Source organism: Mytilus galloprovincialis, chromosome 13, assembly GCF_965363235.1.
Source record: "Mytilus galloprovincialis chromosome 13, xbMytGall1.hap1.1, whole genome shotgun sequence".
NCBI lineage: Eukaryota > Metazoa > Mollusca > Bivalvia > Mytilida > Mytilidae > Mytilus > Mytilus galloprovincialis.
Window position 1 is genome coordinate 25018631 of NC_134850.1, and position 144179 is coordinate 25162809.

Consider the following 144179-nt stretch of genomic DNA (forward strand, 5'->3'; position numbering starts at 1 on the left):
TGCAAGAAAGAAACATTTATATTCGGTGATTTTTACACTAAACGTTTTCGTAATTTGTTTTAAAAAATATTAAAAAGTACATGTACATCGTTTTTTCAAGATTTGTATAGTAACTGGTTTAATTAAGTCCCCTTGATGAAATTTAAATTGCGAGACGCTAATTAATAAACTTAACCATGATCTATCTATCGGCATGCGTCGTTATTTGGGATACGTCACGGATGACCAATGATCATATTCAATACGATATACCAATCATCATTTGAATTTGGTCAATTGATCTTTAATAATTAGGACTAATTGGTGATGGCAGAGAATAAGTCGCTGGTGATGGTTAAAAACACATAGAAGTAAACTTTGCAAAAAAAAAGGTTTCCTCGGAAAAAATTATGAAAATATATGAATATGCTAAATATTTTTTTTTCCGAAATAATAATTAAAGACGTTTAGAAATAACAAATTTTCACAGTTGGGAAATTTTCAATTCAAGTTATTTCATTTTGAAAACGTTGAGAAATATAGATCTTATTATATGTTAAATGTGGGCCGCTTGGAGATCAACTTGTGAAACCCTGCATAATTAGGGTTTGTCTACTTTCGTCTTTTTATATTGCCAAACATTCTATAATCAAGGATTTGTACAAGGCCTTGTTATAATGAATATTATCGCCAATATCACCATAATTAAATAAAGAACAGATACAATATTCGCCTAAAGAGTTTGCCATCTAACAATTCAAAATGAAATGTTGAGTCGAAACTGAGGTACCAAATCTATAAAAAGAATCACTATTTTAGTCGAAATTAAACTGTATATATTCTTTTTTCAAAACTCCTGAAATAATTTAACATTATCTATAGAGAGCTTACATATGCAAATCTGTTTAGAAGTATGTGAGCGTAAATAAAATTTGTTTATTACCCCCCCCCCCTTTTCCTTCTATAAAATTTAATTGTAAACGATTTTCGTTCTTAATTTGTGTTTGCTCATTAACTGGGGTTCATGCTGTCAAAAAACAAAAATGTCTCCTTGTGTGAAAGTTATTGATAAAAAAAAAATTGAAGCTTCCAGAAGAATAACGGTACGTCTAAACACCGCTTGAAGGACCTCCTGATTGCAGTCATGACATACGAAGTGCACTCAGGACCCTTTATAGTCATCGCACACAGGATGGATGCATATATTCTTTATACGCTTCTTATTTTAGAGTAAAATTTGGTAGAATTTGAAATCGAACTTAGATAGATATGTTTCATTTGTAATTCTTAGAAAATAATAAGGGCACGTGTCACTGATTACACAACTACTGAGCCATGAATTATCCAATCAACAAAATTAATTGGATTATCTTTATTGTTGTTTTATACATTGTGTTGTTAGTACAGTGTGACCATGCGGGAAGTAATATTGTGACGTCTAGAATGAATATCACGATGTTTTAAGATTTTCGTCTTTTATTAAGATTTCGTTCCATAAATTTTTAAGTTTTATTCTTAATTTTATTATCATGTCCTGGACCAGTAATTAATTCTTTGCACGAGTTTGAAAAGGGAAATAAATGTTCATACTTTAAAAGAATTTATATTAATTAAAGTTTTGTATATGGAATCCGTTCTAAACGGTAAAAGCCGTACTTTTCAAACAATCAAACTCATATACATGTAGTTAGATGTTATTTCTCATTTTTATCGAACTTGTCCAGGAATTTTATTTTTGAGTGATACGAATATTTTAAGAAATCCGTTTTTATTAAGTTTTTTTTCTCTAATTAGACTCGTTTTGTCCAGTTTCACAAGCCTGAAACGAATTTCAATGCGAAAATAAATTCTGAAAATGAACTTGTCTCCGTTTTCGTCTCCGTTTTTTAAAAATTATGATATTTTGGGTATAATTATTTCTAAAAAAATATGTAAGTTAGATTGTAGTAGCGAGAAATTATAAAAAAGAAGATGTGGTATGATTGCTAATGAGACAACTATCCACAAAAGACCAAAATGACACAAACATTAGCAAAGAACGACTATTTCGAAGACAGTTTATTGACACGAAATCCGTTCAAACCACGACTAAGTCTTCGTGCACAGATTTCCGTTAAGGTTAAACTGAATATTGTACATAATTGTCTTCTCTTGTATATTGGTTTGTTGAGAATAAAGATATACAAATGTAATAAAATTTGATATTCAGTCAACATTGTGTTTGTTTAAAAACTTGATTTAGATAGAGAGAGAGAAAAGAATCACACTGAAAAACAAAAATCGAACTTGTTACAGAAAAAAAACGCAACTATAAAACAATTTTCTTTATTCGTGAACTGCAAAACACAACAAATTAATTTACCCGTCATCATGAAAAATAAACTGAAAAAGCACATCGAATGAGATATATATTTTATTTTTTCTATATGCAAATTCATGTTAAAGGTAAAACTGAACTAAACAATACAATTCCTAAAAAACAATAAAGATAATCCAATCAATTTTGTTGATTGGATAATTCATGGCTCAGTAGTTGTGTAATCAGTGACACGTGCCCTCATTATTTTATAAGAATTAACATATCTATCTAAGTTCGATTCAGGCGCGGATACAGAGGGGGGAGGGGGTTCCGGGGGGGGGGGGGGGTGGAACCCCCCTTTTTTTGGCCGATCAATGCATTTGAATGGGGACATGTAGTTGAACCCCCCCTTTTTTGGCCCTGGGTTAGGACCCCCCCTTTTTAAAATGGCTGGATCCGCCCCTGCGATTTCAACTTCTACCAAAATTTAACTCTAAAATAAGAAGCGTATAACGAATATAAACATCCATCATGTGTGCAGATATAATTACGGTAATGGGTCCTGAGTGCACTTTGTATGTCCTGAGTGCACTTAGGAAGTCCTGAGCGGTTGTTTAGACGTACCCGAAGAATAAATCATTTCCTGAACCTAAAATACATTTATCTGTAATTAAAGAAAATTCGCCTAAAACATTCTCTCATATAAAAATTCGCCTAAAACATTCTCTCATATATTTAAACAATTAATTGTAAAATAATTAATTCAACGTCGGACTTTCTGTCTGTTTACTAATACTTTTCTTGTTCGGTTTAGTTTATACCCATAATAGATGAACGGAAATATTAAAGTACTTTTTTTAGGAAAATTTACAACTAGATGAACGGAATTAAGTACTTTTTAGGAAAATTTACAACTCAAATTTTCAAAAACAAAATTCTACACTTTTTACCTGGATGTTTTTCTCTGTCTCGAAGCCGCAACCTTTGACCCCGTATCAAACGTAGCGACCAACACCTCACATGACGTATTCTCGATGTTGAGGTATTGACAATATACAATCACATTTATCAATATACAGCAAGTAAGTAATTTGGTGTTGAATGCCAGTAGATCAGAATTTGTTAATTGAACTTTACCTGTTTAAGGGGCACTAGCTGCCAAATTCATTTTTCATTGATTTTAATAAAATTCACATTAAACGTGTATATAGTGTTGAATTGTTTATTAAAATGTTGCGCACAATCTTGGCTGATATGCATAAAACCATTATATTTCATGACACTGCATGAAAAAGAAATTGACTTATCGTATAATACCAGAACCAGAGACATATATATTGTATCTAATATCTCTGCCAGAACTAAAAAATAAACTACAGTAAGTCCACATACACATAAGCACCCTGTATAACCCCGATACAGATGAAACCGGACGTTGACGCGTTCGAGTCGAGCACACCGTATATCACTGAGTTCAGACAGTAAGGAATTCATACTTTTAAAGACAGTCCAATATCTATTCTTCGTATATTTTGCGCCAATATATTCTTTGCCATAATACTCATGTGTTACTAAAAGGTTTTTCAAAAATGTGACATTTTTTTATACAAACATCAAAAAACGCACGACGATATCAATGAAAAAACGTGCTTGGTATTTTTAAACATTCAAAACTTAATGTTTCTCGTACCTTATAGATTTTAAAACATACATATTTGAAAACTTCATAGTATAAATTAACAAACTTATAAAGATCGTTTGTTTATGTTGTATCTAGAAACAAAAAAATACACGTTTTAAAATGTCTCTATTTTCATGTTGTGTACGCTTCGTTGTCATTACACCTTTTTATACTGTACGCTTCGTTGACAAAATATTGCGTTTGTCAATGAATTTTGCATGTATTAGATTATGCTTTGATATGATTATAACCAATATGCATGTTTGAAAATAATAATTTGCCAACATAACATGCAGACAGCAACCCATAATGTCAGTTGTATTGTCGAAAAACACTTGGAGGAAATTTTTACATTTAAAAAAATCCTCATGTATACAAAAGTGTGAATTGGTAGGAAAATACAATAACTCAACAGATGCAACTATGACAAAGCATACAGATACACATTTCTAATCTCATAGCATATTTGAAAGTGTTTACCATACAACAGTCAATGAACGGTTAGGTGATGGGTTGGGTGCCCGCTAACATGTTTAATACCCCCATATTCTGTATGTGCCTGTCCAAAGCCAGGAGCCTGTAATTCAGTGGTTGTATAAATTTTTTTGTTCACACTTTTGTGCAAAAATTGAGCCGTTAGTTTTCTCGTATGCACTGACTACATTTGTTATTTCGGTGTGCTTAATAGCGGTGTGGGCTTTGTTCATTGTTAAAGGCCGTACGATGACCTATAGTTGTTCATTTTTGTTTCGTTTGATCTCTTGCGAAGAGCTGTTTCAATACCGCATCTTCTATTTGATATAGAAAGCAATCAAAAATAATCAATGGATTATAGGTTAAGCCTTTTGGCCTGAATCTCAGAGGCGGGTCCAAGGGGGTCATAGATTACCATAGAGTTACATTAAGGCTCAAGAATACTAGGTGTATGCAAGGAACATGTAACTGATAGCCATCAATAGTAATACTGTTACTTTAATGTGAAGATATAAAGATGAAGAGACAACACTCAATATTAACTGGTTTGCTTTCTTCAATTATGTTTTTGTGTTTGTTTAATTTTTAAGGTATAAAGATTATGCTTAAATTCCTCGAACATTACAGTCTTTCTACTGTGGTGCAAAAATCTAAATGATTGGTCAGGTCATTCTGGTTATTATAAACACCTTTAAAGTCTATACTCACCCATATGCATTTCATTCAAATTTTGATTTATTTCACAAAAGACCACAGGGACCATATTTATATTCCCCAATAATCCTTGGCGTCATTGGTAAATTATGGGTTAGCAAAGCATCAAACACCAACCTAACCTTAGACATTTGCTGTGTTTCTTCTTTACTGTTGGTACTTAACAATATATGGACCCTTTTATTTGTTTATGACACGCGTACGTAATGGCTGATTGTTGGTTGCTTAACGATCACTTGCAAATATGCCATGCATGTTCAGGATAAGCACAAAGTAGCAACACATACATGCAAGTCCTGTGAGGAGACCCTCCGGAATTACGTCAGGGACGTTTGGATTGCCACTGGATAAAATGATGTATATTTTATAAGGACACAAATGGTGCCTTTCAACAGGCTATTTATAGATCTCTCTTGAAGTTTTTGCAGGGGTTCGTACTGTGTAGTTAGCGTGGTACTCTCTTTACACGAGACATTGGATTTTATATTCCCATTCGGACAGGACGTGACTGTGTTCTGTTACATCCCACACAACTAAATGGGTGGCCAACTTCAGTCAGTTTTTACTGCCGATCGGAAAAAGACCAAAGTAATCATAACTTATAGTATATCTCCCAGTCACCCTTCACCAAATTCTTTCATAAATAAAAAAAAAAAACATTGGCCACAATATAGAAAGTTTTGCTCTACCTGTTAAATCAAAACATCACTTAACATTATTACAATGTATGCACACTTATGAGAACTCATAATACCGTACATCCTCTCGATACTGTTCATATTTGGCATTGCACAAGTTCGTGCGTTTTATTACGTCTTTACCTGAAAGCGTAGGATATACAGATTAAAACACTTTGGATACACGATTTACTTCTTAGTTGCATTTCGCTTTGAAATAACTATCAGTTACTACAATTATTCCTTTGTCGATATTTTATGTATATAGTTTTTGTGCCTTGTACCGACATTTTGAGTTTAGCCAATTGCAACTGAACTTTTTTATCATGTTGTGCTGTTACACCAGTGTTCTAGGTTAAGGAGATAGTTGGGGCTCACATGTTTAAACCTGCCGCACTTTGTTTTGTCGGTCCAACGTCAGAATCCTGTAGTACATTGGTTATATAGATCTGTCATTTTTTTTTCTTCTTTACATAATTCATAAGTTATAAATTATTAACCGTTAGTTTTATCGTTTTTTTTCATTTTTTTTTCATATCGGGGCCTTTTTTAGGCGACTGTATGGTATAGGTTTTCCTCATTGTTAAATGTTGTACATTGGACTATAATAGTTTATACGCCAACTTCATTTAAAATTTGATGGACAGTTGTCTCACTGGCCATCACAGCACATCTACAAAGCTCCACATGTAAAAAAAAGTAATAAAAAAATTAAAGCAGTTGGAATGCCATCTATGGCATTCGGCAAATTAAGTTCAACGAGCTCCTTCATGTGTGTCTGCTTTCGTCTAGGCGAATTTGGACCAACATCGGCATTTGGAAGAGCCTCAAATTGTGAAAAGGAAGTCATTAAAGTTTTAATGACTGTACTATACTTTTTGAAACTTTCTTTCCTCTGGAATATATTTATTAACTTTTCATTTCATCTGGAAAAACATTGAAAGTCTCAATTTTCAATAGAAACATTCCAAGCAGATGTACGCAGGTTACATATTTCAATTTTTGGCTTTGTATGACAGATATTTTAAGTTCAACTACTTTGACTAAGTTAACAGATAAACATTTACAATAAAATACAGAAAAAGGGTCGCCGACACCATCTCGAAAACCTTGACAAGAAAGTGTTTGTCACGGTTTTTGTCAACGAACTGTACAGTGATTATTTCAAAACGCACAACGAACGCGACACATTTGGTGGAACGAACAATACAGTCAGAGAAATTTTTTTTGTGTATGATATTGCGTTTATTCTAAGTTCTAGGGCACATTTGAAGGCACGTAGTAATTCAATGTATAGTTATTTAGTATTGCTTAAGGTATTAATACTCAAAGGTGTATGCACGAAAAGATATTCAGCATTGTTTACATCGTAAACCGTATGAAATTGCACCATGTCTGTGCGTTTTGCATCTAGCAGTTTAATCAAACGTTTTATACAATATCTAAAACTTACAACAACTGTATAATTGAATAAAGATACTAACATGCTCATTGACATATTTATATATACTCAAATAAGTTCTAGAGAGGCATTCAAAGTTATTGTCATCCCAAATGTTGTCCTGATTATCGCTTCGAACGCGTCAACGTCCGGATTCATTTGTATCGGGGTTATACGGGGTGATAAGAGGGTATGGATGTGAATTAACAGAATAGAGAACAAAGGACAAAGAAAAAAAAAGGAATAAAGAATAGTGAAAGAAAGAGAATAATGGAAAAAAGTGTAAGTTATTAAAAATATAACTAAAAAAAGAAGACAGAAAAAAAGACACACCTCCGAGACGAGCCTTACATGCACTGTTATTACCCAAGGTTAATTTTACGGCGGCTCATTTTATTTTGGCTTAGAAATAAACATAATTGACAAGTTTCCTTCCCCTGCATTCTCGATCCCACATGTAAATCGCACGGTGATTTTCAAAAAGACATTGATACATCATTACAACACTTGCCGTCAGTATTTGAATATATTGATTAAGAAGGTATAGAAGATTAATGCACGCACACTATTATCCACCACTGGCCTAAATAGTTAGTCCGCAAACAACGAGGGTAATAAAAACCCAGCACTTTGAACACACCCACCGGCATGGTGTGAATCTGAAAGCTTCCCACTATCCATTTCTACCCATAGAAAACTTTTGCCTTTCATTTATCAAAAATGAAATATGTTGATATTAATGGTATATAAGAATTAATGGGGAATTCAAACCATTCCTATTGTAAGTGATAAAACTAAATCTATATATCAGGGTGATTGAAATGAGGAAAAAAAAGGGGGGATCAGGAGTTCATGGCCCCCTGTTTGGGAAAAGAATTGGTTGATTATATATGGAATCACTGAGTCATGGCAGGAGCAGGCCCCTCTTAGGCAGTCGGTGGGCCCCACTTATGAAAAATTCTGGATCCACCACTGTGGTCAGGGTGGTCTTCAGTTACAGTACATATTGTATTATCTTTTAAAAAAAAAATTACACCTGTATAGTGTATATTCTTTAGTGTAAATCAAGGGAAAATACTGTGAACTATCTGTGCATTGGGGCTTATTAAAAGGTATTTCGGGGGGGAAGAAAGAAGGGAGGGTGAGTCCATGGGAGGTAATCCCCACCCCTTTCAATTTGAGAATATGCTATTATCTTGTAAACGGTCCAGATCCCCATCCCTAAACCATATATATTCTTGAATGGGACGATAAAACAAATCAAATGAAATTAAAAGGAGGTCTTTGGGGGTTTCACCACTCTGTTCAATTTGAGAATGTGCTATTATCTTGTGAACGATCCAGATCCCCACCCCTAAACCATATATATTCTTGTCGGGGACAATAAAATTAATAATGAAATAAAATAAAAGTGAAGTCCCACCCCCTCTAGTTTGAAAACTTGTAAACGGTCAAGATCCCCACCCCTAAACCATATTTATATATTCTTGTATAGAACAATAAAACAAATAAAAGGAAATATAGGGAGAGTCCATGGGGTTCACCCCCACCCCCACATGTTTGAGAAACTTTTAAATGGTTGAGATCCCCTGTCATCCAGTGGTTAGGTGAAAAAATTTCAGGATCCCTGATCCCCACCGTCAAACCATATATATTCTTGTATGAGACAATAAAACAAATCAAATGAATATAGGATCATCCCCTTTGTCTTGGGTTGGGAACCCCCCTTTTTAAAATGGCTGGATCCGCCCCGGCATACCATCTAGCTAGCTATAAAGGCTTTAAAAATATGAAATCAAACAAGGAAATTAACAGTGTAGGCAACTGTTTTGAATTTAAAAAAAAGTCTTTTACATATATATAACAATGTTAAATTTTTTGTGCATTTATTTTTGCTTATCGTATTTTCAATAATGGACAAAATTGCATGATTGAAAATTGTAATTTAAGAAAAATCAGCATACATGATATAAAATGGGAAGTGGAAACTGGGAATTTGACAAAGAGACAACAACCCAATCAAAGAGCAGACAACGGCCGAAGGTCACCTATGGGTCTTCAATGCAGTGAGAAAAATTCGGCACTGGTCTTCAGCTCATAAATGTATCAGAAATGAAAACGAGATACAGCTTTCAGTTGTATTAATAAAAACCTCACAATAAGTTCTGAATATCAGAATATACAGTATTGCAAGATTCTCTCAAAATGTACACATAGAGCTGAAAAACTGTCAGTGACTGTAAAATTAATCATGCTTACATTAAAGTCCATGGAGTCCATCTTAATATGCATACTCTCGTATAAAGGAATATAAGTATGCAATAGACATCAAGTTTTCAAAAATAAGAGTATCTATGCCATTAATTTACGACAAGATCTTAATCAAGTAATAATTTCGGTTTGTTTAAATATTTCGGAGGTTAGTATGACCTCCTCTTTGGTGATGATGTTTTCGTTTTAAAGTTGGGAAAATTGTTTGTACATGTACCAACAAAAATAAAAACACAAAGTCAATCTAGAATTATGTTTTTATCATTTTTTTATGTTTAGGTTGTCAGCCAGATGAAAAGGACAAGTATGCAGTTCAAAATTCAAAATGTGGATAAGTTGAGGTTCTAGGTCATGTAGGTCTTACCTTTGCAGATTTTCATATTTTGCATGAATGAAATCATAGGTTATATGATGGACAGCAGAGAAAGAAAAAAACAACTTTTCAATTATCCTGCTCCTGGATAAATGTAAAACATCTTGTTTTTCGGTAAGTTTTATGCTCTGTTTTGATAGTGTTAGTGCATTCATCTTTCCAGTCTTTCCTCTAAATTGTAAGTTTTTGGTGAGTGTTCACCATGAATTTCAGTAAGTAACTTGTGGATTTACATGTATATACTCAAAATTTAGTACTAATATTAATGGGATTTTAGCATGACATCCTGCCAAATGCTTGTTAATCATGTTTATGTTCCAGAACAAACAAGTATTTGGACTATACGCATACAGTTTGCCCAATTTTAAGAAGTTGGTCAAGTTTATTACAAACAAATGTACAGTACAGATCAACATAACTGAAATCTTTAATAGATTAATACAAAAAGTTTAATTGCAGTTAAAATAAAAACACAGGTTTGGCGGGCTGGTACCAGACAGTACAAATATACTTAAATGGTCTGACTGTACACATATGGTTGGACTGTAAGTTCTGGACCGTAAAAGTAACATCCGAATACTGATATGGTCTGGAACATTTATACATGTCTTAAAATTAATATCAAACACATTGGTGTTTGATAGAACTATAATGTTTTGGGATATCAAAATCAAAAATATCCCATTTTTAGCTCACCTGGCCCGAAGGGCCAAGTGAGCTTTTCCCATCACTTGGCGTCCGGCGTCCGTCGTCGTCCTGCGTCCGGCGTTAACTTTTACAAAAATCTTCTCCTCTGAAACTACTGGGCCAAATTAAACCAAACTTGGCCACAATCATCATTGGGGTATCTAGTTTAAAAAATGTGTCCGGTGACCCAGCCAACTAACCAAGATGGCCGCCATGGCTAAAAATAGAACATAGGGGTAAAATGCAGTTTTTGGCTTATAACTCAAAAACCAAAGCATTTAGAGCAAATCTGACATTGGGTAAAATTGTTTATAAGGTCAAGATCTATCTGCCCTGAAATTTTCAGATAAATCGAACAACCCGTTGTTGGGTTGCTGCCCCTGAATTGGTAATTTTAAGAAAATTTTGCTGTTTTTGGTTATTATCTTGAATATTATTATAGATAAAGATAAACTGTAAACAGCAATAATGTTCAGCAAGGTAAGATTTACAAATAAGTCAACTTGACCGAAATGGTCAGTTGACCCCTTTAGGAGTTATTGCCCACTATAGTCAATTTTTAACAATTTTCGTAAATCTTGGTAATCTTTTAGAAAAATCTTCTCCTCTGAAACTACTGGGCCAAATTAAACCAAACTTGGCCACAATCATCTTTTGGGTTAGTAGTTTGAAAAATGTGTCCGATGACCCGGCCATCCAACCAAGATGGCCGCCATGGCTAAAAATAGAAAATGGGGTAAAATGCAGTTTTTTGCTTATAACTCAAAACCCAAAGCATTTAGAGCAAATCTGACATGGGGTAAAATTGTTTATCAGGTCAACATTTATCTGCTCAGAAATTTTTAGATGAATCGGACAACCCGTTGTTGGGTTGCTGACCCTGAATTGTTAGTTTTAAGGAAATTTTGCTGTTTTTGGTCATTATCTTGAATATTATTATTGATAGAGATAAACTGTAAACAACAATAATGTAAGATTTACAAATAAGTCAACATGACCGAAATGTCAATTGACCCCCTTAGGAGTTATTGTTCTTTATAGTCAATTTTTAACAATTTTCATAAAATTTGTAAATTTTTACTAACATTTTCCACTGAAACTAATGGGCCAAGTTCATTATAGATAGAGATAATTTTAAGCAGCAAGAATGTTCAGTAAAGTAAGATGTACAAACACATCACCATCACCAAAACACAATTTTGTCATGAATCCATCTGCTTCCTTTAATATTCACATAGACCAAGGTGAGCGACACAGGCTCTTTAGAGCCTCTAGTTACTTTTAATAAAGAAGAAGATTATTGATGTATGTTTAAATGTATATTAAAATGAGACAGCAAGCCAACAACACAAAAAATAAGGATAAAACATACATATTTTTTTTGTATCAATGTTATAATTTCCAATATGTTCAAGGTATTTTTTCATTGAAATAAAACACAAATTGAAATCTGTCTGAACTTCAAAAGCTTAAAGAAATATTGTTTCTGTTGTCTGCATTTTGTATAATATATTGCAAATTCTTGTGAATAATGGAATGTTATTATAGTTGTCTAAAGTTTTAACATTGATCTTTAAACTGTAAATTCATAAATTATTGCGTGCATTTATTATTGCGATTCTGTCATTTTAGACTTAAATGCGATTTTAAATTTTACGATTTTGAGAAAAATCCTGTTTAATCCATATAAAATATTTCATAATGCGAGTTTAAATTATTGCGTTTACAACTCCGTTGCATTTTTCGCAATAAAAAAAAACTCGCATTAATTCCGAATTTACAGTATATATATATATTATGTATATAACTTGGGAAAATACCCAAATGTTATAAAGAAGAATAAATTAATTGATTGTTATATGGTATTAGAATAGGAAGATGTGGTATATTGCTAATTTGACAACCCTCCATCAGAGACCAAAGGATGTAGGCCGTTAGCAACTGATGACACTGGACAACCTTTAACAATCAGTAAAATCCATATCGCATAGCTATTTTTATTGAAAATCATATTATTGCTACATGTATGAAAACAATTTTGTATAATCCATTACTTTAGATTTTATTGGTTCTTTTTCAGAAGGATTGAAATTCACCACCTAGAATAAATGGAGAAAACATAGAAACAAGACCAGAATAAATTCAAAGACAAAAGTTGGATCAGTTATTATTTTCATCACTCAGTCAATGATTTGAAGTTCTTTTAAATTCAAAAAAAATATTGAAACCACAATAATGTCAAAGTTCTGTGCTGAATGTCCAAAAAGTGGACTATACCATCAAACAATGCTGGATGATAAGAAACTATTAATGTTTTGTGTTGAGGGATATTGTGAAAAAAATAGATTTACTTAAATAGCTACTAGTATGTTAAGCCTAACAATAGAGTTTTTATTGATTTCAAATGGCAAATAATTGTGTTTCAAGAAAGTATTCTATAATTCATGAATAAACATAATATTGATACTTACATTATCTGCTTTGTTGTTTAAAAGTTTAGTTTTGAACAGTTAAAGAACAATATGCTAAATTAACATTTCCCAAGAAAAAAAGATATTCAATTAAAAAGATTCATCTTATAATAATTTACTACCAAATAGAAAACATTGTAACATACACATTACTGTTTATTTATATATATATATTTACAATTAGAATCCCATAGGATTTTAATTTGTCCCATGGGATATTAAAAATCCCATGGGATAATAAAAATCCCATGGGATTTTGTTTGTCCCATGGGACAACAAATATCCCATGGGACTACAATAATCCCATGGGACAAAAAAAAATCCCATGGGATTTAACCAAAATCCCATGGGATAATGGTAAATCCCATGGGATTTTGCCCTGTCCCATGGGATATTGAAAATCCCATGTTTTTATAATTCAAATTGCAAAATAAATATGAAAGTAACTGTAGAAAACCAATGAAATTATTGAATCCCATGTAATTCTGCACATTTTGGTTATATACATGATATTGTAGCTCTTGTTTGAGGCGGCGGCGGATTTGCAAATGAGTGTTTTGCAAATTAAAAGTGTCCAGTGTTAAAAGATATTTAGGATAAAGAGAATGATAGACATTATCCATAAATCATAACAAAATGTTATCAGTTTTGCAACAGAAATCTCTTTTGAGATGGATTAGTTTACGTTATTAGAAACTTTAAAAAGAATCAGCGATTGCTTCTCTAATAGTGCTACTGATTCAGGTTTTATTGTTTGTATTTCATCATTTCCAAGCAAGGACCGAAGTTCATAAACTCGGCAATCAAACGCTGGACTTTCGGAAATCCGGATAGCCGACTTCCGTTAATCGGAAGTTGGTTTGTATATCTCTGCTGAAAACACATATATTGGCCGAAGACCACAATTACTGATCCCGCACGAATATAGTTTCCTTTAATTGTAGTGTATTTTTTCTTTCTTTATTTTCGTTCCCTTTCTCATACAGCTATCAACAATAGGCTGTATGAAATATCTAGGGTGGAAATGAAAAAAGAGAACTGAAATAAACTTTTGGATGTTTTATTTTAACTGATTTTGATTTGGAAAGAGTGATTAGGCCAGGTGCAAAAGGTAGTATTTTACACTCTTCGGAACATCTCTTGACTTGCATATAGAGGTATGGATGTGTATTGACCAAATTTGTATGATGAATGACAGCAATTTTTCTGAAAATTGGATATACCTTTGGACTGGTACTGTACATTACACACACAAAAAATTAGACAAAAAAACACACTTGGTATTTTTTTGTATACGACAAAACGTTATAAAGAACTGATAGAGGAATTAATTGTGATCTCGGGCCTATTGTTGATAGCGGTACAGACTGTACTGACCTTTTCATCAATTCATACATGTATGTTACGTTCGCAGAGGCGAAAAATTGGTTGATTATATAGAGAATACTTGAAAGCATGACCAAAGCGGTCCTTAGACAGTCAGCGGAAATTTCTAGAATCTCCACTGGTTCATCAATGCATGTCTCCTATGTGATGTATCACGTAGGTGTATTCTCTATTTGTGAAGAAAGTTTGAAAAAAAGTATGCGATCATGATCACATTATCTCTCAACTTACTACTGAGACATGGTTAATTAACTAAAGTTCGAAAATATAAACTGTCGACCCAGCTGCTTCACGTTTAAAAGATTTCACAGACTGGTATTTTCCTGGGCCTGTATTTTTTTACTGACGTTGGTGCACTCGTCCTGCTTTAACTTACAATCATGTAAAAATTTCCAAACTCATCAAGAAAGCGGCCGAGGAAGAGAGGCAAAGGGTACCAAAGGTACATTCAAAATTATAAGTAGAAACGAAACTGAAAACACCATGGTTAAAAAATAAATAAATAACAGTGCACAATATACCATCTAGGAAACATCATAATTAACAACATGTCGCTTTCCGTTCGTGCTAATAACTCTTTAATATGTTTGTTTGCTTGCCAATATTTAACGTAAAAAGACCAATCCCCGTCCAAGAACAACAAGTGTCACCAGCAGAAATTGTATCTAGCATGACTAGAATTGTTTTATATGGGCCATCCAGAAACTGTCTAAGAACCAAGTATATTCAAATCATACTCCGTCCGGGTAAAAAAAAGAAGCAAAAAGACATCTAGGAAAGCGTCAGTTAACAAAACGCTACACAAAAAGTTGAACATTGAGCAACATGTCCCTTGCAACTAGTATTCTTGGTTATGGTTTGTTAGGGAATGCATCTTAATACCATATGGGTTTTGTTACAGCCAACATTCAAGTTATTAAGCTTGTTATCCCATATTTATTTTATTTTTATCTATATGTATAGACAGAGACTTATTGCATTTAACGTTTAATAAAAGAGACAATAAAACGTATAAGTAAAAAAAAAAAAAAAAAAAGAACTAAAAATATCGTGACAAAAAAACAAATACTACAAACAATATTATAGTGTACATACGCACAACATAGAAAACTAACGACGGATCAACAGGTAACCCACAAAAAAAACCAAAAAAACTGGAGGTTATTGAACGTGCTCTCAGAGGGTAAGCAGATCTACTCTACGTGTAGCACACGTTGTGTATCTCGTGTAAATACAAACTCAGTGAGTGGTCTATTTATATAGGTCACATTCAAGGAAAAGAGGACGTGATTGTGGTTACGACAATTGGAACACTTCCATTGTCATTCGTGAAACAGGTATTCGGATAACGGTCAACTAACTCAGGAACTATACAGCTAGTCTTAGCTTATCTTACGGGACATTGCATCTCTATATAATTTATTCTTAATTATGCATTTACATCATTCCAGTTTGTTAGTGTACATACAATAATTTGCTCTATAATATTTAATTACGCTATATTTCATTGTTTTGTATTTTTGCACTGATTGCATATAAGATATGAATAATTCAAACTGCAGACGACAAGTTATAAATTCTTCGCCTGTAAAGTCTCAATTCACATATATGTATTAGAATATCCGTCCTTTTCCTCCAATGATATATCAACACTATTTGTGTACGAAACAACATCTGCATAATTTGGAGGACTATGTTGATCATCGTCCTCTTTTGAAATAGTGTTCGGCTTTTTAATGTTTGTACCATGTGCTTGAAGTTCTCTCCCTTTGACATCTATTTCGTAATCGTAGTCATTTGTTCCCTTTGTTTCAAATCGTCCACCATGTCGCTTGCCAACTATTGTCAAGAGAATTGTAAATAACACAACAATAGCACCATATGCTACCATTTGATGAAGGAACATATCGTAACCTTGATATTGATAGAGATATCCAATTACCCATAAGTAAGACATTCCGCCTAAAGCACCTCCCATGAGAACGAACGTTATAGCAGAGCCAGTAAATTCAACATGAAAGTCACCCCATCCAATACCTGATGGGAATAGAGGTGCAACAAAAAATCCCATAGGTGCTGTTAAAATCCACAAAGCAAGGTCACTTTCCCTGGCAAATATTTCAAGAAGAACCGCCGTAACTAAGGCACCGAAAACTTCGATCAGTATAAGTACTCGTATTGGAATAAATCTACCGGTGAATAAACCAACAAATCTACCTATGGCAAAACAAATCCAAAACTCTGTGTTGATTAATGAACCATCATCTCCAGAAAACTTATGTTTGTCTATTGCATAACTTCTTATAAATTTCCCATATAATCGTTCGCCCCCTACAGCATTGAAGAAATACAAAAATAAGAGAACAAAGACCTGAACGCCAAACCAACGATCTCCATTTGCGCATGTTGCTGGGTCAACAACTTTTACTATTTTTCTTACAACTGTTTCCTTTTCAGCAGATTCTTTTTCTTTCTCAGAAATTTGTCGACAACAGAACTGATAAATATAAAAGACTAGTGATAAGGAAGCAACTATAATGCCAACAATTAAATAAGCTGATTCAATCCGGGATTCTTTCAAATAAATATCTGTTTCTGACGATGGTGCTATCGTTGATGTTATAAGCGGCGGTGTAACGGACGGAGCTATGGTTGTATTTGTGCTATTACCTCCAGATGGCGCCAAAACTGCCAAGAACGGATTAGCAATCTGAGGAACAATGAAGGATCCCATCCCGAAACCGAAGTGTAATACGTGTAACGGCCCTGTAGCTTTCTCTTTCCAAAGGTTAAGGATTATTTTCTGTCCAGCTGTAAAAAAATATTTTTATTTTATAATAAACGATAGATTTTTATAATAAACGATATATAGATTTTTATAATAAACGACATATTTCATAATAAAAGTTAGATTTTGTATATATCAAACAATAGGTTTTGTAATGAACGATAGATTTGACAAATCATAAATCGGAATTATCATGTAATAGAATATATAAAAAGATTTGCAAACATTAGTACAGTTTATGGCCAAGACCAATCAACATTTATTTTTAAAGTTCTGATAAAACTGTTTGGTGTTTATCATTTTTATGACCCCTTTCATCATTTTGATGATTATTGAGATAAGTGGTGAAAACAAATGGAAATCATTTGCTTTTCTAATCAAAAATTTACCAAACGACTTTTTGCTGAATTGTTTGTTTGCTAACCACAAACTATTCTACATTTCCTTAAGTTTAAATTTATCGTAAAACTTTAGGATTTGTTTGGAATTCATGAATGTATCTCCCGCTGGTGTCGGACTCTAAATGCTTGACGTGTGTATCTGGTTTTGCGTATGTATCTTTTCAGTTAAATAAGATCTTACACATTGGTAATATTTAGGACTCGAGCAACACTACTGAATATATATTTCATGTCAAAATGCGCATCATTTGCGGTAACATTGGCAACGTTTAATGTTATTTGTCAGCTTGACATTGCGTGAAAGCCTCAAACAATGAGTACACATTCCAACAGTTATCCATTTTTGACCTATTCTGTTATAGTAATAGACACATAATCACATATAATTATATACACGTAACTTCAAATGTTAGACAATATGATGAAGGCCTTAAAGACTCATCAAAATGAATTTGTATTCAATTTTGCATCCATTCGTGTATACTTACTGATGAAGGCTGATGAATCCAGAAAACTACACGTAACCACTAAACATGTTCCATGAAATTGACGTCAAAATAAATGATGCAAATAATATCATTTGTTATCCATACCTATATTTATTACGCCTTCAAAAGTACCAGCGAGGACAAAAAGAAACCATAACAAGGAGATGTCTGTGCAATAGGGAGCTATTATTGTAGCTACTGCCCCTCCATCTAAACAAACAGCAATCATCAAATCACAGTACTTTCCTAGTTTGTCAACAAGGGGTCCACCAATTACTGCACCAATAAAATATCCAACACTCCTACCGGAAATTGCACGCGATACTAGTTCATAATCTGAGTCTGTTTTAATTATCAGATCTTTCTGAGTGGGTCCAGTTATTTCTGTAAACAGTCCCTGAAATTACGTTATATATGGCATTGTTTGAGCTTTATCGACAAAACAAATTACACTTAAGAATTTTTAAAAGAGACTACGGTGTTTTGTTTTTATTGTTTCTATATGTTAGTTTTTTTTGGTGATTAATTTATTGATGTCCGTACCAATCCATTGAGTTTAGCAATTTGCAACTGATCTTTACAGTTAAATCTAATTTAGGTTTACGCGCTCACACACATGTTTAACCCGCCCAATTCTTCGTTGACCCCTTGGTTTGATGACGTGTTGTTTATGCTTTCAATATTGAGTTATTTGCTCCTTATTTGTCAATGTCTGTGTTGTCAATCAGTACAATTCTTATTTATTCATCGATAAGGCATCGAAAACCTTACTTTATTTCAAACGTTCGCATTCAATCAAGTTAATTAAAAGATAATTTCTATGTACCAATGGTTTTTACATGTTTTAAATTTTGTGTTTTTATGTACATGAACATGCATCAATTTTTATCCTTGAATGTGCATAGTGATATTGCACTTTTATGTTTTATGAAAATAACAAAACTATGTTTTATTCTGGTGTTTTAATATTGTATATAACAGTTTTTCATAGTTCTTTTAAGAATGGCACATGCATTCTAAATTTTATATTGTGTATTAAATGTCATATTGTGTTTATATTTGTATGTACAAAATGTACAATGTATGTGGTGAGACTATAATAAACTATTGAACTTGAACTTCTAAGGGTTAGAAAAGAGACATTATTCTATGGTACAGGCCTAACTACTGGATATGACTCATCAATCTATTGAAACAATAGCACAAAGGTAGGTATATATGACTTTTAGGGTTGGGTTTGCTCAATTTTTAGATTATATTGTAGATATGTTTGTTAGCATTCTTTTTCGTTTTTTTTATCCAAGGTCTTGTTTTAAAGTGATTTGTGAGTGTTTAAGTATCTTCTCCATCGTCAGTGATCGTTATATCATCTACACAACAACATATTTCCACAGCTGTTTCAAATGTTTCTTAAAAACAGCCCATTTAGTGTTTAGCCCACTCCCTACCACATTTTAACTAGGACCGCACATAACATCATTGTCCTCGTCATTTTCATCTACTGTGACATCTGTTTTATATCTGTCTTTTCAGTTTGTTACCTCATTTCACAATGCTGATACTTCTGTGATAAATAGGGTATATGCCTTCCGCATTCACTCGACGTAGCACACTGGTTAATCGCCAAGTGATAGAAAATCTATCATCGCCTTTTTACTAGTGGGACTATTTGGGTCAGGTTACATGTAACTAAATAGAGAATTGCATTTAAAATGGAGAAAACAAGGCAGCTCTTTAGGGACACAAAGTCAAGAACAAACTAAGAGAGAAAAGAAAAGCAATACAAACGCTTTATCTCCTATAACTGCATGGATTGTTTGGTGTATATCCAGCTTCTTTCCAAGTAAACAAAACATATATTATACTTACAATCATGACCCATGTTAAAACCAGAACTACAGTTTTGATAATTTTTTCAGACGTAGAATACGTTGATGGTTTAATCTGGTCCTCCTCTTTCATCCTGGTAATTTTGATGGCACTGATTGAAATTGACAATAATATAATGTATAAAGCATGTTACAAACATCGTTACAAATTTGTACATGTACATGCATATTGACGACATTTTACATGTAATCCGTCAACTGTTGATATCTTAAAGATGTTTTTGATATGCGTGGGTGATAATTAATGACTAGAAATTGTAATTTGTATTTAAAATTACTGATAAAGTAAGGTACCGTAGTAAAAATAAATCATGTCGTCAACATATTGTGTGTGTTATTTCTTTGTACTAACTACTTATATATCATGTATATCGCTTCGGTACTCTCTCGGTAGCGTGTTCTCATCGAGTGCGGGAACCCCAGGGTTTGTACCCTGGCCGGGTCAAACCATAGATTTAAAAATTGGCATTTGCGGCCTCTTCGCCAAGTAAAGAGTAAGAGCAAATGCTGGTCGGCTCGGAATCAAAATAAAGAGTCCAAGTATGGTGACATGTCTTACTGCAGACTCTTACATTGTGTTCTAGCACATTGAAAATCCGGGTAAGGCAAATCCTTGTAAAAGACATCCTACATTGTATGGACCCCTCAAAGAGTTGTTACAATTTTTCTCTAACGTGCAGAGAGTGTGGCACTCTTTCTACACGGGGCATCGGATTTGACGTCCTCATTCTGACCGAACGTGGTTGCGTACTTGTCCATCCCGTACAGCCAAACGGACATCCCACTTTGACAAGGGTTTTACTGCCGGTTGGAAGAATACCTGTAATGACCATATTTTTATTCCACAGTCACCCGAAAAAAAGGGGGGATGTTGCTGGATGAAAAACAGCTTACCATAATCACCATTATCATCATCATTATCATCAGCAGCAGCAGCAGATGTGTACATACGTGTTGTTTTGATATTATGGAAATTTATTTGTCAAAATAATAAGAATTTAAAACAAATAAACAATGCAAAACGGACGTACGTTGAATTTGATTCGAAGAACTGCAATAAAAGCGCTGTTTCTCTTTTTTTTTTTTTTTTATTGTAAAGCGAATGTTGTGGTCGTGTAATTTTTTTTTCATTTACAATAGTAGTTCTTTAAACTATGTTTAGTTTTCCAACATGCTTTATATCATTGCATACTACTTAAACGGAACTGCGATTAAATGATCCATACGGAAAATTATGTATAGTTTTACTGTATGTAAACATATTTTTGTACGTGTTCTTAAGAAAAATTACCTACCTCCTATATATGAAAATGATATTTCTTCAAAGGAAAATTATAATTTCTACACAATCTAGAGCATACTTTGGTTACTTGGTATCTTTAAAATGTAAGATATATATTTATCTTATACTATTATGCATTTATTTACATAGAAGCCGACAAATGTATTGTCAACAAATTCACTTAACATTTGATTTATATAGTGTGATTATATAGGATGAATCAATTGTTATTCGTGATTTATACAATTAATGTGTTGATGATTTCTGTTAAACCAAATGTTCTCCTTAAGGTCAATTGCAAGGAACAGTAAATGGGTTATAATGTCACAGATTTTGGTAACATGTTGCATACAACTTTTGTTTGTTGAAATATAAATTAAAATAAAAAAAAAAAATAATTGTATCTCGCCGATTTTATGTGCTTTCTATACAAATGTTCGTTCATCGGTTTAGAAAGAATTCCATCAGTAATATTTCAGAAAATAAAAAAAAGACAAATGCATTATTTTTTCGATTTTCAGTTAAAGTTCAACTAGTCAAAGCTATGCAAAATTTTACCTAATATTTGACATAGCCCATTACTGTAAATTGACCTTAAGGGTACACCAATTTTTCATAAATAGTAGGTTATTATTTATTGCAGTATTTTTAGTAGCCTTTCAAAATATTTAATGGTTATGGGACGACTCACTAGAAGCAGTTATGTCTCTTGAATTTCTAGTTTAAGGTGGTACCCAACACCTTCACTAAAATTAATTTGGCTCGTTTAATTTTCATCAAATTTTGAGAAAGTATTTACTTTGACCCTTCGACAAAAATTGAAATATTTTAAAAAATTCGAACCAACCGTTTAATCAGAAAAATTACACTGGTTATATAGCAGTTTGACGAAAACTTATTTTGATCATTGAGAAGCTTAATATTCCCGTCAATAAAACGTTATGCTGATTTTACAGAGTTATCTCCCTGTAGTGTTAGGTACCACCTTAATCTAATTGGAATCGGTATTAGTTGAAAGTGCTTTTATTTGTTGTGTCATGTTTTAAGAAATATTTTCTTTCGATTTTATTCTCACTTTATTTAATCAATTAAAAATTCACCGAACAAAGACTATTACAATTGAGTTGAAATTTCGCAAATGACAAACATAATCAATATAACAAAAGATAACGAATGACATGATTTATTCAGATCTCAAATCCCTCTCCTCTTTAATACCACATCGTATACTAGCTGTTTGAGTAATAAACGTCTTACACAATTAATTAATCATTAAGTCAATTCCCCTAATGTCTTCTATTATATATAAGCTAGTGTTGTTGCTACAAAGGAGTTGTCCAGTAACCGTTTTATGATATGAAGGTAAACTATGTATTGTCTGGAAAGGGGTCGTTATTTGTTAAAGAGACCTCGGGTGCCACATATTTAGTAGGATCTGCTTACTCTTCCATAGCACCTAAGCTAGACCGGTGGAGGGTGGTCGTCTTGCTCAGTCTTTAGTTTCTATGTTGTGTTTTGTAAACTGTTGTTTGTCTTTTTGTATGTCGTTTTTACTTTGTTGCCGTGTCGCTGTAACTTTTTGTCTTACGAGTTTGAAAGTCCATCCTTTTCATTGTAACAGGGTTTATACACTGGTTTCGTTGCTGTTGACGTATTGTCTCTTAACTGTTTTGTCCTCTGTTTTGTCCTCTGATTTCAAATTTAAAATATTCCAAGGCACCATCATTGGGTCGTTTTCTTCACATTCTTTAATTTTGCTTTTTTGACACAAGCAAGACATTTTACATGAATACATGTACAAATAGATCTGAGGATATGTCAAATGGTTATAATAATAACGAATTTCGCTTCACAAATCCGGGTATAGTCATTTTATGAAATTTGTACGATCTGAGGTTTATCTAATTCCTAGAATACATGCTTTAGCTTAAGGTAATTAAGTTTGATCTGAATATTTTGTAATTGTATGCTTCTTCCAATATTTTACTTTGCATGACGAACAGGAGACACTAAATTTTTCGGCAATCCCGGTCTAACTACGATTAAACTCGGAGTGTGATTATATAGGCGTGTTATCCGAAAATAGATATAATTGGAACCCCTGTTTTTAATTTACTTGGTCACATAAGGCGTGAACTCGTGTTTTAATTTTTGACAGAATATATGCAATAAAGCCGTTATTTTGATAAATAAGAATAAAACAGCTTTTCTCTATTGTGTTTTTTATTTACTACATTTATGACAACAGAAACAATTTCTTTTTTTTTTTGTAGTTTCTTATGTTGTACTGTAATACCAGTGTCAGAGGTTAATGGAGGGTTGAGTGCTCACAAACATGTTAAACCCCTGCAAATTCTTTATGTCGGTGATTTTCGTTGATTCATCTCTGTCATATTTGTTTTTCGTAAAACTATTGTGTTAAAAATTAGGCTGTTAGTTTTCTCTATTGAATTGCTTTGATATTTTTCATGTCCGGGCCTTTTATAGCCGACAACACGGTAAGGGTTTTTCTCTGTACGATTACCTATGAATTTTCAATCAACTTCATTTGAAATTTGGTGGACAGTTGTCTCATTGACAATCATACCACATCTCCTTATTTTTATATATCTGTAGAATTCAAACCTTATTACAAACGATATTCTACATTCTAATGTGTACGTTTGTGTTATTAATATAGAAGTTGGAAATTAAAATTCGATCTATTTTACAGCTTGACATTTTAGTAAAGTATATAAATTTTATATAATGTTTTCACTGTTATTACATACATGTAACTAAACCTGTATTGCTATCGTGGCCGTTACAGTTGTGAAATCTGTAGTGAATGCTTTTTGATATTTTAGTATGAGAGACATTTACCAGGCTGACGCTAGCAAACAATAAGGCGATATATCTAAAATAAAAAAATAAAAAAGACAGCAACGGCCGTTAACTTTTTTTTTTAAAGGGCAGTAATTCCATCTAGAAATTGCAATTTCTACATCATGAAATGGTATTTATCCTATCTATTAATAAAACAAGCAATACCTCTTTTCAGGCTTGTATTCAGTACCACATTAAATATGAACCAGTCAACGGATTGGTTGTAGGTGTTAGACCACTGATGCACCCACTTTAACTTAGAACGTATGTATTAGTAGTCCTTCCCTGCAAAAATAGCACCTTTGATGTCTTTGTTTAATTGAACTAACAAACGAATTTGCAGAACAAAATTATATAGATAGTACTAGATACTCTTGAGACAAAATTTACTTATACTTGGTTAATTGGCTATATAGATCTTGTAGAGGAGAAACAGGCGCATCGTTTGAGCAAGGTTTCGAGTTGCGCTATGTTAAAAAATCTGAAACTAGGGCTCAAAATTTGATAAATTTGGATAAAACAGGGGGATTGGTCTATTCCATGCCTTCTAGAGAAAAATAATGAGGAGTGTCATGGGGTATGGCTATATAGGTTTTGTAGATGAGACACAAGCGCATTGTTTGCGCAAGGTTTCTGGAGGCGCTATGTTAAATTATATCTAAAGGAACTAAAGTTTAGCTATGAATAAAGCCAACGCAAGTGTCACTCGAGACCGTAAAAAAGACAGATCAGAGTCAGCAATGACTAGTTGTAAGAATTTCTGGTCAGATAAAAAATGGTCATATACAAACTTAAAGATGCAGAACCACTTGATTCGTGAACTTCCCGAAAATAAGGTGGAAGAGTACCCGGTGAGGAATGGTTGGTATGCAATTAATTAAGAAGAACAAGAAAGAAAAAATCGATAGATTGACCTAGAGAAATGTGTTAAAACTAATAAGAGTAGATATCGAGGCTCTAAAAAAGTCAGGTCAATACGTTGCATCATTATCAGGACTTTAAACTCATTGGTTACTAGTAACCTTCTCATTAGCATATCCTTTATAGAATTTGCGAATCGTCAAGAGTATAAAGCTTACAGAGAGGTTGTGACTCCATGTCTGATTGTTTGATCCAAGAATTAAATGATTCAGATTACATGTATTTACCTCTCCATTTCACAAAGAGATCATTTACATCACTTCGATTTCGCCTTTTCAAAACTTCTGAAGTTTGGGAACCCTGTATCATATAACTTCAAGTAATAATACCAGAATTAAGACCAAACGCGGTTGTTGTTTGTGGTTATATACATACAAAATTGAACAGAGGGGAGGAATTTGTTCTGAATTAATGACAATAATATTTCAGAAAGGGGATATTTCTCAAAAAAGGATTAATAATGTGTGACCCGACTGTTATTCATTTTAAAGTTTTGCACAGTTCCCGTTTCAAATACAAATTGTTTTGATATACGTTAAGTCTTTTGAATCAAAAAGTAAAATATTTGTAGAAATTGGGATTCAAAATAAGTCAAAACTCCAATTTATTATCAAAATCTTTATATAGAGCTGATTTTTTTTTTGGTCGTACATACATTTAAGAGAGCGTTGGTACAACATGTGCATAATAATATTAATTGTCAAACTGTCTGAAGTTCATAGTTAAATACGGATTACAAATGCACATAGCATGATTTGTTGAGATATGTATTTTGTAATTCTATCATTTATATAACCACATAACAATCAATAAACGAAAACAGAAAACAAAAGATAATAGTACTACATTTTAAATGACTTATTTTACAAACATATACCAATCCGAGTAAACTAATTGTCTAAATATTTATGCTTATTTCATTTTTATGTCATATAGAAAAGCCCTTCCGTCATGTTCATTACTAACCAACAGAAGATTTTCTTTCCTGTCAAAATCAATTCCACACGGCCATTTCAATTCATTATTATCGGTAAGAATTTCTCTATAGTGTTTCCCATTATTCGAGACTACTATTACAGTCGTTTTGTAATAATTAGTCATATACACATTCCCCTCAGAATCTGCTGTCACACGCCGTAATTCACCATATCCAAAATTTTCAAACTTCCACATTTCTTTTCCATCTAGCGAACAGCAATATATTGAAGTACGGTCTATACAGACAAACTTGTCTCTGTATACTGTTATGTCTGTTATGTTTGTGTAAGTATCTAGGGGTAATAGTATCTTGCGTATGACTTTTCCTGTCAGGTCCATCACACAAATGTTCCCGCATCCAACAACAACATATAGTTTATCCTCATCATATGATAACCCGTAGCAGCAACTACTGGTTTCGATTGTACCGGTGACAGAACCTGTAGAAATATTTATTATTAGTATGGTGTTTTTAATTGAACAGGATACTGCCGCAGTGTTGCTATCTACCTCTGTTATGTAATACGGTCTAAAGGACTTCAGAGGAATGTAATGGACATCAGTAGTGTCTGTATTACAAATAAAAAGTCCAAACGAACAATCAGTAAACACTAATCTAGTGCCTATTCTACTACAGTCTGTAATTTGTCGGCATTCTTTCTCATTTAATCTGATGTTTTCACGCAAATAGACAGACAATTGGAGATTGTATTCAACTGGTATTTGAGCTTGGTGTAATGATTCTTCTGTGGTTGATATATTTTCTGAAAAAGATAATGAAGCATCGAATTTATTACTTGAAAAAATAACTTTGGTTTGATTATAGTGCAGTTGACCGCGATTACAAGATTAAGTGTTTTGCTCACTGAGTTTCACAAACTGTGAAGATCATGTATGCTGTAAAATTGGAAGATTTTATAAAAAAATATATTATATTGGATACATTTTGTGACATTTGCTTTGCATCGTTGTGAAAAACTGTTAAACTAATTACATTCTAGTATGCAATTACATACATCTCATTTATATTACTTTCATTATGTCTTACAATTTCATTACTGTCATAACTGTAGACATGAATTAGGTACCCGAAGGGCGGGATTTATTTTTTAAGTAGTTTTAGACAAAATTCTTCAATAAATGTCACAAACTGTATAGTTTATATGGCAATAAAACTTTGAATTGAATTGAATTGAATAAACGAGAAATGTCTACTGTACGGTTTTTTTAAGTACTGTTTAATAAACCAAACTGTTATCCATACTGAGATAAGTACTTTTTCCAAACATTAGCAGGTTCTTAAGGAGTCTGGTACAATGTACAAAGCAACATATCTATCCTTATTAATTTTTCCCTTATTTTCCAATGGCAGACTAAATTACCACAACTCTTATTTTATGACCTACATATAGTTAATTGTTCCACGTCCTGAACATGCATGAATAAAAATGGTCAAAATACTGTGAGGGAGAGAGAGAGAGAGAGAGAGAGAGAGAGAGAGAGATATTACAATTCATTAATAGAGAGAGAGAGAGAGATTACAATTCATTAATGTTTTTCTCTGTCTTGAGTATTCCTGTATTTATTTTACTATATTCGTATCATGTAATGTTATCATTTTAGCGGTATATTTAACATACCTTTTTGATTGTTAATTTTTTCTATAACATCTTCCGGAATTGATGTTTGCTCCTGCAACAAAAAGAATATGTGAAGCTACTTATGTATTAATCAATGTTCTTACTTAATGTCAATGATAATTACCTCATGTACACCTCAATTACTGGAAATATTTATAAATGATTTAGCTCGCTAAGATAGTTTTTATGTTTCTGTGGGCGATCCGAACAACCAAGATTCGTATAGAGGTATTACACTAGTGTCCTCACCTGGTAAACTTTTTACAGCAATACTTAATAGTAGGTTGACAAAGTATGCTGAACTGATAGAACTATAACAAAGGCACAAACCGGATTTAGAAAAGGATATAGTACAAATGACAATATATTTATACTACATGTTTTGATATAATTATATTTTTATCACAATAATATAAGAAACTATTTTGTACTTTTGTAGATTTCAGGAAAGTTTTTGATACTGTTTTGAGGGTGGGACTTTGGAAAAAACATATAAACTATAATATCACGGGAAAGATATTTAAGGTTCTTTATAATATCTATGGCAATATCAAGTCTTGTATCAAAAAAAAGGGGGGGGGAGTTATCACGGTTTTTTCCATGTGAAGTCGGAGTTCGTCAAGGGTAAAATTTATCTCCTTTCTTATTTTCTGTATTTCTTTCAGACCTTGAGACTTTTCCCCGTGAAAATGGTATATCAGGACTCTAACCGTATCATAAAAAACTTTTGACTGACACCTGAATATGTTTTTGTTGTTATTTATTCTATTGTATGCTGATGATACAATAAGATTAGCTGAATCAACAGCAGCACTGCAAAAGTGTTCAGATGTTTTTGAACAATATTGTAATATTTGGAAACTTTCAGTAAATATTGAAAAAACCAAAGTGAGGGTATTCTCTAAAAGAAAGTACGTTATGATGGATAATTTTAAACTATATGGTTCAATTATTGAAGAGTGGAGTCGTACCCCTATCTTGGTTTGCTTTTAAACCAAAATGTGAAATTTGTAATAACGAAAAAGAAGTTAGCAGAACAAGGACAGAAAGCACCTTATGCTCTATATAGAAAGATTAGGAATATATCTATTCCAGAAGATCTACAGCTTAAGCTATTTGATTCTTTAATTGATCCTATACTTTTATACGGGATCGAAATTTGGGGACATGAAAAATTAGACATATTGGAAACGGTGCAATTGCAATTTTTAAAGAAGGTGCTCTCTGTCCGAAGATCAGCGCCAAACTTTATGGTGTACGGCGAAACAGGTAGATACCCACTAGACATACATGTAAAACTACGTATACTTAATTTTTGGGTAAAACTACTTTCGAATGATTCTAAACTGTCTAGTATTATGTATAAGTTACTGTATGAAATGAATTGTTCAGGAAATATGCAATCAAATGGAAATTAAATGAGAAATCTATACTGAATGATGTTGGCTTATCGTTTGTGTGGGATAGCCAAGAAATTGTTAGTAAAATAGTATAAAATATTATGGTAAACAAATCTTACACGACAAATTTGTACAAAAATGACACAGTATTGCTAAAAGTGCCTCGAGAGGGGAACTTTACTTATTATTTAAAAGGAATTTCTGTCTTGAAGGCTACTTAATGAAACTAAATAAACAACGCAGAGTTCACTTGAGTAAACTGCAATGTTCAAATTTGAAATTGCCTATAGAAGCCAGTAGATGGTTAAATATACCTCTTGAGGACAGAATATGCACATTATGTGACGTGGGGGCGATAGGAAATGAATTTCATTATCTGTTAGTATGTTGTAACCCTAATATTGAAAGAATTAGAAAAAAACATATACCACGATATTATTTTGTGAACCCAACAGAGGACAAGCTATTTGGTTTGCTATACTATTGTAATATAAAAGTGCTCAATAATGTGGCATTGTTTTTGCAAAAACTCATAAAGTATTTTTGATAAAAGAAACTGTTTAGTACTTACTTTATCTAAGTTGTGCGTTATAATCCAATTAATCATATGATATATATATATATATATGTCACGATATGTGTATTTGTTTGAATCGTTTAAATTACGTGTCATATAACCATATGTGACGGTATATTTGATTGCTTATATCAAATTGACCTGTATATATGTTTATTTCAATGTTGTTCCGTTATTATACCACTTCTGTCAAGCTGTATATTATGTATAAGTGTAAACTGTCAGAGTGTACAATAAAATCTTGAAATCTTGAATCTGTAGCATAATTGATGATAAAATTATGAATCTATTGTGTGGCATTTATTTTTAAAACATAATTTCTTTGCCTGTGTTAGTTTAGAAACAAAAGGCAGACTTTACAATAAAAACTAAAGACATATGATTGGTTCCATCATGTTCCATCATGTTCATGCTCATGACGCGTTATTTTGTACATATTTTGTTATGTTTCTGTTAAGTTTAAGGTAATGGTGTCGGTTGAATAATGTGTAATGTCTAATCGTTTGATGTCCAAATAATTATAAAACTGTCTTTCAATAACATCATACCGGTTGTGAATTTGTAGTGCTATACGACGTGTCTCCGTATTTTGTTAATCAAACGTTCATGTATCTATTTTTGATATTTCTATTAGGATTTCGGTTGGACAATCGATTTTATCTTAGCTCCTATACATTTCTAGGAATGTGATTGGTTAAAAGAGCCCTCGTGAAGACCGTGTATATTTGATATTAGGTTAGTAGGGAGGCGGGGTTTATCTCATACACGGTTAGTAGTGGAGTTACGTCCCTTTATATTCCATATTAGGTAGTAGGTAGGCGGGGCTTATTTCATACACAGTTAGTAGTGGTGTTACGTCCCTTTATAAAAACAAAACAGTAATGAGAAAAAAATCGTAAAGGTTTCAACAGACGAAGAAATTGATGATTAAGATTGAAATAAATTCATAAAACACATTTAAATCTAACAAGTTGTTATTGTTGGTATCTGTTTTTGTAGGATCAATGGAAGAAGTTTCTTAATGCTAACAATATTGAGGACTTGCTCATTTTGATAGGTCTAAATTGCACACGTTAAGATAGTCGGTAAGATAAATTCGTTACATAGTATGCTAGTGACCTAATACGGTATATATGGGGTCAGTAAATTCCATATGGGGATTCGAGCTTCGCTCTCACCCCATATGGAATTTACTGACCCCATATATACCGTATTAGGTCACTAGCACACTATGTAACTAATAATGTTCTATCGTTTGTAGACAATATAATTATTATATTGCCTTTCAATAACATCATTGTCATAAAAATTGTTTGGAAGAGAATTGTAAAATTTTTGTAAACAATGATCATCGATAGTGCATATTAGTTACGTACTTAAGCGCATCCTGTTTTTGATATACATGACATACTGTGGCGTTTATTGTTGATGGAATAATATATTTTCTTTTTTTATTTGCTGTTTGCATGTTGTGTCGACTATTATCTTATTTGTTTGTGTGTTTCTTTGTAATGAATGTTGTTAAGTATGTTTGTGCATCGTCATACATTGGGCGGTTTGGCGTGCCATTCAACCTGGTTCAACCGACCATGTCTTTTCTTGAAATGTCCTGCACCAAGTCAGAAATATTGCAATTGCTAAAAAAAAACGATTCCTATGCATGTTGGTGTTTGTTTTTGTAGCACCTCTGTTATCCTATTGTGCCTTTCCCCCTCTTATAGTTCATATATTTCCCTTGCTTTTACTTTGTATCCTTATTTTTCATGACTTTTGAACAACGGTGTAATATGGTAGTTATTAATGTGTTCCATAAAGGTTTACATCAAATATAAGAGAGGCAACATATACCAAAAAGAGAATAGTCAAAATTAACTGATCGTCATTGATGAAAAAAAAGTAAAAAAAAGACTAACATTATACAAAAAAAAAAGAATAAACAAGACAAAGTTATGCCCCTGCACTCTGAAATAACTGTATTATAACAAAGTTAATTTGAGACTTTCTTTGAGATATTATTATGTCTGGGGGACACACATGATGCACATGTTGCTGATGCAAAGTTCTATCTGTAAAAGCACAAAGTATGGGTGAATTGTACATGTGTTTAGGTTTCTGTTCGTGTACAAATGAACATTGTATACTTTGAAAACTTTATGCCTTTTTAGTTTAAAAATTTGAGACTTAACCGTAGTATAATTGCAAAAAAAAAAAAATATCAAAAAATACCAAAAATCACAGAAAACCAAGGTTCAAAACAGAAATCAATACAAGAGGATATTGTTCATGATACATGTATATCCGCTTATAGGGAAACACCTTGTAGTTTGAATTTTAAAGTAAAATAAGTTTAACTTACATGCTTTCTTAAGTTTTTGTCAAAATTCTTTTAAAAACAGGATAATTTCAACCTTCCCATTTCGCATAAAGTCAAATTTTCCGCATTTTCCCTTAGTATTACACAACTTTTCCGCCGTAGGGAAGTTTTCAAAGACACATTTGTTTTAGATCCATGCCAGAACTGGACTATCCACAAATTTGAAACAATTTATAAATTCAATCTTAAACTAAGAGAAGTAATTTGCTCAAAAGGGCCAAAGTCACGTGGTTCAAATCATGAGTAAAGTACCCTTGATTTGCCATATGCCAAACATGACATTCAACTATCTCCCAAAAGAGAAAATATAAACCAAAATCAAAACCCTGAATATATGCACACCTTTATTATATGTACGAACAGCAAGCAAAGTAAAAACTTCCTAGCATTCAAATAGTAGGAGGAGTTATACAGAACTATATATTTAACCGCGTAAACCCTAAAATTTAATAAAGTTCTACCAGCTTGCAAAAGAGCAACTATTAATAAAAAAAACATGCCCACATGCACATCTTCAAACAGCCATCAATGTGAAAACTTCCTAGCATTCAAACTGAAGGAGGAGTTATACAGAAACGCTCTTCTTATGCAAGTTAATACTCCAAACTTATATATGACTTTATTGAAACCCTCAAGTACCGTATCTATGGCCCATCTTTTATAAAACAAGTATTTATTTGAAAAAGCATGTCCCTTAATTGCGATAAAAGCAGTTTACTTACGTATATTTGAAACCAAAATCTGAATAAATCTTTAAGGTTATGTTCATCTTCATGAAGATCACACCATTGTTTTCTTGCTAAGTGTTTACGAGAAGATAGATCCACTGGAATGCAAGGTGCATCACCACATGTAATGCTGAGCTCATATTTCAAATATATGTCGTATCGCGCTTTTATAGTATCGATTTTATTTGATATATTGATAAAAAGTACCCGTCCATTGGATTTTATCTCGGTATTTTGGCCTGAAAATTTGTAATTTTTGGATGTTGACTGAACTATTTGAATTTTAATCGTGTTCTTCGATTTACAAAGAATAAATTTATCTCGTCCGTTGCTTTCTTGTATGCAAAATATTCCCATGTTAGGATAAAGTCTTGGATGTTCAAATGAAGTATCGCGCAAACAGAAGACCAGTAAGAGATTGTATAAAGACGGTGGCAAGAAATCAAATTCCATGCAGAGCCACGGCGAAATAAAACATGTGTTTGTATTTATGTTGAATTCTGCAAATAAACCCTCAAATGCGTCTGATTCTTTTTCATCTTTTTCCATGCTAATGCCACTTGGACATATAAACGATGTATTATCGAATTGAACGATGATGTCGAACTTTTCCATTACGCCTAGAACAAATGATGTATGGATTGCGTGTTCCTTACTTTTATCTTCAAACAATCGTTTACATAAGTCGGTAGAAATTTTTCCAGTTTCTGCAAACTTCTGCAATGCTTTAGAATTACGCTGTGTTGAAAATTGCTTAAATTCATTTGCGCAAATAATACATTTAAATGCATCTAATAACCAGGACGGGTTTAATACAACATAATCCTTTAAGCCATCTACGTCGTAGAAAATTAAGTTACCAATGTCATGCTGAAATTTTAAAAATAAAACCAATTCGTTTTCAGACTTAATTCGGGGAGGACTCTTTTTCGCTTCTTCCATGATAACATCAAATTTTAAAACATTCTCGTCATTTTTTCGTCGTTTGTTTAAGATTTTTTCTAAGAAAATCCATCTGACAGGATACTCATAACCCCACATATCCATTTCATCTGCCTCGCTTGCAATTTCAAAAATTATCTGTCGTAATGCGTTGAAGGCGTCCTCAGATTGGCTTATATTCGAAATATAATTTATCCCTCCACGAATATGAGTAAAACGAAGGTTAGTCCCCTTGAATTTTGTAAAACTCTTATTCAATTCTCTCTTCTTTTGATCAAGAATCTTCTGAAAGTAAAAATTCAATACTATATTAGTAATACGCCTGTTGAATAACCTGCTTGTAGTTGAAAAAGCAAAGCTTTCATTAATTTATCTTGAGTACTCAAATAATTTTTGTGTGAATAACGACTAACTTCAATGCTAGAATACAAATTTAAAAGAAAATAATAACATCAACAATGATCAACACTACACTGAAATATCAATATTTAAAAGAAAATGATTACATCAACACTAAACTGAAATATCAATATTTGAAAACTAAATAAGCTAATATGTCCTATTTGGGGAACATGAGCTATTGCCTTCACTTCGAATACGTCGTCTTCTGTCATTCGTCGTTGTGGTAAAAATGTTTATAAAATTCACGCTGAAACTACAGAACTAATTCACAATTGGTTTTAGAAAAGTTTCTTAAGATGACTATTTTATATTTGTTTCGAGTAAAGTACTGCATGTATGTATATAGCCGATATTGTTATGTATAGCTAAAATGAATGATTTAAATGCAGAGAGTTATTACAAAGGGACAAATCAAATCAAAAAGTCCAATAAAAACAGTAAAAACTATGCCCTAAAAAGAAAAACAAAATAAAAAATCCCATTCACATACTGTTTGCCAAAGTATGCATTGATTCGAAATACCTATAAGGATTTTCTTATTCCAGACACATACAATGTATTAACTTAGCCGTATTTGACACAACTTTTTGGAATTTTGGGTCCTCAATGCATTTCAACTTTATACTATTTTTTTGGATATCTTACTATTTTGATCTGGACATCACTGATGAGTCTTATGTAGACGAAACGCCCGTCTAGCGTGTTAAAGTATAAGCCTGGTAACTTTGATAAGCCTTTACAGTCCATAAAACTGTACACATAAAACTAGAAGTCATAAAACAGAATAACACTCTAAATGTAAAAAAAAACATATGTTGTGATATGAACAGGATACCTAAACTAAAAAGATTACAATAGAACATCAAAATCTTCTCGTTAACTTCTAAATCCACACTGAAAGAAATTTTCTAGGTGATAGCTAATAAAATATGACACAGACTAGAGCGAAACAATCTGGATATGTTTTGCTTTAACAAAAATAAAACATCCTGAAAGTGTCTACTTATTGTATATTCATTTAGGACAACCCTTTGTGCAAACGATCTACATCATTTGACATGCCTAAGTTTCAAGTAAACACTAGAGGTTCACTAATTGATATGTTAGTCTTAGATACATGATTTGAATATAAGTTGTAATTGAATTTAAACTAGATGTTGGCAACTACGAGTTATATCAGATGTGTCGTTTTGTTATTAGAGATATACCCTGTCTGTGTTTCTGTTTGATGTTTTTGTTGTATCGGTCTGATGAATTTGTTTCATCTATTTTTTTATGGTTTGTTGTGTTGTTCTACTGTTTCACCACTGTCCCAGGTTAAAGAAGGGGATATCGTTTGAGAGCTTACAAACATATTTTACGCCTCCACATTTTTTTATTTGCCTGTCCCAAGTCAGGAGCCTGTAGTTCAGGGTTGTCGTTGGCTCATGTCTGTCATATTGGATTCCGTAAATTGTTTTGTTATCCGTTAGTTTTCTAAACTGTTTTATATTTGTCATGTCAGGGCCTTTTATAGTCGATTAAACATTTTTTGTTGTTATTGTACATGCCCATCTTCTTCCTCTGAACTTTAGTGGAAGTTGTTTCATTGGAAAATCTTCATTTTTTTTTATAACTATGTAGATATAGATATAGATGCTTTCATCACATTTTTTCTCGATAGTTGATTCTACAGATTCATGAAATGTCTACGAACCAATACGTACAGACTAGTTTTACCAAGGCACTAACAACGCGTTTCTGAAGAAGCAAGTTTGCTAAAAAAAAAATTAAGAAAAATGTCGTACTAGTTTAAGACATTTGTTGATATCAAAGAGAGGCTAGTTGGGTAAAGTACTGTTTTGAATTCTATGTACGACATGTGGTAAATTTGTGCAATTCATTTCAGGGAGGCGACAATGATAATATTTTCTCTCATTTTCTATCTGTTTAAAAATACATGCGACACTTCTAAACCCTTCAGCCATTTTGAAAATCCCATTCAAATCTCTATTTTTTAAATCGATGTTGGATGTAATTTTGCCTTGAATTAAAATGTTTTCGTAAAATAGTTTACAACATATCTGGTTTACTATGTATTCAATCGAGTTGCAAAGTATTACTTTAATTTACGGAATTCGTGAATATAATTTCATTAATTTGTGTTCCTCTTTTAGGATTGATTTTAGCAAATTATAGCAAATATTTGCTATTTATATATTGCTTAAACCTTAAGTTTTACTAAAATCAAGTGAAAATATTTAGAGAAAAATGGGTTTAATCATTTCAAGTATTATATATATCTAAAACAAGTTAAAATGACTTGAGTAACTTGATTGAAATTGCATGGGTCATTGTGACATAATGCAGAGTATAATATGGCAATATTTGAATGGATATAATCCTGGTACCTTTGATAACTATTCAGTTGGTGGAGGAAAACGCGTTATAACAACTTAAAAAATGCATCAGAATGCTTTCTATTTAATAAGAGTAAACCTAGTCCCTTCTTGATAAATTCAAACTGTAACTTGAACACCCCTGATCTCATATGCACAGCATAACCGTTTGGAAAAGCATTTTTTTCTTGTTTCAAAACATTCGACCTTCAGTTTATGGTCACTGATGAGGAGTGTTCTTGTCACGAAGACAAATGGATGATAGATGAATATTTAACGTCAAGTGAAAACTAGTTTATGTATATCTAGATATTAAATTAATACGAGAACTTCACTGTTATATACCTAATAAACAATCAGAGCCGGGTTTTACGCATGATACATGTAGGTAACATGTAGTATTCCAAAAGAAGTATGACCCAACCCATCATATACATATATAGTCAAATCCGACTATTCTTTGCTCCGACCTCAAAATAAAAATTAAAAAAAATGATATCATTAATTTTACCCAAAATGATATTCAAAAGAGTTGAATGTAGGTTAAGTGAAAGTAAATCCAACATTAAATATAAAAAAAAATGTGGTATGACTGCCAATGACACAACTATCCACAAGAGATCAAATGACACAGAATTTAACAAATATTATAGGTCACCTTCCGGCCTTCAACAATGAGCATTGCTGTAGTCATCTATAAATGGTCCCGAAATGATAAATGTTAAACAATTACAACGAGAAAACTAACGGCTTAATTTATGTAGAAAAAAAATGAACGAAAAACAAATATGTAACATATCAACAAACGACAACCACTAAAATACATTTCAACCACTTGTTTCATTTTAATTGGAATTTGTGGATCAACACAGAACTTAATTAACTAGATGTTTTAATATGTATAGAGGTTTTTCATGTATCCTTATTTTTGATAAATACTATAATGCTCCTTACTATAAATCATACATATAATACATGTATGAACAATCACATGAAATGATTAAACTTATTTCTAAATTATTGACCTACCTGATCATCTATAGTGTCTTCTCCAGTACAAATCATGATGATTGAAGGGCTGATACTGTCCTTACTTGTGTCTTGTATATTCGATTGTGATGCATAGCAATGGATATTATCTATCCATACACTTAATTTTTCTAAATGATACAGAATGATAACCATTATAAATATAATACAAACCAACTATAATAAAACATATGTATGATGTGTATTAACTTTTGGAAACTGTCATGGTATGCGTAGCTATATAGCCTATCACTTATTCTAAAGCATTTCTCTCTTCGCCTATACTGTGATAATGACCGAATCAGTGCATTCATATGATATTTTTATAGTCAGTCTCCAAACCTACACTGTGAAGAATTGTCCTTTCGAAACAATCGATAAATATAGATTTTACAGCTGCAACTAGTGTGTCCGATATTTCTCCACTCGAGACACTTGGATTTTAATATTAAAAGCGCGAGGCTTGCCGAGCTTTTAAAATATTTAAAGTTTAACTGTCGAAAGTGGAGAAATATCATAATACATGAGCTATAGTGTTGACATATGTTTCTCTATTGATTTTGTATCCTTCCTTTTTAAATATTTGAAGGAAGTTATGTTCTTTATATATGATGTCGCCTTTTGTCATGAGGTCACAATGGGAGATTCAGAAGCAACCAAGAAAATTTGACGTCATAATTAAATTCCGACCGATCATTTGCTGAAAACAGATATTTTACTTGTGCCAAGACATATTGTCACACAGATCAAGAAATGCGAAAAGAGAAAGTACTTGACAACTCAATACCAATTCCAGTTTTTTCATTTCCTTTTTTAGCTCACATGGCCCAAATGGGTCGAGTGGGCTTTTCTCATCACTTGTCGTCCGTCGTCCGTCGTCGTCTGTTAACTTTTACAAAAATCTTCTCCTCTGAAACTACTGGGCCAAATTTAATCAAACTTGGCCACAATCATCATTGAAGTATTTAGTTTAAATGATGTGTCCAATAACCCGGCCAACTAACCAAGTTTGCCGCCATGGTTAAAAATAGAACATAGGGGTACAATGTAGATTTTTGGCTTATATCTCTGAAACCAAAGTATTAATAGCAAATTTGACGTAGACAATAATATTCATCAGGCTAAGATATATTTGTCCTAAAATTTGCAGACGAATCAGACAAACTGTTGTTGTTAGGTTGCTTCCCCTGAATTAGTGATTTTAAGCAAATGTTGTTGTTTTTGGTTATTATTTGGAGTACTATTATAGATACGTAGTACATTACAAGCATTGTGTCTTTAAAAAGTAGTTAAAATAAAAGTGTTTAAGAATTTAACGTTTTCTGCGTCTTGACATTAATAATTCCTGAACTCTAGTTTGGCAAGACAAAATTATACGGTCAATATAAAACCCCTATCACACAATTTACATTTACATCTATATATATATATACTAGTAAATCTGCATATCAACTTATCTTAAATTATATAAAAACCTGTAATTCCGATTTTTTTTAAGTTCGTACAACACACTAGCTTTTGGAACAACTTCATCAGGTTAATAAAAGTTAAAACAAGAAATAAACACAGAGATATAAAATGCTCAAGCGCAATTAGCCAGACAAACAACGTGAATAGAATAGGTTGAAGTTTACTTTTTGATGTGAAGGATTTTCAACCTACACATGTACATGTTACTTTTAACGCAATTAAAATTATTGGACGAGTGGTAAATTTACATCGAAACTGTATCTATCATTTAAAGCATGCCAAAAATGTATCAACATCCACTAGTCGTAATTTTGTTAGTTGTCTTCATTTATCAATTCCTTGAAACTTTTGAACAAATTTATTTTGAAGTTTCAGGTTAAAAAAAATTGTGAATCACAATCAAAGATTGCGTCTGTTAGTAACGTTAACTCAGTGATTCGATCCGTTAAAAAACGTTCATATATTCATTTTAAATTTGCCGTGATGCAATAACATGTGATTGGAAATGTTATTTCAGAATCGGTATACATGTAGTTACAATTTTGAATTATGTGCTCAACATACATGGACAACTATTCTATTCAAACGATCCACGATATGGTAAGACGGTGATTGCCAAGTCAAAAGAAAACAACCAAAACAGACTTAACAGTAAAAATAATATTTTAAAGCCAAATAAAAGAAATACTATAACACGTTGTTCTTTAGATAAGAAATAACGCCAGTACCAACAATCTATTCTTTAAGACCATCGTGTATTATTTGTGAAGTTGATATAGAATATTTGTCAACAAGGTCTTGGTATACCTTCCGATGAACTTTTTTTTTAGAAAAAGGATGAAACGTTCTTCGACATACCCCTGGTTTATCAAATTTCTGCTCAGAAACTGGTGACGTTTTACAAAGTTTTACAAAGGTTCTTATTTTGTTCATATTTACGAAATTTTTCGTAAGACAAACTAGCTTCATACGAAACGTGCATCCATCCAGGTGCAATGCGAGATGATGATAAAAACTGTTTGCTGCTTTGAAATCGCGTACCGCGTGCTGATGGAATTTTTTATGTTTGCGACTTCACTACACTTACAATATATATATGAGCCAGTCCATGCGAAAAGGTACAAAAAGTCCTTTTGGTAAACTTTACAGGACACCTTATCAAAGTTTGTTATAGTATTTTTGAAAAACGATTTTCTCCGAAAAAAAATTACATTAATGTAAACATTCATAAGATTGTCAATTCTATCCCGAATTTGTCAACTAAAACCGAAAAAGACGTAGAAATATCTGAATTTTTGGTATTTGAGCAAGTGTAAAATCATTTGTTCCCCGGACTAATGCTATACCGACCAGAAACTATAAAAATTTATGATACTACAGAGACAAAAGTCAATAATTTCCGTCAGTTCTACAGGTTTAAAGAAAGAAAGACAACATTAAAACATGAGGGAAAATGCAAAAACTATGACATCTTGTGTTTTAGAAATTGAAATTTAAGTTAAGGTAAGCTATTTAATATTATATAAATCAACCTTAGTTGCACGGGATTCGAACCGTTGCCCGGTTTGATTGCATTGATATCCGCATCGTAATCGAGTGCCTTATCCCCACTGCTACCAGGTTTAACATTACCAATTGGCAAATCAAGCCATTTAAACTGTACTTTGAAAATGATTGAAATATATGAAATAATTCACTAAAAATCTTGATAAAACTAGGGGGGGGGTCTCAACACTCGCAGGTGCGTGTAGCTCACAGCTTGATGATATGAGGGAAAGTAAATGTGTTTTATAAATCACAAGTCTACTACCAATAATTATGCACACTTTTTAGAATTTCGTAAATTTTTCGTTTTTGTACCTTTTCGCATGGACTGGCTCATATATAAAGCTTCGTCCGCATTACTTGTATTTGAAACAACAGATTTTCCAGGTATCTATTTTTAATTACTTTAATTAAACTAGGTTCACACTGCCGATCAGATCAACTCGATCAAGCCTGATAAACACAGATTAAGAGATAGGAAGGCTTGTCAAAAAGAATTTGAATAAGAACACTGGACACTTTTAATTTGCAAAACACTCATTTGCAAATCCGCCGCCGCCTCAAACAAGAGCTACAATATCATGTATATAACCAAAATGTGCAGAATTACATGGGATTCAATAATTTCATTGGTTTTATACTGTTACTTTCATATTTATTTTGCAATTTGAATTATAAAAACATGGGATTTTCAATATCCCATGGGACAGGGCAAAATCCCATGGGATTTACCATTATCCCATGGGATTTTGGTTAAATCCCATGGGATTTTTTTTGGTCCCATGGGATTATTGTAGTCCCATGGGATATTTGTTGTCCCATGGGACAAAAAAAATCCCATGGAACTATAATTATCCCATGGGATTTTTAATATCCTATGGGACAAAATAAAATCCTATGGGATTAAAATTATAAATATATATATATAAATATAAAGTTATGTGTATGTTACAATGAATGCTGTTTGGTAGTAAAATGTTTTAAATGTATACGAGTTTTTTTTATATTTTTTATATATACATATATATAATTTTTTTTAAATTTTGTCACAAACATGTTTTTTATTTGTTTATATGACAATAAATATTATTCTTATTTTGGAATGTATAATAATAATATTTTACAGTCAAAGAATAAAGTCCTTTCACTGAAACAAAATGATGAAATTTCTAAATAAATGAAAAAATATTGTTTTGAAATCTTTGTCTTGTTTATTCTATTATGAAAAATAGAACTGAAAAAATATTTCATTTTCTGACTGAATAGTTCACTCTTTTCATGAGGTAAGATTTTCTTTGTTATAGGTTCATTGCAATACTTGTATAGGCAAACAATTTGAATTATATATAACTTTGTGGTGTACATAATAGTATGCTTATAATTGCAAATTTATAATATAAACACTTTTTGTTAAAGTTTTTGCTTTCTTTATTCACAGCTTGCTATGTACAATTATTCAGTCCACTATATAAGAGTGAAGTCAATAAATAATTTCATTCACTAGAATATTCCTGCAATTCTTAGACAAAACATTTTTTCAATCTGTTCTTCAAAGATCTTCCTCTGTACATCTTTATTGAATGGAGAGATTCAAATGAGAAGACAAAGCAAGTTTATTTGGACAACAACATTCTAATATCTTGTTCATTCGTTCCATCTTTCAATTGATAATTACATTGTTGTATTTATATGATCAAGTTCTTGTGCATCAATGATCGTGATGATATGACTCCTTTTTGTTTATAGTCATCATGTTGAAATTTCCTCTTTCAAATAAATGTAGGAAAAAACATGTTCCATTTCAAATTAATAAAAAAGTCGCACTATGGAGAAAAATATCAGCTTTAAGTTTTCCGTTCAGTATTGATCTGTGAATGATGACCATGAAAATCCAGATTTCTGACCTACAAATACACAAACTCAAAAATTATCAGTGAAGAGATCAATAAAATGGCTATTTTATCATGTTTATGATAAACTTTCATTTAAATATTCAAGTACTAAATTACAGAAATCGCTTAAATTTTATAATAGTTTAGTTAAAGTACAGCTTATTTAAAATTATAATAAAAAATATAGGCCACCGATGAGTTAAATAAGATATTACATTTTTAATGCCAAAAAATGGCTTTTTGCACCAAAGGGAGATAATTTGGAGCTTTTTCAATGATATATGCATTTTAAAAGTCATCTGGGGCCAAACCGAATTGATTGTTTTGAATGATTTGGTGTACCATATGATAAAGATATAAATAAATTGAGTTATGAAAAAAAAATATTAAAACATTTTTCTGAAATTGTTATACCCTAGAGCCTCCTTAAATGTCATTTGATCTCTATTGGAGAAATGTCTCATTGGAAATCAGACTGCTAAGTGTTTCTTATTTTTATATCAACCCAGCCATATTATACCTGTCTAATATCAGGAGCTTGTACATAGTTCAGTGGTTGATATTGGTTCATACCCGTCATTTTTATTTTTCATAATTTTTTGTTTTTATAAATTAGTCTGGTATATTTGACGTTTAAATTGATGCTCTGTTTCAAATTTGGTTAGTGTTGACTTTTATAGATTACTATAACATGTATAGGGTATGGGTTTTCTCATTACTTACAGGTCATCAATGGCCTCTAATAAGTAATTACAATGCTTACATCCACTAAATTGAACTCTGATGGATAGTTTTCTCTTTCATCATACCACATCTTATTTTAATAAATATTTAATTATTATTCAAGGACAAAAAAATTTATAACAGTGGACTTACCATTTAGGCTTTGTTGACCTCTGTAAATCTTATTTTGTTGATAATTTCTTCTGTTTATAGTTTCCCCTTTATCTTTCATGTTCTTGCCCTACACATAAAAGGGTAAACATCATTTAATGACAAAAATAACTACTACATGTATTACATAATTAGTAGGCAACTGAAAATTTTGTCTTATTTGTATATAACATCAACTTACTCATCATTCTTGCTGTTCAATATCATGAATATTATCATTATTCTATGAATATGAGGTCACAGTAAAATTAACCTTGGCAGGCAGACATCTTTTTTTATATGATACCTTGTAGTCACTCCATACAACAAGTAGACCTATGCTTAAAAAATCTAAGGCCAAAATTAAAAATATGTTTGTTTCCCCTCCCTCCACACGGGTCAAAAATAAGCGCCCGGGTCAAAAAATTATTTTCCACAAAAAAATCGAAATTATTTTTTTCCTGAAAATAATTTGTTTCCATTTTTGGAAAGTGCTTGAAAGCAGAAGGATTGATAATCTAAATAAATACACTCAAATTGAGCACAAACAACTGATAAGTGGCCTGGACTGGACAAGTCAAACCATTCATGTGACCATGCTATGACAATCACATCCAGTTAAAAAAAACTAGAGGCTCTCAAGAGCCTGTGTCGCTCACCTGTTAATGTGTTTACTGATGTCGGCCATCTTCATTGGTAGGCGGGGTCATTAGACACTTTTTTTTTAAATAGATACCCTAGTATTATGATTGTGGCCAAGTTTGGTTAAATTTGGCCAAGTAGTTTTAGAAATGATTTTTATACAAGTTACAAAAATGACGAAAAGTTGTTCAATATTGACTATAAAGGGCAATAACTCCTTAAGGGGTCCTCTAACAATTTTGATCATGCTGACTTATTTGTAGATCTTACTTTGCTGAACATTATTGCTGTCTACAGTTTATCTCTATCTATAATAGTATTCAAGATAATAACCAAAAACTGCAAAATTACCTTAAAATCACCAATTTTAGGGCAGCAACCCAACAACAGGTTGTCCAATTCAACTGAAAATTTGTGAGGGGATATATCTTATTCTGATGGACATTTAAATCTTGAAAGATTTGCCCTGAATGTCTTAGTTTCAAAGATATATAGCAAAACCTGCATTTTACCACTATGTTCTAATTTTAGCCATGTCGGCCATTTTGTTTGGTAGGCTGAGTCATCGGACACATTTTTTAAACTACAAACCACAATGATAATTGTGGCCAAGTTTGGTTAAATTTGGCAAACTAGTTTCAGAGAAGAAGATTTTTAAAAAAGTTACAAAAAATTATGAAAAGTTGTTAAAAATTGACTATAAAGGGCAATAACTCCTTAAGGGGTCAACTGACAATTTTGATAATGTTGACTTATTTGTAGGTCTTACTTTGCTGAACATTATTGTTTTTACAGTTTATCTCTATCTATAATAGTATTCAAGATAATAACCAAAAACTGCAAAATTTCCTTAAAATAACCATTTCACAGGCAGCAACCCATCAACAGGTTGTCCGATTCGTCTGAAAATTTCAGGGCAGATAGATCTTGACCTGGTCAACAATTTTACCCCATGTCAGATTTGCTCTACATGCTTTGGTTTTTGAGTTATAAGCCAAAAACTGCATTTGACCCCTATGTTCTATTTTTAGCCATGGCGGCCATCTTGGTTGGTTTGACAGGTCACGCCACACATTTTTTATACTAGATACCCCAAGGATGATTGTGGCCAAGTTTGGTAGAATTTGGCCAAGTAGTTTCAGAGGAGAAGATTTTTGTAAAAGTTTACAGACGACGGACGCAGGACGACAGACGACGAACGCCAAGTGATGAGAAAAGCTCACTTGACCTTTCAGGTCAGGTGAGCTAAAAAAAACCTGCCTTCCTGGTCTGTTTACAAAGGGTAGACCCGGGGAGGGGAAACAGACATTCTTTTAAATGTGGCCTGATAAAATGACAAAACCAAGAAAACTTATCATTGACCAAAGAACAATAAAATGCGGTCATGGTTTATATATGAATCTGCCATTCAGACATGCACACCTTACAATTGTTTCATATCTACCAAATATAATCTACCTGTAACTTTAAACATATGATAAACTGACAAAACAATGCAGTGTTTCATTGACCAATGAACCATGCATGAAAATGAGGTCAAGTTCATATAAAATATGACAGACAGATAAGTGCATCTTACAATTATTTCATTCACTAAATAAAGGGGCCTTATTGCTTACAGTATCCGAAAAATTGACCAAACCACAAAAACTAAATATTTTCAAAGTTCCTTATACCCTGCCAATTTGTTATGGTTGTGCCTGTTCCAAGTCAGGATCCGATAATTCAGTGATTGTCGTTTGTTTATGTGTAACATATCTGTTTTTCAATTTTTTTGTACATAAATTAGGTTGTTAGTTTTCAACTTTCAACTTGGCTATCATGTGTAAAATCATACAAGTGTTGGGAAAACAGGAAGTTGTCGAGTGATGAATCTGAAAATGCATCACACGGTATAGCTGACTTATTTAACCCTGAAACCAAATTTCAGAAATCCTTCTATTGTAGTTCCTAAGGAAAATGGGAAGAAAAATATTCATCGGACAGACATGACGGACTGACTGACGCAAGGATGGATGGACAGACAGGGGTAAAACAGTATACCCCCCCCCCCTTTTTTAAAGTGGGGGCATAATTTTAATACGGGGCTATAAAAACCCATGCAAGATGTCAAAACAAAAAGAAGTAACCTAATTCTTACTTGTTAGGGGCTATTTATTTATTGTCGGTTATACATAACAATACAACATATTAAAGGTCTGTAGAGCTTTTATCCGACATACATATATATGACAAGCACAATACATTTGTACATGAAACATAAAGCTCATCACTGAGATAGTAGTCTCAGATAGAGGGAGGCGGGGTCAACCAAACTCCCCTATTCAATCTGAATGCAGGACAGAAAGTCACAGTCAAAAAGTCACACACTGTCACAGGACAAAAAGTCACAATTTAGTTTTGAGATTATTTTTCTTTGAACAAGAAACACTCTTTTTGTATTTTTCTTGAAGTTTTATACATGAACATGATGTAGCAACTTTAAATTAAAATTTATTAAAAACAAATAAATCAGTGCATTAGGTTTGCGCACATTACCATTACATTTGCACACAAAAATCATTACGTTTGTGTGCAGCTTTTGATTACATTTGCATGCATTTTTTAACATGTAAATATAAAAAAAAAGATATAGTATGATTGCCTTTTACAGCTGACTATGCGGTATGGGCTTTACCTCGGGCTTTGCTCATTGTTGAAGGCTGTTTGGTGACCTATGGTTGTTAATGTCTGTGTCATTTTGGTCTCTTGTGGACAGTTGTCTCATTGGCAATCATACCATACCTTCTTTATATTGGCTTATGGTTGAAGGCCGTAAAGACCTCTAGTTGTTAATGTCTGTGTCATTTTGGTCTCTTGTGGACAGTTGTCTCATTGGCAATCATACCACATCTTCTTTTTTATATTATGAACAATTTCCTAAAATTAAAAATGAATATATGTAATAAAAAGAAGATATTTCAAAATCTTTTTTCATTTATATTCAATCAATTGTCAACAAATTGTTTGTGACTTTTTGTCCTATTAACTTTAATTGTTACTTTATGCCTGAGTTTGACATGTGTTTGACTTTTTGTCCTGTGACTTTTTGTCGGAATGTCCTGTGACTTTCTGTTTTTGCAGAAGTCCAGGGAGTGTCAAAAAATCACATGTGCAAGTTGAGAGTCAACACTTACACAGGGACTACACAATACTTTTTCAGAATGTCAGCAAAAAAGAATCACTGGTGACAGGGGAGTGTAACCGATGAATTGATCCTGAATCAGATCAGATTTTCCCGGTACGTCTAAACACCGCTCAGGAGGACCTCCTGGGTGCACACATGCAGGGCATACAAAGTGCACTCATGGCAGACCCTATATAGTCGCCGTCGTATCTGCACACATGATGGATGTATATATTCGTTATAGATCGTCATACACTTCTCATTTTAGAGTTAAATTTGCAAGCAACCTCTTAAGATTCTAAAATAATAATGCTACTAAAAATATATTATTTCCCCCAATTTTCGCAATTTTTTCGCCATATAAAATATTTAGGCGACTGTGCTTTTAGTGAATATAAACGATGACGAGGCCTCACGAATAAATATAAATATGAAATATACTGGAACATCGATTAACATAGATCGAGCAGCAGAGTAAACTTCCACATAAATCTCGAAGTTATTTACGCCGGATAATATAGACTGTGCTCCTGAATAAAGTTGTCAAATACATTAATTTGTGTTTTTTTACTTCTACAAGAAATTTGATTCAAATGCTAATTACGCACTATTTGCTGAGCAGAGAATCATTCTAAGCCAGGAACCGTCTATACTAACTGATAACAGTAAGAATAGAAAGTCTCTGTAAAAAGGCAGTCAATACTAACAGGGCCGTAACTAGCCTCTATTAATAGTGAGGCAAAATATATATATATGCCGAGCGTAGCGAGGCGAAAATTTTCGGCGAGGGGTCTGGGGGCCGCTTAAGGCCCCCAGAAGCTCTGAGAAAAATAACGCAAAATCGTGCATTCTGAGCGTTTCCCGGACTCTTTCTGACATTGAAACGCAATTAATATTTTAGCCATTTTTTTCTTCGACAATATGCTGGTCTCAAAGCAAAAACGTAGATTCATTGTAATTTGGGACTTTTAGGTTTTACGGGGACAACATCATTTAATAGCAGACCGATATGTAGGATAAAGCAAAAATCGTAAGTCTCATAGTCATAAAAACCGGGACTGTCTGTCTGTTCTTGTTTTGTATTGTGCTTAGACTTTGGTGATTTTATAATGACTAGATTTAAACATAGTGACAGTGCAGTAATATACTTTAAGTACTAGTACTGCCTAAGTCGACACTAAGAACCATCTTGACCTTGTTTTACGGTATTAATGATTCTTTCATTGTTGAAGACCCTCCGTCTACTATCAAGATGAAGAACAGGAATAAAAACTTTCAACATTGGTCATTTGTATTTTTTCTATGCATTGACTTTGTGTGAGATTAGTTCCCGTGCACGTTTTCTCCATATTCCTTTATTTTCTGTTAAAGGGTCTGAACAAGACTTAATGCAAGTTTAATCCTTCAATGTAAAAGGTCATATGGTTATACATTGATGTTTTTTTATAGATGATTTGATACCGAGGAATTACTTTAATTTAAACCATGTCAGCTGTCTTGTTTTATCTACAAAAAGAGTCAGTTTTGTATTCTTTGATATCAAGTTCAATGCCCCATGCAGAAACGACCATTTTTTTCTGTGTCCAGTAGCATCGTATATTCTTAAAATATTTTGTCGCACAATGTCTGGACATCGTTTAACATGCAACATTGCAAAACCACACGTTTACAAATGGAAATTAACCCTCAGACTATTGTCACAAAGTAGGACAATAAATGAACAAAAGACAAACCCGGGACACAGAATAACAAAAAAATAAACAATAGACCATCAACTCTGAAAACAAAACTAAAAGTAAAATAGAAATATGGATCACGAAAAACATGCAGGGACGACAGCAGAGAGTGAAGAGAACTTTCTTTTTGCAAGACACTTTCCGTGAACACAATTTGATATGAAGACAATTTTTTTGTTTCAGTTTTTTTTTTTGAAGTTTTCAACATGAGGCATTTGCCTCAATGTAGTTACGGCCCTGACTAACAGAACTGTATTAACTTAATGATACATGTACATCAAGTTCCAGCACCTCACCAAGCACCCTTGCCTTGCATACTGAGATGGCAAACTGGTGTGGCGTAGGTTCATATCGTTTAATTCAACGTTTGTTTGGTTATTTTTTAAGGATCGTTGTAAAATTATATCTAAATCTTTGTTAAAATACGATTTTAAATTGTTCAATTCTTTCTATTTCATAATTTTGTCAAAGTCTTACTTTTTAAAGTTTTAAATTTTACAGAAAAAATGAATATTCCAATTTGATTTGAAGAAAATCTTTTTGAACTGTCATGACATGGTGTTGCAAAGCTGATTACAGGTAACTATAACATACAGTAATTTTCCATTACGACAGTGCGTGTATTCTCGGGTGTGTATAACGTATAGTTTTCTAGAAAACATCCTGTCTACGTGTGGTTCATTCAACCTATGCCAACATTTTGAAATTTAGGTATAAAATTGTGTGAAAAAATGTTGGCATAGGTTGAATAATTTGTTACAGATTAAGTGTTATAAAAACATAAATTAATTAGGGGCTAATCAATCTACATCCAGTTTAAACGTAGCATTGATGTTTACTCAATATACAATTTCTTTTACAGATTCAGATTCAGATTCAATATTTTATTAAAGTCTCACCACTTGTATAACATTATACATTCCAATAAACATAATAAAACATTTCGTATAACATGAAATATTGGATAACATTTATAAAACATATTGTATATTAAAACTAACAGTAAAATATCATTTAGCTTAAATACTAAAACATATACAAGTGCCATTCTATTAAGAATTATGAGAGACTAATATTAAAGGATTAATTATATACAAAATTTATACAATTTTAAAACTACATATATCTAAGATTTAAAATATATCATCAGCTATATACAAATAAAAAATTTGTTCTTCTACATAAAATGTTATAGCAGGTTTTAGCAACTACCTGATATAGTTCTTCGTTTCTGAATAAAAATATAAACTTTTCGTCAATAGACAAGTTATAAAATTGATCGTTATGTTTTACAGCTTCACTATACAATATATTTCGAAGGTCTGCATATAAAGGACATAAGTAAATACATGTTTTTCGTCTTCAATTTCATTTTTACACATAAAACAACATCTTTCATTTATTGGTTTATTCTCATAACGTCCTGTTTCTATTTTAAGTGGCGCAACACCACATCTAAATTTTGCATAAGCACTTCTAAATTTAATAGACATATTTTGTTTTAAATATAACTCTGTACAATATTGAGATTTATATAGCTTATAAGTACGAAGCTTGTTACCATTACTCTGTGACAAAATTTTTGTTTGCCATTCTACAATATATTTATTAAATAAAACATTTTCAATTTCTCGAACAATATTCTTATGCAGCACAAAATCAAGTACTAGTGAAAATGTAGGTAATTGTGTGTGTTGAGGATCTCTATTTCACAAAGGAATAAGTTTAAAATTAGTAAAATGAAATAATGGGGGGGGGGGAAGGATTTTATGAATTTTTATTTAAGGAACAATCATCTAGTCATATTGAATATCTATGAGTGTCATTTTCATGAATAATAAAGAAATATATGATAAAATATTGAATTTTATGTAAAATAGATTCCTTCAAATAAAATGGCATACACCACTATTGAAACTCATGAATTTCATAGATACTGACTCATGCATGCCAAGAAATTGCCTCCGTTGAAATTCTGCAAACACCCCATAGAGCAAATTACATGGATGATTAATATTGACCATTTGGTATATGGCTGTGTTCTAAGCGACACGTACATGAAGGTCATAAATTAATTTCTTCAATGAAATCAAATCTTTAGCTACTAATGACTGCCGTAGGGGGTCGGCCGGAATTTTTAGCGAGGATTTCTTGGCATGGAGTAACAGATAGAAAATTCAGGGTTAGAATTCATAGAACAGAAAAGGGGCAGTGTCAAATATTTCATGTATATTTTGAACACGGAGAGAATTTACCTGCACCTTTTGCCAAAAAAAACCTTTCTTTTTCTTATTTGAGCCCAATCTAATTAAAAACCGATCTGTCATCGCTCCTGTTTCTGATATGTCGCGCGACATATCAGAAACAGGAGCAATGAGAGATCGGTTTTTAATTAGATTGATTTGAGCCTTCCGACTTTATGTTTCGAATTGTAGTTTCACTTTCCATATTCAGTATTTATTCAAATGTAAGCTCCATGTCCACATGGTAAAAATCACGTGATGCAGGAATATTATATCTTGGAGTTAAGACTATTTCTTTCTTTTCGGGCGGAGACTCCAAGCAAACAACATGCATGTGTATAACGGCACTGTAGATTTTCGTATTAAATAAAGAAAGTTGCCGGTACGGTACATGAATAGATTGGTTAGAAAGCAAGTTTTTAATTTTAATTAGATTCGAAAGCTTAATTCGAGGGTTGAAAATAGAGAGCACAAATAAACGGGGTGGGGGTCCACAGGGAATATTTGTATCTTATGAACTCTATATTTGAAAGGGTTATTTTTTTATGTAATTAAAAAAGAGAAAAACAAATATAGGACAAATTGTGATTGGTCTTTCTTCCTTTCTCCCATGCCAAGAAATCGCCTCCGTTGAAATTCTGCAAACACCCCATAGAGCAAATTACATGGATGATTAATATTGACCATTTGGTATATGGCTGTGTTCTAAGCGACACGTACATGAAGGTCATAAATTAATTTCTTCAATGAAATCAAATCTTTAGCTACTAATGACTGCCGTAGGGGGTCGACCGGAATTTTTAGCGAGGATTTCTTAGCATGAAAATATCTATTTTAAATGTTCACTATTAATTCCAACACATTCAGAGAATAAGACAAATTTCACTAATATGATTGCCTCAAAAGTCATACTGTAAGATATGAATTGAAGCTGCATCTGCACAAGCAGCTGGTGTCATGTTGTTATCCTTTAGTAAAAAAAAACGAGACATATGGATCCTACATTCCGTCGACGTCGGCGGTGGCGGCGTCCACAAATATTCACTCTGTGGTTAAAGTTTTTGAAATTTTAATAATAACTTTCTTAAACTATTCTGAAATTTTAATAATAACTTTCTTAAACTATTCTGGATTTCAACCAAACTTGGACAGAAGCTTTTTTATGATCATAAGATAGTATCCAGAAGTATTTTTTGTACAACAAAAAATCCATTTTTTCTGTATTTTTCTTATAAAAGGACTAAGTTTTTCTGCCAGGAAACATTACATTCGCTCTGTGGTTAAAGTTTTAAAAATTTGAATAACTTTCTTCAACTAATCATGGATTTGTACCAAACTTAAACAGAAGCTTGTTTATGATCATTAGATACATTGTAGTATCCAGAACTAAATTTTGTAAAACAAAAAAGCCATTTTTTCCCGTATTTTACCTATAAAAGGACTTAGTTTTTCTGCCAGGATACAATACATTCACTCTATTGTTAAAGTTTTTAAAATTTTAATAACTTTTTTATACTATCCTGGATTTGTACCAAACTTGGACAGAAGCTCACAACTCAATATATAATGAATAAAAACAAACACAGAGTACTTGAATTTTCTAAACTACCCGTAAAACAAAGTAAATAAATAGTGTAATGTCCAACTGGAAAGTTGTTGCCTATAAATGAACCAAAAAAAATTTTTTTTTTTAATTTATTTAAAATTTTATATTGCAAAATTAATTTGATTTAGAAAAAAGTTTCTGTTGAAATATGTTATATTTGTATATTTTGTTGCTTGTTAAAGTATGTTTCATATTTAATACAACAAAATAATGAAAAAGAAATTAAAAAAATTGCACTATTGAAACATTTTTTGGTCTCTTTTTTCTCAAGTATTGTTATGTGATTAATTTTAGAAATTTAGTCTTATTTTATTTTTATAATAATTTAATATTTATTTCAACTCAATTTTGCTAGTATCAAGTGTTCTTTTTTACAATTTTTGTCTCTTTAGAATTTGATTATAATTCCATTTTTTACTACAACACAATTTTGCAAATACTTTATTTTTGTTTGTGAATTTTTAAAGAGTAATATTTAGTGCTTAAATATACTGACTGTATTTTACCTTTTATTAATTAATAATTGTTATAACAACACCTATTGTATTTTGTTTGTAGGCATAGGTTGAATATATTTTTATCAAATGTTGGCATAGGTTGAAGACACCCTACGTGTAATACAGATTGATGACATTATACAACATTTCTTTGGTTAAATGTGATAAGGTATCTGTGTCCATTCCCTATTTCAACACCACTAATTTTTCGAAGAAAAAAAAAAAAAAAAATATATGAAATTAAGAAGAAAAGTAGCAAATATAAACTTCAGTAATTGCGCATTGAGTAAACATAATTCCAATATTGCATGAACAAATCCGTGAGAAAACGTATATATACATGTATGAATAAAGATGTGTTTTAAAAGACCTATTGGCATTATTTCACACTAGGACCTAAGATAACTAGAATTAAGCAATGGTTGATCCAGAAATTTTCATAAGTGGGGACTCATTGACTGCCTTAGAGGGGTCACGTCCAGTCATGCTTCCGTGATTCCCTATATAATCTACCATTTGTTTCCCAAGATTTAGGAGGGGGGCTGGTACACACATATATATATAAATATACCTCTGCGGCGGAGCCAGCCATTTGAAAAGAAGGGGGTCTCAACCCAGGACAAAAGGGGGAGGGGGTGGTTCCAACCATATGTCCCCATTCAAATACATTGATCGTTCAAAAAAAGGGGTGGTTCCAACCCCCGAAACCCTCCCCCTGGATCCGTCACTGATACCTAGTATGCATATAATTAAGAACAGCTTTGAATATATGCATATAAAATAATGGTACGTTTAAAAACCGTTCAGGATCTCCTGGTTGCACACAGGACATTAAGTAACTTAGGACATGTATATATAATAGTAAGAGTTCAGGGTATACATTCGATAACTAACATATTTTATAATTTTGTAATTTTTGTTTTGATAAAATCAGAGACATATAATACATGTATTGAGACATATATAATACATGTGTCTCTGAAAAAATCAAACCATCTTTAAAGAAGTTATTTCAGTTTGAATCGACTGTCTTTTGCATTAGAATTCCAAAACGTTAATGTTATTTACAAATGCCAAAACCTGCAAGAAAGAAACATTTATATTCGGTGGTTTTTACACTAAACGTTTTCGTAATTTGTTTTAAAAATATTAAAAAGTACATGTACATCGTTTTTTCAAGATTTGTATAGTAACTGGTTTAATTAAGTCCCCTTGATGAAATTTAAATTGCGAGACGCTAATTAATAAACTATGATCTATCTATCGGCATGCGTCGTTATTTGGGATACGTCACGGATGACCGATGGTCATATTCAATACGATATACCAATCATCATTTGAATTTGGGCAATTGATCTTTAATAATTAGGACTAATTGGTGATGGCAGAGAATAAGTCGCTGGTGATGGTTAAAAACATATAGAAGTAAACTTTGCAAAAAAAAAGGTTTTGCGGAAAAAAATATGAAAATATATGAATATGCTAAATAATATTTTTTTCCCGAAATAATAATTAAAGACGTATAGAAATGACAAATTTTCACAGTTGGGAAATTTTCAATTCAAGTTATTTCATTTTGAAAACGTTGAAAAATATAGATCTTATTATATGTTAAATGTGGGCCGCTTGGAGATCAACTTGTGAAACCCTGCATAATTAGGGTTTGTCTACTTTCGTCTTTTTATATTACCAAACATTCTATAATCAAGGATTTGTACAAGGCCTTGTTATAATGAATATTATCGCCAATATCACCATAATTAAATAAAGAACAGATACAATATTCGCCTAAAGAGTTTGCCATCTAACAATTCAAAATGAAATGTTGAGTCGAAACTGAGGTACCAAATCTATAAAAAGAATCACTATTTTAGTCGAAATTAAACTATATAATATTCTTTTTTTCAAAACCTGAAATAATTTAACATTAACTATAGAGAGCTTACATATGAAAATCTGTTTAAAAGTATGTGAGCGTAAATAAAATTTGTTTATTACCCCCCCCCTTTTTTTCCTTCTATAAAATTTAATTGTAAACGATTTTCGTTCTTAATTTGTGTTTGCTCATTAACTGGGGTTCATGCTGTCAAAAACAAAAAATGTCTCCTTGTGTAAAAGTTATTGATAAGAAAAAATTGAAGCTTCCAGAAGAATAACGGTACGTCTAAACACCGCTTGAAGGACCTCCTGATTGCACTCATGACATACGAAGTGCACTCAGGACCCTTTATAGTCATCGCACACAGGATGGATGCATATATTCTTTATACGCTTCTTATTTTAGAGTTAAATTTGGTAGAATTTGTAATTCTTAGAAAATAATAGGGGCACGTGTCACTGATTACACAACTACTGAGCCATGAATTATCCAATCAACAAAATTAATTGGATTATCTTTATTGTTGTTTTATACATTGTGTTGTTAGTACAGTGTGACCATGCGGGAAGTAATATTGTGACGTCTAGAATGAATATCACGATGTTTTAAGATTTTCGTCTTTTATTAAAATTTCGTTCCTTAAATTTTTAAGTTTTATTCTTAATTTTATTATCATGTCCTGGACCAGTAATTAATTCTTTGCACGAGTTTGAAAAGGGAAATAATTATAAATGTTCATACTTTAAAAGAATTTATATTAATTAAAGTTTTGTATATGGAATCCGTTCTAAACGGTAAAAGCCGTACTTTTCAAACAATCAAACTCATATACATGTAGTTAGATGTTATTTCTCATTTTTATCGAACTTGTCCAGGAATTTTATTTTTGAGTTATACGAATATTTTAAGAAATCCGTTTTTATTAAGTTTTTTTTCTCTAATTAAAGTCGTTTTGTCCAGTTTCACAAGCCTGAAACGAATTTCAATGCGAAAATAAATTCTGAAAATGAACTTGTCTCTGTTTTCGTCTCCGTTTTTATGAAAATTATGATATTTTATGTATAATTATTTCTAAAAAATATGTAAGTTAGATTGTAGTAGCGAGAAATTTAAAAAAAGAAGATGTGGTATGATTGCTAATGAGACAACTATCCACAAAAGACCAAAAATGACACAAACATTAACAAAGAAAGACTATTTCGAAGACAGTTTATTGACACGAAATCCGTTCAAACCACGACTAAGTCTTCGTGCACAGATTTCCGTTAAGGTTAAACTGAATATTGTACATAATTGTCTTCTCTTGTATAATGGTTTGTTGAGAATAAAGATATACAAATGTAATAAAATTTGATATTCAGTCAACATTGTGTTTGTTTAAAAACTTGATTTAGAGAGAGAGATAGAGAAAAGAATCACACTGAAAAACAAAAATTGAACTTGTTACAGAAAAAAAACGCAACTATAAAATAATTTTCTTTATTCGTGAACTGCAAAACACAACAAATTAATTTACCCGTCATCATGAAAAATAAACTGAAAAAGCACATCGAATGAGATATATGTTTTATTTTTTCTATATGCAAATTCATGTTAAAGGTAAAACTGAACTAAACAATACAATTCCTAAAAAACAATAAAGATAAGCCAATCAATTTTGTTGATTGGATAATTCATGGCTCAGTAGTTGTGTAATTAGTGACACGTGACCTCATTATTTTATAAGAATTAACATATCTATCTAAGTTCGATTCAGGCGCGGATCCAGAGGGTGGAGGGGGGTTCCGGGGGGGTTGGAACCCCCCTTTTTTTGGCCGATCAATGCATTTGAATGGGGACATGTAGTTGAACCCCCCTTTTTTTGCCCTGGGTTAGGACCCCCCCTTTTTAAAATGGCTGGATCCGCCCCTGCGATTTCAACTTCTACCAAAATTTAACTTTAAAATAAGAAGCGTATAACGAATATAAACATCCATCATGTGTGCAGATATGATTACGGTAATGGGTCCTGAGTGCACTTTGTATGTCCTGAGTGCACTCAGGAGGTCCTGAGCGGTTGTTTAGACGTACCCGAAGAATACATCATTTCCTGAACCTAAAATACATTTATCTGTAATTAAAGAAAATTCGCCTAAAACATTCTCTCATATATTTAAACAATTAATTGTAAAATAATTAATTCAACGTCGGACTTTCTGTCTGTTTACTAATACTTTTCTTGTTCAGTTTAGTTTATACCCATAATAGATGAACGGATATAAGTACTTTTTAGGAAAATTTACAACTCAAATTTTCAAAAACAAAATTCTACACTTTTTACCTGAATGTTTTTCTCTGTCTCGAAGCCGCAACCTTTGACCCCCAGTGGCGGATCCAAAGGGGGGGGGGGGGGTTCCGGGGGTGCGCACCCCCCCTTTATTTTTGCCGATCAATGCATTTTTTATCGGGACATATGTTTTGCACCCCCCCTTTGCCCTGTTTGCCCTGGGTTAGCACCCCCCTTTCGAAAATTCCTGCATCCGCCCCTGACCCCGTATCAAACGTAGCGACCAACACCTCACATGACGTATTCTCGATGTTGAGGTATTGACAATATACAATCACATTTATCACATGGGAGACTGCACACAAGAACAAGCAATATCGTTTACAGATGGATCATGCCTAGGGAACCCAGGACCCTGTGGAGCAGGTGCAATTATCTATGCTGAACACATGAAACCTGCTGCCAGATTACATAGACCTGTGGCACAAAGAGGATCCATCCTTCTAGCGGAACTCATAGCAATTCTCATGGTCCTAGAATACTGCATTACAGAAAACATTTACAATGCAATACAAAGAATCAAAATTTTCTCTGACAGTCAAAGCGCCGTGGGATTACTTACACTGAACTGGGCCCCAAACAGCTACATCTCCGTAATAAGAGAAATAAAAGAAAATATTGAACATCTTAGGCAAAAAGGACTCAATGTAATTGTAGCATGGACACCAGGACATGCCAACATAGTTGGTAATGATGAGGCTGACATCCTTGCAAAAACAGCGGCAGAGGAAGCAAAAGAATTACCACCGGAAAATAACGTCATAACACTACAGGACGTTAAACAAGCAGCATACAAAAGTACAGGAAATAAATGGCAGAGAAGATGGGAAATATCTGAGAGAGGCAGGGACCTTTATGAAAAAATACCAACTACAAAACACTCAATTATGTATGATTTCCCAACTAAAAGACATTTCAGTATATTCGCCCAACTAAGAACTGGCTATACAGAACTGAATTACTACAAGAACCGAGTAGGCCAAACCAACGCCATAGAGTCATGCAACTGTGGAGCACCTGAAACGCCTCAACATTTCCTTCTGGAGTGTCCCTACTATGAAAAAGAACGAGAAGATATGCTACACCAAATATCCAAAGAGGTCGGGGTCAGAAACTTGAATTTAGCTACTATGCTGACAAGACTGGACGGCGAAAACACAGAAGAGACAAAAGCCAAATTACAAACAGTGGCACATTACATTGACAGAACGGGCAGATTTAATACTGCTGTTCCTCAATCCCAATCTTAACCAGCGCATACCAAATTTAAAGCACAGAGAAGAAAATACATCGAGGAAAACGCACCAGAGAGTAAAACCGTACATTGGGACAATTCGTGCCAACAGGCCTTAAGATTGAGGATTGAGGAGCTCTTAGGTCCTTATGTTATTTTTTGACTATTTGCGGACCATAACATAAGGACCTAAGAGCTACGGTTCCGCAGCTAATGTCAGTGATGATCAGTGATGAACAGACAGTAGAAACATCAAAATATATATATTGACAGTTTTAGGCTTGACACATTTGTCAACTGTGTTATATTAGACATTGTATTGTTATGGCTTTAATTTGACTGATGTTTGTAATATAAACCTTAATTTCTACCCTAGAAACTTGACTTAATGACCCTCATATCTTCTTCCTTCATCAATCACATTTATCAATATACAGCAAGTAAGTAATTTGGTGTTGAATGCCAGTAGATCAGAATTTGTTAATTGAACTTTACCTGTTTAAGGGGCACTAGCTGCCAAATTCATGTTCTTCATCGATTTTAATAAAATTCACATAACGTGTATATAGTGTTGAATTGTTTATTAAAATGTTGCGCACAATCTTGGCTGATATGCATAAAACCATTATATTTCATGACACTGCATGAAAAAGAAATTGACTTATCGCATAATACCAAAACCAGAGACATATATATTGTATCTAATATCTCTGCCAGAACTAAAAAATAAACTACAGTAAGTCCACATACACATAAGAGGGTATGGATGTGAATTAACAGAATAGAGAACAAAGGACAAAGAAAAAAAAGGAATAAAGAATAGTGAAAGAAAGAGAATAATGGAAAAAAGTGTAAGTTATTAAAAATATAACTAAAACAAGAATGTGTCCCCAGTACACGGATGCCCCACTCGCACTATCATTTTCTATGTTCAGTGGACCGTGAAATTGGGGTAAGAACTCTAATTTGACATTAAAATTAGAAAGATCATACCATAAGGAATATATATACTAAGTTTCAGGTTGATTGGACTTCAACTTTATCAAAAACTACCTCGACCAAAAACTTTAACCTGAAACAGGACGAACGAACGGACGAACGAACGGAGGCACAGACCAGAAAACATAATGCCCCTCTACTATCGTAGGTGGGGCATAAAAAGAAGACAGAAAAAAAGACACCCCTCCGAGACGAGCCTTACATGCACTGTTATTACCCAAGGTTAATTTTACGGCGGCTCATTTTATTTTGGCTTAGAAATAAACATAATTGACAAGTTTCCTTCCCCTGCATTCTCGATCCCACATGTAAATAGCACGGTGATTTCAAAAAGACATTGATACATCATTACAACACTTGCCGTCAGTATTTGAATATATTGATTAAGAAGGTATAGAAGATTAATGCACGCACACTATTATCCACCACTGGCCTAAATAGTTAGTCCGCAAACAACGAGGGTCATAAAAACCCAGCACTTTGAACACAGCCACCGGCATGGTGTGAATCTGAAAGCTTCCCACTATCCATTTCTACCCATAGAAAACTTTTGCCTTTCATTTATCAAAAATGAAATATGTTGATATTAATGGTATATAAGAATTATTGGGGAATTCAAACCATTCCTATTGTAAGTGATAAAACTAAATTTATATCAGGGTGATTGAAATGAGGGAAAAAAGGGGGAATCAGGAGTTCTGGGCCCCCTGTTTGGGAAAAGAATTGGTTGATTATATATGGAATCACTGAGTCATGGCAGGAGCAGGCCCCTCTTAGGCAGTCGGTGGGCCCCACTTATGAAAAATTCTGGATCCACCACTGTGGTCATGGTGGTCTTCAGTTGTATTATCTTTAAAAAAAAAATTACACCTGTATAGTGTATATTCTTTAGTGTAAATCAAGGGAAAATGCTGTGAACTATCTGTGCATTGGGGCTTATTAAAAGGTATTTCGGGGGGGAAGAAAGAAGGGAGGGTGAGTCCATGGGAGGTTAATCCCCACCACTTTCAATTTGAGAATATGCTATTATATTGTAAACGGTCCAGATCCCCATCCCTAAACCATATATATTCTTGAATGGGACGATAAAACAAATCAAATGAAATTAAAAGGAGGTCTTTGGGGGTTACCCCACTCTGTTCAATTTGAGAATGTGCTATTATCTTGTGAACGATCCAGATCCCCACCCCTAAACCATATATATTCTTGTCGGGGACAATAAAATTAATAATGAAATAAAATAAAAGTGAAGTCCCACCCCCTCTAGTTTGAAAACTTGTAAACGGTCAAGATTCCCACCCCTAAACCATATTTATATATTCTTGTATAGAACAATAAAACAAATCAAAGGAAATATAGGGAGAGTTCATGGGGTTCACCCCCACCCCCACATGTTTGAGAAACTTTTAAATGGTTGAGATCCCCTGTCATCCAGTGGTTAGGTGAAAAAATTTCAGGATCCCTGATCCCCACCGTCAAACCATATATATTCTTGTATGAGACAATAAAACAAATCAAATGAATATAGGATCATCCCCTTTGTCTTGGGTTGGGAACCCCCCTTTTTAAAATGGCTGGATCCGCCCCGGCATACCATCTAGCTAGCTATAAAGGCTTTAAAAATATGAAATCAAACAAGGAAATTAACAGTGTAGGCAACTGTTTTGAATTTAAAAAAAAGTCTTTTACATATATATAACAATGTTAAATTTTTTGTGCATTTATTTTTGCTTATCGTATTTTCAATAATAGACAAAATTGCATGATTGAATATTGTAATTTAAGAAAAATCAGCATACATGATATAAAATGGGAAGTGGAAACTGGGAATTTGACAAAGAGACAACAACCCAATCAAAGAGCAGACAACGGCCGAAGGTCACCTATGGGTCTTCAATGCAGTGAGAAAAATTCGGCACTGGTCTTCAGCTCATAAATATGTATCAGAAATGAAAACGAGATACAGCTTTCAGTTGTATTAATAAAAACCTCACAATAAGTTCTGAATATCAGAATATACAGTATTGCAAGATTCTCTCAAAATGTACACATAGAGCTAAAAAACTGTCAGTGACTGTAAAATTAATCATGCTTACATTAAAGTCCATGGAGTCCATCTTAATATGCATACTCTCGTACAAAGGAATATAAGTATGCAATAGACATCAAGTTTTCAAAAATAAGAGTATCTATGCCATTAATTTACGACAAGATCTTAATCAAGTAATAATTTCGGTTTGTTTAAATATTTCGGAGGTTAGTATGACCTCCTCTTTGGTGATGATGTTTTCGTTTTAAAGTTGGGAAAATTGTTTGTACATGTACCAACAAAAATAAAAACACAAATTCAATCTAGAATTATGTTTTTATCATTTTTTTATGTTTAGGTTGTCAGCAAGATGAAAAAGGACAAGTATGCAGTTCAAAATTCAAAATGTGGATAAGTTGAGGTTCTAGGTCTTACCTTTGCAGATTTTCATATTTTGCATGAATGAATTCAAAGGTTATATGATGGACAGCAGAGAAAGAAAAAAACAACTTTTCAATTATCCTGCTCCTGGATAAATGTAAAACATCTTGTTTTTCGGTAAGTGTTATGCTCTGTTTTGATAGTGTTAGTGCATTCATCTTTCCAGTCTTTCCTCTAAATTGTAAGTTTTTGGTGAGTGTTCACCATGAATTTCAGTAAGTAACTTGTGGATTTACATGTATATACTCAAAATTTAGTACTAATATTAATGGGATTTTAGCATGACATCCTGCCAAATGCTTGTTAATCATGTTTATGTTCCAGAACAAACAAGTATTTGGACTGTACGCATACAGTCTGCCCAATTTTAAGAAGTTGGTCAAGTTTATTACAAACAAATGTACAGTACAGATCAACATAACTGAAATCTTTAATAGATTAATACAAAAAGTTTAATTGCAGTTAAAATAAAAACACAGGTTTGGTTGAGCTGGTACCAGACAGTACAAGTATACTTAAATGGTCTGACTGTACACATATGGTGGGACTGTAAGTTCTGGACCATAAAAGTAAGATCCGAATACTGATATGGTCTGGAACATTTATACATGTCTTAAAATTAATATCAAACACATTGGTGTTTTTGAACTTGGTAATAAGTTATGTGATAGAACTATAATGTTTTGGGATATCAAAATCAAAAATATCCCATTTTTACTTTTAATAAAGAAGAAGATTATTGATGTATGTTTAAATGTATATTAAAATGAGACAGCAAGCCAACAACACAAAAAAAAAAGGATAAAACATACATATTTTGTTTGTATCAATGTTACAATTTCCAATATGTTCAAGGTATTTTTTCATTGAAATAAAACACAAATTGAAATCTGTCTGAACTTCAAAAGCTTAAAGAAATATTGTTTCTGTTGTCTGCATTTTGTATAATATATTGCAAATTCTTGTGAATAATGGAATGTTATTATAGTTGTCTAAAGTTTTAACTTTTAACATTGATCTTTATACTGTAAAATTCATAAATTATTGCGTGCATTTATTATTGCGATTCTGTCATTTTAGACTTAAATGCGATTTTAAATTTTACGATTTTGAAAAATCCTGTTTAATCCATATAAAATATTTCATAATACGAGTTTAAATTATTGCGTTTACAACTCCGTTGCATTTTTCGCAATAAAAAAAAACTTGCATTAATTCCGAATTTACAGTATATATATATATATTATGTATATAACTTGGGAAAATACCCAAATTTTATAAAGAATAAATTAATTGATTGTTATATGGTATTAGAATAGGAAGATGTGGTATATTGCTAATTTGACAACCCTCCATCAGAGACCAAAGGATGTAGGCCGTTAGCAACTGATGACACTGGACAACCTTTAACAATCAGTAAAATCCATACTGCATAGCTATTTTTATTGAAAATCATATTATTGCTACATGTATGAAAACAATTTTGTATAATCCATTACTTTAGATTTTATTGGTTCTTTTTCAGAAGGATTGAAATTCACCACCTAAAATAAGACCAGAATAAATTCAAAGAAAAAAGTTGGATCAGTTATTATTTTCATCACTCAGTCAATGATTTGAAGTTCTTTTAAATTCAAAAAAATATTGAAACCACAATAATGTCAAAGTTCTGTGCTGAATGTCCAAAAAGTGGACTATACCATCAAACAATGCTGGATGATAAGAAACTATTAATGTTTTGTGTTGAGGGATATTGTGAAAAAAATAGATTTACTTTAAATAGCTACTAGTATGTTAAGCCTAACAATAGAGTTTTTATTGATTTCAAATGGCAAATAATTGTGTTTCAAGAAAGTATTCTATAATTCATGAATAAACATATATTGATACTTACATTATCTGCTTTGTTGATTAAAAGTTTAGTTTTGAACAGTTAAAGAACAATATGCTAAATTAACATTTCCCAAGAAAAAAAGATATTCAATTAAAAAGATTCATCTTATAATAATTTACTACCAAATAGAATACATTGTAACATACACATTACTGTTTATTTATATCTATATATTTACAATTAGAATCCCATAGGATTTTAATTTGTCCCATGGGATATTAAAAATCCCATGGGATTTTTTTTGTCCCATGGGACAACAAATATCCCATGGGACTACAATAATTCCATGGGACAAAAAAAAATCCCATGGGATTTAACCAAAATCCCATGGGATAATGGTAAATCCCATGGGATTTTGCCCTGTCCCATGGGATATTGAAAATCCCATGTTTTTATAATTCAAATTGCAAAATAAATATGAAAGTAACTGTAGAAAACCAATGAAATTATTGAATCCCATGTAATTCTGCACATTTTGGTTATATACATGATATTGTAGCTCTTGTTTGAGGCGGTGGCGGATTTGCAAATGAGTGTTTTGCAAATTAAAAGTGTCCAGTGTTTAAGGTTCGAAAAGACAGTCACTCTAGAATAGATCAGGAATTCGTCAAGTAGCGGTCCAATTGGTTGGAAAAAGGTTATGTAAAGATCGGCTGATCTGAATACAAATATTCGATCGGTCAGTACTCGATCATCTCGACCTATCTATGCTCGACTAATATCCGATTGTTTGATTATCAACGCCATCCTGTTTTATCTGTGGTTCAGATTAAACCGACTTATGCCCAATCGCTTCCTGATCACTGTAAATACTGTTATTTTTTTTTATACTAGACCAACTCGGCAAATACCAGGTCTCTACTCGACCAATTTCGTTCTAAATTCCGTCATACAAGAGCACACAGGACTGCTACAATATTCTATAAAAGGAGGTGCAGACCTGGTTAACTAGCATAACTTGCTTCCGCCAAGATATGTTGTGACTGCTTTTATTTTTTAAACTGTACAAATAATTAATTCCGCTAAAAGTCCTTCATTTACACCTTTCATGAATGTGAGCTACCGAATTAGACTATTTACCGGATTTGTAATCACATCAGCAACACGACGGGTGCCACATGTTGAGCAAGATCTGCTTACCCTTCCGGAGCACCTGAGATCACCCCTAGTTTTGGGTGGGGCTCGTGTTGTTTATTCTTTAGTTTTCTATGTTGTGTCATGTGTACTATAGTTTTTCTGTTTGTCTTTTTCATTTTTAGCCATGGCGTTGTCAGTTTGTTTTAGGTTTATGAGCTTGACTGTCCCTTTGGTATCTTTCGTCCCTCTTTTCTTTTACACAAGTTCGTTGTACGTTTGCAAGGATAGTTACTTTTTTAAAAGAGTGAAATTATTAAAGGCGAGAAACTCCCATTTGATGTCTACATACCCTTTCAATCCAAAGGTATGTGTAACAACATGTCACAATTAACATTTTTTTCCCCCATTAAAACTAAGTTTTATTAACATATTTACATTTGTTAATATATACATCAAATACCGGTACCTTATCCCGGCCTCGTTAACATTAGTATAGCACATCTATTATGGTTAATTATGTTAGTACACAAATTTTCATTGATCCGGATATCATTCATGTTTTCGCCTGAATGATTTTCTATACTAGTATCTTTGTTTACAAAGAAGGTAGATAACACGTGCAGTGCATATATATGGAATATAAACTAATTAGTGCTTTTTTTTTTCAAGGAAAGGTTTTCAAAAAATTTGTTTTGAATGGATTATTGATATGCCGATATCTTTTTCTGTTGTGAGTATTCGATTGATATGCAAATGCGTTTTACATGTTTACCAAATATAACTACAGTAAAATCGGATACTATTTTATCGATTGAAAGTAATTTTCATTTTCTGAGTGTTCTAATGTCAGATTATAGATTGTAACGTTATGTCTTGGATAACGTTAAACTAGTATAAAAAAAAATATGAGTGGACAACAACAATTAACAATTTAGTAAATATTTGTTGTCGATATGTTATACCGTTTTTTAAAAGGAGTAAAAATAAACAAAAATCAAAATGTCGTATATGACCTTCAACTTTAACCTTGACCTTGACCTAATTTTTTTTCGACCAATGACCCATATTCAATAGACCCTAGGTTTCTATCACTTATGGTTAACCAATTACAAATAGATATCACTTATATCAAATTAATTAATCAGGGGAAATAACTGTCATATGGAATCTAAGAATCATTTCGGTCAAAATTAAACAAAACATCCTAAACATTTAACGAGCAATTTGGAAAAATAAAATTGTTGTTATCTTTTATTGTAGCGAAGGAGATACACACAAAAGAAAAAATGTGTTCGGGAAAATATCTCAAAGAAAATTGTTCAGCTGAGCCATGTCAAATATAAAAGCGCCTATAAAGTTTTTGATAACATAATAACAATAAGTTGCCAAACAAATTTTACACACAAGAAACATATTTCGCGAAAGAAAAAATATAATAATCAGAACAAATTCAATAGGTCTTTTCACAGAAAAGTGGAAAGACCTGATATTAAATAAGCAAATGTTCTTGGTATTTTTCTCCTCGATCCAATTTCTTTAATTCACGAAAGACGGTTAAGAAAATGTCTATCTATTAGAATTTAATACTGTTATATTAATCTATTTGAAATATATTATATAATGTTAATATTAAATGCAAACAAAACAACACACTTTCAAAGGCAAAAAACCTTCACCTCTATTTACCTTTTATATCCTTTGCATTGCCTTACCAGAGGAAACAACTATACCAGGATGTATCTGAAATTCTAAAATACCACACTACCTAAGAAAGAGTTCCTGGATATACATTTTTCCCCCGTATTTATGACTTTATTTTCAAATAAATATTCTAATAGTATTGCACCAAAGCTCGACCGCTATGTTTTGGTTACAGTGTTATAACAGATGAAAGAACTGTGCACGTTTTTCTTGTTACATCAGCACACAAAATGAAATGACCATATCATTATTCATCGTATGTCAGTTTTTGATAAATGTTATCTAAACAAAAAAGTCAAACATTTGAAATCCGAGGGATGTGTAAGTATCGAAACAGTTGAAGAGCTATATGACAAAGATACCTAAAATAAAAAGCCAAATTCCTCTAATGCCAACTTTACCTGAGGGAGTTGAATCCTTTTGGTTTCTTTATAATTTGAAAATTTATAAACGGACAATTTTTGAAAGGTTTGTTATAAATCATGATTTACTTTCTTTGAATCAATCTTTTTTTCACTGGAAACATTTTTTTTTTCAAATCGAAAGAGAGTTTTCTTCTGACGATCCCAATGTTGTGTTAAAATGACATGAGATATAAACTACTGAAGGAAGAGTGGCACATTTCGTTGGGCCGCAACTCCTCTGAAACCATACAAAATTGGAAATGTTTGTAATATGACATATAAATCATGTATTGTTTTGTACCTCATAAATTTGGGGTAAACATGGGATAATTTCCACTTCCCTCCCCCTTACTGATTTTTTTCAGTAAAGAACAAATTATCCCTTGTTTCCTACTTTCTTCATCTGGTTTGTGCTCCTATAATTCCGGGATGAACATTGGGTAATTTCTAGTTCCCTCTCCCTTAATATTTTTTTGATGAAGCATAAATTATCCCTTTTTATACGCCCGTCAAAATTTTGACGGGACGTATTATGGTATACAAATGTCCGGTGTCCGTCCGTCTGTCCGTCTGTCCGTCCGTCCGTCCGTCTGTCCGGCGTAAACATGTCGCACCGTAACTTGAGAACGACTTATCCAAATCTCATGAAACTTAAAATAATTGTTTCTTATGATGGTCAAATGATCTGTATACTTTTTGGTGAAAATAAGATTTAAACTTTTTGAGTTACGGCACTTTGTAACTAAAACAGGGGTGTGTTTTTTTTCACATGTCGCACCCTATCTCAAAAACGTTTCTTGATTATTGCTTAAAACTTTACACACTTCTTAGTTATATTAATCTTAATATCTGTATACTTTTTGGTGATGATTCAAAATTTCATTTTTGAGTTTTTGAGTATTTTATAAAAAAGGGGGAGGGTTTTTTTACATGTCGCGCCGTATCTCAAAAACGATTTATGATTATTGCTTAAAACTTTACACACTTCTTTGTTATATTAATCTAAAGATCTGTATACTTTTTGGTGATGATTCAAAATTTCATTTTTGAGTTATTGAGTATTTTGTAAAAAAGGGGGAGGGTTTTTTTACATGTCGTGCTGTATCTCAAAAACGATTTATGATTATTGCTTAAAACTTTACACACTTCTTTGTTATATTAATCTAAAGATCTGTATACTTTTTGGTGATGACTCAAAATTTTATTTTTGAGTTATTGAGTATTTTGTAAAAAAGGGGAGGTTTTTTTTTACATGTCGCACCGTATCTCAAAAACAATTTATGATTATTGCTTGAAACTGTACACACTTCTTTGCTATACTAATTTAAAGATCTGTATACTTTTTGGTTTGATTCAAAATTTTATTTTAGTGATATTTGTAAAAAAAAAAAAGGGTGGGGGGGAAGGGGGTTTCACATGTCCCACCGTGTCTCAAAAACAATAAATGGTTATTGCTTAAAACTTTCTCAGAAACTATTTATGATTATTGCATAAAACTTCCACACAAGACGTCGGGCGTATCATGCGCTCATGGCGCAGCTGTTTATTAACTATACTCGTTACCTGGTTTCTGCTTACTTGTCTCTCAATTCCCTCTAAAACAATTCCCACTCATTCCCAGGCTTCGATTCCAGAACGGATCATAGGGGGCAAGGAGGGGGTTTTGAGAGTTGAAACCTCCTTTCCCCCTTTTTTGAACGATCAATACATTTGAATGGGACATATGGGTGGAAACGGCATCTCCTAAAAAGGTGAAAATGAAACTGAGCTATATGTCGAATACGTGGAAATCACCCTTTCTTGAAAATTTATATTAAGTCCAATAATTGGTCAAAACGTACAATTTGAAGTTTATAAAATTGGAAGGGGCATTACATCAGTAGATTTAAACTATTTATCAAAGTTACACAAAAAGCGGTGAAAGTATTTTTGAGCTATAGTCGGAAGACTGCAACCACCACATCTTTATATTCAAAAAATTAAATCCGAAATTTCTAAAAATCAATAGATATTAATAAATAAATATTTTACCAAAGTGTCTTGTGAAATATTAACAGCGGGTTGTAGTTATTGTACCACCAGATCGTGTCAGACTGAAGACCAGGACAACGGTATACACCATATTTTTTTCCCGTCTTAAAATACAGGCGTATGAAAATGTATACTGCTAAAACATTTAATCAACTAACTCAGTGATAGTTTAAGTGATGTTTGGTTTAGAGCTAAAAGTATTACTACAATGTACCAATAAAACTTTGGGAAAGAAATTATCAGAAACCTAAAAAAAACTTAATTCTTTATTTAGTTAGTGACTTAATCCCTAAATTCATTTAAGGTGGTACCTAACACCTTAACTAAAATTAATTTGGCTCGTTTAATTTTCTTAAAATTTTGACAAAGTATTTACTTTGACCCTTTGACAAAAATACAAAAAAATCAAAAGAATTGAACCAACCGTTTAATCAGAAAAATTACACTGGTTATTTAGCAGTTTGTCAAACACTTATTTTGATCATTGAGGAGCTTAATATTCCATTAAGAACACAACGTCATTAAAACGTTCTGCTGATTTTACAAGTTATCTCCCTGTAGTGTTAGGTACCACCTTAAGGACGTAATTCTTCAATTCGTTTATTGACTTAATTCACTAACCCTATAATTGACGGAGTGAACATGGGATTATTTCCAATTCTCTTTCCTTTACACATTTTTTTTTGTGTCAGTGAGGCATAGATTATCCCTTGTTTTCTACCCTCTTCATATGGTTCCCGACAAGAATTTTTCTATCTTACTGATATGACCGGATGAAAAGCATTTTTATTATTTGGACTATCAGCTTTCTGACTCTAATTATCATATCTGTTTATTGTCAATATTAGCTCAAATATTCCCATACAATTATCTTTTGGTTGAAAATGTTTATATCTTCTACTATATACTACTTCTTAAGAATAATGTATATTCAGTTTTGGAAAGGTTCTCGAACCGTAAACACCGGACTCAATATTGTAACATCGTTTATATTCTTGTTGCCGGATCGTTTATTAAATTGTAAAACTTTATACCTACGTGAATCGTCATTCTAATACCCACCAAATAGTCTGGCTATACTACCCTCGTCATCTGGTTTCCTCCCGACTACCAATAACCTAACTCCCACTCATTCCCAAGCTTCGATTTAAGAATCATGTCTACCTCAGGGTCGAATTAGTAAGGGGTAGGTCCGAGGGTTGGAACCCCTTTGTTCATGGGTCGGGAACCCCCTTTAAATATTGGCTTGATACACCCGCTCGTATTTGAAATCATAATTGGTATATTTACAATACACTAGGAATCCTCTTCGTCTGGTTCCCGTCCCTGTAATTGAGGGGTGAATTTCGGGTAGTTCAAACTTCCATCACAATTACTTTTTTTTGTGATATATAGAATTTTTCTATTTTACTACCTTCGTCACATGGTTCAAGCCCGACTCCAAATTCCCTTTAACCTCACTTCTAATAATTCCTCGATTCAAGAATCATGTCCACCTCAGTGGCGGATTATGGAGGGGAAGGTACGAGGGTCGGACCCAAACCTTCTCTTTGGATCGGAACCCCGGTAAAAAAGTCTGGATCCATCCGCTCGTATTTGTTATTATAAGTGATGTAAAAAATGTTCAATACTCTAGGGATAAAATTTGCGAAAATACTAAATATTTGAATCAAAAAGGAACAACAACTAAAAGGAAATCTTCCGTATCAAAGACATTGTCATCCGCAGTCAAGCCGAATGATGACCATAATATAATACTTAACACTATTAGAGCTGACAGTAACAGTTATGAAGACTATTGCAAATAAATAATATATATATACAACTCGTCTAAACATCAACCCAACAATGTTAGATCTGTAAATTTGCTTTCGCAAATTTTTGGTTCTTCCCCCGCCGGGATTCGAACCCATGCTACTGTGATATCGTGACACCAAATCGCCTGCACTGCAGCCGTCCCGCTAGACCACACGACCACCTGGGCTCTCAAAAAAAGAGCTTTCGCTGGCCGTGTGTTACCTTTCCACGTCAGTTTTAATCTAGCGGCGTACTACAGTACATGATATATAAGGCATGAAGATGTTATTGTTACAGATCAGCTAAATTATCTATAGTAAAGGATCCTACAAATTAATGCAATATACGGTCACAGAAAATAATTATATTTATAAGTACGTCTGAGTCAGTGACAACTCTACAACAGATGTATCCATCGGATCGCCATCAATGATGGTGATACATGGCTGTGTACATAATGTATATACAACTCGTCTAAACATCAACCCAACAATGTTAGATCTGTAAATTTGCTTTCGCAAATTTTTGGTTCTTCCCCATATATATATATTGTGTATGTAAAGTTAAACAGGGACATTGTCATCCGCAGTCAAGCCGTATGATGACCATAATATAATAATTATCACTATTAGAGGTAACAGTAACAGTTATGTAGACTATTGAAAATAAATAAAAAATCTATTTATATAATAAGAAAGGATTATGTATGTAAAATGAATGTCGTATTGCTTTACACAGTTTGATCTCTCACACTTTTAATCGACCAAAACACATACATAATCAGTATAGTCGAATTGATGGTGAAGGGGTATTCAGAAAAAAATACAAATACCATATCATAAATTAAATGATACATTCATTGAAGTGGACAGAAACCCTTTTTAAAGCATGTTTTTAATATAAATTCCCTGATGGAGATTTAATGCTTAAGTATAAATATCCATCGAGCTTAGTCGATTCTTAGATTGAGGGGTGGCACTGACAAATTTGAGTCGTCTGCAACGGTCTTAAATGTTGTACCTGGATGGAAAATTTTGAAAATTTGACCTATGTGGTCAAATGAATATTTCTTTTATTTATATTGTTGTTAAACATTCATAAAAGAGGGACGAAAGAAACCAGAGGGACAGTCAAACTCATATATTGAAAATAAACTGACAACGCCATGGCTAAAAATGAAAAGGACAAACAGACCAACAATAGTACACACGATACTACAAAGAAAACTGAAGAATAAACAACACGAACCCCACCAAAAACTAGGTGCTCCAGAAGGGTAGGCAGATCCTGCTCCACATGTGGCACCCGTCGTGTTGCAAATGAGATAACAAATCCGGTAAATAGTCTAATTCGGTATCATAAAATACTATTATTTATGAAATAATGTAAAATCACTGAAAAGGTAATATATATCAAATTCAAGCAGTTAAAAAGAACTATTTGAGTAATTTATCAATATTACGTGGTTGCGTAAAAACAAGTACCTCAAAAAACTTAGTCACAGGATGTTTGGTGATATCTGAAAACATGTTCATACTTAATTTGTTCAGAATATTTTCATTCAAAAGGCAAGTACGAGACTTGACACCGTACCAGTATGATTGACAACTATTAATATTCACAAAAAAGTAGCCTGCCTCAAAGGTGAGATTAATAATTTGAATTAAATCTAAGGCAGATGGTAAAATTGATCACAGTTAATTTATTTTGCATTATATTACACTATACCCTCACTACAAAATTCCTGACCTCAATAGTAAACATTTAGTTACCTTTGATCTAAACTACATTCGAATAGTCACTAGATTGATTATTACAGATGAACGATTTAGTATAAATAAGATGTATAGTTTATGCAAAGAAAAGCTATTAAATAAATTATGTAAACTAAAATGCAACCACTTTCTACTTTAGAAGTTAAATCAGAGTTTGAATCATCTAACATTATTCAACAATGTGAGTAGTAGTTTTCATTTATTTACTTACAACAATAAATAATATTGCATTATTCTCGCCGGAACATTTTTGCAATATAATTTATTTTATCCAATTAAATTGATGTTTCTAAAATAGAAATACAAACAAGTCACTTGATATTTTGTTGTTGTTGTTGGAGTAGTTCTTTTTGAATATTTCTTTCTGGAAATTACGTTTATTCAAATTCCTTGAAAGATTCGTCCTTACAATCATATCAAATATGTTCAAAATGATAAATGTTTAACAAAGAATGATTAAATGTTATGCATCGTCTAAATTTAAAATATTGAAAGAATTTACATTTTAGAAAATGCTCCTTCTTTGAGCAATAACATAATTTGTTTTCAGTGGCAATAGAAATGCGAAAAAAACTGTAATCCATCTTCAATGTCATGTAATTTCATATAAAAGAGCAGTAAATGATCCTTTTAGTGAGATAAGTTATAACATGAATGTGTCCATAATACAGGGATAACCTACTTGCACTATACTTTTCTATGATCAGCGTACCGTGAAATAGATATCAACACTCTAGTCTGGCATTATAATTAGAAAGATCATACCATAGGAAACATGTGTACTAAGTTGCAAGTTGATTGGACTTCCATTTTATCAAAAAATATCATGAGCCTGAAAAAATTTAAGATGAACCCAGACAGACGGACAAGCGGGCGGACGAACGCACGGACAAACAGACGAAATTCATAATGCCCATGAATAAAAATAAATGTTATATGCTTGAACGCAGAAATATTCCAAAAACCAAAAAGCAATTACTTAAATGGTAAATCTAAAAAAATCGAGCTTGTTTTATAATCATAAACAATTATCTTTCTTGACGTGATAGTGTTTTATCAAGATTTAGTTTTTTTATAATAATTTTATCTCTATCTTTTCTGTATAATGCTGCACAAACATTGATGATAATGTCGAAAACATTGAATCCGTTTTATGTGAACTTCAATTCACATCGTAGCTAAAGTAAGATAACGCTTGAATTGTGCGTGTCCGGATATTTAAGAGAAAAAAAGTGTCAACATTAATAATGAAACCAAGGTAAAGCATTTAATTGCCTGATTCGATCCACAAAAAATCTTTCTTATACACGAAAAAAAACCGTAATAAACATCTATTTTCCGTCAGTTTTAGTTTGTTACCCCGATTTTGTTTTTTGTCCATGGATTTATGAGTTTGAACAGCGGTATACTACTGTTGCCTTTATTTACAGACCTGGAAATCAAACGGATTCACATTCTATTTATATCTATATTTTATGTTTTAATCAATTTTATGACCGTCGCAGGTAATGGGGGGGGGGGTCAACTCAATAGTTAATTAGATGGCGTCATGATTAAAATACACACAAAATGAAGCTACAATTTATCGAGCCCATTCCCTGTAAATTGTTTATTTCCGACCTTAGATATAATATGGATAGATGTTTTACATGGTTATAATTCAAATATGAGAATTTTAGTCAATATGGTGAACATGAATTCGACAGTTAGTGCCCCTTAAGTTGTGATCATTTGAACCCTCTATGTTCAATTTCACCAATGGGAACCAGGTTTGTTGCAGGGCAGAGTCATCGGATACATTTTTCAATGAAGGTACTACTAAATTAATCATTATCAATATGGCTTAGTTTAATTTCATTTGGCAAAGTAGATTAAGAGTAAATGATTTTTGTAAAGATTAAAATAAATTACGATAATGGCAATAACAGAACTGTTTTTTTCTAATTCATTTTTTCTCTCTCAAACTTTCGGAGCTTCGTCTAAATGGTGTCAAGTATTTCAAAACGAATCCTCAGGATATTTGAAAATAAAAAGATTTGGTATAATTGACAATGAAACAAATCTCCATAAAAGTTAAATTGACATAGAAGTTAAGAAATAAAGGTCACCGTATGGCCTTCGTCATTGAGCAAATTGCATACCTCATAGTCAGCTGGTATAATAGTTTGTTTTTTATTCAGACATTTCCTGTATGAATGTTATTGATTTATTACCGTTTAAACTTTTGAATCTTTAAAAAATGTAAATCCTTAATTAAATTATTGATAGAGTAAAACTCAACAAATGTATTACATGCCTCTGCATCATTTCGCATAACCAAAGGTAAGTATTATTAATATTTGATCATTGTTTCAATTTCCACTAGGTTTAAACGCACAAATGACTTCCAAACATTTGTCAGAGTTGTCCCCAATGACCAATGTTGTATTTTATTGTTTACTCATGTCCCCCCCCCCAAAAAAAAGTCTGTGTCTGATCATCACCTCTATGCTGATTTAACTCGAAGCAGGAACCAACTTAATCCAAGGTGTTTTTTTTTATATTGACCCATACATAATTTTTTAGAGATTTTTTTATCTGAGTTTTAATTTGTTTGAATGGCAGTGGCAATGTGTGTGTTGTTTGATTTACTGCCTTTTCCGTCCCATTACTATCATTTCTCCCTTCTTCTGCCAATGAAAATATATGTAAGCAAGGTTTCCCCAGTTATGTTGCTTCGGTTTTTGTAACAATTAAACATGGACACGATTCCGAGATAAGGGTACTTTATCATCCCCCGATTTATCATTGCAAAAGTCGTAAGTTGTTAATAACATTGCTTGGAAACGGAATGCATTGGTTCACATTTAAGCCAAAACTCGATTTTCGTTGTTGATGGTTCTTTTTTGTTGTATGTTTGTGTAATGACCAAATCATTAGTTTTTGTAAGTTGCTGTCAATTTATTTCTAAGACAGGCAGAAGTGAATTGTTACCGACACAGTCAAAATTTGTGAATTAAATCTTTTTTGCATTAAAAAAAAAATAAAACATTAATTTTCTTTTCCGAGCTAAGATTAAATAATATAGATTTGGCACAACGATTTAGAACTGATGATTTTCAATGGATTTAATTTAACGATTAATTTGTACTTCTATCTGTTTTGACTCAAGCGGACAAGTCTAACGAAGACAAACCGCACGCTTGGCATTATTATTTAGGTATCTGTGAACATTGATACGTGTGCAATGCGTAAGAACATATCAAACTAGCAATGCGTTTCCACCGAAATCAAATAATTCAAGAATTCAATGTTATCTAGAAAAGAAGAATTTTTAGAAACTGTCATAACGAGTTACCAACCTGTTTCATCAACGTCTTCGGCAAATGGATTGTTTTCCGTTAAACTGAATACCACCAAGTATATCGCACGTTTAGTTAGAAAAGATTGATGTGTTAAATAGTATTCGTTATGACCCGCAAAGTCCATAATAAAACAGTCTGCATATTCCCTTTGTGAAACCTTGTCTTTGCATCCATTTTCTAAAACAGTTTCTGTAGTCTCATTTTCTATTGTGAGAGTTTTCGTTTGTTCAGTCATATTCCCTTGATGTGCACTGCGAGAAACCTCACAGCTGTCATATCTACTTTTGGAGTTTACTCGAGACGTTTTAGTTGAGTCTCTGTATGCATGTGTGCTCTGTATTTTGACTACAAAAAAAAAAGATAGTGTTTCATTACTTTACTGTTGATATTTATTTTGAATTAAATTAAGTGAAGATATACTGACTGATAAAAGCAGGAAGTTTGCTTAATTATATAAAAAAAATTCTCTTTGAAAAAACTATGTTAAGTTTATGATTAATGAAAAAAAAAATGTCAAAATAACCTTCATATGTTTGGATATGATAATCTGAATTTTTTTAGCTTGTGCTTTACACCGTTCGTGTTGGTTGAACTGAATTGAAGACGTGCATTACGATCTAAATCCTCTTTATTTTTTAAAATATCGCCACCTATTTCATTTGCTGAGTTCCCTTGACGATACAATTGTTACAAGAAAACACAATCAGTCGATGTCAATTATATACTACCAAGATTGTTCAGTTGGTTAGGTATATGGTATCTCATTTTTTGAACAAAAGAAACATCGAAATTCTGACTATGTGACATAAACCTTACTATAAATAACAAACAGTACACTCATGGCTAAAACAAATTAAAATTGCGAGTGTTTTATGTTTTAATATCAACTTGCCAAAAAACAAATCATAGGCAACGCTTGTGCTGGATATCAATTACTAGTAAGACATATTCTCAATTTTGTTCATTTTTTTCTTTAACTGAAATTAAACTTCTGGCGGATGAGTTCCTTGAAATCACATTTAAGGCTTATCTGATATTCATATTTTTTGAAAGCCTGTCTTCTGATGCTTACATATCTGATAAGTAATGGTACTGTTTACTTTATGGGTTTACAAGGATGAATACGTTTAATGTCGTCAAACATATTTACGATGAGATGGTTAAACTGCAGAATGGTGCAAGTCGTCTGGTAACAGATAATATATGATTTGTAACCAAATACTGATTACTCAAAATGTCCTTTCCATTCACTGGGTTTGTGTAGACTATATTGGGCAATGTAACTTGCGAAATCCAGAATGTTGTATATCTTCTTATGTGTCGATGTGGCATGCAGTATGTTGGCGCGACAGAACAGCGATTCAAAAAACGCATGAATGATAAGCAGAGTGACTACACCTGCAACTCCCCTTGGTACGCCAAAACTAATCTCAACTTATTACCACCACTATCATAGACCACAACGAGGGTTGGTTAAGGGTCGATAGACTTGCTCGGGAAACTGTTTCGCTAAGAAAGTGAAGGACAGTCCCCAAAGATGGCATGGGTAAGAGTCCTTATCGTCAATTGTTTCCAGTAAATCAGAAAGAAAAATAGGACGTTTACAGATGTAAGGAATTTTATCCTCCTTCCAAAGATTGATTAACAATTTACCTGCGTATACGTATTGCTACGTGATAATTTGTATAACGATCAATATCATAATTTCAGTTTGACTATAACCACATGTTAAGATAAGAATCTTTTTACATCTTACTGATGAAAGTTATAAGTTATCCGAAATATTTAACATTTGTTCATGATTGTATATTTGCTGTTGAAGATGTACCCTTAAACCTAGTTATAAAAATTACCTCCTTCCGCTTGGTTATGTTGCACTGTCGTTTCGGGTGAGTGTGATATATGCTGTATCTCCTGTGAACAATCGATCTTGTTCTGTACGGACTGAAATGTGATGCCTAATTCCTCGGGTTGCTTTCGCATTGCTCTACCAATCCTTTCATCTGGTGTTTCCCCTTCAAAGTGTTTAAACAGTATGCCAGAATATTATACATTAAATGTACAAATGGAAGATTCTTTTATGTTATTTCAAAAACACAGCAAAATAATTTTCAGAATGCATGTATGGTGTATTAGATTAACTTTAGTATTTGTATTTAGTGTACAGAAACTACTAATTAATAGAATTTCCAAAAAATTATCAATTAGTAAGTGTTAAATGCTTGATAAATCCATTCCCTATTGTTATATTCCCTTATTTGAGATGGCAGTGTTACTTTGACAACTTAATAATGTATTCAGATATCACAACTCGTGTTGTAATGTCCGTGTCGGTAGTGACGTTCTGAATTTCAACGAACAATATCTATGTATTACTTTTATTTACCGAGCTCGAGAGTTTAGTGACGGTCATAGTTTACTTAAAAAAAGATATTTCTCTATTAAGATTTTTGAATACTGAATTTGGAGTAACTGTTGTACCTTTTAACAAGTTGTCAGTATTCCTATAGGAAAAGACGACTGTACGTCCTTCATTGCTGATAGAGATTCATTAATATATTTTCAAGACCTAGAGAAGTAAAGAAATAACAGACACGTCTTTCTCCGCGTTAATTTTTTTTACTGATACATCCAATTTGACATACACAGTCAACTCAGTACCGGACTCAATGACAAACAAGACACTTTTAATTTTGAAATTATAACTTTCCTCCGCCTTACAAGAACTATACCAACTTGACAATTTTTTGGTATGACAATATAACATGTATAATTTCACATCTGTTCTAGTACTCTGTACAACAAAGTTATTATTATTATTATTATTTTTTTTTTAGATATTTCCGTTCTCCATCATACTGTATACCTTACAACAAAATTGTTTTCGTTTAACTGTTTACCCTTTATTTTATTGATTTTGATTGAACATTATGTCATGTATCAAATTCATCCGTTCAGTGTATGTTTACTTGTGTTAGTATGTCTTTTGAATGAATTAAGCCATTTCAATGGGTATTTTATAGTGTGTATTTCTATGTTGTAATGTTACACTGTTGTATCAGGTTAGTGGTGGCATACATGTTTTACTCTGCCACATTATTTTTGTGCCTGTCCCTAGTCAGGAGCCTGCGGTTCAGTGTCGTGTGATAATGTATATGATATTTGTTTTTCTTAAATTGTTTTGTACATAAAAATTGTTGATAGTTTTCTTGTTTTATAACTGTTATTTCGGTTTTTTATTATAGCTGACTATTTGATATTGGTTCTGTTCATTGTTGAAAGCCGTTTTGTTACCTTTAGTCTTTGCATTTTGTCTCTTGTGGGCAGTTGTCTCATTGGCAATTTTACTACATATTCAAATATACATGTGCAACTAAGTGAACATTTTAATAAAGTCTTAAATAGTCCAATGATTTTAAGGTTGATGATATACCGCCATCTTGGATTGGACAATCACAGTACAAAATCGGTCTAGTTATTTGCCCAAATCTGCAAATTTGTAGACAGATTTGCAATTTAATAGTTATACTGTTTATGTATATAAAGAACACTTGGTGATTTATTGTTTTATCCAAAATATTTAAACTAATGTCATTTTGTTTGGTTTTTAGAATACTTTTTTCTATTTTTTTTAGTCATTTAAGGGGAGATAACTCTTTTAGTAAGAGATATATACTGGACTAATAGGGAATTTTTTTTATTGTTACTTGTAGCAAGAAAACAGTTTGGTGGCACCATTTTTTCTTTTTTTTTTTTGCTTAAAAACATACAATAAAATCTATCTTCTCACAATTTATCTCATAGAAATTTTTTTTATGCACACTAATTTGTTTTTTCATGAACAATCTAACCAAATTTATGCAATTTGCAACGACTCATAGCTTAAAAAAATAGCACGATGACCCATTCTTTTTATTGTATTTTTGAGAAAAGCATAGAAAAATCTTCATTTTGGCAAATTATAAGAAAATTCTGTCTCAAAAAGTCTATACTTATGATCTACCTTAATTAAATATGTATTTTGTTACTTTGCAGCAATATAAATAATGTAATGTAGAAAAGAACAAACAAAAATCTCAAACTAAACGAGCTACTACCTTCACAAAAAGTCCACTCTCCGTTATTGATATCCACTTTGCATTTGGTCTCAATGTCCTTTTCATCGGAAGGAAGCACTTTTTGAAACAGTTCATGAGTTATTCTATGCTTTAAGCTAGTTTTTCCAGCATTATGTTTACCAAGAATTTGAAGGGGCATGTCGTATCGTTTTATACTTCCTTCAATCAAAATCTGAGAACATCTCTCCTTTACTATTCTGTCTTTTGTTTGTTTTTCTATTAAAATTTTATAAAATAAAAGAAATATGAATGTTATCTAGATAGCCATTACGTAAAAAATGGTTTATATATTCGAGCTTACTCATACGAGGCAGGTTACTTTCCTTTGTCTCTATGAACCATCATTAAAGTTTTCAAATAACCTTATGTCAAACTATAGTCTAGTAAGAGATACCGATCCTATACCCACTTCATTTTAACGTTGGTGGATAATTGTCAAAGAAGATAAATTAAAGATAGATAAAATTGTCGACCCAATGTGTGTAGTAGATTATGTCAAATAACTCATTGACTAGAAACATATACTGAAGGACTCATGCCGTGATCACATCAAACGCCATGTACAGTAAACATGTTTACAATTAGTTTAATGTAATTTACACTGGTTTCACATAGAATTTGTTCACATCTCTACACCTTGTTTAATTACCTGTATATTCGATTTGTTCACACTTGTAAACACTCAATATTTGATTGCTAACATCAAAACAAAAGAATAAAAATATTCGAGTGAAAGAAATCTCACTCAGACCCCCCTCCCCCCCATTTTTTTTAAGTGATTGCTCCTTTATGGAAGCCATTTTGATGATTTGCAGTAGTTCAACGATAATAAAGATGCCTCGATTACGCATTATAAAACATAGGCTGCATCATTGTGCTCATAGACGGGGAAAAAAATTGAGATGTAAAGGATCACTTTACATTTCTATCTATTCTGTTTGTTTCAAATGGTATTTTTCTCCAAGGAATATTTGGCAAAGGGAAGGGGTAATTTTTATGTCTAAGTATATTTGAACGGATCTGAGATTCTAGACAAATAAAACAATTTACCTCACACTTTTGTTAGTAAGCATTTATGAGTAAAGCGTTGTTTGAGAGTAATGACCAGTGGCAAATATTTCTGGGCATGTCCAGTCGATTCGGAAAGATCCTTTCAAATGAATTTTGTGTTCGGCAATGATGATGCTTTGAGTCTTCATAAGGGGTTAATTAAGATACGTAAAGTGTTTTTATAACAAATAGATATATCAAGTTAAGACAAATATTTCTTTAAAAAAACTTTATTAATGATTATTATAAATATCAATTTTATTCAAAATCGTGTCTTCTTTAAATATACATGGTAAAATTAGTGTTCTAAATGCCCAGTTTTGTGTACACTTAACCTTCACCAGGCCTACATTGACTATCGACTGTATGTAGACAAAACATGATTTAAACTACATGTAAACATTGAGTTTTATCAATGGGAACGTAGTTGTGTTTAGTTTACATGTGAGCTACACTAACACAAAACTGTGTTTAGGTCAATGTAAACACAGCCTAAGGAAACACAACACACATTTTGGTGATTTGTTTTACAACTTTTGATTGATCCTCGTATAACTACTATTAGTTCTTATCATGCTACTTTCTGTTTAGAATCATTCAAGACATAATTTTACCTGCGGTCATATGGTGATGTACTGCTGTACTGTGGTAAATCAATTGAAGGTGTACGTAGTTATTCTGGGATTTAAATGCTGTAATGTACTAGCACAATATCTACATTGTATCAGACATGTACTTTTCTGTCCTGCGTGTTCGTTCTGTCACGTTATTAAGTCACTTTATCGGTACTTTATCATTGCTGTATAAGCGGGAGATTTGGTTAGCCACAAATGTTTAACCCAAAACTTGTTTTCTTAAAATTCAAGAATATTGCTGTTGTTTTCAACTAGTAAGTTCCAATGTTAGTTTGATATTGTTTTTTTTTAGGAATTAATGGTTATTTTTTGTTTTGTTGTTTTTCTCGTATAGTGTTCCCTCGGTTTTGATTTGTGACATGGATATGTTTTCGCTTATCGATTTATGACCTTTGAACAACAGTTTACTACTGTAGCCGATATATACAATTTTTATTCAGTCGTAATGAAATTTCTAAAAGCGATATTTAAAACCAACACATGATCTTTCAAAGTTTCTCTTCTTCGTGAAACAATTTACTATCCATACTCAAATTAAAATCGGTAAAAATATTATTTTATTTTGAGAATGACCATCCCTGACCGGGTCATTAGTTTGTGACAACGCCACATCTATACAATTTGATAACACAACGTTATTTATGAGACATGTGTACGGCAACATCGTCAACTGCTTATTAAGTCGGCGAATGTCTTTGCAAACATATCATGCCAATGATGTTCCCAAAATATCAAAATCCTGAAGAATCCAACGCAGAAAAGATTTTAATTTAAACCGCATAATTGCCAAAAACACATTTTGAGGGTCGGACAGAAATCAACACGTATCTACAAACATGCCCAACAGAACTGGTTGTCTTACCTGATAATTATTTAGGCGTAAGAAAGATAACATGTTTTCAAGCATATGATTTCGAACATTACACATAAGGTAATAAATTTAACTTTTGAACTGCATTTGTTTGATACAATGCAGCAATGAATGACATTTGTGTTTCTAAATGTATTTACATTAAGTCCGTCAGTATATCATAAATATGCTTGTTCTATAAAGTATTCCTTTCAGGAACAAAACCACTTTTCAACATAAACGGTTTTTAAACTTACTTTTGAAATGGTGACTGGCGATGAATAAAAAAAGGGCAACTACTGCAAAAAAGAATGTATCTCAAATAAATTCTGACAACAAGAATTTATGAGCTTTGAATATTAATTTCAGATCATATAAAGGATAAACCATTACTCTGAAAAAGAAAAACGTTAAAAAAATACAGTGACACGAGAAAGAATGAAATAATTGTTTTCTTGTGTTTAACTCGATCAGGAAAAATAAACTTAAGTTCGTTTTTTGTAAACGCAATAACTAATAAGGTTGTATTCTTCTGACGTTTCAGTCTCGTTGAAATCTCGTTCTGAAATTATTTCCAATACTTATGAAGCAAGTGGAAAAAAATCAATATATTAAAAAAGAATCATAATCAAACTTAACTCTGTGAACAAACATATGCTTTTACAATAACAACGAATAAGTAGTTTTTAAGCATTATCATTTTCAAATTGTTTTACCAATCAAGTCATTCTCATTAGCCAAAATGTTGAGAACATGGGTTTAGTGATCTTACCAGAAACATGTGTATCCAATATTAATTTTTTCTTTTAGATGGCCTCGGTGACCGAATGATCTAAGTAGTTACTACAGTGTAATCACAAACTTGTCAACTCTGAGGTTGTGAGTTCGAACCCCGCTCGTGTGGGTGCACTCGACTCCAAGCTTAAATGACTAGAAATGTTAGTTTTCCTTAGGGCACTCTGGCTTCCTCCAACCAAAACTGTGCCCGCCACGAAATAGCTCAAAACGGGAATCTCAAAAGAAGTGTTAAAACACAATAACCAAATCGTTTAACACTTCTTAGTTATGTTTTTTTTTCTATCATTTATAACAAAGAATTTTGAATACTATCATAGTTTGTTCCACCAAAAAAGGAGAAAAATGAAGAATATCCAAAATTGACTTCATGGTAAATTTGACACAAAAAAAGCAACAAAATGTTATAAAACGTTGTTATATTAACACCTACATATATCTTAAATGAAACTTATTCAAATTGATCAACATCATTTTTTTTCAAAGTTTGAAAAAAAGTTGAAGTGTGAAACTGTGATAGTTATTATACTAGCCCAAAAAATAGAGAAAAATTACGAAAAATGGGATAATCATCATAGATGGTCATAGCAAGCAAACATGATTTTTCTTCACCTTTTCACCATAATGATTGTTTTTTTTTTAGTCATTTAAACCCAAACATCAGGTTCAGAATTTTTTTATTGTAGAAATGTTTGGCTCCTCAGAGGTGTACATTCTAAAAATATTAAACATTTTATACATTTCAAATAATTTTCCAGCTGTTTTTATGACATCACAGTGCAATTAATGAATTAGCTGATGAAGTCACTGGATAGGACCTCTGTTATATAAATAGGCTGCTATTAACGAAAGTCAATAAAACAATTAGTAGTTATCTTCGATTGTATTCTTATTCTTATATTGCTTTGATGCAGTTATATATGCTAAATGTATCATAAACTGTGGATGATAAGCAGTATCATATACTTACGAGTAAATAGACAAATGACAACTGTGGCTTCAGTTCTATACTCTTCTGTAAAATTGAACTTTCATACATTTCCTTTATAGTATGTCATGTTCGTTCTTTTATCGACCTTAGTTTTCTTTATTTATTCAAATTTAAACAAAATGTTTTTATATAAGATATGACAAGCGCATAATATGAACAGATTATGTTAAGGTCTATACTACTGTTTGTTTTGTTTCCCCAAATAATCGACCCTCCAAAACAAAAGACGTGAAAGCAAAATTAGAACTTCAGCAATTCAAACTTTTTTTAAATGGACCACGTCAAGTTTATTAATCGAAAGATGATTTAGAACTTGGCCTTCTCAGTCATAGAATTCCCCTTGTTTTTGTTCTCAATCGCATTCGCTAAAACAATAGGGTTTTGCTCTTTTTTATTTTGTACTATGTAATTAATTTAATTTATTAAACAACATAACTTTCAAACAACAGCTTTACTACTAATGTTTACATTACATATTGAAAACTGTTCTCTGCTTGTTTGAAAAACAACTTACAAAACAGAAACCGAACGTCATAACTGAATATTTTGTTTTTCATTTTTGGGATATTCTTTTTATTCGAAATCAAGAAAGTGTAGCCATAGTCCATTGTTTCGACATATTCAGTAGACCTATCACTACCAACCAGTAAAAGTCTAAAATGACCTATATCTGAACTCGACTGTAATGAGTTTTACTCGATCAGTCTGAATAAGTCTGAATTGTACTTAATATTACTCGACCGAGTTTTATCCATACTCGATTCTACCGATTTTTACCTGACACTAATTATGCTACTGAAAATAGTCTGAACTATTAATCGTCCAGTTTGAAACAGTCTAAATCCTTTCTCGATCAGTAATCGAACAATACTTGACCAGTTCTCGACCCATTGTTTCAGTCTATACCATACTGAACGTAAGGTCTGAACATTAGTCGACCAGTCTGAACCATATTCGTCCAGTGTGAACCATACTCGACCAAATTACCTCTACCTTTTATGATTTTGATTGTTGAAATTACTTTTTTTTAACTGATATGGCAACAGCCACAATACAATAAAGATACACATAACAAACATATTTTTAACATCTTACATGATTCCCAGATTTATCAAATCGAGATAGCTAAATTATCTAATTTTGAAAACTGAGTTATGTTAAATAAAAAAATAATTTGCCTGAAAATTAAACCCTTATACTTAGAGTAATAAAACCTTATTCGGATAATTTTTTTTGGCATGTGTTTTTTTTCCAACAAAACTTTAAATAAATTCAGAAATAAAAACTACATTGGTTTCATGGTTTTATACAATTACAGTTATATAACTATTTTTTTAATAAATCACTGACATTGTTAACCTTACATTAAAAAATCATCTTTTCTAATAATATGATTTGGGATATATATATCTATATTATAAAGGAATACAAAATTAAAGAAATATATATTTTTTTATTCTGATTAGGGGTAAATTATAAGGTAATAGACATAGATTGAGACACACTGATTAAAAAGATCACACCGTGTCAGAGAGTAATACATTTTACATAACATTCATTGAAAATTACAACATGCTGTTAAACTTTAAAAGGCCTTTTAAAATCACTAGATCAGTAATACACGAGTTTAAGAAAGAATAGGGTTTTCTTTTTACCTGTAAAACACACCTGCTTCTTGCATGCAAATTCTTTAATTTTGACAAATTTAAATTTATTCAAAAAGAATTTCTTCTGCACTTTTGGAATATATATTATTTTTTTTGTAAAGTTATTAAGGATTGCTTTTAAATTAACAAATATTATTATTGTTATATTTAGTACTTGGTTTTATAAAACAAAGTTGTCAGGTTCCTTTATTTACTTTTTTATATATATTCTGATAAAAAAATATGATTAAAATTTAAAATATTTGAATAATAGCAGAAAGTTCTACTATGTTTGAGGTACAAAGAAACAATAAGCAATGTAAACATGATATCATGTAAAAAAAATCATTTAACGAAAACGGAGATCATTACATGATAGTTTTTTAATCCAACCAGAAATTACTTTCTTTTATCTTATTGTTTTATTTTTATTTTAAGGTAGATCATAAGTGGAGACTTTTTGAGACAGAATTTACTTATAATTTGTAAAAATGAAAATTTTACTATGCTTTTTTCAAAAATATAATAAAAAGTATGGGTCACCGTGCCTTTTTTTTCAAGCTATGAGTCGTTGAAATTTGCATAAATTTGGTTAGATTGTTCATTACAAAAACACATTTGTGTGCATAAAAAAAATTCTATGAGATAGAATTTTGAAATAAATTGTGGGAAGATAGGTTTTATTATATGTTTTAAGAAAAATAAAAAAGTAAAGATGTTGTCACCGAACTTGTTTTCTTGCTACAAGTAAAAATTTTAAAAAATCCCTATTAGTCCAGTATAATATTTTACTAAACAAGCTATCTCCTCTTAAACTCATTTGCAAAAAATATTCTAAAAACAAAACAAGTGATATTTTTTTTAACAATTTTTGAAAAATACAATAAATCACCAAGTGTTTTATATACGAAAAAAACAGTCTGTCCAGTAAATTGCGAACATGTCTCCAAATTTGCAGATTTGGGCAAATAACTTGACCGATTTTGTACTGTGATTGTACAATCCAATATAGCGGTATACCATCACTCTACCTTAAATTCTCAGTTTTATACATTGTATATATCTGTGTATGTATGTATAATAGTTAGTAAATGGATGAAATACAATATAAATATTTATATACAAATCAGGTCTAGGTTGGTTATGACTTATAGTTTGGACTTGGTCGAGTATGGATAAGACTATGCTGAGTATGGTTCATACTCGTTTATCATGTATAAAATGGTTTAGGACTGGTCGAGTAAAGATCGCGTACAAGTTCAGTTTTTTAAGTATGGTTCAGACTACAGTCTAGTAACATCAAGTAAATTTCAGAACTATTCAGACTGGTCATGTAAAAATCAGTACAGCCGAGTACACATATAGGCCATTTCCGACTTTAACTGGTTTGTTGTGTATTAAGTGTTGACAAAAGCATATGAAATTTAAAAATGACATTGGTCAAGTTAATATGGTAATTGTTTGCACTTTCCAGAACAAACCTCTTGACAGGATAAATAAAGAAGTGAAGGTAAAACCCAATTATTAAAAGTCTAAAATAGAGATGTTAATATTGTTTTGAATATGAGAGAAATTATTATGTTGAAATTACTTGATTAAAGAGTTAAACATGTGTATGACAACACATACTTTTTCAACACTAAACATGAATACATATCAATGCATTTTTATTTTTAATTTACCGTATTTAGTTAACCTGAAAATCTGTTTAGCATAACTATACAATGTAACAGTATCACACTTACTTCAATTTCACGACGAAATCCCTATATCTTGTGATCATATTTAAGTTTAATTCCGGCTCATTAGAATGGAAATTGAGTATTTTAAAATGTCCCTTGAATACAATTTTCTCTAATTCTTATATTCTTGAATAATTGATTGATTTTACATTCAAGTACAGATACTAATATTGAAAGAGAAAAATTTGCACAAAAGTGATATGTAAATTGAGGACATCATTATTGAGAAAATACGTTTAGATAAGCGCTTGAAACACTTTTCATCATTGTGTTTGTAAAGACACCGAATCTAACCAGAGAGATGTAAATTTCTCATAAACAGTCTCTTAACTTCTACAATGATATAGGTAAAACCAATTAGATAATAAGGTACATGCTATTTTTTAATATCATAGTACTGTTACTTTTACCGTATCCCATTCTTCAATAAACAAAATGAAGAAACACCAGTGGGCGCATAGAGATTTAATAATTCGGTTAACACTGAAAGGTAATTAGCACTGATTTGATTGCTTTCATAATAGTATGGTTTGTTATACGTCGTACTTGTGCCTTTTATAGAAACTTTAAATAACCACTTCACTATACACGATTAGCGTTAAGCTGAATACTTCTTTTTTAAACTAGGCCTCAAATGACATCGTATATGTTTTAGTATATCAATGGACAGTGCTTCATATTTTGAAAACTAAACTTTAATTTAGATATTTCATTAATATATACCTAGAATGAAAGTCTGGTTTTCTTTTACAATGGACTCAGAATCACTTTTGTTTCCTTCTGTGTTATTTCTGAAAAAAATAAATCCACAAGCACTCAACAACTTATTGATTTAGGAAATATATGTAAAAGCCAATCGATCTGGCGTAGAATACGTTACAGTTGATAAATAGAATGTTGTTAATATATTTTTTTTTTTATCGTTTTTATGAGATATAAAGATATGCAGCAGACATCAAAAGACGGTTGTATTCTATATTTCAAGTTTACTGGGATATAAGGTACGAAATATATATTTTAGGTCACACATTGGGTTTTAGACGAAACGCTCATATGGCGTATTAAATTATAATCCTGGTACCTTTGATAACTATTTACACCACTGGGTCGATGTAACTGCTGTTGGACGTTTCGTCCCCGAGGGTATCACCATCCCGGTAAACAGCATTTCGGTGTTTACATGAATATTTATTATATGGTCATTTTTTAAAAGTTTCCTGTTACAAAACTTTGAATTTCGCAAAACTAAGGATTTTCTAATTATCACAGGAATAGATTACGTTAGCCGTATTTGGCACAACGTTTTGAAATTTTGGGTCCATAATTCTCTTCAAATTTGTCATTGTTGGTCTTTGTAACTGTTTTAATCTGTGCCTCACTGATGAGTCATATGTAGATCAAACGCGCGTCTGGCGTATTAAACTATAAAACTGGTACCTTTGATAACTATTTACACAACTGGCTCGATACCGCTGCTGGTGGACGTTTCGTCCCCGAGGGTATCACCAGCCAAGTAGTTAGCACTTCGGTGTTGACGTGAATATTTATAATATGATTATTTTTTTATACGTTTTCTGTTAGAAAACTTTGAAATTTTCGAAAAACTAAGGATTTTCTTATCCCAGGAATAGATTACGTTAGCCGTATTTGGCACAACTTTTTGGAATTTTTGGTCCACAATGCTCTTCAACATTGTACTTGCTAGGCTTTATAACTGTTTAAATCTGAATGTCACTGATGAGTCTTTTGTAGACGAAACGCGCGTCCGACGTATTAACTTATAATCTTGGTACCTTTGATAACTATATACACCACTAGGTCGATGCCTCTGCTGGTGGACGTTTCGTCCCCGAGGGTATCACCAGCACAGTAGTCTACACTTCGGAGTTGACATGAAAATCAATTATTTGGTCATTTTTTTATAAATTTCCTGTTACATAACTTTGATTTTTTCAGAAAAACTAAGGATGTTCTTATACCAGTAATAGAAGAAGGACGATAAATACCAGAGGGACAGTTAAACTCAAAATTTGAAAACAAACGGACAATACCATGGCCAAAAAATGCAAAAGACAAACAGACAAACAATAGTACACATGACACAGCATATATAACTAAAGAATAGGCATCACCAGCCTAGTAGGCAGCACTTCGGTGTTGACATGAATATCAATTATATGGTACCTTTGATAAATTTTTGAATATAAATATATCATATAATATCACAGATAATGGTGATGTTGATGTATAATATAAAATTGAGAATAGAAATGGGGAATGTGCCAAAGAGACAACAACCCGACCATAGAAAAAAACATCAACAGAAGGTCACCAACAGGTCTTCAATGTAGCGAGAAATACCCGCACCCGGAGGCGTCCTTCAAATGGCCCCTAAACAAATATATACTAGTTCAGTGATAACATATAATACCGTAAATTTAATTATAAAAAAACCTAGCTTAATTGTTGAAAGGAGTAACGGATTTTAAGAATTTATTTACATTCATATGCCAGATAGTGTCACTGAAAGCCAATTCAAAACCAAAACAACAAATGCATTAAAAAAGAGTTTCAATGTGTCCCGTGTTTCACATATTTTATGTATCCAATGTACAAGAGAAATAACTTTTTTTTAAAACTTATCATTAGTATCGTAGATAATTGATGACATCAGAGCAAATGCAACCTGATTCCCTTTACATTTAGTATTTCCAATGGACATAACTCGTTATTTTATAAACACATGTTTTCGAAATTATTTTCAAAGATAAAAAAATGATATCAGTTTCAAAAAACATTTTAGCAATAGTTGTACCCATAACATGCATTACAAGCAATGGAAACAATTTGATATTTTATTTGATCAATATTTCAAAGAACTGTCAAAAAATTATTAATACGCACAGAGTGTATTGATTCATCAACGGTCAGAGATATTGATGATATAAACCTATAACATAAATAACACAAAAATCTGGCAAGATTTGTACTCATTTGAACGCTCACACGACAATTTTCGATATAAATAATATTTCAAAGAGACATAACACTTTTAGAAATTATTGATCGTCACTGATTTTTGAATTTGTCAAAGACATTGCTCACATAAACCTATGATTTAAGATTCATAACATTCCTGTCTCAAGAATTGCACACGTCAGAGCACTAATTTTCATATATTCAGTGTTAAAAAGGGACAATACTCTTTTGAAAATAGTGATCACCACTGATTTTTGAACACGTGAAGGAAATTGCTGATAGTAACCACCTAATAAAATTTTAATAGAAATTTGGCAAGAATTGAACACATGAGACATTTACAATGCTTCCATGTAGTTAATGTTTCAAGGAGCATAACTCTTTTTTCAAATAACTGATCGGCACTAATTTTCGAACTCTTTAAAAACATGAAAATCTTGTATGAATTGAACACATGAGAAAGATTACAAGACGTAACGAACGGAGGCAAAGACATCAAGACCTAATTATACAATGCAAAAATTGAGTATCGTCCGATTGTAGTAACTTGAATGTACAAATGTTAATTACAATAAGATTAAGTATATATCTTAATTTACTATAGACAAAATTCACTATTCATACCATAAACAAAATAACATTCAAAGATCTAGATTGAATTGATAAATAATTTAAAAAAAATAAAATCAATAAGAAATTCAGTATGAAACATATTGAAAATAATATGCATATGCACGGGAATACTATTAAATTATGTAAAATAAGTTTAACAACATTTGTCCTTTTACTAGTGTCATCAAAGCCAACTTCATCGTTGAAGACCTATAGTTATTAACTTCTGTGTCATTTTGGTCTCTTGTGGAGAATTGTCTCATTGGCAATCATACCACATCCTCTTTTTTTATATTCATCGATTTTATATTTCTTCTAACGTAGATACAAAAAGATTCCAGACAATGACATTAAACATACATAACATGGCATAACAATGTAAGAACAGAATAAATTTGTACGGGGTCGATCTTGATGGATAAATGATACAGTAGAGAAAGAAACAGTTTAAATATGATTACCCTAATACAAGCAGTTAATCGTAATTTGTAATTCGCTATTATGAAATGATCTGACAAAGACAACCTTAAATTTATGGCCAAATTCAGTAAAGATTTGTCTTAAACTAAATAACAATTTAACGAAAAATTGACAAAAATTGAGTTGACAGCTATACTGTAATCAAGGGAGCGTACTGCAAATGAGTTTGGTATACACAGCAAATACCCACCTCATAATTCGATTTATGTTTTATATGGGACACACTCTTTAAAATTTACGATAGTGGGAAGATGTTTCATTTAATTGGGGTAGTTTTTGGGACGGGAGGTTCCTTTGATAATATCTTACAATGTTATTTTTCTCAATTCGTTATAGATATACTCACGTCTGAAATGATGTGGATTCCTATACATTGCATAATCCATTCCTATTTAGTCGATCCGGAAAAAAGACAGCCACTCAGACAATTTCTTTTTGTTTTTTTTTTGTTAGAAAGCAAATACTTTGAAACTTTTATAGATTATACACTTTGATTACAATAAAAATTAAAGTATTAAAATGATTTAATTGGTTTTGAATTTTTCTCGGAGCTCAGTATTTTTGGTATTTTACTTTTTTCGATGTTTTATTTTTTTTAAACATGGTCGTTTACAGTTATTAACACTTATTGTCCTTTATCCTAGCGACACTTATATTATTGCCTTGTGTAAAGACGTGTTGTTCTTGAACTTTTTATTACACCTATTTACTAGAATCATTAAATATTTACTTAGAATCTAATTCGAGGAAACATAATAATGCGTACGCAACTATGACATTCCCGAAATGACAACACAGAACATGGCTTAACAGACTATATGGATAATTTTGTTACATTGCTGAAGGCCATGCGATGGCATAGAACTTCTATAAATTCTTCATTTTATCTCTGATGTCTTTTAGTCGTCTTTTGTTTTGTTTGGTCGTGTTGCCATTGGGTTGTCATTTTGTTTTCGATTTATATTTGGTTTTTCCTCTCTCTTTTAATGTAAAGGCTAAAATCAGTTTCAACTGGCTTTAAGCTAGCTTTAAATAACTATGTAAAATTTTATGATTGGTCTATTGTGTAGTCATTCTGTTTGTGTTAATGTTTTGTCCTTTTTATTGATTTGATGACTTTCTAAACTGATTTTAACAGACTGCGAGAAATCTGTACACAAGTGTCCAGGTAAGGAGCTTGGTAATTCTATCGATTTTTTTGTTGATTTTGTTGTTTTCTAGTCGTAAGTCTTCTTGTAAAAACCAACACATTAAAAACTGTTTTTAACAGAAGCGATTTTACCTTACAACAGCTTTATCTAAGAATTTTTGTTAAAGATTGACATACATGTCTTAATCTAATGCTCACAGTTCTACGATAGAACGGATCTTGACAATTTTTTTGGCAGACTTAAATAACTCTATTTAATAATCATGATTATTACTAATTTATTTAATATTTTGTGTTACTACCACCAATATGCCGATTATATAAATTTTCAAATTTATATCTAACATATTGCTCAATTATTGATTTTATAAATTAATTAATTATTCTATCTTCTTATGTATGGCATACTCCTTTAAGCATTCTCTTTCATGTTTATTTAATGTTTTCAACCTCCCCCCTCCCCCCCCAAAAAATCTATTTATTTCAAACAGTCTATTCCAGGATGTTGTTATTTTTCATGTTTAACTATCAAGTATTTATCATTTCTAAAATGCTAGTTGATCCTATTTCTGCATTAACCTTCATAAGAAACTCTCAAAGCATAATATTTAGATATAAAAGAACCGAAACAGTTGAAGAGCTATATAACCAAGAAAGAAGGACAAATAATTGTCGATCAATGAACTAATCATTGAGGAGTTAAAAATTAAGAAATGTTTATTATAAATGCTATAAATCACATCGGTTTATGAATTTCAAATATTACCATAAATGTTGCCGGTGATCGCCTCGTTTGATTTTTTTTTTTATGTCTGAGTGTACGTTTTGAAACTAACGGCATTGACTTTGGTCAATTATGAAGGCCAAACGAACACATATATTTTTTTAGATCAACGGCTGTTCCCTAAGGTATATAGGCGTCTCAAATGTTCATTAAACAGCGTCTTCTTATCTTAAAATCAAATTTCCAGTTTTTGTACGACAAGTATCGTTTAATATATGACCAGTTGCATCAGCTCATTCTAGGAAAAGATATTTACCTTTCAACGATAATTGGTTTACATTTATTCGTCGACATAGTTTTATTCAAGAGAATACACTCGTTATCTAAAAATAAATCAGTAAACATTCATTTTGTATGGCATAAAAGTAGCATTTAACGTCACGAATGATAAAAAAGTTTGATATCATACTTAGCAAAAAAAAGTCTTTTTAAAATGACAGAAATCAAAACCTTAATTAGATGTGGTGATGTACTCTCATCGTATAAGTTGCACTTGTTAAATATTTAACCAAATTCAAGCTAGAGAATTACTATTCATTTGTGCGAGACAGAGCATACTTTAAAAGATGGCACCCTACTTAATGTAATATATTACTAACAGTTAGTCAATATATGCTTCTTAGATAATAACAAATCGATTTAAACTGAAATGCAGACATTAGATATGATGGCATACATTAATGTCAAAACTGTTTAATAAAAAAGAATTCCTTCACCAATAATCAAAATAGTGTATAGATCTTTTTTTTTCTTCTTCAAAAAACATGTTTTATCACGGTTATAAAAAAGAACAGTTGATTTTGTAATTAAAAACACAGAAACATTGCGTTTGCCTAGTACAATAATTTCTTTTTGATTAACATTAAAACAATGTTTCCTTTACCAAGCTAGCGTTCCCTACTGTGTCACTAATAGAGAAACTGTGAATACCTTGCGTTAGAACTTGGCACATCTTCAAATAACAGGAACAATCTTCTTCTGACGGGACACAAAAACATGGATTTCGAGGTTTTATAGAGAACTCGTAACCTCTCGTGTAGTCACATCTGCAGGTAACATCTGTGTTACGATTTCCATTATCATAGACCACTTGTCCTTCTTCGCTGCATGCTGACTTATGAAAGATACAGCTGTTACTGACATTTGTAAGGAATGTTATCGGCCATGGCTGGTATCGCTCTGACGAACAAATGTCTGCATCTAATCCTCCACGAAGAACATTTTTTCTACCTAAAGCGAGATCATTATAACATAATGTAAGTCGACAATTTTTGAAGGGAGATAATAAAAATATACGTCAAAACAACGGCACCTTATTACATGACTTCAAATCCAAAACACAAAATTATCACTTCGCTTTATTACCGCTGCATGAGCACACAAGATATATTTGACGTTCTGAAACGACACAGAAGGCAAATTTGCATTATTGCAATAATTGTCCATTATGTTTGAATTTAAGAGGGTTATGATATTGATTTTTTTCGACCACGTGAAATGTGTTTTGGTTTAAAAGTTAAAGGAAATAATTTCTAACCACTTAAAAATCATATCTTAAAAATACATGATGTTAATTACTTTGAATGTCGGAACATTTAACTAATCTTAAATGTTAAACAAAGCTAAGTAAAAGGCTTATTATCTATCTATTAAAATTCGCGATAATAATTGCAGACAATAATTCTTGCATCTACCTGGCTGCAGAAAATCGAATATTGTGCAGTTTTCAGAATATCCGGAAATAAGATCATTCTTGAGACATGAATACTTAGACTGATCTGGACAATGACTTCTTGCACGAATTGTCCACTGAGCTTGTTCTGGACATTTTAATGGGAAAGCTGCACAAACATGAACCTGAAATATATTGAGTAGTACAATTGCTTGGTTTAAGTTTTGGGTTATTTATGTATTGATTATTTTATACTTTTAATAATCTGTTTCATATGCAACAGCTGATCTGGTTTTTTTTTAACTGTACAGGAAGTATTGCATTAAAATTTGCTTCGATAGATCATATAAAAAAAAAGAAAAAAGGTGTTACAGTTGTGTTCTTAAGGATATCAATTTTTTCACACATACTGACTTGTTTCTAGATATGGAACCTATGCATGTATCAGTGTGACAACTTTTCAAATGCATATAAGAAAAGAAAGGAAATGTTCGGTAGAAGAAAGGTTTGTGTTTATACAATCTGTATGTGGCCTAGATATCGTTTTCAGTGCCACATTTTATCTTTTTTGAATAAAAAGTGAAAATCGCTGCGCAGCATTTATTAACTGGATAGTATGAGTATAACGATTGTTTGTAGTGGACCATTTTCTGAACGATTACTACAGCAGTAAAGACATACAAACTCTCTCTCTCTCTCTCTCTCTCTCTCTCTCTCTCTCTCTCTCTCTCTCTCTCTCTCTCTCTCTCTCTCTCTCTCTCTCTCTCTCTCTCTCTCTCTCTTTCTCATAGATAAACTAACCAGGAGCAGGAATCTGAACAACATTGTTGTGTAGAATTCTTGTTAGTCTTTGAGAATCTGAACCTACAAAATATTTGAAATTACACGTGACTGTTTATCTTTTTCCCAAATATCTGCGTTTTATAACTGAATGAATTTAATGTGTTTGCATCTCAATTCATTTGGAAATGTAAAAACTCATTTAAAACTAAGTAAGTACACAAGTATTTCAACACTTGAATCATATAACTGGTATGCAAATTATTCATTTTAAAGCTTTATCCGATTTATATTGATACAGGAACATAAGCTTTCAATATCAAGATCAATTTTTGTTGATTAATCCTTGTTTGTCCTACTGCTTTTTAATTTTCCACAATTGTCTCAATGACTTTAGTAAACAATCAAATATTTTCGTAAAATCTTCATTATAATAATCGTTTTTGGTAGTAAAAAACCTATGTTTTAATGTCTAAAACTACAACGAAGACTTACCGTGCATTCATACCAATTGCGGAAATTGATATACATGTATATGAATGCATATTGTAAGGTAACTCGCCATGGTTATGTGCCTGAAATGGTTAGCAAGTCCTTGTTTGCTATACATAACATATAACGAAGTTTACAAATTGTCTGAAACAAAATATTATTTTTCAGGTAAGATTAATGATAAGACTTGGCTACATGTATATAGTTTTCATATTGCCAAAACTACTATTGTCATGGTTTAAGGTTCCTTTTTCGTGGGTCGCAAGAGCTTAAACATTTTTATAAAACAATTTGATTAACCTTTTTTTTTAACTCCATCAATATTATTTTCTTTTTATGCCCATCATTTTGAATATTTATGATCGTTTTTTTTTCATTTGTTCTGTCAATTGTAAGCGTTTAGTTTGTCGGGTGTTAAGAAATTCCTCCTTTTGAATAACACAGATACAGTTAAAAAGCATAACGTTGATGAATAAACAAGCAGGTATTTTATAAAATACATGTAAGCAAGAACTCCAGGAGGCTAAATGAATAAATACAAAAAAAAAAACAGTTCTTCGGAATTTCATGGTATGCTTATCAATTTACACGTTTATATGCATTTACATCGATCAGTTCATATGACATCATTTATTGCTCATAGTTACAAGTTTCCAAGTTCAGTATTCTTTGAAAATGGGGTCAAATTCGTTGTTTAGTTTTATTTCAGCAATGTTTACCGCACATTTTGACCACAACGTCATGGTAAACCGTATTTGCCAAAAACTCTTTACAAGATACTTTTGACAATAACGGATGTCGGCGCCAGGGACGATGGACACCTAAACAACATTTATTGTTAGTAGTGTTTCTTTTCCATGAAAATAAAATTATTTCGTATAACTTTCGGTCAGTTAATTATGTCTGCTTAGGGTTAACCGTTCAACTCCAATATCCTGTGCTAAAAATTTCAAACTTTAAGATGACAACCAAATAATATGCGTTTTTTTTTACTTTTTAAACAGGTGTTAAGTTGCTGTTGATATCATTCATACTCTACATATCTAATAACTCGTATGTGACCCACCATGACATTTTAAAGATTATAGATGGAAACAGTCATTCTTTTGAAAAATGCCTTTGAAAATCATCAACTTAATCATCATAATCAATATCAAATTCAATAGAATAAGTATTTGTGAAGAAGAGATAACCTGGTCTGTATTGATTGCACAGAACTATACACCATATTCTAGTTCTGGAGAAGTTTTACGTTATCGTAGGCAGAGATCAATATTTTAATCCACATTTTAAATGATAAGAAAAAACTAAAATTTGCTCTGCTCTATGGATTTTCATAAATGAAGTATAAAATACATCTATAATAAAAGCACTGTATGATATCCATATTATGTAAGCAACTACTTCAATGTACTTGTAAACTGTTATGCGTTGTAAACTATGTATAGAAATATGCATAATCAATCTACGTTAAAAGAAAATTTAGAAAAGGAAATTCTTTAGCCTTCTTTGGCAAATTGTATTACTTCATTTCAACAAGAGTATATTACATTTTACAAAACAAAGATACATAAAAATAACATTTAATTAACTCTGTGTAATGTAGACTTTCAATTCGCTGGAATTTTTTTTTATTATATTTAAAGCTTATATAAAGATGCCGGATATTGATTGGTTGGTAGCCAGTGCATTTTCAAAATACTCTAGCTTTTTTCCCCCAATTCAAACAAATTTGGCTGTTTTTCATCCCTGTCGATGAATTTGCCTCAAATTCCCCTTTATGCCGTGGTATTAGCCATTTTGGATTTTCTTTTTCTACCCTTGCGAACGCTCTCCTGCCATATTTATTCGAAACCTTTCTAATCTTATCTCGATTATTAAGGCAAGATGATTTGATTGGTAAAGGTTATCCGAAAACTGAAAACATATATGTCATGATCATATATTAAAGAATGCGTTGTGTATATATATAAAATGGTTTTTATTCTGTTTTTCAATAGCATGAGTTTGAATATTGGTGAAGAATAAAAATGTTCACACAAAAGTAATTTCGTGAATCGGTTTAAATACAACACAAACAATATTTTCCAAAAGACCAAAAAAGTGAAAAAGTATATTTTAACAAAACCCATTTGATCAGCAGGTCAAACAACTTTTGTTTTAAACACACTGACCGCCATGGCGATTGCCAAATAAGCAGATCACCAGATGTAACAAAATAAATCCTTATTATTAATTTAATACTAAACAAAAATTAAATAACTTGCGGAAAAGATAACGCAAACATGAGGTTCAACAATTGGTACACTGGATTTCGATAACTAATTTCTCTTCAGTTATGTTAGGAATCGCATCTGTAATTGGATGGTCATATAATTTACCTCAATTCACGATTGACTCTTGACTGTAAAGAGTCAAAATAGGCTAACAGTTTATATAAACCCGAAGTCAAATACAATACTAGCCAAACTAGAAATAAAAATAAACATGAATTGTTCAAACCTATGATTGCGTTGGATAAAAACCACAATTTGTATACGTGTCAATGCAAAACAAAATTAATTTAAATATAATATTACTTTGTTTTCTCAAACTTTACTTTAAGATTTCATGCTTAAATTTCAACCACCTCAAATGGTTTTGACGAAAAAGATGTGTATACCAGTTGAATGATTCGACAGTAAACAAATGCTATTTTAGTATTAATTTAAACATTTCTAAAAAACTTAAAAAGGAGTTTTTTGAAGAACACAAAATATTATTTAAGTGAAATTTACTTAACATCATAAATACATCTAACCAATATGTCGAATAATACTAAGATGTTACGACTGACCACACAAGTTCTGTGTATAATTTGTGTGTCACTAAGTTGTATTTGTAAAATTTTACTTATATTTCTTTTATTTAACTGAAACATCATATTTTTTTTAAACTGTGAAACAAAAGAAACATACAAATATGTTGACAAACAGACAAGACTACAATCACAATCCGCATGAACAACTGCAATATGAAAGATGACTAGAGGGGATTCAAAAATGTAATGATGATCAAATACCGGAACAGATGTTAGCTTATAATTTAGTGAGCTGGATTAATTTTATATAGATAAAACACGAATGTAACGATCAATTATATATTGGCATTTACAGAAGTCAACTTAGGTAAAACATACATTTAACAAACACATTTCTGATAAACGACTCATTTATGTATTATGGGTTTCCCTTTTCTCGATTATTTATGAAAGTTTGTTAAAAATTACTCAGTATTGATTAAAGTCTACCTCATGTCTTGTCTTACATCTAAAAATTAGAAGGTCGGTTGAAAACTAAACTTTACGACAAAAGTGATGAGTTCACGTTCTAAATTGTGAACTTTACATTCCTATAAAGCAACATTCCAGCAGCGCCTTCATACACTCCGAGTATATGTCTCCCAATTGAAACGATATTCCCGGGCTTGTACTTCCTATTATTATTTCATTTATAAAGGATTACTGCTCACAAGGAAGCTATAAAACCAAGAGTTCCAAGTTATGAAGCTAAAATCATCACTTCGTAAATTTAAAGTACACCATAACGAGTTGGTTTGACGTTACGGAATATTCGATTCACAGATGATATCGAATGTTCATAATGTCGGAACTACAATCTTTTTTCCCATTCCACTTATATGACCTACTGAATTAGACTAAGTGTCGGGTTCGTAATAACTCTTGAGCAGGATCTGCTACCCTTCCGGGGCACCCGAGATCACCCCAAGTTTGTGGGTTTGGTTCGTGTTGCTTAGTCGTTACTTTTCTATGTTGTGTGTTGTGTGCTAGTATTTGTCCTATTGTCTTTTTCTTTTTTAGCCATGTCGTTGTCAGTTTATTTTCTATCTATGAAGTTGAATGTCCATCTGGTATTTTTTTTGCCCTCTCTTAAAGAGTATTGTGCATTAAACATACACGGTTCTTTATGATTGATAATAAGAGAGTTTGGTTGCAAAACAATTGAATATTTTCAGTACAATATAATTTGGATTATTTTATTTATCTTCTTATGTTTATATCACATATTTAATCTATGTGACCATTCTGTAATGTTCATCTCGTTGAAGGTATTTTCATTTAACGTCAATTGTTCTCTATCAAATGGTTTTCTCATTGAAATTAGCATGTTCCAACAAATTCAAAGAAGTTCATATCAACACAATTTTTGACTTCTTCATTGCATTGATAGAACATCTGTCGAGTTTGGTTGATAAATAAATATAAACAAATAGTTTGTATTCAAATATCTACTATTTGTGAATCTTAACGATCCAGTTTTCCATTCTATATACACAAAGACAAAATGAAAAAGAGTAAAGTTGGAATGTCTGCGTCTTATTCACGAATAAAGTATATTTTTTTGCCGACGTCAAGCATTTTGCTTCCAAGCATGATCTTAATATCTGTATAATAACACAGATGAAGGACTTCAAAAAAAGAATCTATACATGGGGAATGAGATTCCATTTGATTTATTTTAATCATATATAAATAAAAGGAAGATGTGGTGTGAGTGCCAATGAGACAACTCTGCATCCAAATAACAATTTTTAAAAGTAATTAAATCACTATATTTCAGAATTAAATACGCCAGACTTACGTTTCGTGTAAAAAAGACTCATCACTGACGCTTAAAAGTAAGAACTTGGAGAGCAACTAGGATTCAAAACTCAATTTGAAAATTTAAATATTCATCGCAAAATCTGCACTTGCACTTGTTGTAATATAACAGAAAATGATTTGTCTTCACCTTTCATCACCCTTTACAGTGCTCAATTGAATAATCTAGTTATCCTGAGGCTATCAACTAGAGCTTTTTGTAAAAAATCTATTGATTTATTAATTGATTGGGGTGTTTAACGTCCAATGATAAGTAAAATTGAGAATGGAAATGGGGAATGTGCCAAAGAGACAACAACCCAACCATAGAGTAGTTCATGCATTTTCAGGACACCGTCAATAAAAACAATAAGACGGTCGGAAATATTTAGACTGTAATCGGAAAATTAAAGCAAATTGAATTTAGATAGACATTTTACATTGCTACATCCAACATGCGAACCCTTTAAAGAGTTGTTGCGCGGGTTGTTCACTTACAGAGAGCGCAGATGAGGTATCAAATTTAACGTCCTCATTCTAACCGGGCATGGCTCTATAATACACAAAATATAATCGTGACACTTTTTCTGTTTAGATAATGAAATATCTAACTTTTATCATATAAGTCTATGTCTCAAATCGGGGTTCAAAGTCTACCCCCTTAAGATAACAGAATAGTTTTCGTATGTAAACCTTTACCTATTGTGTCCTTTATCTGATTTTGATTACGTGTTTATGTGTGTTATCTTTATCTATCTTCTAAACCGATGTATGTTTTAACAGTACTAAAAAAGATTTTATAAAATACTCTAAAGTAAGTTCAACAAGGGGTAGGTTAATAGAACCTAAAACAATAAAATATTCGGATCATAATTGGGAACATGCTTCTTCTGAAGAATCAATACTGATTTGAATATCTGTATTGTTTAAACTATTCATTAATGCAATACTACTATGATACAAATCCAACAAGTTTCAAATTTACAACCATAAATCAGCTTACCGATACGTTACGATACGTCTTCGTTTCTACTATCAAATGACAACCTACCCAAATGTCAGCACTTTCTTATTGAAATGCAATACCATGGAAGCGATTTTATTTTTCCTGGAGATAAAAACATCTATGCTAGTTGCTCCCTTTTTAATCATCACAAAACGATAAAATATAAATGAAATAAATATTAAGGATTCGAAAACAAGCAAATTTGCTTTAACAAATCTGTCTCCTTTTTCACAAATAATAAAATTATTGAAGAATACATGACAATAGATACTGGCATGCTCTGTAATAAATACAAATGTATATGAAAATGAAGAGGTGGAAAATACATTAGACATTTAGAGCAGAATAAAAAAAAACAAATACAAAAATAAACTAGAAATTTTTAATGTATGCAATGTGAAATGCCGGGGTCCCTATTGCATGGTGAAGCTGTTTCATCGAGTCCAAAGGAACATCCAGGGTTAAAACGTTTGTTTTTGGTGATATGTTTCTGCACCAAACTAAATAATAACTATTTTTAACATCTAAGAGTACTAGTACTGTTTCACCGATGTTAAGGGTTGTCTCATTAGAAAACATGCACCATCTTCTCATTTACCATGTTATTATAATAACATACTAAAAGGTGGTTTTATACATGATGACACCAGCTGAAATTTAATAAGAATAATTGAGACTACGGGCATTTGAAATCCCGTATCCTGTTTGATATTTTGTCAATATCCTTTTAAAAGTTTAATCCTAATGCTTATTTAATATTTTTTAAAATTTGAATGCCGTTTGTCCTAATCATGTGTTAACATGGTTAATTAGTACACGCATTATCATCATACTTACTTAAAGTTCACTGATTTAATAATTCGCCTCCTTAAAACTATTCCAAATCCATATATGCTGAAAGTAAAATGCACTATGTTACGTCATTTGAACTTCGAAGTAACCTTTTATCATAAATGTGTTTTATCATAAATGTCAAGTAAACATAGTATGTATAAATAGTCAAACTGTTAAACATAAATGATAAATGTATAAATAGGTCATGGATTTTCCCTCTACATAAATAGGATTGTTGTTGTTTTCCCAAAAGGAGTATTAATAAATACACTATAATTCAGTCATTATCAATTAGTTTGTAAGTTTAATGAACATAGATACAATTCATGTTTAACATTGTTTAAATTGAAAAAAAAAATCTTTTATTTAATATCCATTGTTATATAAAATAATCAACCAAAAACAATTTGAAAGTAGATTCTGATTTAAATGCCAGAAAGGTGTAAAATGTAACATTAAAAAGATTAAATGCAAATGATGTTTACTTTTATAGATATAGTAATAATAAAATCAAAATGAATATACAAAACACTTCTATTTGAATATGTGACCATGGACAATATTTGTAGAAATAGACGTTGGTGTATTTTTGTCCACGGTTTGAAAGCTGGGTTATTCTATTTATTCAAGGCCATACTATGCACTTCTGTAAACATAGACAATGTCATATTCCAATTGAAATCCTTTTAAAGCGTAAACTGTGCCATGTTTACAATGAAGGTTCGTATCTCCTGGAAAGAAAATTGCATATGCATTACTTTTATTTTTTCAATGTTCAAAACATAGGGCTGTAAGGAATATTGTCAACATGTGTATGCCCCAAACTTCCTGGAGTGAAAACTTGTACTATCCATGTATATTTATACTTGTTACATTCCCAGGTCATGTCTCTATGTGATGAAATATTACGATCATATCTGCATGGTAACATGTGCTTTACCAAAGGAAAATATCTGTGAATGTTATAAATCTCCCCAAAAGACATTGAAAGAGGCGTGATACGTTAAATCGCAGTTTGACAAAGTGCAACTCGTAATTCCTAACATCACCACCATTCAGTATCTGGCAGCCAGTAATCATACAACAACTTCTTGTAATTTAAAAGATCCATTCACTTTGGAATCATGCATGAAAATTCGGCCATGACTATTAAGAAGGGTTTGTAATTTCACACAATGTTATGCTAGTCAGCTGTATGCGTCAGTATGCGTGTAAATCTCGTTGTGATTAATTAAAGGTCATTTAAAGCACTTTCACCTTGATGTAAAGAATATTTTTATTATGAATTATACAAGGACATTTTAAATACACATTGACAAAATGGATTCAGAAACAAGCAACAATCTGCTCACATTAATCTGTCACCTTATACCGCAGTCCCACTAGGCCACGGTCGCACAACGATCTGTGAAAAAAATGCAAATTTTGATTATCGTATCACGGTCGTAGTGAGGTCTTCAAGATCGTGATGAGCGTGGCCAACTTTGAACATGTTCAAAACAATCGTAGTGCGGTCGTGGTGAAATCATGTCGTAGTAGAAGCGTGGTGAGAGCGCACTAAGGTCATGGTAAGATCGCAAAGGTCGCTGTACCATCGTAGCGAGAGCGTAGCTAAAGCTAGGTTCACACTGCCGATCAGATCAACTCGATGATCCCGATTGTCCAAATTTCCACGACCAAGCGAGACCAAATTCTTGATCGGGCCTGTTTATGGCTTCTATCCGACTGTGATCCGACTGTACACGACCTTCACCCGACCATTCAGGACTCCTTAACGACTCCATCACGACTCAAACCCGACCACTAATTGAATACATATTCGATTATTTCGACCAATTCACGATCTCTACACGATCTTTACTCGACTAGGTAGACCAAATCAACTATACTCGATCTCAGCCAGACCTGATCGACTTGATCGTACAGGGATCGTAGGGATAGTCGGGCAATGGTCGGGTATGTACAATTTCAGTATAAAAACATCTGATTTTTTTTATATATCACCCGCTGCAGCGGAGGAGGCATTTTAGTGTTACCCTTTTCCGTCCATAAGTACGCATACGTACGTCCCAACAATCAGTTTTCGTTCTCTAATTTTATTTTGCCTCAACGAAATTTAATGAAACGCAATAACCTAAAACACAGATCAAATGCGAATTTGGGTGGTGTCACTTTTACCGTTCTTGAGTAATGACCCCTTATAACATTAGATGCAAGCTGGGGCATTATCTGTATCCAATGGACACGTTCCCGGTTTATTTGATTAGATTCTGTAGTTCACAGAAGGTCTGAGTAAAACTATACATTTAAAATATCTACATTGAAATAAAGCAGTTGGATTGTTTGACAAGGTGGGTAGTGCTCAGATAAACAATTTAATAGCTGTGACGGAGCCTGAAGAGAGCGTAGAAAACAAACAAAAAGGGGTAGACAGCAAATGGTGCAAAAAAATCTGTATGATGCAGTGGCTGATAAGGTGACAACTGTGTGGTCAGTATAAATAGTAATCACAAAAATACTGAACTCCGAGGAAAATTAAAAACGGAAAAAAACTAATGAAATGGCAAAATCAAAAGTATGAGAAACTTGCAGGAGCTGAACAAAGAGGAATCCAATGGTTATAAAAATTTCCTGAAAGTAAAGTAGGACGCTGATTTGTTATGGGATTTCTATTGCTCTTTTCTTCAAAATGAGATTTGTCACCTGATTAGTACTGATGTTAGATAGCAATATACATAAATATAGTAATTACCATCCCCTGTTTTTTTTGCTTTCTTACAAAGTAAGCTTATTGTGTCATGTATGTGCATATGTATGTAATCAGAAGTTTCCATAGATCTGATACCCAGTAGTTGAATGGTTAAAGATATTTCTTTTTGGTGTATCCATGGCAACAACCTACCATCTTTAATAATAATATTGCAAAAAGGGGGTAAGGATGTCACATATTTTCCCAAAATTTTTCCAAAAATAGAATTGTAATCCCCTTGAGGATACCTTTTTTGAAACAGTTTACATCTATATATCTATCACGAATTCAAAAAAATCATTTGTCTTTTGTCTTATTTTTTAAAAAATAAAATTGTATCAAAAAGCGTGACAAAAGTGTAGACATTTGACCGTACGGGCACTTATAGTTGTTAATTTCTGTGTCATTTGGTGTCCTGTGGAGAGTTGTCTCATTGGCAATTATACCACATCTTCTTATTTTTATTTTTTATTATAAAATTTCTGGATATACGGAAAATACCAGCAGCCAAACAAAAATAGCCCATCAAACAGCTAAAATATAATATTGATGTTCTTAAAAACTAACTTTGAAGGCTGAATTAGTCATCAGCTGTCTAATAATGAATTTTAATGGACAATTCCTTTCATATTTGAAAAATCCTCTGGGGCTAACATGCTGGATCTACTGCCAATCCTAAACACCTGAGATCATCCCAGGTTTTATTGGGTTTTAAGTTGCTAAGTTTTTAGCTTTTTATGTTGTGTTATGTAGACTTCTGTTTTCTTTTCGTCGGCTTATGTTTTTCGCTATGGCTGTGTCGGGTTGACCTTTGAGTTTGATTGTTCCTTTAGTATCTGTGTTCTCTCTTTTAAAATTTTACATCTTCTTTCAAAAATACAGACGCTTACTGTATATTGAGGAATTTGTGTAAAGTTAAAAGTAAATAGTGACAATATAATTTTGCAGAAGCAAAGTTTTGAGATTTAATCAGAGCAGCACACATTTTTAGAAAATCGTGTAGCAGTCATGTAAACTCGTGTATGGCCGAGTGGAGATCGAAGAGTCATCGAATGTTGTCGCGCAGAGAACGGGTTTTGGTCGAGTTGGTCTGGGATGAAAAAAATATAGAAGTCGCAGTGATCATGAAGCGATCGGTCATTGGTCGAGTTAATCTTGACCACATCGAAATGATCGAGTGCTGATTGGTAAACTATTTGTATTCCGACTAAACTCGATCTCTACACGATCCTTTCCCGATCAATTCGATCGCTACTCGACGAATTATCGATCTCTTCTCGAGTGACTGGCTTCTCGATCCTTACTAGAATGTTTTTGACATGTCAAAAACTCTCGGGTAGAAAGTCAGATCGATGACGACCAAAGTAGACTACCCCGAACATTCTTGTCGATTGAGACATACCAGTCTCCCGATCGCTTGTTTTGTCTTGATCGAGATTTATCGAGTTGGTCTGATCGGTAGTGTGAACCTAGCTTAAAGCGTGACTCTATTAGGAGAGACAGGGCTACTCCCTCTGCTACGACCTCACTACGACCATCACGTTCTCACCGCGACCCAACTACGCTTCCGCTACGATCATACCACGTTTACACCACGCTGTTCAAGACCACAGTACGATTCAAGTACGCCATTGTCGTCCTCATCACACTCTTCTTACGACCTCACTACGTTCCTACTACGACCATCATTCTCATTGTCATTTTCACATTAAATATATTCAATCTCTTCAGGTTTTATTTGTCTGTATGTAATAAGGACTTCTTTTTCTCTAACGGCTCAACCATTCTTCTCGTTTTTATATAGAGTAGACCGCTGGTTTTCCCGTTTGAATGGTTTCACACTAGTAATTTTGGGGCCCTTTATAGCTTGCTGTTCGGTGTGAGCCAAGGTTCCGTGTAGAAGGCCGTACTTTGACCTATAATGGGACACTTTTATAAATTGTTACTTGGATGGAGAGTTGTCTCATTGCCACTCATACCACATCTCCCTATATCTATTGACACATCTGTGTCATCTCTGCTATCGTTCATTAAAATATCGTCATTTGAGCTTGATGGTCCCACGTGTTCTAGTAGATTTTGGGGGCATGACTGTATTGTTTCCGAGAAATCTACGTATTAATCAGAAATAGAAGGAATGGAACTGTAATGATAAGGAACACGATGTTGACATTATTGCTGAGAACATAGTAAGATCGCGGTATGAACGTAATATAATCGTGGTAACAACGTGATATAATCGCAGAAGAAGCGTGGTAAGATCGTGTTGCAATCGGATAACTCGTGGTATGGTCGTAGTGAGAACGTGATGAACGTAGAAAGATCTTCATAAGCGTAGTGAGGTCGCAGAATAAGCGCGGTGAGAACGTGATATAATCGTAGCGGGATCGTTGTAGAAGCGTAACGAGGACGAAGAAGCATCGTGAAAGCATCGAAAATTTACATTTCCATGCCGCTCATACCGCGACCCCACCACGATCTATATCTATGTTACTGTATGCCTATTTATCTTTAAAAGATCACAATTTCTGCCTCAAATGCATGTTCAGTGAAAAATTATTGTCACAATAATATTATATCTTACTAAATGTTTAACATAATTTGGCTAACATTTGACAAGAAATTTAGAATATACCCTTATTTGCAAAAACTGTACATATGTAGTTGCCAGTCTGTTTTATGAATTCACTAAAAGTTTTATAGAACTGACTGCGCGAATCTGTTTTTTTTTTTTTAATTGAAAACACGCTTATTGTTTTGTATACAGAAGACTTTAAAATTATCAAATCGTAGCCTTTACAGGCTTAATTATCTGTTTTATGACCCAGGGGTAGGCATTTTTTTCTACCTGGGACCTCAAATTTGCAAAATAATTCGGCTATTTCTCTGAATATTGAATATTTAAAACACTTTTATGATAAAACACACTAGGGTTAGTTTTATTGAGGCATTTGTTCTTACTGTGACTTGGATTTTTCTATGCCGCAGTCGACAGAAACCACAGTTAGATATTACAGGGCCTTAAGTAAACTATGCATATTTTGAACTGTGCTTTTATGCTCAATCTTTGAAATATTTATATAACTTTATTCGTGTATTAATTTCCTTAAAACTCTGTAATAGACCAGATTTTGTGAAAATTCTACATTTTCTCTTTTTTCACCCAACACAGGTTGCATTTGTATAAATGTCGACATTGCAATTCCCATATAAAATCCTTTTACGACTAAAACTGTACCGTTTGACGATAAAGTTTTTGAAAGAAAAATATATCATAGAATGGAAAATTTATACTTTTTTCCAAATGTCAAAATTTATCGTCACTGAAGAGACATGTATTGTCGAAATGCGCATCTGGTGCAAGAAAATTGGTACCGTTAATTTTATTAGGGCTGTGTGGATATTTTAAACATTTATATGCACTGAATTTCTGAAAGTTTAAACCTACACTGAAATTTTGTAATACCCCTACCTTGACTTAAGGTTTTTACACATTTTAATTTCACCGTTATGTAGATGTACATTTACAGTTAACATTCCAAAGTTATATCTCTACAAGATGAAACATAGATATACTATCTTGAAACTAGTACAAAATAAATTATATATGAATAGTATATATCTCTCCCAAAGAGACGTGGTTTTTGAAACAGCTGGGTTTTTTTTTACAAAATACAACTTGTAGTAATCATTGTGTTTTCCTCGGCAATCATTTTATTACTAATTTATATAAATGCATGTTTAATGATTATTTTTTATTTTAAAATGTTGCAAGTGCATGTTTCTTTTGGTACGTTCACCACTTTCTTTAAGTAAAAGTTTATTAAGTTTATCACTATGCATGCTTGAGAGAAACACCTGTTATACCTAACACCTCTAATACTTTGAGTTATACGTTTAATGGAGCTAAGGAAGACTGAAGTATTTAATAGTCTTATTACTTAATATTGTTCAATTGATTGACATCTGTTTAAGAATATAATAGTGCATTCTGTTGATTAGTATCAATGGCAAGAGAATGATATTTTACATTTTTACGTATAGATATTTTTTATGTATACATGAAATAACATGATAACAACACACGTTTAAAAGTAACGACTGTATCATTATGCAAACACAACCCCTCTTATTTGGCCTTTTTAACTTTTTTGGAATCGAGCGTCACTTATGAGTCTTTTGTAGACGAAACGCACGTCTGGCGTATATACTAAATTTAATCCTGGTATTTATGATGGGTTTATTCAAACAATAAACTAAAAAAATCTAATTTACTCAGTATAATAAAACAGTTTGCGAAAAACAAATATGACATACATGCATCAACACCAGCAACTGAATGTTTAAAACGAATAGATGTATTATATCCCTTTAATAAAACTAAATTGCTTTATAAAGGCATTTGAGGATGGTACTTTAATACAATTTTTTATCCTATTATTCAGTTGTGATCCCGCCCATGAAGTTTGTTTTAGTTTATATCCAAAGTTGATATTTTGGCAGAATAAAACATTGTTAGATCCTTTTCTAATGTTGGCACAGTGCCTTAAAATAACCATCGTATAACTTAATGAAATCATTTAAAAAAAATATTGATCACTTTTATTAACAACGAAAACATTTCAATCTTGCACTATTATTTAATTATTTTAAAAACTATTAACATGGGCCTTAAAAATAGTTTACACGGTGAAATGTTTGTAAAATTAATATCTGTTGAATAATTGGAAATTGATACAAGTATATACTGTTAAGACCATATTTGAATGAAATGATGATTCCCAAAATAGCGCAAACGTAACTGAATGAGTGTATACTAGTCATTTCAGTCATATGCAGACATAGCCATTAACAAATGAATTTGATAAAATGAATCAAAAGGTTGAAGTCTATAAAAACTGATAAATTCAATTGCTATGAATCAACAGAACAAGCAAAAAAAAAACTGCCATATTGATATTTCTGACCTGATTCGGGCATTTTCTGAGGAAAAGGATGTGGCAAACCTGGTGTTTAGGTACATCGTGACTTTCAAGTTTTCAACACATAAAATTCCCAAAAGAGTCACAAATGATAATTATTGAATATTTTGTAGCTTAAGATAAAACCTTCCTGGCTGTATTCAATCGTAAAAAAATACGATACCAGTTTGAAGTTTTGCGAAGGTTAAATAAACTTCCAGTATTTGCATTTGTACGGGTATAAAAACAATTTTCTGTAGTTCAGTGTTGCAACTTCTATGAAAGCTACATGCCCATTATTTGTCAGCTATTTACATCGATCTAGACAGGTTTACTCTTCTTAAAGAGCGTATCGCCTGTTCACGTATCATCATGTCAGAATACTAATAAATAAGGAGGCAATTTGTTTTAAATTTAAATCACATTTCAGAAAATCGATTCGAAACTCTATAAGGGATCAATTGACGTATTTGTAGATCGTATTGGTCAGGTCCTTTTCCTTCTATCTGTAATTTTCATTGATTATACCATATCTTTTGGGGGGAAAATATACCACCCGAACTGTTCATTTTAGATATAAGTCATAAACAAACGAATTGCCAAAAGAAGGCCGGTCCGGTGCAATTCAATTCGCACCAGGCTGTGAAATATCCTGAATATTCTATGGGGATAGATCTTCACCTGCAGATAAGTCTATCTTATTTACTTATTGTTTTTATCTTTCTAAAACAGTTTTCAAATCTTCGAAATTTGACAAAAATATAAATACTCTTCAAGGTGTAAAACTCCAAAAAGGGTTTGTCCGATTTATTCTATCATAACCATATAATTTTTCTTACGTCCGTTCCGCTATTACATGTCTTACTGTTTTGATGTTTTAGATTTTAGGCCAACATATTGGAAACATGTTTAAAAAGGACGTTTCAAGGGCAGTTAAACTGAAACTAACTGGTCAATCAAGTTCTTTAATTACTGCTTACATTTCAGATATATGCCAATAAATAGAATTTTACCCTGTATGATTTCTTTTAGCAACTATGCTAATATGTAGGTTTAACTGTAAACAAGTGGTTTCTAGGTAATGTTCTTGAGGTGAAAAGTCAACCAGTTTGAGATACCATGTATTCAGTGTTCTTGGTGATAAGAAAGATAATTCTAAAAAGGTGACGTGTTCGCTGTAAAAATAAAAAAATAAAAACATATATTCTCTCCAATGATTTACGTTGCCATACGGTATTATAGAGAAAAAGACTTAATTATACTAGATTATGGAGTGTGTGTCCGAGCGAGAACTTCTCTATGTTCATTACTTTAGTAATATCTATCAAAAAGTAGTATTTTAATATTCAGCCCCATTCATCTATTTAGTCAGACGTCAGTCGCTACCTTGATATACCCTATCTTTTGTTAAATTTGTCGGGTAACTTATGACAATAAGCATTTGACGTCTTGAGCCGAACAGTTTTATCATTTTTACACAATTTAATCTACTGTGTGATGGTTCATATTCTGGACGCCAGTCTTTGCTCCTTTGTAATAAATCTACATACCAAAAAACAAATATGAAGCTTAGAAATGGAAAAATATTAAATACTAAACTCGTTCAAAGGGTATCTACACGTCTCAATCTTCAGAATTGCTTATCTAAAAATACTACAATAGCTAACGTTTTTAACAATAAAAATCGTGGTTACCCTTCTATCGATAAGTGTCATGCCAAAAAATGACTTACGTGTCCCCGTCTTTCCACCAACAATACAGTAAGGTCCACATTTAATGGTCGCACATTTTCTCTAAATTTTGAAACTGATATTACTTGAAAAACAAACAGTATTATTTATTTACTCACATGAAACAAACCGGGATGCGGTATTCAGTACGTAGGTGAAACTGGGCGATATTTATCTAAACGCACGCAAGAACACCTGTATCGTTTTAAAAGACCCAATAAATTCAAAAGTATCATTTATCAACATCTTAAGAAGCACAGTCATCCTATTAAATATTTAACAGTTCAACCTTTAGAAGTAGTAAATAAGCAGCCTGGTGAATCTCATTCCAAGTTTGTACGATCACGAAAAATAAATGAATTAAATTGGATTAAAAAATTACAGACAGTCTACCCTCTCGGTCTTAATGATAATATCATGGGAATTGGCAATATATCAAGAACCGATTCTGTTAACATTTTGGATATAGTTTCTAAAACTGTTCGTAAAAATCGTTCTCATGGACGCAGAAAAAATCGCAATCAAAGAAAATTTCGGACCAACCATACAAATATTTCGGACCTAATTTCCATTTCAAAAAACAACGGCAGACATTATCTGTTAACCAAGCTTTGTTCTTTACCTATAAATAAATTAAATAAAATTTTAGAGGATTGCAACACAATTTCATATTACAGTCCTAAGTATGAAATTGTCCAAATTATAATGGCATATTGTTATTCTAAACTGTTTCCAAAAATTGATCGCCCTGAAGATCATAAAAAACATTTTATTAAAATAAAGTATGTCAATAAAGGTTTTGATTTTGTAAATATTGCCGGTATTTTTAACGACCATTCTGTTAAAGACCAAATTCCTGGATATTTTGATAATACTGAACTCCCTCTCATTTGTTATATTTACAAGAAATCTACCCGAAAATATGTGTTTAATTATAGCCAATTGTGTAAAGATGTAAATATCACTGAAAATACACCTATGTCGTGTAATTGCAGTAATTCAGAATACACCTATGGACCAATTTCCCATGTTATAACAGGAGACCTTAACATCGTTCGCGACCGAGAGTTAAAATCATTCCTCAGTAAAGGACCTAAATATCGTCCCCCGTCAACTATTAACTGGAATGAGTGTCGTAATATCATCAACGACTCACTCCGCGCCTACTGTTTGAAATGGGTAAAACGGGAAAAAGCTGACAAAAAATCTTTGGACTCTTTTTTTAATTCAGTAATGAAGATAGTTGATATTCGAATACAACATTTTAAAGAACATTTTACCCTCAACAAAAACTATAAAAACCCTATTTCGCGTATCAAAAATAAACTAACAGAACTAGCCAAGGAATTTGTTTTTATCCCGGCTGATAAAGCTGCGAATAATATCATTATTGTTTGACGTAAATTTTATATAGAGGTTCTGCAAAAGGAAATCACGAATTCACCAACATTCCAACTGACTTCATTTTCAGAAAACGACATCTGTAACAAACATAAACTTTTAGCTACTTCTTTACAAGCAGAACCAAACACAATGAAAGTCCCAACTATGTACTGGCTTCCGAAGCTGCACAAAAAACCTTACAAATATAGATTTATTTCATCTTCCAGCCATTGTTCAACTACTAAATTGTCTGTTTTACTTACTAGTACACTTGGTACAATAAAAAACCTGATAATAAATTGTTCAAATAAGGCCTTTGAAAATAGTGGAATTAATTACTTTTGGAGTGTCAAAAACTCGTTGGAAGTACTTGATAAATTGCATGCATATATTGGTGATTTTGAATCTGTTCAAAGTTTTGATTTTTCTACCCTATATACCACTTTGCCTCATATTCTTATTAAGAAAAAATTCACATCCCTAATTAACTGGGCATTTAAAAAGTCGGAATGCAAGTACATATGTTCAAACTCTTTTAGATCATTTTTTAGTAGCAATAAACAAAAGAACTATGTCAATTGGACATGCTTTGATACTATTTATGCACTTGAATTTTTACTTGATAACATTTTTGTTCGCTTTGGAGATTCCGTATATCGTCAAGTTATTGGAATTCCAATGGGGACTAACTGTGCACCACTTATTGCGGACCTGTTTTTGTATTGTTATGAGTTACAATTTATGACTAAAATTAGCAAAGACCCATCAAAACAACATTTGATACAAAAATTTAACAATACTTTTAGATATTTGGATGATATATTGGCTCTAAATAATGACGACTTCAGTATGTATACTAAAGAAATTTATCCTGTAGAACTTACTTTAAATAAAGCTAATGATAACAATGACCACTGCCCTTTCCTCGATCTTGATATCTATATCATAAACGGGAAGCTTAATACAAAAATTTATGATAAAAGAGATGATTTTTCATTTCCTATTGTTAATTATCCATTTTTAGATGGTGACGTTCCCTTGTCACCATCTTATGGTGTTTATATATCTCAACTTGTACGATTCGCTCGTGTATGTAACAATGTATTAGATTTTAGCGAGAGAAATTTATGTATTACTGAAAAATTATTACACCAGGGTTTTCGATATCACAAACTGGTCAAAACATTTACTAAATTTTATCACCGGTATAAGGAAATAATTCGTAAATATAACTCAACATGCAGACATCTTATACGTTCAGGTATTTCACATCCAAAATTTTATGGAAATATTCTTTATAAAGCACAAAAATGTCAGTATTCTCCTCAGAAACTAACAAAACCTTTAAATAGACTTATTAAAAGGGGATATAGTTACGATACTGTTGTCAGGTCATTAAAGATTGCATATTTTGGCTTTAACATTGATTCACTGATAGGGTCTTTGCATCGGAACTAAACACATTTATTTCTTAAAAAAACAGTTGTTGGCATGACACGGGTTATGTTCTTCTCATATATTTTATGATAGTATGATACTAAACCCCTAACGGGAGGGATTGTACCTGATATTCATATGATGAAGACATAATCTTTCAATCAGTTTAATTGAGGTCTGGAGCTGGCATGTCAGTTAACTGCTAGTAGTCTGTTGTTATTTATGTATTATTGTCATTTTATTTATTTTCTTTTGTTACATCTTTTGACATCAGACTCGGACTTCTCTTGAACTGAATTTTAATGTACGTATTGTTATTCTTTTACTTTCTACATTGGCTAGAGGTATAGGGGGAGGGTTGAGATCTCATAAACATGTTTAACCCCGCCGCAATTTTGCGCCTGTCCCAAGTCAGGAGCCTCTGGCCTTTGTTAGTCTTGTATGATTTTAAATTTTAGTTTCTTGTGTATAATTCGGAGTTTGGTATGACGTCCATTATCACTGTACTATTATGCATATTTTAGGGGCCAGGTGAAGGACACCTACGGGTGCGGGAATTCTCGCTACATTGAAGACCCATTGGTTGCCTTCGGCTGTTGTTTGCTCTATGGTCGGATGGTTGTCGCTTTGACATATTCACCATTTCCTTTCTCAATTTTATTAAGATGGATCAGAACTATTTGACTGCACATGAATTACCATGCACACGAAAGGGTTGTGTCGTAAATTCACTATTGATTTTTTTTAAATATTTTGATTGATTAAAAATGTTAAATTATTGTACTTATATGTCACTAAAAACTAAAAACTATTAAAATATAATATTGGTGGGAAAATGTTTAAAATTATATTGAGCATGTATACAGATATTAAGTCTTGTGTTAAAAATGGAGAACTGAAAACAGATGTTTTCCCGTGTGAGGTAGGTGTAAGACAGGGAGAAAAAATGTCACCTTTTCTCTTTGCCTTATACCTTAATGACTTGGAGGAATATCTGGATGAAAACGCTGTGGATGGTCTAAAATTTATTAATGGAAAATTTACAGAGAATCTTGATTTGTACATCAAGTTATTTATTCTTCTGTACGCTGATGACACAATTATTTTTGCGGAGTCGGCAGAAGGGTTACAAAAAGCTCTGGATGTTTTTGAGCAATATTGTTTTGAGTGGAAACTCACTGTTAATGTTACAAAAACAAAGATTGTAATTTTTTCAAAGAGAAAGTATAATAAGAATGTTACTTTTAAACTATGTAATGAAATTATTGAAATTAAAGATTCATATGTTTATCTTGGTCTGCTGTTTAATTACAACGGAAACTTCTTTCAAGCTCGTAAAAAATTGGTAGACCAAGCTCAAAAAGCACTTTATGCTCTTTACAAGAAGATACAAAATATCTCACTTCCGATTGATCTACAACTAAAATTATTTGATGCGTTGGTGGTTCCTATTTTGACCTATTCCTCGGAAATATGGGGGTTTGAAAATAAAAATAATACTGAAACGTTACATCTACAGTTTTGTAAGCGCAGTTTGGGTGTGCGATCATCTACGCCAAATTTTATGGTATATGGGGAACTTGGAAGATTTCCACTTGAACTGCAGATCAAGTTAAAAATGGTATGTTTTTGGCACAAGCTAGCAACAAATGATAAAAAACTATCGGGTAAACTTTATAAGTTACTTTGGTACATGCATGAGCATGAAGGTAGTAATTTTAAGTGGTTTAACTATGTAAAATCTGTGTTCAATGATTGTGGCTTTTGTGAACTATATAATTTTCCGGAGCAAGTTGATTATAATTATATTAAAATTAATGCAAGGCAGCGTCTCCAGGACCAGTTTATTCAAAAATGGTTCTCAGATATAAACAATTCATCAAGGGGGGAGTTTTATCTACACTTTAAAGAAGAGTTTTGCTTGGAAACATATCTGTTAAAATTAAGACGGGGGCATAGGGTAAACATATGTAAATTAAGGGTATGTAATACAAAGTTTCCCATCGAAACAGGAAGATGGAGAAATGTACCACGAAATGATAGGATTTGTCCACTCTGTAAAGCTGGTCTTGGAGATGTATACCACTATATATGTAAATGTACCAACGGTGAAGTTAAGGATTTAAGGGGGAAGTTCATACCTCCATATTATTTAAAATATCCAAATGAAAAAAAAGTACTTGGCATGCTTAAATATAGTAATAGTAATGTGCTGTCTAAGCTGTCAATTTTTATTCAAAAGGTAGAAAAGATGCTTGTCTAATTTAAAACTGTAATAAACACAAACTTATTTCTGAAGATGTATAATTTAAAAATGTATTCTGTTTGTATTATGAACTATGTTGTAATTAATATTGTGTATATAAATATGCTCCTGTTACGCAGTCTTCTGCGGCTGAGTTTTCTCTAATAAACTAAACTAAACTAAACTAACAAATTATTATCGTTATTATGTGTATCTGTGAATGACTCAGAATGACATTTACCCCAATTTCACCATTTTACCGCAAAAATAATAGGTTTAAGGCAAAATATTTTTTTTCTTTATCGGTGATCTATGTTTTTTATTTGCTCATTCTTTGAAGCTATACATTTGTATTTTAGCTCTTTTATATTACAGTTTCGGACCAAGTGTCACAGAACGTTTTTTTTTTTTTTTGGCATTCCGATAAAATTATGTCATCACCTCTACTTTCCCTATCAATTCATTGAAAACCGGTCCCTTTTACATACCGCTTTAAAAGTAATATTCTGAGCTTAAATGGCCCGGGACCCCCTATTTTTTTCGTCCAATTTGATTCACTCTCTTTAAAGATTAGAATAACAAAAAATTCGGCACTTCTGACAGAAACTTTGAATAGGCCCCGAGCAACCTTAATAGTTACATGCTAACGTTCCCATGTTCTAGCCTAGCTTAACGTTTAGAATAAATGTTCCTTGGATTCTAAATCATTTTAATACACCTTTGTATCGCTTCAAGTTAAATTAACTTACACTCGCAGTTATGTTTTGATGTATGATTATTAATGGTTTTTGAATGAATAAACATATACGGTTATGCTTTGCATGAGGTAATGTTCCTTAGATTCTAAAACATTTTACTACTAGTAATTCGTGTTATCTCTTCAAACTTTACACTGGATGTTTGATCAAGAAAACTTTAAAAATTATTACCCTTATCATAGCGTGAAGTAATTATACAATTGATTATCGATACCTTAATAACAAAAGTATAAAAGTACAAACTTCATGAAGATTTACATGTATCTTAAAATTCATTCTGTACATTCACGAATTAAAACACGAAAGATAGCTGATGAGATTTGTTTTTATAACTTGTAAAATAATGCTAATCATTATCCCTTCAACATGTGTATCATCCAATTGTATTTTAGTCGTTTGGTGTTGCATTTTGAGTCATTTTAAACAGATATATCATGTTAAGGAGGGGTATTTGCGAAAAATACCAGTCGAGATAATGTTAAATTTCACGAGCCGTAAGGAGAGGGAAATTCATTCTCAAGACTGTTATTTTTCGCAAATACCCCTCAAGAACATGCTATATATCTTTTTAATTACACCGAATGTTAACGTTTAAAAACGCATTGATGATCGTGACGTTACAAGCTTCCAGTCGGATAGAGTATTTTTTGGCAAATACCACGGCAGAGATGGTAAAAAAGGCATATCCTTTTTGCATATACCCCGGCGGCGTTTAAAAATGAACGATATTCATATGATAACAGTAAATTGCTGATAAATACACTGGCTATCAACCAATCAAAACCTAGGATTCTTACATAAGGTGTAATTGCAACATTTAGTGTTCGATCAATTTTCGAAATGAAGGTTTTCGCGTAAAATATCAAAGAACAATTTTTATACTCAATGATTTTTTCCTGTCTCGTAACTATTTTTTTTTTCTGGCTATCAAAAGGAAACCCAGTCCATTTGGCACGTCTATATCTGGTATTGATTTGAACGTGTATATTTTTGTTATGAATGACGAAGATTAATGTCGAAATTTCCAGGATCAAAGATGTTAACTCTAATAATAGTGTTATCAATATCAAGATTAAAAGTTGATAATAACAAGATTAAAGTTGATAATACCAAGATCAGAGACAACAATGTAAAACAAATCAACAAAAGAAATTGCCCTAACACATTTCACATTTTTGTTTAATGTTGTCAGAATGTACATCATAATTGACTTCTAGTATTCCAGGCCTTAGAGAGTAGACCTGGGGTATGGGAGTCAATTCTGAATAATGTATCAGAAGACATTTGTCGTTTTAACCAAGACAATAGAAACAGTCATGAACTCTGTATTGCTTCGCATCACGGTGGTGGAGCTATTAGTTTCAGTCGAAATACACGCCATCTTGAAAAAATTACTTATCACGTATAGATTCTGATTGGTTGCATTATAATGAGGCTGAGATACAGCAACAGCTATTGGCTTAAATGAGATAAAGAATTACAGACTTTTCTAATCCAGGATAAGACATCAAATGCCGGAAAATTAACTATGTGTATTTCAGTTCCGATCAACTGTCAATAATTCATGTTCGTTTTATTATGCATACATTTCACAGATAAATTCAATATTGAAATATCAATTATTAAACGTGTTTAAATGCTTTGTTACTCTGCAATTTGCACAATTTGCTTTTCTAAACAATTTTCCTATACTTGTCTGTAGCGTATGAGGGAATTCGGAGGAAGAGGATCTTTGGGTTTTTATTAACCTAAAGAATAGTTCATTGTCTCTAGCAAATGCATTCATAATTTCTTCGTGTAGCTGATTTCTTTTGTCTGCACTTTGTTGTCTTTGTATTTGTATCTTACTAATCGTTTAGAATCAAGCCTTTGTATGTTATAGATGTTATGTTTAGAAGGAGGGGATCCTGCTTTTTTCCAGAGGAAGAATGCTTTTTTTTATTTACTAACAGCATTGGCAAGTTTTGGCGACCAGCTTATCTTTTTCCTTCCATTAAATTTTGATTTTCTTCGAGGATAGCATGTATCCAAAGCGTTATTTAAACCAGTTAGTAATTGATTTGTAGCTTGATCAACTCCATATGGTGAGCTTTGTAGAAAATAACGGTTTTACAGTCGAGAAATCGGCATATAACGGAATTTCGCCACCGACTGACATTTTTCTAAATCGCGAGTTAAGTACCTTGTGTTATATAAATTTAAGGTATATAGGGGAAAAAATTCTGAGACGAGTGCCTGTGCTGTTCATGCAAGAAATAGATCAGAGGCCATAACCATAAGGAATGTTGAGGCATGTAATAGAAAGATTTCAAATCGGATGTATTACACTATGCGTCTATCGTCTGTTACAAACTTTTCACTTTTTTAACTTCTTCTTGAGAACCACTAAAAATAATACTGTTATTTTTCTCCATTGTTATTGTCATTGCTCTTGGGTCGATATTGACCGACGGCTGATAATACCTGTGATATGAAAAAAATGCCATATGTAATAATCTGATTGTATACTTATAGTTGAGGAGTTTACCAGAAAAATCATGCAATTGGAGATACAAGCATGGAACTCTGTAAGAACATGCCCTAAGGTATATTTAATCATATTTATGAGACAACATTCCTCACGAGATCAAATGGCGTTGACGTACGCATTCATTGCTAGATTAATGTACGTTTGAAAGCCCCGAAATGCAAATTGTAACAATTCAAAACGATTTTGATAGATATACAAACGACAATTGCCGACTTGTTAAATTGACAGACATATATATTATGCATCTGAGTTAAACATGTGTTCTGGTATCAAACCCTTTCCCTTACTAAAACATTGGTGTAACACTTCACACATTTTGTTTAAGGCCTTAGTTGCCGATTGATTGAAATACTTCATCTTTAGTAATCACTAAAGAGTCAATACTGAGGTTTTCAAGTTTATGTTGATGTGCTCGACTGTAATTATTATCAACTATGGTTGCCAGTTTTGCTGCAGATTGATTGTTCAAAACTATATCGTCTATACACATCTAAAATTCTGACATAAAGCAAATCATAGAAACCTGAGACTCTCAAGAGCCTGTGTGGCTCACCTGTATCCACTGTGGTTTTGTAAATCATGTGAAATACTGTTAGAATCATAATAGATACCATAATAATGAGTGAGGCTAGGTTTGGTATAATCTAGCCCAGTAGTTAAACTATAAGCAAAAAAACATATACAAATATTACCAATAAATTGCAGAAAATATCTTTACAGGACAATAACTTCTGATTAATAAAAAGGCAATACACTTTAGCATGTTCACTAATTTGAAGATCTTTCTTTGATTGCTAGTTTTGCTATCCTTTATTTGTACACTAGATACCTTAAAGATAATTAAGAGCAAGTTTTATCTGATTTGGCCAAGTGGTTTCAGAGAACAAGAATTTCGTAAAAGATTACAAAAATTTACGAATAAATATGAAAAATTGACATTAAAGGGCAATTACTCCTAATGGATTTAATTGATTGATTGATTGATTGTTGGTTGCTTATCGTCCAGTGGCAAATATTTCATGCATATTCAGGACGAGAACAAGTTCACAATAAATACAATAGGTAGGCTGATACAATAGAGGCCATCTGGGTTGGAGAAATTTGGACTGCCACCGGAAAAGGAGGGTATATTGGATAGGGACAGAAATTTTGCCTTGCAACAGGCCACCTACGGACCCCTCAAAGAGTTGTTGCAAGGGTTCTTAACGTGCAAAGAGCGTGGCACTCTCTTTACACGAGGCAGCGGATTTAACGTCCCCCTTCTGACCGGACGTGACTGCGAACTTGATACATCCCGCACAGCAAAACGGATTTAATTGATAATTTTGGTAATGTTGACTTATATGTATTTATTACTTTGCTGAACAATTTCTATGTATATATTTTATCTTTATTTATTGAAAATTCAAAATAATAACCAAAAACTGCTTAATTTCCATCAAATTGCCAATTCGGGACAGCAACCTATATATGTATTAACGGGTTATCTGATGCGTCTGAAAATTTCAGGGCAGATAAATTTTGACCTAATGAACATTTGTATGCTATCAAATTTTCTCTAAATGCTTTAGTACAGAAATATAGTCCGAAATCTACATTTTGTCTCGGGGTTCTATTTCCAACCATGGCGGCTTTACTGATTTATTGGGAGGGACCATCGGATACATTTTTAGACAAGTAGTATCAGAGGAAACGATTTTTCTAAAAGTTAACGACGACGACGGACGTCAAGTTACGAGAAAAATTCACTCAGCCCTCTTATGTAATGAACCAAAAGCAATGGACAAAAAGCAAAAGTATTGGACAAAAAAAAAAAATCAACGGACAAAATGCAAAGCGGATTGAAAGCAACGGACAAAAAGCAAAATATCGCACGAAAAGCAAAATTATCGGACAAAAAGCACAACGAAGCGAAAGCAAAGGGACAAGAAGCTAAAGTTTCGTACAAAAAGCCAAATAATCGGAAAAAATGCTTAAAAAAAACCTTATCGCTCGGGTGATTAGAATTATTTATTGTTCTCTCAGTTCAACTCATGGCACACGTTTTATTTTTAAAGAATAAAAATAAAACATCATGCGATGAGACAAAAACTGCACAAAAGAACTGCAAACAATGCTAATCTAAATAATGTATTTTTCATAATCTGGTAAAAAAATGTCTCCTTTTGACTTATAAAACATAACGGACTATACATACATGTATATAATAGTCTTTAACTGTTGTATTGTTTTTAATGTAAAACCTTATTAAAGAATTACTAGTATTATTTGACCATATCAGAAAATTGTATGTGTGCGTTATATGTCATGTATGCCATCCAGTAAATGAAAAAAATATATTTTATGAATAGATATTCTTAGTTATAGTCTAGTAGGGAATAAATGTTACCTTAGGAGTTTTGTTACAGCCATCACCTAACTTAAATACCACTATAGTTAGATATAAGAAGATGTGGTTTGAGTGCCACTGAAACAACTCTCCATCCAAGTCGCAATTTGTGAAAGAAAAACCATTATAGGTCAAAGTACGGTCTTATACACGAAGCCTTAGATTACACCGAACAGTAAGCTATAAAGGGTCCTAAAAATAACTCGAGTAAAACTATTCAAACGGGAAAACTAACGGTCTAATCTATATAAAAAACAAGAATGTGTCCTCAGTACACGGATGCCCAATCCGCACTATCATTTTCTATGTTCAGTACCGTGAAAATGGGTCAAATTCTCTAATTTGTCATTAAAATTAGAAAGATCATACCAAAGAGACATGTTTACTAAGTTTCAAGTTGATTGGACTTCAACTTCATCAAAAACTACCTCGAACAAAAACTTTTAACTAAAGCGGGACGAACGGACGGACGGACGCACATACCAGAAAACATAATGCGCATAAATGGGGCATAACAAAAAGCGAGAAACACCGATGCAACACATCAACAAACGACTTCTACTGACCACCAGATTCCTGACTTACGACAGGTGCAAACAAATACAGCGGGTCTAAACGTTTTTATAATAGCTCTTAAGCTTGTTATTTCAAACTTACATGTATTTGTGTATCCTCATCTATGTGTATAGACAGTGTCTTATTGAATTAACGTTTAATAAGACGGACAATAAAACGCATAATAAAAAAAACGAAATAAAATATCTAGATAAAAAACAAACTACTACAAAGAAAAGTTCACAAACAGACAACATAGAAAACTAACGACTGATCAACAGGGAAACCACCAAAAACTGGAGGTTATCGAAGGTGCTCTTAGAGGGTAAGCCGATTTACTGCACATGTGGCGCCCGTCATGTTGCTCATGTAAGTACACATTCGGTGATTGTTCTAATTCTGTAGGTCACATTCGAGGAAAAGAAGACGATTTGTAGTTACGACAATTGGAACACTTCCGTCTACATTTGTGATACATGTTTACCATAAAAGTTACATGTAACCAACTCGTGAACTACAGTTAGTCTTAGCTCATCTCACGGGGCATTACAGCTCTGTATATTTTATTCTTAATTATGCATTTACATGCCATATGCCATTTTGTTAGAGTACAAAAATAAATGCTGTATTTAATTACGCTACGTTTCATTGTTGCATATATATTTGCAAATTGCATATAAAATATGAATAATTCCAATTGCAGTTTAGTTTCAAATTATTCGCCTGCAAAGTCTCCTCTCACATATATGTATTATAATAGCCGTCATTTTCAGATGAGATATCAACACTATTTTTGTACGAAACAACATCTGCATAATTTGGAGGACTATGTTGGTCATCGTCCTCTTTTAAAATAGTGTTCGGCTTTTTAATGTTTGTACCTTGTGCTTGAAGTTCTCTCCCTATCTCGCCGATTTTATGTGCTTTCTATACAAATGTTCGTTCATCGGTTTAGAAAGAATTCCATCAGTAAAAATTCAGAAAATAAAAAAAAAAGACAAATGCTTTATTTTTTCGATTTTCAGTTAAAGTTCAACTAGTCAAAGCTGTATGCAAAATTTTACCTAATATTTGACATAGCCCATTACTGTAAGTTGACCTTAAGGGGTACACCAATTTTTCATAAATAGTAGGTTATTATTTATTGCAGTATTTTTAGTAGCCTTTCAAAATATTTAATGGTTATGGGACGACTCACTAGAAGCAGTTATGTCTCTTGAATTCCTAGTTTAAGGTGGTAACCAACACCTTCACTAAAATAATTTGGCTTGTTTAATTTTCATCAAATTTTGAGAAAGTATTTACTTTGACCCTTTGACAAAAATGTAAATATTTTAAAAAATTCGAACCAACCGTTTAATCAGAAAAATTACACTGGTTATATAGCAGTTTGACGAAAACTTATTTTGATCATTGAGAAGCTTTTAAAATATTCCCGTCATTAAAACGTTCTGCTGATTTTACAGAGTTGTCTCCCTGTAGTGTTAGGTACCACCTTAATCTAATTGGAATCGGTATTAGTTGAAAGTACTTATATTAGTTGTGTCATGTTTTAAGAAATATTTCCTTTCAATTTTATTCTCACTTTATTTAATCAATTAAAAATTCACCGAACAAAGACTATTACAATTAAGTTGAAATTTCGCAAATGACAAACATAATCATTATAACAAAAGATATCGAATGACATGTTTTATTCAAACCTCAAATCCCTCTCCTCTTTAAATACCACATCGTATACTAGCTGTTTGAGTAATAAACGTCTTACACAATAAAGTAATCATTATGTCAATTCCCCTAATGTCTTCTATAAGCTAGTGTTGCAAACTCCGAAACAGCGGTTACGTCCTCTTTACTACGCTACGTTGACTTAGCAAAGCAACGTCACCACTGTTTCGGAGTTTGCTAGTGTTGTTGCTACAAAGGAGTTTCCAGTAACCGTTTTTTGATATGAAGGTAAACTATGTATTGTCTGGAAAGGGGTCGTTGTTTGTTAAAGACCTCGGGTTCCACATATTAAGCAGGATCTGCTTACCCTTCCATAGCACATGAGATAGACCGGGGAGGGTGGTCGTGTTGCTCAGTCTTTAGTTTCTATGTTGTGTTTTGTAAACTGTTGTTTGTCTTTTTGCATGTCGTTTTTACTTTGTTGCCGTGGCGCTGTAACTTTTTGTCTTACGAGTTTGAAATTCCATCCCTTTCATTGTAACAGGGTTTATACACTTGTTTCGTTGCTGTTGACGTACTGTCCCTTAACTGTTTTGTCCTCTGATTTGTCCTCTGATTTCAAATTTAGATATTCCAAGGCAACACCATTGGGTAGTTTTATGAACATTGTTTAATTTTGCTCTTTTTTTTTACACATTTACTAAAATTTATGACGAAGAAACGATTTCTTTTAACCCTGATGTTACAGTGATGGTCCTTTGTTACCTTCTTCGATGATCGTAAATGCCACGTTCGGTCAGTATTTCTGTTGTATGTTTTTTTTCTGCTTTGTATCGATCTGATTGGTTAAGCCCTTTTCAACTGATTTTTATAGAAGTTTCTTATGTTGTACAGTAATACCAGTGTCAGAGGTTAAGGGAGTGTTGAGCGCTCACAAACATGTTAAACCCCTGCTCATTCTTTATGTCGTTGATTTTCGTTGATTCATGTCTGTCATATTTGTTTTTCGTAAACTATTGTGTTAAAAATTAGGCTGTTAGTTTTCTCTATTGAATTGCTTTGATATTTTTCATGTCGGGGCCTTTTATAGCCGACTACACGGTAAGGGTTTTTCTCTGTAATTTGAGAGTGTTAACACACCTTTCGATGGACCAAAGAAGTGTATAAACAGTAAATTAAGATAATGATTATACGCAGCTTAAGGGACGCGTCAATAGGTTTGGTCTGAAGTTTTTGGGTTCTAACTGTATGTTTTCGTTTGTTCAGCTTAGAACCAGGTCCTGTAAAGTTGTGTCCCAAACGATGCATCTACCGTTGATTTTTTAACCAGTTTGTTCATGAATCATCAACTGGTAGTACTCGTAAAGTGGTCGGCCGTTGCTAGTTGTAAATACGAAGCGACTGTTTGTCTCTACATTCCTCTTACACTTCAGACTGACATAAAAGACGCTTCTAAACAACTTACTCCTCCGGTTGGGGTATATATGTTACGATAGTTTGTATGTCTTTGGAAAATCTGTTCATCCACTTATTTATCAACTCCTGCAAAAACACTGTGGAAGAGACGCCTTCGTCTTCGAAATATATGATGAGTGGGTTATATGCCAGTACCTCGGGGATTGACACCCATCGTAAGATATTTGTGGTTTATGATGACTTGGTGACGAACAAGCTCCTCTACAAGACCTATAAAGCCATACCCCGTGACACCCCTCATTATTCTTCTCTAGAAGCCATGGAATAGGCTACCCCATGGTTTTTTTTTCAATTTTTCAAATTGTGAGCCCTTGTTTCAGAATTTTAAACATAGCGCCACTCGAAACCTTGCGCAAAAGATGCGCCTGTTTCTCCTCTAAAGACCTTTATATAGCCACATCCCGTGACACCCTTTATTATTTATCTCTAGAAGCCATGGAATAGGCCAACTCCCCCTTTTTTATTCAGAATTTTTCAAACTTGAACCCTAGTTTCAAATTTTTGAACATAGCGCCACTTGAAACCTGCGCAAACGATGCGCCGGTTTCTCCTCTACAAGACCTATATAGCCATTCCCCGTGACAACCCTCATTATTCTTCTCTAGAAGCCATGGAATAGACCAACCCCCCTTGTTTTTTTTCCAAATTTTTCAAATTGTGAACCCTAACTTTAGATTGATGAACATAGCACCACTCGAAACCTTGCGCAAACTATGCGCCTGTTACGCCTGTATAAGACCAATAAAGCCATACTCCGTGACACCCCCCCCCCCCCTTATTTTTCTCTGGAAGCCGTTGAATAGGCCAACTCCCTTGTTTTTATTCAAATTTTGAACCCTAGTTTCAGATTTTTGAACATAGCGCCACTCGCAACCTTGCGCAAACGATGCGCCGTTTTCTCCTCTACAAGACCTATATATAGCCATTCCAATTCTTTTGAAGCAATCCAATAGGCCACCCCCCTGGGTTTTTTTCAAATTTTTCAATTTTTGAGACCTAGTTTCAGATTTTTTAACATAGCGCAATTCGAAACCTTGCACAAACGATGCGCCTGTTTCTCCACTTCCAGACCTATATAGCCATACCCTGTGACACCTCTTATTATTTTTGTCTAGAAGCTATGGAATAGGCCAACTCCCCTGTTTTTATTCAAAATTTTTCAATTATCGAGACCTAGTTTCAGATTTTGTAACAAAGCAACAATCGAAACGTTGCGCAAAAGATGCGCCTGTTTCTCCTCTACAAGACCTATATATAGCCACATCCCGTGACACCCTTTATTATTTATCTCTAGAAGCCATGGAATAGGCCAACTCCCCCTTTTTTATTCAGAATTTTTCAAACTTGAACCCTAGTTTCAAATTTTTGAACATAGCGCCACTTGAAACCTGCTCAAACGATGCGCCGGTTTCTCCTCTACAAGACCTATATAGCCATTCCCCGTGACAACCCTCATTATTCTTCTCTAGAAGCCATTGAATAGACCAAGCCCCCTTGTTTTTTTCTCTCCAAATTTTTCAAATTGTGAGCCCTAACTTTAGATTGATGAACATAGCACCACTCGAAACCTTGCGCAAACTATGCGCCTGTTACGCCTGCATAAGACCTATAAAGCCATACTCCGTGACACCCCTCATTATTTTTCTTTGGAAGCCGTTGAATAGGCCAACTCCATTGTTTTTATTCAAATTTTGAACCCTAGTTTCAGATTTTTGAACATAGCGCCACTCGCAACCTTGCGCAAACGATGCGCCGGTTTCTCCTCTACAAGACCTATATATAGCCATTCCCCGTGACAACCCTCATTATTCTTCTCTAGAAGCCATGGAATAGACCAAGCCCCCTTGTTTTTTTCTCTCCAAATTTTTCAAATTGTGAGCCCTAACTTTAGATTGATGAACATAGCACCACTCGAAACCTTGCGCAAACTATGCGCCTGTTACGCCTGTATAAGACCTATAAAGCCATACTCCGTGACACCCCCCCCCCCCCTTATTTTTCTCTGGAAGCCGTTGAATAGGCCAACCCCCTTGTTTTTATTCAAATTTTGAACCCTAGTCTCAGATTTTGGAACATAGCGCCACTCGAAACCTTAGACAAACAATGCGCCTGTTTCTCCTCTACAAGACCTATATAACCATACCCCTTGACACTCCTAATTATTTTTCTCTACAAACCATGGAATAGGCCTACCCACTGTTTTTTTTCCAAATTTTTCCAATTTTGAGCCCTAGTTTCAGATTTTTGAACATAGCGCCACTCGAAACCTTGCGCAAACGATGCGTCTGTTTCACCACTACCAGACCTATATAGCCATAATCCGTGACACCACTCATTGTTTTTCTTTTGAAGCCATGGAATAGGCCACCCCCTGGTTTTTTTTCAAATTTTTCAATTTTTGAGACCTAGTTTCAGATTTTTTAACATAGCGCAATTCGAAACCTTGCGCAAACGAAGCGCCTGTTTCTCCACTTCCAGACCTATATAGCCATACCCTGTGACACCCCTTATTATTTTTGTTTAGAAGGTATGGAATAGGCCAACTCCCCTGTTTTTATTCAATTTTTTTCAAATTGTGAGCCCAAATTTCAGATTGATGAACATAGCACCACTCGAAACCTTGCGCAAACGATGCGCCTCTTTTTCCACTACAAGACCTATGTAGCCATACTCCGTGATACCCCTCATTATTCTTCTGTAGGAGCCATGGAATAGGCCAACCCCTGTTTTTTTTCCAAATTCTTCAAATTGTGAGCCCTAGTTTCAGAATTTTGAACATAGCGCCATTCAAAACCTTGCGCAAATGATGCGCCTGTTTCTCCACTACAAGACCTATATAGTGATACTCCGTGACTCGCCTCATTTTTTTTCTCTGGAAGCCATTGAATAGGCCAACCCCCCTGTTATTATTCAAATTTTTCAAATTTTGAGACCTAGTTTCAGATTTAGTAACATAGCGCCACTCGAAACCTTGCGCAAACGATGCGCCTGTTTCTCCACAACAAGACCTTTATAGCCATACCCCGTGACATCCCTTATTTTTTTGTCTAGCAGCCATGGAATAGGCCAACCCCCTGTTTTTTATTTAAAATTTTTCAAACTTGAACCCTAGTTTCAGATTTTTTAACATAGCGCCAGTTGAAACCTTGCACAAACAATGCGCCTGTTTCTCCACTACAAGACCTATATAGACAAATTTGTGATACCCCTCATTATTCTTCTCTATAAGTCATTGAATAGGCCAACCCCCTGTTTTTTTTCCAAAATTTTCAAATTGTGAGCCCTAATTTCAGACTTTTGAACATAGCACCACTCGCAACTTTGCGCAAACAATGCGCCTGTTTCTCCACTACAAGACCGTGACATCCCTCATTATTTTCCTCTAGAAGCCATGGAATAGGCCGGCCAAATGTTTTTGTTTCCAAATTTTTCCAATTTTGAGCCTTAGTTTCAGATTTTTGAACATAGCGCCACTCGAACTCTTCTCAAAAGATGCGCCTGTTTTACCTCTACAAGACCTATTGTAACGTTTTTCTACGTTATGACTGGAGTGAGTTTCTCCACTATATTTGACTGACGATTGACCCAAGCAAGGTACCAGGTGTATTTCTAAAATCCTTCAAATTGTATGAAAGTGTTAATGAAATTTAAAACGATATGAAAATAAACTATTTCTTTCAACAGTAAACATTTAGTTTATGTAACAAATATTCAAAAGACAATGCTTTATAAACAAGCAAATACTACTGTAGGGATAACTCTGGTCAAGTATTCCGGTTCATAAAATATTACTTCAATACGGATAAATGTAATTTAATATCAATTTATCTACTGAATGTGTTTATGCTCACTATAGAGACCATAATAACATACGGGTTTGCTTGCATATCGCCCGACTGAATCGTTTATTACGAAATTTATACATGTCGACACTCATTGTTTTGACCTTGAGAAGTGCGTCTCACAAATATGGATTTAATGTAACTTATAAATCGACTGAGTCGCTTATTTCTGTAAACAAATATTGTTTATATTTATTTCCAAAGAATAATTCGTGACTATTTTCAAAATATTCACTGAGTCACTACTAATAAATAATACCTTGAAAAAGCGTGTGTCTTTATACAGTATATAGTGAATGAAAGAAATTCTGAGACTTAAGCGTTTGCTATATATTTTTATCGAGTGTACTGTGTACCTCGGGAGTCAATTCACTACTGAAGAAACACAATAATGTGTCCTCTATTTATACTCAGTATAGCAACGCACCTGCTTATGACGTCACAATTATCATTAACGACATTGGGACGGTTTACAGCAAGAAAACAATGGTGGACGACGTTACGTTTGTGCTTTTGGCCAACATGAATATTGAATGTTACGATTAAACTATAAGACCTTTGCCTCGAAGCAATGGACCAAATGAAAATGCCCCATTCAAATATCGTTATTAACAACCATCCAGTAAATATTAAATAGGAAGAATTATTCAAAATGTAAGTAAAACGACGACTCAAGCCTTAAAATGCAATGTAATAATGACGTTTTCCTTCATGAATACAACAATATAACTTTAATGACCAATGTTTATCACTTGTGTTTTAGAAAATGATTTAGTAATCATGTTTAATACCAAAAACGTATGTATGTATAAACCAAATAAGGTTATTTGACTAAAACAACGGTTGTCAGAAAAACAGCTGATTAACGTCAATCAACGTTGTGTACGTAACAAATATTTCCAGGTTATCCCCCTTATATAAAATATCAGCATTTTAAAACCATAATAAATACAGTTTCTAACTATATATTAACTTTTGTTCATAATAATTTAAATATTCTGAAACCAGAACAATATCTATAATACTAAAATTACGAGGTCCAATTTGTCAGCCGTCATCACGTAAAAACGACGAATCAAAGAATTCAACTTTATATATAACTAATATAGTACAAAGGTGTAGATTAAAAATTACACCACTCCAGGCCCTTTTGTTTTCCACGTAATTAATATTGCCAATAATTAAGAAGTTCCGGGCTGAGTCCGATACCGATACCAATAGTATATTCACCTGTTACCGATTACCTTATCTGTACGTTCCGCATCTGACAGGCGCACCACCAAACGGTGTATTCAGGATTAATATGCTATATAGTATTACACGGGTCATAATCACGGGTTGACACTACTTAATTGTCAAATTGTTACCTATTGTAGTATTTTAATCAGTTAGACTTTCTAAGATAACAATACGAATACTAAAAATCTGGACTAAAATAAGGCGTATAGGTATAGTTTTCAATTTGTTAGCGGGCATGACGTAAAACAGCGAATCAAAGAATTCAACTTTATTTATAACTAATATAGGACAATGCTGTTGATTAAAAAGTACTCCATTTCAGGACCTTTTGTTTTCCAAATAATTAATATTATCAATAATTGATAAGTTCCAGTTCGACGGGTTCAAACAGAAAGATTTGAAAGCAGAGAAAACTGTGTATCTTATAATCGGCATGACTTTATCAGATGACAATACTAATACTAAAATAAGGCTTGCGCATAGTTATATACTTCAGTCACGGACCCGCGATATAACGGGTGTGTTCTAGTATTATCTATAATTAAAAGTGAAAGTAGCATGACGTCATTGCTATTTTTAAATCACATTTGGAATAATAACAATACATAAGCAACATGAAAAATTTAAACATAATATCATAAACTCTGTACATTACAAACGTGATTACATAGAAAGGATCAGTGAAACTTTAAATTAGTTACACTATATAGCCATACCCGGTGATACCCCTCATTATTCTTCTCTACAAACCATGGAATAGGCCAACCCCCTGTTTTTTTTCCCAAATTTTTCTAATTGTTAGCCCTTATTTCAGATTAATGAACATTCGCAACTCGAAACCTTTGCGCAAATGATGCGCCTGTTTTTCCTCTACTAGACCTATATAGTCATACCCCGTGACACCCCTCATTATTTTTGTCTAGAAGCCATGGAATAGGCTAACCCCCTGGTTTTTTTCCAAATTTTTCAAATTGTGAGCCCTAGTTTCAGATTTTTGAACATAGCACCACTCGAAACGTTTAGCAAACGATGCGCCTGTTTCTCCTCAACAAGACCTATATAGCCAATTAACCAAGTATAAGTCAATTTTGGCTAAAAAGTATCTACATAATTTCTTCTGCAAATTTGTTTGTTAGTTCAAAGACATCAAAGGTGCTTTTTTTTCAGGGAAGGACTACTCCTGCATACGTTCTAAATTACAGAGGATATATTGGTGGTATAAAACCTACAACTAATCCGTTGACAGTTTCATATTTAATGTGGTACTGAATATAAGCCTGAAAAGGGATGTGGCTGGTTTTATAAATAGATGGGATAAATACCATTTCCTGGTAAAGTTGAAATTGCAATTTCGAGACTGAATTTCTGTATTAAAAAAAAATATATATTTAACGGTCGTTGCTGCCTTTATCATTTTTTCGGTTTTTAGATATATCGCCTTATTGTTTGCTAGCTTCAGCCTGGTGAGACTTATATAAGAGTATGAATATTTCGTTTATATCTTTCGCTTCTCTTTTAAAATTAGGCTTTAAGTTAGCTTTAGGTGATTGTGATTACTCCTAGATCCATACTTTTTTTTTGTCTTTTATCATTTACGGTATTATTTATTTTTTTGTAATCAGCAAAGCCTATTCCAAATGATTTTTAAGCATTTTTTTTATATACGCCCGTTAACGAGACGCACTATTGTATACCGTTGTCTTCTGTCTGTCTGTTCATCCGTCGTCAACATGGCTGGCAAAAACTTAAAACTGCTTTAACCTTTTTTGCATGAAACTATGGTGAACTGTTTAAGTCTATTGAGGTAAGCTCCTTTTTTATTTTTATAAGTTTTAGATTTTACGTTTCCGAGTCATTGGGTTTTATTTAAAGAAATTAAAAAGGAGGATTTTCTAATTTGTGGACGATATCTCAAAAATTCTTTGACCATTTTTTATGAAACTTTGGTGAATTGTTTATACTTATTGACGTACGATCTCTTTTGATGTTTATAAAATTCAGAATTTACGTTTCCGATTTATGGGATTACTAAAAAAGGGGAGGGATGTTCCAGTTGTCGAACAATAACTCAAAAGTGTTTTAAACAATTTTCATGCATTTTTGGTGACTGATTTATGTCTATCAAAATAACCTCCCTTTAGTTGTTTCCCTCCTTTTTTAAAATAAATTTCTGCTATGACATTGGGAAGTTATTGGGAACTTTATTTGTTGAAAAAGCGACAGGCTTATCATGCGCTTATGACGCAGCTCTTTGTTATATTATACTGTTACATCACCCTACATTCTCAACGTGTATGTCTTCAAGGGTCATCGTTGGTTGCTTTATGTTATAAGTGTTTTATGCCCGAATTACCATAGTAGAGGGGCACTATATGTTAGGGTCTGTGCGACCGTTAGTTCGTCCATCCATTCGTCCGTTCGTCCGTCTGTCCAGCTTCATTTTAAAGTTTTTGGTCAAGGTAGTTTTTGATGTAGTTGAAGTCCAATGATGTTCCCTATGTTATGATCTTTCTTATTTTAAAGCCAAATTCGATTGTGTACCCTAATTTCACGGTCCACTGAACATAGAAAATGACAGTGCGAGTGGAGCATCCGTGTAATTTGAACACATTCTTGTTCTTTTAGTTTTTTTACTTTACTGATGGTATGCTTTTGGATTTGTTATTCTCTTTTGAATGTTTACACTTTTTTTATTATCTTTAAACGTTTTATATCTTTCTATAAGGTATGAGTTTTGATCATCTTTGAAAGCCGTACATTAAGCAGTTGTCCGTAGGTTATTTATCGCTTTGGTTATTATGACACATCACATTACTCTTATATAAACAGATTTTATTTTTTAAATGAAACCGTTTTCTCTCTAGAATCTGTTCTAAAACTTGACAAAAAATATTGTCAACGACATACTGGAAGCAATCCATAACCAAACCTTGTGTCTAAAGGAAGAGATGAATTTATATTTACCGAAAACCAATTTTATTTTATTCCTTATTATAGTAACATCCTACATGTCCAAGGGTAAAGTGATTGATTACTTGGTGTTTAATGCCACTTTCAACACTATTGTTCTATTTCGTGGCGGTCAGTTTTTATTTGTGGAGGAATCCAGAGTCCCAAAACAGTTTCAGATCATTTGACATTGAAGCTGTTAAAAAAGAAAACTCAGATTTGAATACACAAATTTTATCACAACAATGACAGACATTTTATTGACAAAAACTTTACAAAAAACCCCGTTATGAAAACAGATAAAGCATAAAAACATCTTGTTGAGAGTTATCTCATTTGCAATCATTTCACATCATCTTATTTTTACAATCAATAAATACAACTATTTGGTTAGGAAGTTTGGTTATGCCTGTAGAGTTCTGATCAAAACGGGACATCACATCCTTATATTCACGTCAATGCTGTTTTTGTAGCCTATAAATTTAGATCCGATCCTTGTAAAGTCGTTGATTCTTGAATAAAGGCAATAGTAGTATACCGCTGTTCGTTAGTCATAAATCCATTTAACTGAAACAAATCCAGATCACAAACAAAAAACGAGATAAACACATCAACTACAAAAGGAAAAACAATGGAACAACAGAAACACTGAACTGCTACAAAACCAAACGCCAACATACATAGTAACTTGTTCTTAAAGATTATGTTCTTAAAGATTATCAATTTAACACAGCAGATAAATCTGTTAGTAGTTTATCGCTTGTTTTGAAACATTTGAAACACAACTAAATATAGATAACTACAGATGTGAGTACTCTTGATACCTCCGGTCTATATTGTTTATTTATATTTTGGCATTGCATTATGTCATACTTTTCTCAGACTGTTTATGACGTCTTTACACTAATTTAAAATCTGATGGATGTATACAGATTGGTGTTCAAAAATGATTTTACTACAATGCAGACCTTTTTTTAATTTATCTTGAGGCAAACAAACGACAAGTTGTTCAATGTTTTAAGAAAAAAATATATTTTATTGATCAAGATCCTGTGATCATTCACCATGTTTTTATGTTTTTTTATACACGAAGGTCTGTTTAATTTTGCAACAACTAAACTATAGGTTCTTCCTTATTCAGTTAAGCTGTTTCAGTGTATAGGTACTAAAAAAGTATAACAAAAATACCGAACTGTAAATCAACAAACGATAAAGTTCGCTAGAAAAACTGACAGAATAAAACGTTAGACTTTGTCAACCAATGGACCGTATGCTTAAGAATTGTCAAAAAGGCTAAATATAGATTTTAAGCTGACTTAATCTCCCACTTGTATGATAGTTGTTTATAGTTTCGTTATATTGAACAAATTTGGTGAGCAACACAAAGATAATTATAATAGGTCAATGTGACAATAATTGGGATCCAGCAGCCAAAACTGTGTAAATTAGATATAGGAAGATGTGGTTTCAGTGCCAATGAGACAACTCTCCAACCAAATAATAATTTAAATAAAAAGTAAACCATTATAGGTCAATGTACGCATCACAGCCATACAACACCACTTACTAAAGAATTCAAACTAACATACAAATACATCTAACTTTTACAGACAATAAACTATATTGTTAGAATGTGACTTTCACCTCTTGCCTAAGGTAAGATCAAATGGAAACGAGTTGTACTGATAAAACTAGACTTAATAACCATGTTACCTCACTCACTAATATCATATGTTCAATGTGATCGTGTCAATACCCCTACTGTTGAACTATCGGCATGAAAGAGAATTACCAATCCAGAAGCAATGACAGTAGAATTGAGATAACTTATATGATATAGTATGTCTGTATAATTCTTAAGTTTTTTGTTTTTTTTTTAAATTTTGCTTTTGTTTTCAACTAAGGTTGCTTATTCCAACTAATTTTCACAGACAACAAAATTTCAGTTTTATTTCAAATATTTCTTATATTAAAATACACATAGTTTTCTATGCTTGAAAGTAATAAAAAAAAATCTTAATGTTATCATTGGTATGTACTACTATAAAATTGTTTTCTTTTTCATTACATTTTGCATAAATTGTATCACACATTAGCATGTTAGTATTATGGACATTGAAAAGAAGTTACACGATAAAGGTACCTATTTATTTACTGTGATATACTTGTATAGACTCACCATAGAGACGAAATCAAGAGGACAATGATCAAAATATATTTTTCGAAATACTACAAGATTTTCTACCCAAGGTATAATAGATTACCTTACCTTTATTTGGAGAAAAAACTTTCGGAATTTTAGGTCTGCTTTGCTTTTTAACTTCGAACTATATTTGGCCTAATTTACTTTGATGATTCGGGCATCACTGTTGACTCTTTTGTGGTCGAAACGCGCCTCTGGCGTACAAAATGTTAATCCTGTCATCTATGATGAGTTTATTCAAATACAAAAATACTTAATTTATACAATGATAAATGAACGACACACAATAAATTTAATAGAACACACTATTTTCATAAACAGATCAAATAAGTTTTAAAGAAGAACCTGAACTAATTCAACTAAATTAAGTTGCCCAAAAATTCCTTCAAGAGGTTTGATTTCTGTCTTTGTTAATGTAAATTAACTCGTCGCGAATATGTAAAACTTGGATCTTTCCTAATTCAACTACATCAAGAAAATTTAGACACGCGAGTTTTAATCTCTGCGAAGTGTGCTACAAGGGGGCTAAACTTCCAAAAAGTATTCGCGAAAATAAAGTTGTTTACAGTAAGGAACATAGGTAGTCTTGTGTAATGCTAATGCCTATATACACGAATGCAAACGCTTCAAAATTACCAAAACTCTGTTTCTAAATTGTCCACTAAGCCAACTGAATAATAGAAAATTGATTGGTATACTTAGAACTAGTAATACTCGAGTGACGGAAGCCAAGACGTCTAAGATATTGTGTACAGATTCAACAAAATGAAGATCATTGTACAAAAGAATGGTTGAAGGAATTCCGGGTATGATGAATATGAGAGAAATTATAGTTGTAGCCATTGTTACCTTTGCAAGTCTTATGTCTGAAATTTCTCTTTCCGTACTCTCTCTTTGAAGACGTTTTCGGATCTTAATTTGTTTTTTTACAAGACGCCGAATACCTAGAAACAAGCAAATCATCAATATACCCGGTATAATATGTTGTACTAAATCATTAATGATCGTAATGATAAATTCTGCATTTCTATATCTCTTATTTACATTTATGTCTGTGAAAATATGTGGATAGCGACATATTTCTTTTACTTCCTTTGTTGTCTTGTCAACTGTCATTGCCTTTTCAAATCTAACATGTAAAAAATAATATGTAACAGATATGGTACACGAAATAAACACTGACATTGTTACAAATAATGCACTTGCTCTTGCATTAACAATTACTTTAAATGCCAAAGTTTTGTAAAACATAAGGAAAACAGTTAATGCTTGACCAACTTTAAGCCATTGTGAAATCGTTCGCATAGCATTTGGAAAGAATACAGCTGTCGCTTCATACACGTAACACAACTCGTATTGAATGTAATAATCTTTTGTCGAATAAACGGCTATCAGAGCTATATTCTGCACCATTAACGCTGTTATATCAAGGCTAGTGTAAGCTATCATAAGGGCAAATTTTGTTAAGTTATTCCCCGTCCAAATAAGTCTTATTGACATCATCAACCAAATCACGAGCAAAAGTATGAAAATCGGTTGGCAGTAAAGGTAATAGGCTATGGTTGTATCTGTGACTGCCTTCTTTGGAGCGTAAAAACTGCTTTCTTGTAATTTTTGAATAGTTTTAACATCAGGAACCCCATTAAACAAAGATGTTAACCATGCTGTTATATTTGATGGTGGCATACTGATGCAGACACCTAAAACAAATAGAAAATGTGCATGAATTAAAATCACAGTCAGTATGTTTAAATTTACTGCTTCAAAAGGATTTTTATTGATATACTCAGAACAGGATCGCTCAACACCACGCATTTGAAATTCAGTGTTGAATAATTAAATAGAAACGTTGTGACATGTTTGACTAACACAGGCCTTAATTATATTTTATTGTCTTGCAAGGTAAATATAAAAAGAAACATGTACATATTTTCCATAACATTATAATTGAAGTTGTCAATTATTCAAATTAAAAGGAGATTTAGATACTTCAGTACGTGAAAATATTTTTCACTGAATGTTACGGAAGCGTATTAGCGCCACACATTTATTTATTTTTCTTCCTATGTTTACGTTATAACACAAACCTACGCAAATATAGGAAGAAAGATAAAAATAAAAATGTGTGGCGCTAATACGCTTCCGTAGAATGTGGTAAATAGAAGTGTCTCCTTCTTTAGTTTAAAAAATTCGGTTCTAGACTGCTCAATCCTTGAATTAGTTTCTGATCAGGGCTGTTTTTTAGCGGTTGAGATTACATATTCTACAATACCCTTAGCTTGTTTCTCGATATAAAAAAAATACATTTAAACTTTTAATGGAATATCAATATATTCTGATTTGCCATGAAAAAAGAGAAGAGATATTGTTACAGTTGTAAAAACAAACGAGTTTGCATAACCTGGAAAACGCCGAATTTAAATTAAAAATCGTATCCACCAGGACTGCTATATAATTTTAAATTCAATCCTTTCTGAAATATTACAATTCATGTGCATTTATCAGCTAACAACTTCGACTCCAGTGGTAAAAATGCATGTATGTAAGTTATACTTGTTGTGTCCACCTTTATTCCAAAGATTAGTGAAACTAACGCCATGCTATTTTATGTATGGATACCATTTTGTAACCAATTTAATTAGAAACACTGGTAAATGTGTATCATTCTTAAAAAGTCATTTGATCTTAACATCATCTGAAAAGTCAAACAATAAATAGTCTAAAGTGTACTGAGTTTACTGCAGTGGATAAGTCTAAAAATTTAATGAAAACTGAAAATGACAGTCAATTAAGATCTGCTCATATCAAAATGATTGTTTTAGATTAAAATTGGTTTACTAGCCGAAAGTATTATTACAAATTGATACAAATAAAAATAAAAATAAACGAGAATATACACATTCAGAACGATTGTCAGTTCCACTTCTTTTCTTACTATATTTCATTAGATCAAAATTAAATCAAATGTTTTGTGTTTTTTAAAGATATATATTTTGTGAATGTATTTTCCCCCAAAAAAGAAGTATTGTATGATTTAAATAAGAAATATGAAGATTGTACGGATTCTTAATAATTATGACACTACACTGCTGGAATGTAAAAACAATATACATATTAATCTGTTACTTACTCACACTTAGTTATCAAACTATTGCTACTTGTTCATACATGGTATTACTATAATATTGTTTAAATTTTAGTTTTAAGTAACCTTTTTAACCTTAATATTATTTAAATGTAAATTTATAACTTTTTACATTTATTTCGTGCAGAAAATCAAGTTTTGTTAAGAATGTTACCGGTAAATACACAGCATTGAACAGTCTCGGAAAATTAACCAAACGGCTTTTCATTAATTGAATGATATGTGTTAAAACAGTATTGATTTAACCATAATGAATACGTTTAACAGGTTTAAACAGTGACTGGAAGAGTAATTATCACTTATTAGTTTAAGACCTGTTTAGAACAAATTGACAGTATAGTTTCAAAATTAATATACCATTGTATTTGTTTTCAATATCGACTTTACCCATGAAATAAAATAAAATACGAAGCATTATTTGTGAAAATGAGCACACGAAAACTATTAAAATACACCAAATTAGTAAGCTTGATGTACGTTTCGTCTACATTAGCCATTTGAAATTTGAAATCTTTTACGGAAAAAGCATTGAAACAACACATTCATCCTGTTCCTTTTATATAAACATTATGAGTTTTGGTATGATTTCCAATCGGAAGTTATCAGTCACACTATATGACAATGATGTGAGCAAGGACAGGTCACCGTATGACATTAAGAGGCTGTCCATTTGAAAACCAGGCAAGGGATGCATAAATGTTGGCACATTAAATTTTCTTAAAATTAGTTTTCTTGCATTAAATGCCCTTGTTATTAGATGCAACAAATAGTGTGTATTTGTTTTTTGGATGAAAGTTTGATATAGTCTAAAAATTTGGGAGGTTTTAGTACCTTGTTTTCCCCTTTATGTCCATTGTAAAAGTGCAATTTTTAAAATTGTTTTTTTTTTGTTCCACATTTATTTGAAATGTAAAAATCGTTTAAATATTTACTTAGATGTGTAATTAATACTCTTAAGCTAAAAAAATATTGGGATCTACATTATTAGTGCTTATTTCTTTGTTTGAACCATATCATAAAACTAGTATCTGGATTACCTCCCTTTGAATACCAGTGGGAATATTTTCAATGAATACGTTATTTTGTCAATAAAATATTACAATGAATATTCTATCAATGATAATAAATTACAATATTGGGGAAAACACACAAAGATTGTGATAAAACTCTTTTTATTGAAAAAATGAATTAAAAAAAATATATTTGCTGCGGATTCATTTACTGCATTTGTATACAAGAAAAATGGAGGGAACAAATGACTTCTGCAGTTTCAGCAGGTTAGGAGACTGTTCTGGCCATATCATTCATTTTCGTGACTGCCAAAAAGATGTTGTTGCCCACCTTAGATATCTCAAAGTGTGCACTACAGGTGCAAACGTAAATGAGCAGGATCTAATACTGTATCGCGCCGGATTATTTGATGTTGATGCAGCCTGCAGGCAATTACTACTTATTTGCAAAGCCCATAGAGATTCACTTGGGACTTATTGGAAAACAAACAGTTTGAAGTGTGCCTATCCAGTCCATACAACAAAGTGTAAAGGAGATAGGGCTATTGATTTTAAAACATCGAAAGAACTATTTTTCCTTTATCAATCCTTGATACCTGTTGTTGGAAGTGGCCATGGTAAGTTACATTTTGTACATGTACATTTAATTCAGGTTGTGCCCTTTCCCTAATATGTGTCCATTACCGGTAGGCTGCCAAGCCTACAGAACAGGTACATGTACACATGTAGTATATATGGTAGACTCAAATCGAAGGCCAATTTAATTTTATATGTCATAATATAAAACAAGCATCCAAATGAACGTCTGATTTTTGGCTCCTCAAATGGACGTCCATTTTCGAGGAACTGCTGCATGACATTTTGCAGCCAATGACTTTATTTATGGCTTTTTTGTGTCTTTCGAAATATAAATAAAATACAGAAATAATTGCAGGATAAAGACAATAACTGCTAAAAGCTCGCATACACCTAGTTTCCTAGCATCGTACAAATACAGCTGATTTTTAAAGACACTAAACAGTTATAGTATATATATTATATGCAGTAAGGGAGCTACCATTTGGTTTTTAGGGGGGGGGGGTTTAGGATGAAAAATTTTGTCCTGCATTTTTGTTTAGTTGTAATCTCAGTCCTGCCTTTTTATTTTTCACTATATTTGCATTTGTCCTGCATTTTTACAAGTTTATCTTAATTTTTTTGCCACCCAGTTGCTCATCTTGCCTTTTTTTACTCAAAACTCCTGTCCTGTCTGTTTTTACCCAGAATTCCTATCCTACATGTACCTATAAATGTTTTTGTAGCAAATGTGCAAAGGACAAAATCGCACACAATACATATAAAATATACAAGTTTTCAATCAATAGGGCCTTTATTCCTGTTCTCCATCTTGATATTCACCCCACGGTCTTCAACATTGAAAGAATCATTGTACCCTACAAGATGGCCACTAGAATGAATAGGGTCCGCTGAAACAGTACTATTGATAAACATAACCATGTTCAGGTTCTTGCTCTCTGCCCACTGTGGCGTGCCTACTAGGATGATACATTGTATGTGTGTACTGCATTTTTCAAGTCAAATGCACCAGGGATACAAGAAAAAATGCAGTGATTTTAAAAGAAATTACCCCAAAAACAAGCTTTGAAGCTACAAATGTTGGAAGCACTCAATGAATTTCAAAACTTTTAATTACGGGCAGGTTTGCTGATGCCAAATAAAATAATGTGTGTGTTTCCTATTACATCTTTGAAAGAAATAGGGTAGGTACATGTAGGTAGTGATTCTAGTAGGGAAATCCTTACTTTTAAAAACAGTGCTTATTGAAAAATGGCAAAACAAACTTTAAGGTATATGTAGGCTATTTTTAAGCTTAAATATAGGGAAGTAGAAAACACACATATTTTTTATTTGGCCTTACACATACATTGTATTTGTCAATTACAGTCATATATTTCCCAACAAAAGACCAATACATATAAAACGAAACAAAAATGATAGAAGGCACTTAGCACATTGACATATAATATATCAGGCGCGGATCCAGATGGGGGTTCTGGGGGTTGGAACCCCCCCTTTTTTTTGGACGATCAATGCATTTGAATGGGGACATATAGTTGGAACCCGCCCCCCACTTTGTCCTGGGTTAGGAACCCCCCTTTTTAAAAGGGCTGGATCCGCCCCTGCATATTATTATCTATGATGAGTTTATTATATGTAAAAAATCATAGCAGTTTTAAAATGACACAAAAAAAACAAAAACGATGACTAGGTCAATATTTTGAAGAAATAAAAAAAATACTTAATAGCCATAGGAGGTCAAATTTGTTTATCAAAGAAAAAATGAACAAGTTGTAGATAAATGAACTCGATCTTTTTGTCTGTTTATGATTATTTCATATTCTGATTACATGAATATCTTGACTGACTTGAAATTTCCCATCTGTCAGACCTGTTTTCTTTCCCTTAAGTAAAATTCCGAATATTTTAATCTGGATTTTACCAGGGCGTTTTTTTTTTAT

The 144179-nt window shown here is 32.5% G+C and overlaps 3 protein-coding genes and 3 long non-coding RNA genes across 7 annotated transcripts in view; 2 read left to right on the top strand and 4 right to left on the bottom strand.

Annotated features, from left to right (window-relative positions):
• Positions 1-15855: 15855 nt before the first annotated feature.
• LOC143057882 (sodium-dependent glucose transporter 1A-like) lies at positions 15856-21390 on the bottom strand. Its single transcript, XM_076231335.1, has 4 exons — positions 21315-21390; positions 20000-20111; positions 18236-18527; positions 15856-17264 (listed from the first exon to the last, which is right to left on the bottom strand). The coding sequence occupies exons 2-4, from the start codon at positions 20090-20092 to the stop codon at positions 16054-16056; spliced, it is 1596 nt and encodes a 531-aa protein (XP_076087450.1). The 5' UTR covers positions 20093-20111; positions 21315-21390; the 3' UTR covers positions 15856-16053.
• A 4321-nt stretch (positions 21391-25711) lies between these two features.
• On the bottom strand, positions 25712-80428 carry LOC143057751 (uncharacterized). 2 transcript variants are annotated; one of them, XR_012972812.1, is made up of 8 exons: positions 80234-80428; positions 77990-78151; positions 76134-76481; positions 66771-66832; positions 37536-37666; positions 32779-34011; positions 27706-27757; positions 25712-26829 (listed from the first exon to the last, which is right to left on the bottom strand). It is a non-coding gene; the product is annotated as an uncharacterized LOC143057751 (long non-coding RNA). The 2 variants fall into 2 exon arrangements; XR_012972811.1 differs by lacking the exon at positions 66771-66832.
• LOC143056050 (uncharacterized) lies at positions 41955-47237 on the bottom strand. The gene is made up of 3 exons (XR_012972230.1): positions 47134-47237; positions 43319-43406; positions 41955-42454 (listed from the first exon to the last, which is right to left on the bottom strand). It is a non-coding gene; the product is annotated as an uncharacterized LOC143056050 (long non-coding RNA).
• On the top strand, positions 59693-63666 carry LOC143057750 (uncharacterized). Its single transcript, XR_012972810.1, has 3 exons — positions 59693-60034; positions 62031-62230; positions 63639-63666. It is a non-coding gene; the product is annotated as an uncharacterized LOC143057750 (long non-coding RNA).
• An 8247-nt stretch (positions 80429-88675) lies between the features above and the next one.
• On the bottom strand, positions 88676-103458 carry LOC143057439 (uncharacterized). Its single transcript, XM_076230745.1, has 6 exons — positions 103395-103458; positions 96442-96504; positions 95663-95825; positions 94899-95198; positions 94225-94291; positions 88676-88754 (listed from the first exon to the last, which is right to left on the bottom strand). The coding sequence occupies exons 2-6, from the start codon at positions 96463-96465 to the stop codon at positions 88676-88678; spliced, it is 633 nt and encodes a 210-aa protein (XP_076086860.1). The 5' UTR covers positions 96466-96504; positions 103395-103458.
• Positions 103459-144062: 40604 nt separating this feature from the next.
• The window catches only part of LOC143057440 (uncharacterized), a 5869-nt gene continuing 5752 nt past the window's right edge, over positions 144063-144179 (top strand). The window contains exon 1 of the mRNA XM_076230746.1: positions 144063-144179. This exon is cut by the window's right edge and continues 197 nt beyond it. The gene's annotated coding sequence lies outside the window, so the exon portion shown is untranslated.

Bases quoted from the DNA above. Each gene is read 5' to 3' on its own strand.
- LOC143057882 (XM_076231335.1), bottom strand. From the start codon at position 20,092: ATGAAAGAGGAGGACCAGATTAAACCATCAACGTATTCTACGTCTGAA. The intron at 18,528-19,999 runs GTAAGTATAATA...ACGTAATTTCAG, and splicing joins TTTTAACATGGGTCATGATT to GGACTGTTTACAGAAATAAC. The intron at 17,265-18,235 runs GTATGGATAACA...ATTTTTTTACAG, and splicing joins TGAAGGCGTAATAAATATAG to CTGGACAGAAAATAATCCTT.
- LOC143057439 (XM_076230745.1), bottom strand. From the start codon at position 96,465: ATGTTGTTCAGATTCCTGCTCCTG. The intron at 94,292-94,898 runs GTATTCACAGTT...ATTTATTTTTAG, and splicing joins GTGCCAAGTTCTAACGCAAG to ATAACGAGTGTATTCTCTTG. The intron at 88,755-94,224 runs GTAAATATCTTT...TATTTTTTTCAG, and splicing joins AAACCAATTATCGTTGAAAG to AAATAACACAGAAGGAAACA.